The sequence below is a fragment of the Notolabrus celidotus genome, chromosome 3 (assembly GCF_009762535.1).
Source record: "Notolabrus celidotus isolate fNotCel1 chromosome 3, fNotCel1.pri, whole genome shotgun sequence".
In the NCBI taxonomy this organism is placed as follows: Eukaryota; Metazoa; Chordata; class Actinopteri; order Labriformes; family Labridae; genus Notolabrus; species Notolabrus celidotus.
The window spans coordinates 32,955,352-33,098,210 of record NC_048274.1 but is presented as its reverse complement, the minus strand read 5'-3'; the positions used below and the strand labels follow the sequence as shown (position 1 = coordinate 33,098,210).

Below are 142,859 nucleotides of genomic sequence, written 5' to 3'. Positions count from 1 at the left end.
TTGCTGTTATTGTGAACCCGGATGTAGTTATTATTTCCTCGTCCAAGTTATTCATTAATTATTCAGCACGTCACACCTCCATGGCAACCAGGATGGTAACACAGTTAAAAAAGTCATCAACACAACACCTGTGTCTAAAACTCACCTCAGACATTATGCCACACTGGGGCGCCATTCACTCACCGCTGTGAGCACTTCACAGAAAGCACTGTCGACTCTAAGTCAAGCATCACAACAACAGCAGTGAGGAAAGCCTAATTTGGCAGACCTGCTTGGATTACCAATGCAATCTTAATGCCAAGTAGATTATTAATGAACAGGTAAGCTTCCAGGTATCACACTGTGTGCGCATTGATTCATTTAACCTACAAACCTACTTAGTTCAGCACACGCAAACTTTACTTTAACAAATAACCACTGCTAAACAAATTCAATGAAGTGACCTACCATTTGTTCTGCAGGTGCCTGTCTTCTTTGCATACACTGTCCGTTGGTTTAATGATTCCTGACCTCGTGGTTTTCTTGATGTGAAAACATGCCGCGGGTTTGGATGTATGGGCAGCACGGGGCATGTCCAAGCAAGCCCAAGGACACCCCGTGGCTCCTCGAACACACACCCCTTTTCTTCTGTCGCACTTACTATATTAGTATATTCTTGTTTGAGTATCCATCTACAAATTGTCCATATATTGCTTATTAGTATGGACTTTGTTAGCTTATGTAAAATGAATAAAGGTATTGACATATTATGACAGATGGAAAATCTTGTTGTCTTTGAAATCTTGTCTTTTCTTTTCCTTTGTAGGCCTGTGGTGCTAATTTTGGACTATGATTGGAAATTCCAAGACACCTTAAGGAAATACTTTTAGATAACCTCCTTCAAATAATATGAAGGAACAAATGTTCATGTTTTTCTGTTTTCTACAGTTCAAAAAACACATTTCAAGTGTTCAACTTTTCAGCTTGCAGAGATTCAGGATGTTACCGCTCTCATAGCCAATGTAGGGAGTATCCTACCAGATATAATATCATATTGCATCATGTGTATCATCAGATAATATATTTTATCATATCGTATCACATCATATTGCATCTTTCCTATCTTATCTTTTCCTATTATATCATGAGTTACCATGCAATTCCACACCAAAGTTTCTAATCTCAGCTTCCTTAAATAAATCAAGGTGACTTAAATTGAAAAAGTTCCTATAAATCTGATTATACTCTGATACTTTTGTCAGCAACAGGGAAAGAGGATGATGTTTGCAGCAACACTTGTGAACTGCTAATTCAAGCGATAAAATACTAATGTAGTGAAGATAAGGCATTGCCCCAGATGAGAGTTAAGGAGGACTGAAGAAAAGGACTGTCAGACCTATTACATTCTGAGTGCTTCAGGGCAGCATTAGCTTCAGTTGACAGATGGCTGCTAGCTATCAGGAGTTGCGTGTTGCTGTTCACATAGTAGAGTTATTAATGTACTAACTTATGCTATTTATGAGATTTTAATTATTCATTTATACTTCTTGCCTTTGATATTTTCATTCATACATTTGAAAGAAAGTTGTGCTTGCTTTCAATTCGTTTAAATTCTATATTATATTTACTAATTTACTATATCTATAATAATTTGTTATTGTTTTTTGGGTTGAGAAATATTAGTGCCTGCTATAAACAATCCACCCTCCCCACCCCGCTTCCCTGCATACACACACTTCCCCCAGTCATAATACCCTGACGCCACTGTTGTTAAATGTTCATAAATGTTTTCAAGCAAGTACGTTTGCTTTATAATTCTGTTACCAGAAGAGAATCAACCAATTTTCCACATGAAAAGATGAGAAAGAACTGTGTTAAGGTGGTTTTATACTTAGTTACACCCCTGATGTGCCTCAGGCTGAAGTCTGTTCAAGTTGACTGGAATGCCTAACAACTCGTGATCCCCCACACTTGGTAGCGCCAGCCCTTAAAAGATGCTTTCTCCCCCCTGTAATCCCTTTATTTGCGTCTTGTAGTCGTAGAGTAGTGTTAGATGCAGCGGTTACAAGCAGCTTTAGCTCAAATTAAATCTTTGCAAACTGGTTAGACTTAAAGAAACATATGACTCCTTGGAGTATTTGATATTTAACTTTTTATTAACTTAATTGACCATGAGTAATACTGCATTTCTGCATAAAAAGAGGAGAAAAGATTTTATACCTTACTTTTTAGGATTTGTAATATTTTTGTATTGCACAGTTCATCTTGTATCATTTACAGCAAAGACAGCTCAGGAAACCAACCCAGCCAGGGTGCGAAGGGATGTTGGTAAGAAAATCAGATGTTGCTTCGTGTGTGATGTTGATCTCTTAATGGCACTTTAAATCCCCCTCGGTATCCACAGATATTTTTGGTTTCGCTTTTTAATTCTGTTTATCGTGTGATTGTAACTTCCCAGGTTTTATTGTGTGTTTTACCAAGTGTGAGTAATCAATTATGGTTTGTCAGCTGTGACAGAGTTTGCTTAGCTAATCCTCATGTCTTATTGGCATGAAATACCATGAAAGTGCCTTTAAGAGATTATGAGGCAAAGTGAGTTTGGCTGGTTGTTTCAGGTATTATCAATTCTACATCTGTTTGTGTGTCCTTCTGTTTCAGAGAATGAGACAGAGTGCACCGCACCACAGACCACTGAGTTTCCTGAAGGCTTCTTCACTCTACAGGAGAGGAAGGATGGAGGCCTCGTCATCTATTTCATGCTTATTTTCTACATGCTTATGGCTGTGGCGATAGTCTGTGATGACTACTTTCTGCCATCTTTAGAAGTGATCAGTGATCGTAAGTGACATGAATTATGTTGTGTTTGTAGTGTCTGTGTGTTTTTGTGTGAAGGGGGAGGGGGATCATTGCATCATCACATGAAGCAAGTGTATGGGAACAATGAGGATATATAACCCGAGGCTCTCTGGACCTATCTTTTACCAACATAATGCTTAATCTATTGATAAAATTAGATTTTTAATATGAAAGTTCATTTAAGTGACAACGATTTGGAAAACTTGTTTTCATGAGAGATTTTGAAGCTAATATTAAAGCAGCCACAAACATTAAAGTTTGGGAAAAAGTCAAATGATTGGGTTGTACTGACGTTGTATGACTCCTGAGGCTGACCTAAATATGCAGAGAGATTGTGTGACTGAACAGGTCCGCTCATTAAATCTGTTCCTTAATATGTTGAAAGTTTATTAAAGTGTCATTTCAATGCAAAAAGAAAAAAGAAAAAACTTTACCAGGAAGTTGATGTTTCCACTCTGTGGTTCTATGTATTAAAACTCAGCTAGGGCTCCAACTTGGGATTTTCTTTTCCACACCAAATAATCTGGAGATTAATTTTCAAAGAATTAATTATTCTGCAGCTGGTGGAAAATCCACAAAAATATGAAAATTCGCTAAAAGAAGTTTGTTACAAATGCTTACATGTTGAGCACTAATGTCTTGTTTTGTTTTTGCAGAGACATTCTCATAAAAGATATAAAACAGCAAGTGCAGGGAATGAGTACATTGTCCAATCTGAACCAGCAAATTCAGTATTTTTAAATATGGTTATGATAGTTTGTGATCTGTTTTATAACAACTGATCAATGAATTACTGGACAATTTTAAAGATCAAATTAACTACTGCACTTTCTGGAGGTAAATTAATAACATACATTTATAATATAAGGTATAAAGTTAACCAATAATAAGAGCCTTTAAACAACTCCAAAATGAATTCTACATTTATGAGACTTTATGTTTGGGTGTTGCTGCCTGTGCTACTGATGACTTCATTTAGTAACCACCAGTGGGGTTTTTTTACACTCCATATGAACTGTCATGTGCTTCCGGTTTGTCTTGTATCACTCTCAGGTCTGGGGCTGTCTCAGGATGTAGCAGGAGCCACATTTATGGCTGCAGGGAGTTCTGCACCTGAACTGGTCACAGCTTTTCTGGGTAATGATCCATAATCATAAGTTTTATTATTTCACCCTGTAATGTTGAGTATTAGAGTAGCATAACCAGCCCTGTCTAAGTCTACTCACATCCTGATAGACTGTGAGGAGAATGGGACTGTGATGTTTGATTAGGCTAATTTTTCCACACTGTCCTCAAAGATAGGATGTGCTCTCTTTGTTTGTGTCAGGTGTGTTTGTGACAAAGGGAGACATTGGGATCAGCACCATCGTTGGATCAGCCGTCTACAACCTGCTGGGAATCTGTGCTGCATGTGGACTCTTGGCCTCTATGGTACATCCTGACACCTCACACTGTCACTAGACTGCCAAAGATTACTTATTACTACCTGTACAAAAGAGGAGCAGCTTATCTAGGTCAACATGGAAGAATTGTTGTGTACACTGAGTTTTATGAGCTGTGAAACATTAATTTTGTGTTTCCTTCATCAGGCAGGCCGACTCAGCTGCTGGCCACTGTTCAGGGACTGCCTGGCATACGGAATCAGTGTTGCTGCTGTTATTGCCATCATCTGTGATAACAAGGTTTACTGGTGAGTGTATATCAAGTCAAATTGTGCTGTTTATTGTGTCTTGTGACAATGAGAGAAACATATCAAAATGAACCGTAAAACAACCTGATAGTACAGTACAATGACCAACAGATATCTTTATAGCGATGCAATGCAGATCAATAAATGTCCACCATCATAAACAAAGTGAGTGCAGTGGTATTCAGCCCTCAGACTTTGCATTACTGATAAAACAAAACCACCATAAAAGTTGTGCCAAAGAACACTATTACAGTTGTATGTAAATAAAAACAGGGAAAATAAAGTCTTATTGCTTTAAAGAGGAACACACAAATGGTGTTAGCAGTGTTAGTGTGCCAAAAATACTACTTAACAAAGCAAGCTGCTGTATCAGCATTAAAGCAGAGCAGCAGGAATGTTTCAGAGTTTAGTATAAAAGTCAGGAATCAACCTCAGTGTAGTCTTGACATTTTTTTATGTTTAAAATAGGTTTTGAAAATCCCTTAATTCAACACATATCATTTTCTGATGAACCACAGGTTTTTAAAAATGCTCCATAAAGAGAGAGAGCCTATTATGATGCTCAAAGATACTTAACATAAGTTCATACTATCCATACTTAGAGTAAAGCCTCTCAAGGTTAGGTCAATCTGACTGGTTGGCTTTCGACCATGTCCCATAGCCGCCAGTTGTTACCACATGACCAAGGTTCTGTTCTTAGGTCACCTTTTGACAACAGAGCAAGTTCCACTCTCTGAAGTAGGCCATGGGATTATGGTTGAAAGCTCCATTGTTCTTTTGTCTTTAACAGGTATGACGCTGCCTGCCTGCTTATGGTCTATGTCCTCTACATCGTGGTCCTGTGTTTTGACCTTAACATCAGTGAGTTTGTCCTGAGGAAAATCAGCCCGTGCTGCACCTGTGTGATCAGAGAACCTGCTAAGACGGCAGAGGTACAGCCACTGATGGGCTGGAACGATGACACCCATCTTCGAGTGCACAGTCGCTCCAGGACAGACAGCGGGATCTTCCAGGACGACTCAGGATACTCTCACCTGTCCCTCAGCCTGCATGGCCTCAATGAGATTCCTGAAGGTATAACACAACTTCATTGTTTTTCTAGCATTCAGACATGACACTCCCACCTGGGTGGACTCATTCACTTAATGATTAGACTTCATGAACTTTGATTGAAAGATTTACTCATAACATTTTTCTTCGGTCTTCCCAGCAGAGCATAGAAGTGTGTTTTCCATGCCAGAGAGCGACTTGAAGCGCATCCTCTGGGTTCTGTCTCTGCCCATCATCACTCTGCTCTTCCTCACCATCCCTGACTGCAGGAGAAGGTTTTGGAATAGATGGTTCATGGTAACCTTCTTCATGTCTGCTGTCTGGATCTCAGGTTTCACGTACATCCTGGTGTGGATGGTCACTGTCGTTGGTGAGATCATTGATCTGACTTAAAGTTTTTTTCCAAGTCTTTTAGTGGCAGGTGCAAATCAGCCTATCACTCGTCGGTTGCAGGGTTTCTATGGATCACAAGAGTTTCAAGCTTGTGAGAAAAAGGTCTCATTTGCAGAGTAGAATCACATGTTGGTCTGCTGGCTAATTCCTGAGATGCCATTGTCCTGAAAAGTTAAGAGGGGGGTTATTGGAGCTCCAGCGGGCCATGTGCCCAACTAGCCACAGCAGGATTACAGTGTGTTTCACCCCTAAGGAAACACAATCATGTGAGCCTTACGTGTGTATACAGAGCTGTCCACAGGCACGGGTTCAAAAGAAGCTCTATCCCCCGCCTCCCCATTCACAGACAAAGAACTAACCTAGGATCAGGCTAAAAGGGCAGCTCCATCATGTGATGGTTGTAGGTCTACTGAAGCATAATGGGATTATTATTCTGTAGTCTTCAGATGGGCTCACATGGGAGAAGAATTTAGAGTTATGAAAGAGCAGGCATGGGACCGAGCAGGTACGAGTCATCCGTACAGAATGTGATGGAGTATGTTTTCCTGCTGCAGGGGTGTGATGATCCACTGGAACTTCAAACTATGTGGTTAATACTTGGGTACCCCTTGAGATTAAGATTACTGAATACATTTTCCCACAAAGGCCTCTGATCAGTCATTGCTGCTATGGAGGACAAAAGCTCATGTCCTCAATAATTTTCCACTAATATTGGGGGAGTACAGTGACGGAGTGAAGGAGTTTACTCTGAGGGATTACACATGAACAACTGCTGGGGTTTTGTAAGGTTTTTCTGATATTTAGAGACTAAATGTTCATATCTTTCACTGGCACATAATGAGGAAGAACAAGTTCATATTATTGAATGTTTAAATGCTGAATTTAAAATTGAATGTATTTTTTAACTGCTCAAAACATCTTACAAAGTTAGAAGCTTATGGAAATGTCCTGGGGTTGGTCGGGTAGCTGGGGGAGAATTTTGTCTTATGACCTCATTATTTCTCCAATCCATGCTACTGCGCTGCCTCCAGTGATTATTTATTAACCCTTTAACTGCAGTTTAAATCAGCTGCTGTTCACTCCTTAGCTTGATGTTGTTGGTGGAGGGGGATTCTGACCTTTATAGTTTATACTCTGTTTACACACACAGGTGAGACCCTTGGCATTCCTGATACAGTGATGGGACTCACCTTGCTTGCTGCTGGAACCAGTATACCTGACACTGTGGCCAGTGTGATGGTTGCCAGAGAAGGTAAATAGTCCTGGATTTATTTTTATACCCACGATAACACACTTAGATAGTTAATTGCTGTGTGATCACTACCCTATCATAATCACATTTCTTCTTTAAGACCAATTTTTCCATCAGCCATTTTAATAACCACAAGAGGCCACTTCTGAATTGATCATCTGTAAGAATAGAAACTTCAATTTATGGAATAAATGTTTTTCTTTCCATCAGGAAAAGCTGACATGGCCATGTCCAACATTGTGGGATCCAATGTGTTTGACATGCTGTGCCTGGGCCTCCCCTGGTTCATCAAGACTGCCTTTGTGGACCCCAACAACCCTGTAGATGTCAGCAGCAACGGACTGGTCTTCATTTCCTGCACACTCCTCCTTTCCATCGTCTTCCTGTTTGTAGCCGTTCATATTAATGGATGGAAGTTGGATTGGAAGTTGGGATTAGTTTGTCTTTTCTGCTACATCCTCTTTGCCACTCTGTCCATCCTCTATGAGCTGGGGATTATTGGGAATAATCCTATAAGACTGTGCGGTGACTGAGATTTGACCTTCCCAGAACTGGAGCCATTTTGTTGGGAACTGTTAACATTCCAAAAACACAACAAAAATTGTTTAAAGTATATAGATCCTCAAATGTCAAGACAAGGAAGCATGATCCCACTTACATGCTTTTAGAGATAGTGTGCTGTAAAGACTTGTGCTGGTCACATCTCATGAAGAGGATGATCTTTATATATGAGGAAATGTGCCAAAGATCATTCACTTGTGTGTTTCAGTGAAATCCAGACTGGACTTATTATAAAGTGAAGACCAGCTATCAAGCGCTGAAATGTCTTCCATCTTACTCAAGACCCATAAACAGAAACTATGCCGCCTCAGGAGTGACTGCAGTGGTCAAATAAATCTAGAACTGACACGTCAGAGTTAAGTAATAAAGGTGTTAACTATTCTCCCTTGTCCTTCTTTCTGAGTCAGTAGGTGAGTTGAGTCAAAAAGAGGCACCACCTACATCCTCTAAGCTTTTATGAGCTGCTCCTTATTGCCTGTGAGGAAGACAGTGGAAAGAGCCACATGACAAAAAACAAAAACTTTCCACATGGTTCTTCATGAAAAGATAAAGTGACTCAGTTTTTAGCGGTTGTGTTAACAGTCAACTGCAAAGCTAACACTGGACTTTATACACAGATCTGATTTGATCTGCAACACTGCCAGTAAGATCAAAAATGGAAAATAACACAAACTATCTCCAATCTCAGAGATCTTGAAATTCAAGCAGCTTCCTCTGACTTGTGCAAGAGACAGGGCAATAAATCCATGTTCATTCTGTTCTCACTCTGATCTTATTAGTGCCTTTTTGATTAAAGTGGAATCCCCCACCTCAAGAGGCCACTGTATGGCAGTGTTGAGCAGTAATTCTTAATAGTTCAATGCCTCAGGTCGAGTTTACACAACTGCAAGACTTTGATCCCAGGAAACTTTACAACCACCAAGTTTAAAAATTAAAAAGTTTATTCGTTCAAATAAACTGCCTAACAAATTAAAAAGGGTTTACAAAATGAAGATAAAAGAGCTATGTAGTTATATAAACAAAAAAAAATGAAACAGTGGACACGGAGATATGAAGTAATTGTGTTTTTAAAACAAAACAAAAGATCATTGGCAAAGAGGGCTGAATGTGGAAGTGTGTTAGCGTGATTTCTATGAAAGCTTTAGGCGTTGCGATCGATGCGGACGTCCACTTCTCGGCCATTGATCTTGGTTCCGTTCATCATCCTGCAGGCCTTCTCAGCACTCTCGGGAGAGTCAAATCTCACGGTTCCACAGCCCTTTGACTTCCCGTTCTCCATCTTGATCTCCGCAAACATTACCTGGCCTAAGGGACACAAAATAAGCGGTTGATGCATTCTGAAACTGCAATTTTCAATTAACTGTTGGTATTATATCTGTAATTTTCTAAACATGTTTCATGCTCATGGTGAAATGTCAGAGATGTCTTTAAGAGGTTTGTAATCAAAGCAATAAATATATAATTCAAACCAATGAGTTTTAAGTTTCAAGTGACATACCGCAGTGACTGAACTTCTCTTTCAGCTTCTGCCATGTCAAATCATAGGACAGCTGCAACACAAATTAATGATAAATTAGACAACATCACCATATTTGTAATTCAATGAAACGGCTTTAAGATGTGAATCAAAAAAAGTGGTGCATCAATAAAGCATTAAATACAAATAAATCTGATGGATTAGGGCCAGTTAACACATCCAAACAAGCCAATGTACTAGTTATTTACAGAACCATTGACATCATATTAATGCATGGCAAGCTCTGATTGCTTCACATTTAATCTCAATCAATAAAGAGGCATCAATGCAGAGAGGAAATGTTTTCATCAATGCAACTCAGGGAGGTCTTAAAGATGGCTGCAACTCCCCTCCTGCTTTAAGGACTTCTGCTCTACAGAAGCACAGTGCTCGCTAATGTAAGCTTCACTTACATTTCGCACAAAGATCTGACAGCCAGCTTTGGATCCAGAGCCTCTGTCTGACATGCCTCCACCCATGTGGCCCTGTCCACCAACGCCATAGCCACCGAAGCCACGGTTCATGTCCATCCCTGACATGCCCATACGGTCAAAGCTGGAGCCCATCCGGTCCATCGACATGTTACCCATTCCACCGCCTGCAATGAAACACCACAAACACACGATTTATGATGAAGAAGCAACATAATCTACTGTCAACAAGGTGGTATATCGAGCACCATTCTAACCCTGAGAACTCTGATCACAGATTTATATGCATTTTAACAGCATCTGCATTTCCAAACTGCCATACACTAAACATCACACCAGCTATCATCATCATACATAGCTTGACATTAGTTTAGGCACATGACTGGAGTGTGTAAACACAATAAAACTGTAAAAGTAATTCATCACAACAAATCATTAGCTGTCACATAGAGTATAATGTCACTGTGACACTAATTCTTCAGATCAAGCAGACTTTGAGCCAGCTTGTATAATTATAAACTCTTATTCTCGTGTTAATGAAATAAAAACATCTAAATAATTGTGTGAATGTGAAACACGTTAGAGCAATCATACTTTCAATCCTATTTAAAGTTTGAATTAGGTGTTCAATCTTTCGGTCATTTCATTCATGCAAGTTCAACATAAATTGCAAAGAGGTGGGTCTTTGGTGCAGGAACTGGGCGGCACATGCTATTTTGGTTCATGCAAAGCAGTAGGGCAAAGGGCAAAGGAGCTCCCTGAAGTCGAAAAGTAATCAGATGCAGTGATTAATAAATAAACTCTGAGCCTATCGAACCACTACTCCTGCTGCTGTGCTCCCAACACTGATCAGAACAATGCTAAGACCCTTTTATGTGAAATCATGTTATCTTCATAGTGCAGAGTAGCATGATGTGAATTCAAACTAGTCCCATTAGTGTGCAGCAAAAGAAAGGTGGCATCACTGTCTATCTTTTATTGGTGTTCTTCTTCTATGTTTTTGCTGAAGACAGTTGCACAGTAGGCACATATAAGTGATAAACTGCTGTTATCTGAAAAGCCATGTCACTGTCCACAATCCACCTGAAGTGTTAATCTATAGCAGCCAAGTATTGCATTTATGTGATTTAGACCTTGATAAAATCTTAAATAAGAACTAAATGAATACAGTCTCCCAGCTGCAGCTAGGGCCACAACACCATCCTTCAAGTTGTCAATGTAAATCACTATTGAGCCTTCTCCAGCATGTATCATAAACCAGTGCTAAAAGACTTCCCACTTGATTAACGGGCAACACGACATCATCTGATAGAAAGACAGCCTCTTTGAGTACTTGCTTTCCTTATTACCCATCATCTATTCAGAAAAGCATGACACCTAATGACTTTGACATCATGGTATGCTAATATTAAGGCCTCTGTCTATGTTATTGGAAGTTTAAACCATCAAAAGACTATAAAATTCTGAGGGCTATTAACTTTAAATGTCAACAATAATAAAGTAGCCAGTGGCTCCTCTGGAAGTCCAAGTGCCGCTTACAACTACTTGCTTTTATAGATAATGTGTATCTATAAAATGACAGAACTGATGAATACTAGATTAAAAAAAAAAAAAAGGTGTGAATGGAACAATTGATGTACCTAATCCAGTCCCCATGTGCCCAATGCCACCACTGCCCATGCCTCCGCCAAAACCTCCACCTACAGGAGAGATTGCAAGTTAATGCAGATTAGCGTGGAACATAACAACAATCATGCAGCAAACAAACAAACAGCTCGACGCCAGAAAACACACAGAATAAAAAATGTTTCCTTGAATCCTAACATAACCAAACAACACAGAAGAACTTGCATACACTTCACGTTGTTGGATGTTTGGTATGAAAGAGTTCGGGGTTGGCTGAGGTTAGATTATCACTTACTCATTCCTCCAAAAGATTCCCCAAATCCTCGGTTCATTTGCATGTCACTGTGGCCAAAGTCCCGATCCATTCCACCCATTCCTGACCTGTACATGTCTTGTCACAGGAAAAAGGTAACCTTAATCTTAAAGTTGCCAATAACACGTTTCAGCATGTACTGTAAAACCCCACCACTGTACAGTGAGAACGAATACACTCACGTACCTCCCATTCTTCCAACCGGTGCCATGTCTCTCCCTCCATAACTGCCCATGCTGCCCATGTTATCCATGCCCCCATAGCTCCCACCACTGCTCATTCCTGAAATCAGAGGAGGTACATTTTCAAGTGTTCCCCAAGTCTTGCAAGAGAAAAAACTCAAAAGCAGCACAACACTTTACCTCCTCCAAGCCTGTTCATTCCTCCACATCCTTGGACATCCATACCTGTGGAAGAAGATGAGGTCAGTTAATCTATTTCTTATTCCACACATACTGTGTGAAGCCTGATTTTCCAAACTCTGTACAAAGGTGCTAAAAGGGACAAGGCCAAGTGAGGTCTGAAACACGGTAGTATAAAGTTCTGTTTTATTTAGTTGGTGAGATCTCTGCTTCTCTTATCTCTTTAACCCACATTGAGCGGGTCAAAAGATGAGCCATGAAGATGTCAGCCAAGTCTTAATGACTGAATGGTTTACACATCAACTCTGTATGTTGGTTAGTGGGTATGTTATATAGAACAGACTGATGTTCAAATGTGTTTATCAATTGCACAATGTGTGACCAAAGATGAACCTGGTTCTCTTTTATGAGCATCTTCCCAAAAACAGGGACTGGATTGCGACACAGAATGCAATGAATTTAAAAAAGCACATGTGCGCATTTTCTTGCAAAATATAACAGTGTTTGAGGTGTGACCGACCTCCAGGCCCCATGGAGCCCATTCCTCCTCCTCCTCCCCCTCCTCCACTGCTCAGGCGGTTGGCATTTATAGGCTGCCCTCCTGGCCCGAGTCCCAAGCCAATGCCACCAAGACCCCCTATACAAAAATAAACATCAATAGAGAAAGTATTTAATTACTGGCACAAATGGCATGGCTGATAAACTGAACGGTTTATTAAAAGTATAATGAATTATCAGTTCTTTTAGTGACGCACACTGAAAACATTGTCCACTTACTACAAGGTCTTTTAAAACCAAGGACATACCTTTATATGACCTTTGTATAAATCTGCAGTAAACCCACTCTCCACAATAAAAATTGTTCTGCTCTGAGTATACTTCACATCGGGGACAAGCCCACCACAGACACATCCTATGACTCAAGTTGACAGAAAGGTCTCTTAAAACAAAAGACTACTTGTTTACTGTTTTGAATTTTGAAATATAAAGTCACTAAAGATTATTTTATTTTGCCAAATTTTCAAACAGTAAAACAAACATGCTGGGAACAAATGCATTCAATAAAAAAGGTAGTAATACTTTTAATCTAAAAACTGTCTAATTACTATACATATAAATATTCAATGTTCAATGTGTGTTTATAATGGGAAAACATTTCATTTTAGATGAAGGCTGAAAAATAGTTTAAATTTGAAATACGGGTCACAGCTACTTTTTTCATTTTAACATGTCTTTGCATTTCAACCTGCAAAACCTGCCGGGCATTTGCTTTCATTAGAATACTGCTTTAGCATTACACTGCACCTGGGCCTGGGCCTTTTCTCATCATTGGAGATTTCTCCACAGAGGATATCATACCTCCTATACTGACAATATCAATGCTATACCCAATTCGCTGAGCTTATTACCAAGGATATGCATTTGGCATCAACCACTGACAGGAGGATTACAGCGTACTTACGTGGTAACTGAGGAGATTTCTCTACTTGATGGAAATCATCAGGGGGAAGAGATTTCTCATCCTAGAAAAGCCAAACACAAATGTTAGAGATCTGTTTCAAATTCTCTGTGCTGAAAATAGTTTCACAACTTTTAAAATCGTACCATTTTGACATGCATCTGTCGGTCAAAGAGCATCTGTCCATTGAACATGGCTGATCCTTGAATCAAGGAGAAGTTTACAATAGAACATAATGTATTGTTTCATGTGCATTTCAACTTTAGTGTTTCACTCTGAAGGATACAGATGGCCTGCACAGCCTCCAGTGACTGTTCAAAAGTCACTGTTCCCATCCCGCGGCTCTTGCCATCTTTATCTTCCTTTACATCTGCTCGTTTCACCACACCTGCCATCCCGAACACCTCTTTTAACTTCTTCCAGCCCACCTTGAAATCCAGCTGAAAAATAACGTAAAACATCATCTGTTTAATCACCAGGAAGTCTCATCACCTGCCTCATTTGGATAATATCTATTACTATGTCCTCACATTAGCCACAAACACTGTGCTGCCCAGTCGTCCAGCTTGCAGTGCATGGATGATGTCATGTGGGATGTTGGGGTTGTTGGCTATAAAGTTTGGGATGTTGATCCCACCAGGCCCCATGTCCTGCCCACGACCTCCCTGCTGACTTCCTCCTATGCGCTGCAACACACGCCGAGCGTGTTCCCCATCTGGGTCCTTAAATAAGGAGTACAAAGCAATACTTCTGATATTCCACAGCAACATTATGTCAATTATCAGTTGTGAAATACACTTGTGTTATTATGTGATCATTTAATGTGGTGCAAAAAAATTCTGTAATTATTTATCACAAGACCTCATCCCACTTATAAAATTAACAGCCTTTTTCTTATCTTCACTTATCACACTTATTTTGCTCTTACCTCCTTGATGTTGAGTGGCCTTCCACTCAGGTCATGTTTATTCATAGTTTCTATCGCCTTCTTTACAAACTCCTCATCTCTGAACTCAACAACACTGTTAAAGTGAGAAAACAGGCATCAGAAGAGCACATGCAAGTGCAAGATTTAAAACAAAGAAAAGAAGGTTGAACGTGTGATCAATTTTCAGAAGTTTCTTACCCACAACCCTGCACGAGGAGGCAACATATAAATCCAGGCAGCACACATGTCCGTAGCCGAGGGAGTAAACAAAACAAAGTTAATTTTGGGACAAACAAACAAATATAATAAATCTTATCTATCAACATGCTTCTAGGAGTTTCTAATGTCTTATAGACATATTTTGCACTCTGGCTTGTGCCAGCAAGTTTTTGGTTGTGTGTAAGTCAAACATACAATAACTTAAAAGGCACATAAGATAATATCTTTATCACTATATTAACAGATTTTTGACATTTAATACTTTAAAAGTAAGTTAATAAAAAATTACATTTTAGTAAAGTTTTCTCAAAATCATTTAGCATGTATTAAAATCTTTACATTAGCCATCTAACTTAAACATTGTAATGTTTTGAACTGGGTATAAATACCAAGGTAGAAAATTAAGAAAAACAGCATACATATTTAGTACAATGTTGATGGTTAAGTTTTACCAATTCACCTAGGAAAAATGGTGTGGTCAACATTTGTTTCTATAATATGTATAACATAACAATAAAATCGTTACAGGATCTTTCAAGGCCGTTTGTTCCTTTGAAGAGAGAGCTGTGCCATATAACAAAATTGTAAAATAAGATTTTGAGACATGAGGGTCAATCCATAAACAAATCACACAACCCACATTTCCCTTTGGAAAATGGCCAAACAAACGAACTTTTACACCAATTGAAATAACAACAACAAAAGCAAAAGTGTACTCTTAGATGAGTTCGTTAGGCTGGTTTTCCAAAATCAACAGGACATCTCCCTTTCAAATGAGTATCAATCATTAGCCATCTATCAGGCTCTAAACACAACCTTCAGTATCTCCAGTTCAGTAACTTGGTAAGACCCAAAGGATCAGAACCTAAATGAGCACTTTATTAATGAAAGCCTGCTGAGGGCATTTAAAACCTCGTGCAGCAAGTTGGCCACATCACTTACCCTTGACTTTCCTTCTGCATCCTTAAAGAGCTCCACGTATGTAACCTCACCAACTACATGAGACATACAAAAGGAAAAATACCAAAAGAACAAAGGAATTTAAGTCACCAAGTCTTCAAGTCGCTGTAGGCCTTGGCAATGCCGCTACAGGTGGAAATGTTCCATTAATGATCAACAGTCAGCCCAGACCAACATCCCATCAGACAACACCATGCCTTTCTGGGCAGTGACTGAGACACCCAAAGGCCAAGGCCAGAGAGAAACACAGCTATATTAAACCTGGGAAATTCAAAAGACTTCAACATGATCAGTTTATCAACAGATTCCATTCATAGCAGTTGAGAGTTTCAATCTGTCCTTTGACCTTTCAAAATTCAGAAAGTAAAACATTGCAATATTTTCATTCATATCATCAAAATTCACCTACTAATAGATCAACAAAATCATTCAACAATCAATTCTACAACAAGTTTGAGGTTACATTTTGGAGCTGACAATACCTTAAAACAAGTGACAAGGTAACTGAGTTTATCTTCCTTTTCTCACAGACATATCAGCCCAAACTAAATTGGTGCCCATCCAAAAGAAATTTGATTGAAAACTCCAATAACCTACTATCACTGTAAGTTGATTCCCTACGATCTTCACAGGAAGCTACAGACTAATTTAGTACTGCTAGAAGCAAGATGCTCCATCAAAGTAAAAAGAGTCAATAACTTCTATATCAGGTGTAGAGATAGAGAGATGGGAAGACATCACCCCCAATACTGGGGACATTACCTTTCTCACGCATTAGATCTTTAATTGCCTGCCACTTCATATCATATGGGATATTGCTGATGAACACCCGGTTCCTATGGGAACCCTTCTTTTCTCCACCATGTTTGTCTTTGTAGGGATGGAAGCGGCTTCCTCTTCTACTCCCAGAAGACTTCTCTTTACCGTCATGCTTGTCTTTGGGGAGCTTACTTTCGTCAGCATCACTGAAACATGCATCAAAGAAGAGTCAACCTCAGAAACACACAGATGTGCATATATCGATATGTGTGTATGTAAATGTCTATATATATTTTCTTGGTTGAGTCCCTCTGATTGTTTTTGCTTTTATTTGTGGCTCCTATGTTGTGAAGGGAAGTATTGGTTGCTGATGCAGACCAAAATAAACCTAAGTGAACATTTCTTATAATGTTACATTACTGAAAGCAGTTCCCTTTAGGGAAACCAGTATATTAGAAACATATTAAAAACAGTGCAAAATTTCCATGCAGAACTTTGTATGGATAGATGCTAGGACACCACAGGTTACCCATTGATGTAACAGATGGAGTTTTTCCCACCAAAACTCCACATGAAGTACAATTTAAAACTATTTCCGTGTTATTAAACTTAATGCTGATCAGAAACCCTGATTTTACTGGTTTAAAAAAACAACAAAATATTTTGAACATATATGAGACAGATAATCGTAGAAAGTCAAATTAATTATCAACATTGCCACTTCGGTTTAACCAGAAAACATGAAATGTATTTAAGTCCCTTTTATAACATATTACAAAATGAATATTTCGGAAAGAACTCTGCAAAGAAGTTCGTCCAGCGAGAAAACGCTTTCAATTAATTGCATGGACAATTAATTAATTAATTAATTATCATTTACATATTACACGGTGCAGCACTGCGCTCCTATTATTAGCAGCTAACTTCATCATTCTGTTAACGTTGGCTTGGCACAGTGAACCTGAATCTCGGGTCAGGGAGTTTTAATCCCATCTTCCCGATAATATCGTCTAAAACAGCTTATGTTCATCTGATTTGTCTCCGTACCGTACGGTATATGTTGTATCTTTAGAAAGAAGAACTCTAGAATAGCGATAGCATTAGCTAAAACTAGCATACACAATGACGGAGATTAGCACTCAGGCGGCCCAATAAGAGCATATTACACGATTTGTCAAAACTACACTATTTGAGAGTATAGTTTGACATCCTGATATAACTTTAGTTAAATGCTTACCCTGAACCCTTTGTTTTATCACAGGTGTGTTGCAGTTTTAACGTGTTAAAGCAGATGTTTCAGCCGTCTTGGCTAACAATGGCTAATATCACAGGACTCCATTTTAGCTTAGCTAGATCACGTCTGCACAGATTTACTCACGGTTTCACGCCATTCGGGGTTTCTTCAATTGTTTCTTCGGCATCGGACTTCACGGGTTCTGAAGCGTTAGATTCTTCTTGATTTGGCTCTTCTTCGAGAATTATAACATCGTCCATGTTGACGTTTATCTTGCACAACACAGCTCACGATGCCCGGGTCGCTACGCAGTTCAAAATGTGCAGCGAGATTTGAGCCTTCAACGCGATACTTTGGGAGATGTTGCTAGGCAGCCGGAGTGAAGAGGCTGGGATGATGAAGAGAGTGCGTTAGAAGGTGGTGCACATGGTTTTTGCGACAAAACCTGGGTGGATGAGTCAGTAAGTAAAGAGAGAGTAATTAGAGAACTAAGAACGTGAGAGCAGGAGCCGAAAGTTAAAACTGTTCATACATGTATTTCTAAACTATACCTAGGACTCCTTTATGTCCAAGAGCCTACGAAACCCCTCTGCAGAGTCCCAGAACACTCTTCAAACTAGTTTTGCTAAAGATGAAGATCAAGCGTAGATGAGTCCATCCATTTCATCACTGAGACAATTGAATGGTGTACTTTTTACTATATTGAAGGACGTTTTTGCATATTGTGAATCTTATCAAACCCTTAGACGGTAGCGTTTCTAGCCCATTTTTACCCCTAAATTGAATCCCAGCACCCCTAAATTTTGAGAGATTTTTTATTCTTTTTTACCATATGTCCTTTTTAACAAGCTAGAAAAGTTTCAGTACCATACAGTACTAGCTGCTGTATCAAACTGAGTTTTTTCCGCCAGAAATTAGGGTTACCATATGTTTCTTTTATGATTCCAATACATTTCTCTTTTGCTGTGGCTCAGCATTTAAATAACCTTTATCAGATTTGATGGTCACAGATTTTCCCCAAAAGTGTTATACTTTTCTTTCACAAATGTGGGAATGAAATTGCGTTACAAAACAGTGAAATATGTCTGCTCTCTGGGTGCTCAGCACCCCTCAACATCCGATCCTAGAATCGCCAGTAGCTATGATAAAATAGTCAAACCATGGGCCTATGTTGTGCAACTGGTATTTTTTCGACGCTCACACACTTAGAGCAATCATTTAAATCAGGTCTTGGGCAAATGTTTAAGCATACATTTAAGGGTATTTTCAGGATATTATGGAGCAAACTTCTTTGACTTTACCTTGAGAATTAAATGTTTTACCTACTATGCAACAGAACCTTAGCATAAACATAGAAGCGTATTCTGAACGTTTAAATATCTTAGGTTTTAAATTATTCTCATGGCTACTAAAAGCTTAATATTGTTAACTTAAGCATGCTATAGCCACAAAGTTAAAAAAAACTGGTGCAATGTCACTCCTGAGAGCACATTTTAATACATAAAAAAAAGGGAAATACAGTCAGAGGCTGTAAAGCTGTAAATCTGGTTGACCTGTGACAAAGGAAAGTTAACCTTTAACATACAGTCCAGAACATGTGGTAATCTTTAGATAAAAAATCAGGCCAATAAAAATGAAAATACATTTCCTTGATGGCTAGCTGTTTCATCGCTTACATCATATGAAAGCAGCACATTTCTTCCCTTTTTGTTTTACCTTGATCACATGTTTTCATCGACATGTACTGAATGTGGTTCAATAGTCAGTCAAACTAAGTCAAAGTCAGTCAGTGCAAATGCAAATCATTCAGTTAAGCTATGTTTAAATGGTAATCATGTGATATTTAGTTGTAATTGAAGCCAGAGTAAATCTTTGGATGATATTCTGCAGTACAGTATCTTATAGCTTCCTCAAAATCACTCTAGAAAAGAAATGTATACACTTTGAAAACATCAAGTTGTCCTTACAGTAAACCAAACAAAGAAACATCAGGAAACTCTATTCGTTCTTTTTAAGGGACAATATCGTCAGAACTTGGTATTTGTAATGTGATTATCTAAAAGCAGCCAAACATAACCCAAACAACAACATCAAGCTTGTGTTTTACCTCAGATTGTGATGCAATATTGTTCACGGTAACGATTAACTAGTTTTATTTGCAACTACTGCCATGTTTGTCTTGTCATGTATACTATAAAGTTCATGATCCAACTGGCCATATGTCTTTAATAACAATATTAAGAAGATTATACTGTGGATATTCTTTATGGCTGGACGATCATTTCAAGATGTAAATCTTACAATGAACAATGTAAGTTTAATTAAGTTTGGGCCTCAGGAGAATTAAAAACTGCTGCAGTCAGGGTAATGGGTTGGCTTAATGAGGTATTTCAAATCTTTGTAATTTCATTGCATTTGTCTTTGTACTTTCTTGTACAGACTGTATTATTACAAGAAGGCTTGGTGTAGAGTTAATTAACTTTAAAGGAGGATACCATGAGAGCAGTTCATAGTCATTGTTTTATAGTTCGCAATATCAGCTTTGCTCCTGTTGTGTGGAAGAGACAAAGGTCTAACAATCTTTATCCCTTTGTCCTGTGGACGCTGGAGAGTCTCCTAATGTACTTTATGCAACAGGTGGAAGTTGTCCCAGCAGTCCAAAGCACATTAGGACACCTTGACCCATGAGTGAAACCTCATCAGCCTGTTCTGATTGTTGATAGATATGATAAAGGCTCTTAAGAGGCAAATGTCCCAATATTATTGATTGGACTTATGGTCATTTTTTAAATTAATAGTCTAATGACACCCCATTTTGGATTGCCACACTATTCTGCTGTGACCTGATAGTTTTTCACTTTGACCGTGTCTTTTTAATCGACACAAGGCTAGTGAGGTAATGTCTGATCATTTTATTGGCTGCACACTGTTACATCTTCTCATCCAATTTGCAAGAACTGTCCTTGAAATAAATGCGAAATAAAAATGTGCTTGTGAGTAGCTGACTCAGTCAATAAATCACTGCAGTGCCATGGTATCTTTTTCTACCCGAATATGTCCAAGTATTAATAGCACAGCAGGAGCAGAAATTGCTACTGACCCAAGAAAAAGGGAGAGATCAAAAGACACTGCAGTGGTTTAAAAAAAACAAAAGAACTATGAAGTAGATTTAAATGTGAGGGAGGAAGTTCACCTCTCTGTCTGGATTCTCTCAGGGAATTCCTCTGCTGCACACCACTGATAACGAACAATCCAGCTCTCTTTTAAGCCATAAATTATAGTACATCAAACGTGCGATGACCATCTCCCTCGTGGCTCGGGTTATCATTAGATCCGAGTCACTGCACCACTATGACAGATACTCTACATTGCTGATATGAATTTGTGCTGCATACCAACAAAACAGATAGCTAGACACTTCACTGCTGCATTCTGTTACACTGGGGCAATCAGATGACCTATACAATACTTCTTTTAATTCACTACAAGTCCCTGCTGCTTGCAAAGGGAGCCTGCTTTTGTAAGCCTTTAAGCAGAGGGTCTAATTCAATTTGACCACAGCAAACTGCACCAATTAAAAACACATCATCAAACCAGGCTTGCAGGATAATGCTGTGCTGTACCAAAAATACCTTTGCAGCAGCATTTACTGGCCAGGAGCGGTGAGAGGCAGCATTTCTCCCCCTGACTAAGTCGTGGTATTCCTGTCACATTTTGGTGGAGTCATTTTTAGAAAAGCCAAATAAGCCGGGGAGGGGAGAGTGAAGAGGGAGGAAGAAAAAGAAGAAGAGGCAGATTGCTTGTTTTGCTGCTGCATCTTTTACTGCTGTTGCCGAGAGGGAGGGAATGTTGTGAATGAGTGAAGCAGCAGAGCAGCTGAGTGAGACTAACAAGTGGTTGCCATGCAGCAGGAGCAAGCGTGCGTGCTTCTGGAGGGAGAGATAGAGAAACAGAATGATAATGAGTAGGAGGCAGCAAGTATGGGAGCATGAGGAGAGGAGCTGTTTCTTTGGGAGGAGGACACATATCATAGCTTGATCCAGCCTCATTTCTGCGTTTTCGCTTTTTGTTTAGATCAGAGGCTAGCCTAGTGTGTCCAGTATGTCAGCAATTGATGGATTAATGGATACGTGTGTGACAGCTCCAAGGAAGAGGAGTTGCTTGGAGGAAACAGCAGCAACAGGTCTGTAAGGATGGAACGATAATGACGGTGAGATACTTGCTTTTTCTTCCTTTAGACATCCTCACTGAAAAAAAAATCTGTCAATGCGGTCTCTCCCTCCTTCACCCTACCTACCCCTCTCTTCTTCCCTGTCCCTCACTCCGGGCGTACTTATGCAGTCTCATCATTCCACTTCCATCTCCTTCGTCTATCTTCTCTATTCATTCCTGTGTCCCTGTCTGCATGCACCCTCCCTCTCCAATCTAACCCCTCTTCCTGCATCTTTTCCTCTCAGCCACCTGCTGCTTGTGTTCGTATGAGAGATTTGGCTTGAAAAAGAATGAGAGAGGCAGACTCCCACTTGTGTGACCACACCAGTTATTGTGATGATGTTTGGTCCAGCACGGTCGCTGTCTTGTTTAATTGAATTACACTGTCTGGCAGGCATCTGCTTGCATGCAACAGGTTAGAGAGAGCCCTTTCCTAGTAACTGAACATATGTCTCGTCATAATATCATCTCACCGCTTTGCCTGTGTTTAACTGCTGGCTATGCACTGCGACACACTGTTATTGTAACCAGACTTAAAGGAATAAAGCTGTGGCACTGGCTTGTATCCCTGAGCCTCTTTTTTTCTGCAGTGTCCCCCGACTTTTCTGTTCATGTTTGCCTTAGTAATTTTTTCCCAAATTCCCAGAAGAGGAAACTGAGAGAGGGATCAGGGGAAGCCTTGGGACCTCTGTTTGATAACACATTCAAAAGAGGCTTTTTATAGATACCAGCAGTAACCCCTTTATGTTTCATGGTCAGATCATTCACAAAAGATTAAACCCTGGTTCCCATATATGCATCCTTATTTTTCTCAAAGCCGACGCAGTGTGTTCATTGACTGTAATATTTTGATGGGTTTATTGAGTGGATCCTTTCTGCACAAGGCAGCACTAATGGGAAGCCCTCATGCTATCTTTGTGCAGGTAACATGCGGGCTTCCAAACGCCTGACCCTATCAGAGGAGAGATGAGGCACCCAGACGTCGGTTTACCATGTGTAGCGTCCACTACAACCACTCCCTTGCTGCCATGAGCGGAAACGACATGATGGTGCACTCTCTGACTCTGGAGCAGAAGACGGCGTTCGCCTTCGTAGGGATGCTGCTGGTGTTCCTGGGGCTGCTGATAGTGAGGTGTTTCAGGATCCTGCTGGACCCCTACAGCAGCATGCCCTCCTCCAACTGGGCCGACGGCATCGAGGGACTGGAGAAAGGGACGTTTGAGTACGCCCTGACTTAACACAGGGACAACACATCCATAGATGTCCAATAAAACAAAAATGCCTAGAGATACATGAACACAAATACACTGACACACATGAGCCACAGCCCTGCACCTGCCACTGACACACCACCAAGACATCTCTCTGTGACTTTCTAACCCAAGATACAAAAGCTGTGTATGTTGTTAAATGTGTGTGTGCTGTTAGATCAGAGCCTCTCTTCTATGTGTGACTACATGTCTGTCGTTGTGTGTCTGAGCGAGTGTGCGGCAGATACTGTGTCATATTTTGTCTCTGAATCTGCCAGGGAGTGTGCAATTTAGCTGAAGCTCCCTTTAACCCAAACCTCCAAGTTGAATGTCGTAGAGGCCGCTAAATGAGGATGTTTATGGGATATGTTAGGAGATTATTCAGATGTAGTTTGAAGACTCAGGGACAAGATTCCTTCTGTGAACGGGAAACAGAGCAGTTGCATCTCTGCAAAGCCGATCTGTTCTGCACAAGAATGTACATGGTTGGATACAGGGTATTATGTCAAACTAGTGCTTTGTGGACTTTAAATCCAGTCTGTTGGTGATCTAAGGATGCTGCTGCTGCTGTGCTTCTGTACAGATTGGTCCTCTCCGTGCATGGGAAAGGCAACTGGGCAAACTGTGATTTACATTGTGGTGTTACTGTTTCTAATGATGCAAAAACATCACTCAGAGTTTGTATTGCTGCTGATGGTGTTCTGTTTGTTGCCACGATTATATGTCTGAGCTAAAGAAAAGACACGACTGTTTACTTCTGACAGTATGTCTGTAGAGTAACACGATAATAGCCGATTTATGGACTGTCCGTGAAGCGTTCTGACTAAAGGTTGGCTTTTGCGATCAAGCCAAAGAACTTTAAAGGGAAACGAGGATTTGAAACTAGGGAGGACTCTCTCTCTCTCTCTTAGCGCTGCTAGTTTTTCTAATGACAAGGATAAACTCTTACTACCTGTCTGCAGAGGAAAAGGTCACATGGAAATCAGGGGAGGGATGTCTGTCAACGCTTCACATGGACGTCTTTTTCCTCCTTCTCTCAGCCATCCCCACTCTTCCCCGCCTGCTCTCTTCCTTCCAAACAGAGGAGGACAGGACAAACAGAGATTCTGAAAACAAACAAACTGCAGACTGGTCAAACTGTTTCTTTGCTAATTCTTACGGTCTACGGTTTCTCCTTAGTGCTGTGAATCTGCCTTACTGTGACCTTCAATGGGTTTATGTGCCTTCATCTAGATACATTAGAGCACCTGGTTGTTTGAATGAGTGTGTGTGAGTGAATGAGCGAGTGTGTGGCATATCATGATGACAGATAGTGCATCTCCTGACCCGTTGCTTGCTCAGCTGGTGGTAGAGATTTCTCATTGATATAGATTTGATTCAATTATGTGAAATAAATAGAATTTCTTCACTTTAAGACTCTGTTGGTCAAAATTTTGTCTTTTCTGGGCTCTGATTGAGACCTCGGCTTTGTACGTGGGTGGAATTTATTTGTTACAGGACATAGCAGATGAAAATGACAAGCTCTTTTGTTGTCTCTTTATCCAAACTCGGGCAGTAGCTATCGAACATCGCTGCACCGGGGAGAGAAAGAAGCAAAGGAATTGATTCTCATACAGGAGCTTATGGTGTTTATGTGTGTATGTGCATTGTGTATTAAGAGAAAGGGGATAATTTAGCAGCAAAAGTGATGCACACAGGCTTTCAGTGACCGTCTCATAGAGATAAAGCTGTAGAGCACAACAGCCTTTTCTCTTGTGACCAGTTCAATTTCAAAGACCAGGCCACCGTGCACACCTCCCTTGACACACATCACTCACCAGGAATGCATTATTGCACCATTATCTCTCTCACCTATGTGACATCCTTATCTGGAATCTATTTTTAGTGGAAAAAAACACAGGCCTTCTCTTCCTTCAACCTACAAGCCCACTAACCTTACAGAGAGCACTAACCAGTCAGGAACAACGGTTATGAAACCATGAAACTCTAACCAAAGCATCTGCTGCAGTCAGGTCATGTGTTGTCTGAACTTTATGTAAAAAACCATAAAGCGCTTTCCCTTCTTTGACTGGAAGAAGTGTTGAGACAACTAATCGCCTCTTTGTAAACACTGTCATTTGGAACTGTCCAATCAGGGCCTGCAGTTACAGTTACACTCTGCATATATCAAGCGATTTTCTTATTTTGTTTTTACAAAGCAAATAGAATTCACAGACAATCCAAATGTTTTGAAGACAGAAGCAGTTAGAGAACTAATGTGATTACACTTTGGCAGGTGGATGTAAAGATAATAGGACCTGAGTGCTTTCAGAATCCTTGTTACATAGTGAAGGACCAGTGAGTCAGCTGAATAGTGGACCTTAGCTTCTGCTGATTATCAATCATCAGTTTTATTACTTGTGGTCTTCGGACTTCAAAAGCTACGTCCTTGATTTGTTGTGATAAGACACAGGCACAAGGCTTCTCTAATAAAGCGATGCAAATGCTTTTAAAAGAGTAACAGCATAACATTAATTCAAAACAGTGATTTCCAAAACTATTGCTCAACACTCGGTGGAGTGTTGCCAAAAGGTTTTTCATTATCATCATTACTGAAAGCTTGTATTTGATTTATTTGCCCTTATGTAATTTTATTGTGGCTTAAATCATTTGTAATGTGAGGTTACAGAAACACAACTTATCACCTGAAAACCTGAGGAATGCTGCTCAGTGGGTTGGATTTAAGAAGCAGCTGAACACCTGAAAAAGCCAGAACAGACAGGTCAATGATTACCCAGCATTATATATTAATGTTTTATAACTCACCTTAATCATTTAAGTGCTATAGATTTAATGATTAACTTTTAATCGATTTAAATCTGCACGGGAATGAATGAAGGTGCTTGTGTTTCGATATCTATTGTTGATAAGTGGATAAATGTTTTTCTAAAACACAATTAATGAATATAATTTTCAATTAAAAATGTATCTTAACATTAAATTAATGAATTCATAATTAATAAAGTGGAGCCATTCTCATTCGATTATATTTTATATATAAGCTTACAGTAGAGCTAAAAAAAAGGCAAGTTTTTGAATTTCAACACTCATAGTAACTACATGGAAAAATAGGACAACACAAACGTGTTATTAGAGCAGTTTTTTAATTTTCAAATTTTTTCAAATTGTCACTAACAGAGCACACTACAGCCCAACTCTGACATTTAAAAAAGTGTGGCTTCAGCCTGAAAAGTTTGAGGATCTCTACATCTGTAAGTTTTACTCACTGGGTTCATAAAGTAGTCTGTAACTTTTGATTTAATTAACTCTTTTTGATTTGGGATTACTCGACCTGCAGGATTACAGCAGAGGTCATTATCATAAAGACACCTACCTCTGGTAAATCCAATGAGGTTCTATATAGAAAAGCATAATCTATCATATTTTATAGATATTCCATTTGATGTAATGAGCAGGCTTGTGCTGACTGCAGTATCACTGGCTATAATGAGCCATGGTGTTATATATACACCACCCTGTTATATTTTGCAGCCTTTTAAGATGTCAGGAGTCCTGTCTTCTTGTATCCACACTTTTTGTTCTTAGTCACTGTTTTCTTCCTGATGGGCCTTTTGGACATTTACTACAGAGCAGATCCCCTGTTCTGTGTGATTAGGAGTATGTGCACCTGCTGCCATGGACTCGCCATGCTGTCTCCAAACTCCTTTGGGGAGCAGTGCAAACTCTGAATTTAACCAAGCAGAGCAAACATAAATCTCGCAACTCTGATAATAAAACTGTTGTAGATTTTCCAGAGCCTGAGGATCTCTAACTGCACAAAGACAACTGCAGTTTTCATCACAGTCCATGTGGAAAATTTTCTTTCTCCATTATGACTCAGTCTGTATCGTTCTCGTAGAAAAATCCTGACAACTTTGAACTGTTGTCTGATAACCATTGTGCAATTGATTGCTTCCTTTCAATCTGCACATAAAACACGTGTTGGAGTATTTTCCTCAGCCTGCAGAACAGCCAAGGTCATATTTCCAGTCATTAGCCTGCCTCTAACTGTGTGCATAAATCACCGAGGTGTATCAGTAATAAGGAAGTTTACCTGTTAAGAGGTATTTTAAAGGCACTTCAGAGTCATGTGGCAGTAGAGAAGTGCCTCCAGCGTGTTCCTGTAATTCATGGTCTCATATTAACTCTCATTTTGCTCATGAATACGGCCGTTTTCTCTGTGACAAAGAGAAGTATTAGAGATAACGTTTAATCAGTTATAAAACTCTTATGGGCTCAATGTATGAGAGTGTTTCCCCTCCCTTTTCATAGCTCCACAATTTGTATCCTTCTGCTAATGCATCTGTTATAAAATTATTCATTCTTTATCTTCAAATATTAGTCTTATCTTTTCTGCCAGTCATACACATCTTTAAAGGTCTGTAACCTTCAAACTTTTCCTGATTAGTCATATCAGCTTTGTTTTAATTTGAACTTCTGTGTGGATTTTTCCCTGTGGTTAATGCAGAGAGCCCATAGGTGTGAGGAAATACCATCCACAGCTCAATAAACTACACTGACAGAACAACATGTGCTGTTTCCCTGCACTTCAGACAATAATATTAGTAATCAATTCCCAGGAACTCAGGCAACGGGTGCCTTTATCTCCTGTTCGGCTTTTATGACTTTGTTAATCGTTAAGCAATGCCTTTGTGTCCCCTAGGATGGAGCAAGGACATATCTGACACCCCTCGTTCACTTTTCTGAGGGTTGATCCAGAGCGTTAGCCAATAGCTGGCAGCCAAACTCTGACCCTGGCATGCAGAGTATAAAGGTAGGCCATCTGAGACAAACCCAGCTTACTCACAGGACGCTCACAGCAGCAGAGGAGATCTCTATATATCTAATCCTAGCCTAGTTTAGACGTCAATATACAAGGATAAACACACCAGTTAATGCATTGTTCTGTTGTTTTGAATCCCTGTTGGATGACTGAAGACTTAAAACCTGCTCTGCTGTTAGATCCTTGACTGTTTAAATCTGAGACTCTCCCTCAGTGTTCCTGATGGAGAGGAAAACGTCTAACGGTGGGGAGCATGTGAACCCTGCATATGATTCCAACCTGGATGAGCCCCCAATGTATCAGGACACCAACTTTTCATATGGCGACCACCGCACAGTCAGGCCCTCGGTGGTTAGTGCCTTTGGTCATGACACTCTGGATCGGGTGCCCAACATTGACTTCTATAGAAATCAAGGCAGTGTGAGCGGTCACCGGGCTGTGCGGCCATCCCTTCAGGACCTGCATGATGTCTTTCAGAAGGTGAGTGCATACAACCTCTGAACTTCTCTTTTCCTTTTAATGTTTTTTTTTGTTACAATAGTCTTCACTCTCTTTTCCTCATATATTAACCATGTTTGTCCTTGTCACTTAGCCTTCTACCGGAACTTTTTTTTAACTTGTTTTTTCTCCTTGAGTTACAAATTCAAGTGTCTTACCCTGTAGCCTCACGTCTTCAGCTCCCATGCTGCACTCTCCTTTCACCAAGGTTAAAGACTTGAGTGAGTGAAACAATAAAATTTGACAGTTGTTTAATCGTTCAAACGTTATTACTTCCAGTGTCCACAGTTCAGGTATTAAATCTTCACCTCAAGTCTTGTGAAACTTAAGAGGACACTGAAAGTTATTTCTAGGACACAACAGCAATCCACACACTTGACACACTTTAGAGTTTTTAGTGCTTTTTATTGGGCCCTTATAACACCTAAGGTTGCAAAAGAGCCCGGGTTAAAGGTCATCAGCAGTCTCCCCTAGTACAAAACAACAGAAGTTATGGCTCATTTAAGTTTGAACAGATCAGTAACAGTGTGAATGTGTAAGGCCATCTAGCATTTAATAATCAGTCTCACCAGGAACTAGTGATTCAAAGATCTCACAGATTATCCAGGAAAACTGGAAACAGATGACACGTAATTTGAATATATGGTCCATTTAATGCATAATTACACCTTCCACTAGTACATAAACACAAATTACACGTCCCAAGTAGTCTAAGTACTGAACGCCTTCATAGCATCATTTTCTGTAAACACTAACTCCATGCCAATGCATTAGAAAGGCTGCAACTTAATGCAAACCACATTTGTTTCAGTGAATGAGAATAAAACACATCTAAGAGGCCTCACTAAATCAGATTTCAGGGCAGAGGTGTTGTGTAGGAGAGTCATTTAAAAGTCAGTTTTCATCTTAATAGAAAGTTGAAATTAGGTTTGCTGAGTTCTCTCCATTTTCTCCCCAGTGTGCAGTAACAGACAGAGTAGTGCAATATCTCTTTAAATGCTTTATCTGCTTTCTTCAGAATCAAATCACAATGCAGGAATGAGACAAACACACCTTCGGTACATGCAGACAGGGAAAGGAAAGAAAAAAACACTTCGACAGTATACGTCATAAGAAATGTTTTTACTTGAACTGTTAGAAAAGAGACCTCAGACTCAGTTAGATCTCCCTCTTACTATAAATGATGAATAAGAATAGAACAATGACAATACCACTCAAACACTATCATCACGACAACTACTCAGTTATGTGTTTTAGGACAAGTTTACATGTTTTCTCCCTCTAATCTGTTTGTCTTTATTTTTGCCATCAGAATGGAGAGATCTCAGTCCCAGAAACCGTGCAGGACGATGGCGAGGGAAGCTGCGGGACACCCACTGATGACCTGGAGTCTGCCGTTCCCATCAACACCAGTGGAGCCGTAAAGTTTGGCTGGATAAAAGGAGTCCTGGTGAGTTATGTGGGGTCATAATGGGCTCCCTCTGCATTATTGGTGCAGGGTTCTTCCTCATAACTGTGACCCAGCAAGACGAAGCCCTCTGTGTCTCTGTAAAACGGCGGTGGCCAAGTGGGACTTTCCACGTCTTTTCAGAGACGGGGAGTGATTTGCATTTTCTCAGGAGCTGCTGGTTGATCATTTGTGCTGCTGAGTTCAAAAGGGAGAAAAGGCTTTAAATGTGCAGTAGCAAAAAACATGTCTTTCAAACATGAACCAAAGTGCTTCATATAGAAACAATCAGACATTTACAATAAACATAGATCAAATTGTGCAAGACTTCAGGATTATGAAATACAAACATTGTTTGAAATCAACACAATTTAATTAGAAGAATCAATCACATAATAATAACAATATTAATAAAGAAATATTTTTAAAAAAGAACAGTAATTCATTTCCTTTTGAAAATACCTAAAGCGCTCCCCTCTTTGGTAATGCTGTCAAAGAGTTTTCCTATTGAGCTTCTAATTAAAATGGATAGATCAGATTTTACATCCATCTCCTTTATGTGCATTGTTGTGTTTGTATTCTTTGTTCAACACAGGAATAAATCATTACCCAAGCTGAAGACTTAAAACTGAAATCGTTGTTCTTTTCCACAGGTGAGATGCATGCTGAACATCTGGGGTGTCATGTTGTTCATCCGTCTGTCCTGGGTTTTTGGACAGTCAGGATGGGGTGAGTAGTTTCTCTGTTTTCTTTTTACTAAAATTAAAGCTTTTGGAATTTTTCCTTTTCTTATTTTTCAGCTCAGGGTCGGTTGGTATGGTGGCTTCAACTTAAAAGAAAGATAAACTTTATTTAAGGCATCTCTACACTAGGGAATTTGATGATGTTCCACCAGTTGAACTAGAGTAATTTCCTGGTTGATCCTTCATGTCTGTGTTTTGAAAGATAAGGAAGGTGTTTCCAGGGATTCCAGGGACTGTAGGGACATTTAAAGGTATATATAGACCTCTACTCATTAGCCAGGAGTGATTGAATTAGGCACATTCGACCGAACAAGCCTTTCTGAGCTCCCATATAACGATCTAAACCTGCCGAAGATCTATTCTCAAAGCCAGGCCTCTATAAGCATTGCAGTTTGTGTATGTGTGTGGGTTCGAGGCAAAGGGGAAACTGTGTGAATGGCTTCATGAGTGTGTTCATTGCTTAAGAATGTATCGATCGACGGGGTATTTTGCTCAGGCTGCGTAACTAAATGGTTTTGAGAAGCAGAGAGAGCTGCAGGCGGCAGGCAGAGCAGGTCCAACAGACGGCTGTAGCTTTCAGCCTTCAGGCTCCACAGGGACTTTGACTCTGCCTGTGTTTAAAGGTGACCGCTGGGAGTAGGGTTTCATTTCACAATCACAATGTTTTATGATGGACTGCTGAAATATAACGCCTCAGTGTACTCTGCAGTTCAAAAATGTATTATTTAGAGCTGTTGTCTGTTTGCGTTGCAGGTCTGGGTATTGTGGTCATTGCTCTCAGCTGTGTGGTCACGGTCATCACCGGTCTTTCCATGTCTGCCATTTGCACTAATGGTGTGGTGAGAGGAGGTAAGAGAAATGCATCATCTATCCCCATCACATACTTTTACGCAGGCATTTCCCATATAACAGCTACTCGTACGGCAGAGCAACAGCAGCTGGCGGCAGCAGTTTAAACATTATTTATGCCAGCATGCAGCCTGAGATAACCCACATTCATCCTGACATAAAATCTTTTACTGAGACAATGAAATGACCAGAGGACAGAGTGTGCAGATAAAGACACAAGGCCCAATGTCACCCCTCAAAGACTCTTTCTTTGTTTAGCCTAACTTTCTGACATCAAATCAATAAATCAGTGATATGGATATTAATCATCCACTGCTGTATGTATCTCATTGTCTCACTTCAGGAGGAGCATACTACCTAATATCTCGAAGTTTGGGCCCAGAGTTTGGCGGCTCCATTGGCCTAATTTTCGCCTTCGCAAATGCATTGGCTGTTGCTATGTATGTGGTGGGCTTTGCTGAGACTGTGGTGGATCTGCTAAAGGTGTGTGTTCAGCAACGACTTTTGGAGAAGTAATATTTCTTGATGTTTTATTATGTGTTTCTCTTTTGCCTTGTCTGCCACTCTCAGGAGTATAACTCCCTCATGACGGATCCAATCAATGACATTCGGATCGTTGGCTGTATCACAGTGGTGTTGTTGTTGGGAATATCACTGGCTGGAATGGAATGGGAGGCCAAGGTGAGAGCAGCACAGTATGTTGATTGTTTGCTTGTTCATCTTGTTCATTCCTAGCTTTGAACAGTTTTTCCTCCCCAAATAGGCACAAATTGTCCTTCTAATCATCTTGCTGGTGGCCATTGTGAACGTATTTGTTGGAACAGTCATTCCTGCCACAGATACTAAAAAATCCCAAGGCTTCTTTGGCTATAACTGTAAGACAACCTCACCAAATTAATGAGTTAGAACACTCAACAATGTCACTGACAATGCTCTTTTCACCTTATCCATGCTACTTTTCCATTTCTCTCTCCTCCTCTTTCCACAGCAAAAATCTTCATGGAGAATTTTCCTCCGTCATTCAGACATGGAGAATCATTCTTTTCAGTGTTTGCCATCTTTTTCCCTGCTGCAACCGGGATCCTGGCTGGAGCCAACATTTCAGGGGACTTGAGGGTAACTTTTTGTAACACAGACCGTTTCGTAAGAATTGAATATATGAATCATTAGCTGCTCTGGAACATGAGGGGGAAAGAAAACTCTTCACTTTTGTGGGTTAATTTAATTCTGGGGTAGCTTTTGTCCTTTGATTTACCTACTCTTGCTTTTGAGTACATCTTTTATGCAGAAACATATTCGTTCATATTGAATGTTGTGTCTGATTTATGACTAAAACAATGATGTTTCTTCATACAGGATCCTCAGGCAGCCATACCTAAAGGTACCTTGCTGGCCATTGTAATCACTGGCATTACCTACCTGGGCGTGGCCCTGTGTGTCTGTAAGTACAGCAATCTTTGAACTACAATTCCAATGACAAATATTTTTGTTACAAAATGACTTCTGTCTTCTGATGAAAGTTTCTGAGGTCTATAATGCCTCAAAGTTTGCAATACCAAATATTCCTGTGAGCCTGGTTTGATGCTAGGATAAACATCCGTTCCTTTCTCTGACTGGTCAGCTGCCACCGTCGTCCGTGATGCCACAGGAAACATTACTGAAGCCATCAACTCTACACTAATTTGCGACGGCTCAGCTGCATGTGAGCTCGGCTATGACTTCTCCTCCTGCGCAGATATGCCATGCAAGTATGGCTTAATGAACAACTTCCAGGTACACTTGTCTTTCAGATTCTCATGCTAACACAAGAAGATTTTTTCTGTTTGCATCTCTCATGCTCTCCTCTTCCTCTCTCTGTGGTTCAGGTGATGACCATGGTGTCTGGATTTGGTCCCCTCATCATCGCTGGAACATTCTCAGCCACACTTTCATCCGCCCTGGCTTCACTCGTCAGCGCTCCGAAAGTCTTCCAGGTCAGTTACTCACCCATCATTTCTTTGAAGGCAAAGATTTCATTGAACTGAACCTGAAAACAAAAAGTTTAACTCGAGCTCTGTCTCTTTTCAGGCTCTGTGTAAAGACAACATCTACACGGCTCTGCATTTCTTTGCAAAGGGAGTTGGCAAGAACAACGAGCCAATCCGTGGCTATGTCCTCACATTCATTATCTCTGTAGCCTTCATTCTCATTGGTCAGTCCACATGTCTACCATGGCCTCTTAACATTTAAACAACATTTTAATCTTTGTCATAAATTCTATTCAAAGCTTCAAGTGGTCAAATTGGCTCATAGACCCTTCACTGTTATCACTATTCCCCTAATATTCTACTCGCTTAATGAACTTTAAAACAATGTGAAGTGATCTAAGATGAATTCCAGCTTGACTGAAGGTTTTATTCATGTGTTTGTGTTTTTGTTTGTGTGTGTGTCTGTGTGTCCATAGGTGATCTGAACGCCATTGCCCCTATTATCTCAAACTTCTTCCTGGCATCTTATGCTCTCATCAATTTCTCCTGCTTCCACGCATCCTACGCCAAGTCTCCAGGTGAGTCTCTGCGGAGTAAAAAGTAGCTTATAAATGAAAAATGATGCCAGTAGCTGGAGGGGGTTCTACTTCTTTTTAGTAGACACTGCCTCAAATATATTAAAGCAAAACCACCTACTTTAAGGCATTTTCTTGAGTAAACTGAGGTGCTCATAATACCTAGTTTTAACTAACTTTATCTACATTCTCAGATACTGAATTTCTATGTCATGCATTCCCCAGGTTGGCGACCAGCTTATAAGTACTACAACATGTGGCTGTCCCTGTTGGGTGCCTTGCTCTGCTGCATTGTTATGTTTGTTATCAACTGGTGGGCAGCTCTCCTCACATACGCCATTGAAATCCTCCTCTACATCTACGTTGTAGTCAAGAAGCCAGGTGAGCTTCCTGTGTGTGTTTGAATATGCATTTATGAAGCGTGCATGGCAGATCTAACCTGTCGGGACTCTTTTCTTATTTTGCCCTTTAGATGTGAACTGGGGTTCTTCCACACAGGCGGTGACATTTGTGAGTGCAGTCAGCAACGCTCTGTCTCTGACTGGTGTTGACGATCACGTCAAGAACTTCAGGTAAAGTCGGCAATGCAGCTATGTTTGTCAAAATAATACAGCTTGTGTTTGACAGAGTGAAATGAAAAATAATGGACTTTAAAGGCTCATAGGACATTTTCATAATCATTGAATTTTTAAGGAAATTGTAACCTGTTCTTGTGCCTTTTTGAATAATATGACAAGATTGTGACACTAAATACAAAAAATATGACAGAAATCAGAAGCTGTCAACAGAGATAGTTGACAGAATACAAACACTAACAGCTGCAGTAATGTTTGGGTGATGCAAGGCAAGTCTCAGAGTTAACATACCTGAAACCAAAAGGACTAATCCTTCAAATATCGAATTCTAATTGTATGTGTTATGTGGTAGTAACAGCTTTGTGTGAAGTGTACAGACGTTGCATGTGTGTTCGAGAGTTTTGGAAGAAATAATTAAAATATATTCAAAAAACACAGAGAGAAAAATATTCTTCTTTCTGTTTCAGGCCTCAGATCTTAGCTCTGACAGGCTCAGCACGGACCAGACCAGCTCTCATAGACCTTGCTAACTCCTTCACCAAGACCTATGGACTCTGTCTTGCCTGTGAAGTCTTTGTGGTAAGGTTATATTCTAATTACACTACTTGCATATTCAAAACAGTGGAAATTGTATTGCTTTTCCCAAACCTTTATTTAAATTTCAACCTTCTATTTAAATCAAGATCTGCACATCAAGCCAATTTAAATTGTGCAGAGTGCAGACTGCAAGCGAATATTAAGCAAGGAGGAAGGAAATGCCAGCTGTCTGAAAACCTGAGACATGAGTGAGGTTCAGTTGTGTCCTCTGAATATATAAAAAGCTGTTTTTTATCCACCTCACACAACTGTAAATTATGTTGTCTGCAGGGTCCGAGATCAGAGGCCCTCGAAGAGATGAATTCTGGCATGGAGAGAAACCAGCTGTGGCTGAGGAAGAAGAACCGCAAGGCGTTTTACGCTGCCGTGACCTGTGAGGACTTCAGGGAAGGGACTGAGAGCCTTCTTCAGGTCAGTGTGGTTATGGTCTGCACATAAACTTCCTCAGAAAAAAGTCAACCAGTTAACCCAGAAAATCTGTTTGTTCAATGTATAACCTATGTGTTTTGATCGGAGTGAGAAGTGAGATTTAAACACTGCAGAAACAGGTTTTATTGTCCCATTCTTTCCTCACAGCTCTGAGTATCTATTGCTGTGTTATGACTCAGGCCTGGACCTGTGTTAAGACAGGCCATTAGCTCAGGAGGAAGAACAGGGGAGACTTAATGAGGAGCAGGAACACAGTCTTATGGCTTTGACTATCGCACTTTCAAGATAAGGCCTCGGTTCATTGTCAGGATTGCTTACTTCAAACAGCACGGCAGATTAAAAGCTATAATTGATTAACACTGCCTGGACGAGTCCCTGCAGTCAAAGTGGGATCTGCTGAGTGATTTGGTCATAATTTCTGGCTGTAAAACTCTTTTACAGCCTTCTTGTCTTTGACACTGAAACTTTAGAGTTTTTTTCGCCAGTTAATAGAGACTGGAGGTTTTACCACTTGCAGGGTAACATGTCTGTGTTGCTTTAGTGAACTGATAGTGAGTTTTATCTTGATTCTATAAGTGAGTGTCCTGCTTGTCTTTACAGGCTTCTGGTCTTGGCCGTATGAAGCCAAACACATTGATGATAGGATTCAAGAGGAACTGGAGGACTGCAGGCACAGAGGGAGTTCAGAATTACGTGGGGATTCTGCAGTAAGTCCCAAACAAACACACTCTGGCACACAAACCATTAATGTACCTGAAAATTAAATGTGAGGGCCGGTGTCCTTATTTTGTTGTCCTCTCTGACAGTGACGCATTTGATTTCGAGTACGGGGCAGTGATGCTGAGAATGAACGAGGGACTTGATGTGTCGCACATTGTCGAGGCAGAAGGTCAGTTTAAAAAATGGCTATGTGCTTTTATCGACGGGAGCAACAGCACCAGCAACAGCAACAGTGTTTGAAATGTCCTTCTAAAGTAGACTGCATTATTAGGTTAGATTGAAGAATGAAAGCACTGACAGGAAATGGGTAAATAAAGCAGAAACATAGACACTAATAGCAAAACAAGATGAAAAAAGGTGTACACTCCAAATGGACAAATCAAACATACACATAAGAGAGTTGAAAAGTGTCAAAAGACAACACTAACAATGAATGAATTGTTGGTGTGTTTTAAACATAGAGTAATAGTGGTCAAACAGGAAAAGTTGATGTCTGTCGTTAACTACAAAAACAAACACTAAAGTAGACTTAGAAATCTACACTGCTGCAGTGGTGAGTTAATTTTTATTCTCACAACAACCAACAGTTACTGATAGTAACATAACAGTGATAAGCCAGGGGCACTTTGTTCTGTAGATTATTAAGTATTTATAAAGGTCGGATAGTGAACAGAGAAGATACTTAACAGCTTCTGCTGTACAGCCCCCCCCCCCCCCCCATGTGAAAATCTTGACTGACAACAAGGGTAATGTCACACATGTTTGAAATGACTGCATACTTATTACTACAGGGAATTGTTATTCTGTATTTCAGATGAGATGCTAAAGGCAGAGAAGGAGCAGCGGGCGCTGGACAAAGAGATGATGATGAACGGAGGAAAATCAAAAGGACTCTTCAGAAAGTCCAGGAACTCATCTCAACAAGTGCTCACAACCAGAGGTATCTATCCCCAAATCTCAGAAAACATTTAAATCTCAGCTTCTTCAAGGAATAGTTGTACCAATAGATTTTAAAGATGTGAAAAATGTAGGTCTCTGGCTCAGTCCCCTTCACACACTCATACTTCCAATGAGAGAGCATACATTTAGCAAATGAAACCAATGACACACATCTCTTTTTTGGAGACTTCTCCACACTGCCATTGAGAAATAATTGAATCAAGCTCTCCAACTAAAGATGTCTCTGAGGATGTAATCCAATAATACGGTCCCTTTCGTTCCAGTTTGAGTAGCATCTCTTAAGATCAACCCTTTCACCGAGACAGCAGAGGGTGCAGGCAGCCGCTCACTAGATCAGCCTCTGTCTCTACATCACACACACTCACACCAACGCACAACTCAGCTGCATCTTGGCAAGGCTGCGCTGATCGTTAGTATGCAATCTGGGTGGCACTCATTGGAACATTAAACCTGAGAGATGGCTGTTCCTGCTGATGTAGGCTCAGCTTTTAATGTTGATTAGTGCTAGTTTTCCCATCCAACTTAACTCTCCATGCTGGCTCAGTGATTTACATTCCCTCCTACTGTCCCCCCCCCCCCTCCAGGTCTCATTTCTTGTATCTTTTTCTCTCTCCCTCAGTGTCAGTGTGTGCCCCTCCGCCCCCCCAGGTGGCCAAGATGAATGAGAAGCTAGTGGAGACCAGTATGCAGTTCAAGAAGAAACAGCCCGAAGGCACCATTGATGTGTGGTGGCTGTTTGATGATGGTGGTACGTGTTGGTTTTTAAAGCAGCCTTATCTTGCAACCCCTGCTGTAGGTTATAACAGATACAATCACAGAAATACAGCCCCACTGAACAGTTCATCTACTTGATGCTCAACATAAGAGTTACATTCAAATACACTGTAGTTTGCTGTTTATGAATTTTAAGATCTTATCATAACTATTAAAATCAAGACAATCAAGTTAAATTCTATTTATACAGCCTAAAGTCACAAATCTGACTTTGCGTTAGTGAGCTTTATAATTAAGATTTGACTTGAAAGACAGCCTAGACAGCCTTCAATCCCTAATTTGGAAAGGAAAACTACCTCCACAACCTTTAGATGGGAAAAGAAGGAGGAGAAATGTCACTGAAATGCTTTAATAAGTTATCTCAATGTCAGACAAACTACCAGGCGCCATTTCATTTCATTTCCCAATGTATAATACATTTTCCTCTATCAGGCCTCACCCTGCTGCTCCCCTACATCCTCACCACCAGGAAGAAGTGGAAGGACAGTAAATTAAGGATCTTTATCGCTGGGCAGCCTGGACAATCTGAGAAGGATAAACAGGAGTGAGTAAAAATGAAAACTCATCAGCCAAAAATATCAGTTCACAGGATTTTTATTTGGCTTAACTGAGTTTTCTTCTACCAGCATTGGTATGGATGCTAATCAGTGTAATTATCTGTCTTGCAGGATGAAAACTCTGTTACACAAATTCAGGATTAACTGCACAGACATCAATGTTATTGATGACATCCATATCCAGCCCCACCCTGACAGGTAACTGACTTTTATTATTAACAGAAGACTAGCTGCAGTGACAGGGAGAGTGAAATTTAATCACCTTCTGACAGGATACTTTGATTAAAAAAAATGTGTCACTTAATGTTTTTATCTGCTTTCCTCCAGCTTGAGGAAGTTAGATGAAATGATCAAGCCTTTCCGCCTGCATGAGGGCTCCAAAAACTACGCCGAGGCTGAAGCTATGAAAAAAGAGCATCCCTGGAAAATCAGTGATGAGGAGCTGAGCAGCTTTGAGGAGAAGGTGAAATCACAGACACTTAGTTCATACACTAAGTGTATTCAATTCGAGGTACAGTTATCATTCATTGCTCTTTAAAAACAATGCTGCTGTGTTACAGACAAACTTCCAGGTACGACTGAATGAAGTGCTTCAAGAAAACTCCAAATCAGCCAATCTAATCATTGTGTAAGTATAAAAATCTCTTGCCTGAAAAACATTAGCTGTGGAGGAAACACTGTCTCACATCCTCTCTGTAATCCTCCTGCAGGAGCATGCCCATCGCTCGAAAGGGAGCTGTCTCTGATTATCTCTACATGGCCTGGCTGGACGTACTGACTAGGGACCTTCCACCCACCCTGCTCATCAGAGGAAACCACAAGAGTGTGCTTACTTTCTACTCTTGAGCACCCTGTAGGCTAAGCAGTAGAATACAGGTAGCTATAGAGGACAGAAATGGTAGTAACATAATGTTGGACTATGTTCACAAAGCAAATAAGAACCTTGGATGATGTTAAGTCTTCCAGAGCAACTCCACAGTGAACATGAACATTTATAATAGTTCACCTATTTTTATTAGTATTTAGACAAGAAAATACAAGAAATACCTAAAAAGAAAATATCAGAAAAATGGTCAGCTGGTAAATTTTACAGCTGCAATAAAAACATATTTGCAGTAACAGCCTGTTAGTATTTTACACCATCATGTTTTATCCCTTTTTTTTTGGTGAGGCAAATTTAAACTGCTTAGCTGCACTCCAAGCTCTCATAAGTGCTGTGAATGAGGAACAAGACAAGTGTATTTCTGATATTGAAGTGCAAATGTCAAACAGTCTGAATGTGAATAATAGGCTAAGCATTGTTTAAGCTCTTTGCTACAATGGACTACTGTGTATAAAATGGTGTAATAACTAAATATTATAAGAACAAAAACAAAAAGCTTATATTTAGTCATATCAGTCAAATGAACATAAGCAGACAAACAAGGAAGCTCTCAGTAGACGCACTGAGTGACTGTGTTGCCTGCTACTGTGATTGTAAAATAAATGTACATAGTAGATACCTGAATTCACCAGTGAATATTTTTTAAGTAAATAACCATTTCATAAATGATCACCAGCATTTTTCTATGCAATGTGGTACAAATGGATTGATTATGTTTTGAAGCATTCTTTGATATTCACTAAGTGTAAAATACGCACAATGTTATTAATAAGCTGCTTACCTGTTTCACACTATACTTTATGATATTTTCAAAGTTATTATCACAGTACACTTATTGTTTAAGAAAAAAATGAGTGAAATTAAGAATTGCAAATCCAATTCTGTATATTTTTGCCTATTGTCTGGCTTCTATTTAAATATGTAATTGTGATTACCTGGAATAAAGACTTTAAGCATGTTGCTGTTGTTTATTACGTGATTTATTTCTCTATCTATTCAGTTAGTTAGTTAGTTAGTCAGTCAGTCAGTCAGTCAGTCAGTCAGTCAGTCAGTCAGTCAGTTAGTTAGTTAGTTAGTTAGTTAGTTAGTTAGTTAATTAAACAATGATTTTATTTTTCTCTTCTATCAATTCTTGGTGTTACTATTAGATAAAAGTACACTTTTGTACACAGGCTTGAGGTCAAGATAAGTTATAACAATGAAACAGAACTTCATAATTCCCTGTTTTAAAACAGTGCATGGTTTGGTAAAATATGGTATTGTCATAATTCGTTTTTTGAACACTTTATCAGAAAATCCCATAATGCTGTGATGATTTAATGCTTATTGCTGTTTAGATGGTGTGTTGCTGCTATAATATCAAATGCTGAGGTGTAGCTGCTAAAGAATAGCGCATTCAGCTTTTTATATCGTAACGCTATTGTCTTTGTGGGAGATATGTGCTGTATAGTGATCATCAATTCAAACAACTTTATTAATTCCTCTAGGGGTATTTCTATGGACTATGCCTTATTATGTTATTTTAATAGTGTAGTGGGTTTGGCTTTTAAAGATTTAATATTGTACTGTTATTTCAACTGTCAAGGCACCCATGTTGTTGTATAGTGTTATTATTGTTGAGTAGCTGTTTATTTTTAACAGAGATATTGACCGTCTCCTGCCCAGGGATTACAGATGGAAAATAGCTAGTAGCTAATTCTGGAACAGCTAAATGGCTGCACACTGTCCCTGTGGAAAAAAATAAATACATAAATAAATTTGAAATTATAAATACAGTATATGGAAATGATTATCATGAGCAGATGGCAAACATCCTGAATGCTGGTGCCAAATTATTGCCATTGGAGGGCAGCAGTGGACTCTAGTTTAAAGACTTGGGATCTGACTTTATAAACATGAGGACAGTATAAGGAGAAAGTCTTATTTGTAAAGCTTTAAATTGAGCTATGAATTATTATTGAATTTTGGTTCATTGTGATCCATTCTTCAAGCGTGTTGAGGAAATAATACATCAGCTTAAGCTGCCTACTTTTGTGCTTATACTAAGAAAAAAGGACAACGAATATTTATTAGTGCTGCTGCCTTACTTCTGACCAATAAGTGTTTTTGTTTAGCACTAGAGTAGGGCATGAGTCTCTTTAAAAGTGATGAGCTGCCTGTCAGGAGGAGGAGGAGGAGGGGGAGAAGGAGGTGCGTTGCCCATCCCACTCCTGTCAGTAATATATCCCCTTGGATTTACCCTGAGGTTAAAGTGGACATGAGTGTCCTAGAAATGAAGAGTGAATGGAGAATGAATGAGGTTGAAGTAAAAACAAGTGTGTATCTGAGGGGCAATTATTATACCTTAGAATATATACAGATGTATCTATGAGTGCAAGTGGTTGTGTGTGAATTGGTGTGTGTATACCAGAACTTGAAATTAATTTGCCTAAAAGGCTATCTGATCAGTTATCAGTGTATACAGCGGAAATGGTGGCAGTAATCATCAGTCTTCAGTGTGTGGAGGAGGTCAGGCCAGACAGGGTGGTGGTGTGCACAGATTCAGTAGCAGTTTTGGAAAGCATTCACACATCAAACACTTCTTGAGAAGATTTAATTAATCATTGATTTACAACACAGTTTGCTTAGACTTCACATGGGTGGTGTGCATATACAGTTCTGTAGGGTGCCAGCACATGAGAGGTGAAAGGAAATGAGGATGCAGATAAATTAGCAAAAAGGGCACTGGGGAAGAACACAACAGTCCAAATACCTCTTTGGACAGGAGAATGGAAAGCAACGATTAAGAAGAAAGGAATGGTAATATGGCAGAAAAGGTGGGAAGAAGACCAGAAAGGACGGAGCTTTTACAAAATACAAAAATCAGTAAGGATTTATGTAATGATATGTAATGAGACTCAGAGGGGGGCATACAGGAGTAAATTACACTTTGTATTCATTAGGAGAAAGGAGTAATGATTGGTGTGAGAGGTGTGGAGTGTGTGATTTTGAACTGTAACAGGTATGCAGCAGAGCCAGAGTAGCTCCAGGAGAGGGTTAGAGCAGCAGGACCCGAGTGGAGTCTCACAGCACTGCTGGGAACAGAGTGAGAGGCAGAAGGTGGGCGCTCTATATTTTCATATCGGACACAAGACTGATAGGAAAAAATTAATGAGGAATTGATATGATGATGATACACACTCTTGTACAGCAGGTGGCGGTATGCACATAAAAGCTGTTTGCGATCCGCCGTTAACCACGAAGAAGAAAAAGGAGAAGAAGAAGGAGAAGAAGCAGAAGAAGAAGAAGAAGAAGAAGAAGGAGGAGGAGGAGGAGGAGGAGGTGCGGGTGACAGTCAGCTGGGAGTCCGTAACACTCACAGACGAGGATAGCAAACAACATGACACGACTGTTGCCACGGCTCAGAAACTTTCATCTACAATGCCCGTTGTTTTATGACACTACTACGTGTTTCTTAGGGAGGCAGTTTCATATTCAGACGCTCACTCAAAACAAAGGCAAGCTAGAAATGAGTATGTATACTGTCGACACCGGCGATATGATAAAGGCTTTTTGACTTGAGCTCTGCTAGCGTCCCTAGCATCTTGTCACATTCAGTTTGGTTGTGTTTGCTTTATCGCCTAGCTATGAACACGTTTACACTATCGCCACCACGTCCTCTTTATTCGGATGCAATGCGTAAGTAAAATGAGGCTCTGAATTGTCAAAATAGTTCCTTGTGCTTCAGCTTGGTGTTTGTTATGGTGGTCGTTAGGTATCGCGAGAATCTGTTGACATGAGTGATGGGTTGACATAGTTACAGGTCATATTTACAAGGCTGTTTAATTTTTTTTCCCCTAATGCGTTTAATGAAAGACCTAAAGATATATAAACTACTGGTGTGATTTTTAAGATTGATGTCCTGTTTAGTAAATAGTGTTACTGTCTCTTTAAATGGTGTGTTATTGAGGAGGGGCTTATTTGGCGCTAGTTGCAACGCGGGAAATTCACCTTCAAATAGTTGAACCGCCAAGAACATTCCTTGCAGTAGTCTTTTGTAGCTGTGTCTCCATTTTAACTTTTTTAGCTTTTCTTAAATCGATTTTAATTCTTTTCTGTGCTGTCAGTCTTTAACTGTGAATACTCTGTCGACATGCCTGCTCTAGAAGTTACAGATGCCTCCGCTATCTCCCCATCAAAGAAAGCAAGGCTAGAAACAAAGCCTGCAGAAGAAAGACCTGTCCTCAGATTTGCAAAACTGACTGAGCATGCAACGAAACCAACCAGGGGCTCAACTAAAGCTGCAGGATATGACCTCTACAGGTTTGTTATACTTTGAATTAAAACTATGTTTGGGTTTAGTAATGACTTCACGTCTTTAGGGTACATGAGTGCTAAATAATGTGAACACACTGCAAACAGAAGTTGTGGCGACCTGTAAGCATCTGCTCCACTAGATATTCAACCTACTTACTATGCATTAACGAGTATATAATTGTCTGTTAAGGAATATAATTCAATGTAAGTCAGCTGACTTTGATTTTCTGATTATTAACAGTGCCTACGACTACTCAATTGGTCCCCTGGATAAGGCCATTGTGAAGACAGACATTCAGATAGCAGTTCCTCATGGCTGCTATGGAAGAGTGGGTGAGTGTTACATTGTGATGCAAACCCTGCAGCTCCAGTGTTACCTCCTTTCTGTTCCGGTGCCTGCTCAGTCATTTTCATGGTGCATTTGAATATTAAGCTAGGATCCTCTGTTGGTGGAATAAGTAACACCCACTGCAAAAGAACAGGTCTGACCGCCTTGTTCTATTTTTACCTCCTCAGCACCGAGATCCGGACTGGCAGCCAAAAACTTCATTGATGTTGGCGGTGAGTTTTTACCTACCTGACCTACTTACCATGAGAAACTATGCAAGCTGGTCTGATTAAAATCACTGGCAGGACAAGGGTAAAATCATGTCTGACCTTTCTCTGTGTTTTCCTCAGCTGGAGTTGTAGACGAAGACTACAGAGGAAATGTGGGAGTTGTGCTCTTTAACTTCAGCAAGGAAACATTTGAGGGTGAGTTGTGGCATCAGTGAAATATTCAATACCTTTTTTTTTTTATCAAGGCAGCAGCAATACTTAAACCATATGCTTTATTATAACACGGAGGCCATATTGTAGAGAGATGATGTTCAGGCGACCTTCTGAGCTTTCCTTTCAGAGCATAGTTCAGCTTAGTCTAGTTGTGATGTCCTCATCAGTGGTCAGAATGACTACAACAAGTTGAGTTTGCCAAATGCTCTTGTGGATCACTATCAGGTAAACCTGTCTGCTTATTAAATGGCAAATATCATTTGTACATATCAAGTCACACATACATAAAGCAGAATCATTAAGCTCGTTCAAAGTGAAACTCAATCTGTTAACTCAGTAAAGCACAGAACTGGCTTTAAGTAAACTGTAAATAAAATGAATGCTGAGACATCTCAACACCTTAGAGGTTTTGCTGTGTAACTTTTTTAGCCCTTATTTCATCACATACAGAGGTCTTTTATAGCTGATTGGACAGATCATAACTTGCATAAGCAGACCAAATATTATTATTATGATTAAGACTTTCAGTTCACAGATCATGTCATCCTCTTGTTTCTCTTTCCAGTGAAAAAAGGTGACCGAGTTGCTCAGCTGGTTTGTGAGAGAATCTGTTACCCGGATCTGGAGGAGCTGGAGGTAAACTGCTCGTTAAACTAAACTACACATTGATGAAGTGACAGTTTATTTGCCACACCTATCGGAAACTACTGCTGGCTTATACAACAGGCCTGTAATGAAACTGTATTGAAAGGATTTTCATGCATCTTAATGATCATTATGAAGAAACCTGGCACCTGAATTTCATTGATTTTCGCAATTGTTTGAATCGTTTTGTCCACCTGTTGTATCAAATAACCGGGCAACTGGATACTTCTACATGTTTTTTAAAAAAAAGCTTATGCAATTGTTTTTTTTTTCATTAGATGAATCATTGTTAATGTTTTATTCCTTCAGTCATTTAAAAAATGTTGTCCGTGTTCTTTCAGACACTTGATGAGACGGAGCGTGGTGCTGGAGGCTTTGGATCAACCGGACGCAACTGAAGGCTCCAATGGTTCATGGAGTTATGCTGTACATGTTTTTAAAATATCTATAAAAGTTTCTAATAAAGTTTTTTTTCCTTTTTGTATTTTTGAGAGTCATGGGTCTTTACTGGGACTATCACCTGTATGTTCTTTGTAACAACGAGTTTAGCCTGTTGGATGACATCTTGTCTGAGCCTCCACTTAGTAAAAAAGTTCTCCACATTGTCACAAGGGGGCAGTGCAGGTCAACAAACATCCAAGTGAACTGGATAAACCGGATGTTGAACTCTGCTCAATAAATGATTCCATCAGGCTTATATGTGTTTCTGTAGCTGAAGTATTCAAAGATAATGTTTTACTGTTTTTTTTTTAACATGACTGAAGAGAATAATATAACAGAAAGCAAGTAGCTTACAGTTAAATCTGGGCAAAAGGGAAAGAGCAGTGACTACATCAACACCAAAAATATGTATTTATTGTGAATGTACAACTAAACCCTCACTGATGTGAACAGGACACAGACTGCTGTCAGGCTGGTCTGTGGCAATGCAGCACTGATTGTACTTGTGAGAGAATGTGTGGCCACAAAGACCTCAGTGCATAATCATGAAGGCCCAGGTTTGGCATCATCAATGTGTGTTTTGTGTGTGTGCAGGTGTGTGTATGTATACACAGTTTACAATGGAAGTAGTTGGTCATTATAAGCACCATTACAAACCCCTCTAATCCAGGGGCTTCCTCTAGTTTACAAATGCTTCATAGATTAAAAGTGGCATCGATTATTACAGTATAAACACAATTTACATGTAGTATAGAGGAGAGCAGACAGGCTATGAAGCTAGCTGTTACTGTTGCAAAGACGTGAAATCTTCAGAATGGCCGATGGGATTGTTTTTGTTGACTACAGAGTTTTGTATAGTAGTACAGTGCATTCAGAAGTCTATGTGATTGTGTTGCTAGCACCAGTAAATACGAAATATTCTAGTCAGTAGAAAAGATGGAAAAGCAAAGTTTAAATATGCAGTAGGAGTCATTCAAGCTCAAACATGGCTACATCTCAATAGTCCATAGTGGGTTCCTTTCCTCTCCTAACCATTATTATAGCCCTCTTTTCAAAAATTCACTTCATAAATTAACATCAGGGGTAGGAAAATGTGTTTACTTTCACGTATCCAGGTTTGTTCAGTCATTCACCAGAGGGGAGGAAATGAATTCATTCCGACTATTGGGACTCACTGTTTCTTCCACCTAAACTGAGTCCTAAAAAGCTCATTTTTTGGAGCTTCCTGCAGTCCTCATGCCCTTCAAAGTGGCACCTGATTCCACATATCATCATACAACATTAAACCTACATTTGAAAGGCATTCACACTGTAAATAGTGCTTCTTCATTTGACTGAAATCTTTCATACCGGCCCATTCAGCTGGCATTTTCCTCAGCAATTGTATCTATGATATGTAGAATCATCTTTGGCAATCAAATGATGCAGTCCCTCCCCCCCACCCCCTTCTTGTCTCTTTGGTGGCGAGCGCTTCTCCCTGTTGGAGCAAGTCGAAGTCGCCCCAAACCGCTGATCCAGAGTCAGAGATGTTTGGCCTTTGGGAAGTGCGAGCCTGACACTGGATCAGCAGCTGCCGGCAACATCTGCCCTTCTCAGTCTTGTGATGGTTAATGGAGGGTGATCTGCACCCTCATCTTCAGTATGTCTCCCAGCTGTCCTGTGAGGTAGTCTTTATCGTTCTGGTCCTCCAGCTCAGCCAGCTCCTTCTTCCTGAAGAGCGGCATGCTGCTGATCTGCAAGGAGTACGCCCCAGGTGGGAGGGCCTTCTTCTTGTTGAGATGCAGATAGCTGACACCCTCTCTCTGGTTGATCTTGAAGTAGCCGTCTTCGTTCCCGTAGTCGATGCTGTAGCGCACATGGTCACTGAGGGTGGATAATGCTGGGGTGAACTCCAGGATGTGGTCACGGGTGCTCAGGTCGCTGATATTCAGGTGTAACTGCAGGATGTCCTCGATATCCACACTGGCCAGGCTGACCGCCTCATTCTCAGTCAGCTGCAGAATGAAAACGTGATCCAAATGAATTAAGTGAATTTAAGAGACATGACCTAAAGCACATGATCCTTCTGTTATTAAGTAAAGGTAACAGAACAAGTCATAAAATACTGAACATACAAATAAGTCCTGATTGACTTGATACCTTTTACACCCTTCCCCACCTTAAAAAAAACTTTGACCAAATAACTGTCCAGCATTTTGTCCTCTTCTGGTAATAGGACTGTTCAAATATGTTAATATTAGGCCTTTCCACCACAGCAAAGGATAAAATACCAGGGGTTGAATGCTGTGGTGTTTCTTATTTTTACTTTTTTTAATCCCAAAAGTGCTAAATAATTACATATCAGGTCAATAGTGAATTAAATAAGCCAGTACAAACCCTAACTCAATCTAACTGCATATACATAAGTTGCTCCAGCCCTGCATACTGTACCTCCTTGTCTTCCTGAGGATCCTCCTGCATTGAGCCTGTGCTGCGACGTTTGCGTCCCTTCTTGGGATACCCGTTTATCTTACATTCATAGCAGGCCTCAGGAGACAGAGAATTCTCATCATCTTCACCTTCCTGTTCACCGCCGGGGCTTCCACTTGTAAAGCCCAGACCTGTGACACAGTGCCTGAAACACAGAAGGAACCATCAGTTGACCCGAAACATTTACCAAAGTTTTCACCCACACAGACGTTCACTGACTTACCCTTGTCCAGCACGGAAGTATCCGGTTGGACACCCACAGAGGTAACCCCCGTCTGTGTTGGAGCAGCCAAACTTGCAGGGGTTCTGACTGGTGGAGCACTCGTTGACGTCCGAGCAGCCTCCGCTTGTCTGCTCATAGTTGAAGCCGGTGGGGCAGAGGCACCGGAAGCTCCCCAGGGTGTTGTGACATGACGCTCCACCGCATATCTGGCTGTTCATGCACTCGTTCTCATCTGGGTGACAGGAGGTTGACGGAAAGTAAACAAACAAAGAGGTCATTCCAGTTAAAGGACACAAACAATACTGGGAAAGTCTGCCACAAATGTAAAATGCTTGGTAACTTTTCAAAATACAAACAGAGGTTTAACAAACAAAAGGTTATTACTGTGGGGTATCCACTGAAGGGCATGATGCCATACAATTTGTTTGAGTCTGCCTGAGCTGTTTTTATTTCATATTACTTACAGAAGTTAGTATGACACCATCCTTTTATTCTTTAATTGTCCCTTCTTCAGTATTCCCCTGTTCTGTTAGAGTGAGATAATTCCATAGGCCACTTCAGGCCCCCTTTGTCGCCCTCACAGTTCCTGTTTTATGTGTTTTTATTCATTAAGTGTGCATACATAGTATTTTAAACAAAGTAGATGTTTTTCAGGTTTTAAAGGAGGACATCAGGCTTTTATTTTTAACGAATCATTTCCCTTTCCCATGACCTTACCACAATAAGGGAAGGGTTGAACTTTCAGAGGAAAAGGAAAACACTTTGGAGGTATTTATATTTAAAGAGTGGCAGGAAGGAGATGAAGGATGGATGAAGTTGTTTAAAAAAGGCTCCAGGCCAAACTCTAACCCAGAACATCGAGGCCACACGGTACATACTTTGTTGTACCAAGTCATCACGATGCCCCTAAAGGAAAGAATTTTTATATTTGCTGATAAAAAGAACAGTGGTATTACTCACCCACGCACTGGTTCCACTGGTAGTGCTGCAGGTAACCTTGTGGACAGCTGCACCTGTATCCACCCACCAGATTCTGACAGCCATGCTGACACCTGTGGGTACCATCACACTCATCCGTATCTGTCAAGAACAAACACACATAAAAATAAACTACAGTTAGAGCCTGTTTTCTGTAGTGAATGAGCTGACACTGCATTTGTGATGAGTTGTTTACAGACCTTCACAGGTTTGTGCATTTGGATCTAATGAGAATCCCCGCTGGCAGTCGCAGTTGAAGCTTCCTGGAGTGTTCTGGCAGACCCCGTTGGAGCCGCACAGATTGGGGTCTGATGCACATTCATTGTTGTCTACACACAGAGGAGGGGAGGTTCAGATGAGGGTTACACAGGAAACATTATACAAAGGCCGATTATAACCCTGATTTGGATTTGCTGAGTCATTTATAAATTTGTGGACAGTTGAGATTAGTGTCTCGGGGCAAGATGGACTGTAGGCTCAAGTTATCTCAGCCAGCAAAGACTCAGGAGTAACCTACTGATTTAATTTCATACTAAAACAGATGCTTAAAAACATTTGAGTAACAAGCGTTGTCATAAAGGAATCTAAACTTGATTTCCACTGTTGAGCTTTTCCTACATCACACCTGTTGTACATATTTATTATTGTATTCATTCTTTACTGTTTATCTCTATCTTATTGTATTTAATTTCCCTGACAGTAGGAGCAACACTGTTAACCATGGTTCTTCTTTTCTATTCTACTTCTGTGTTCATTGTTGATGCAAAAGACTCCAAAGCATTGTTGTGACAGGGATCTATAAAAACCAGAATACAAACATGTGCTTCATGGTGTTGAGCAGATGAAAGCAGAGAAGGTTGTTGTCTCTAAATGTCAGTTGTTTTAAGAGTGATCATGAGCTTCTTTGTGCAGTCTTGGACAGTCAGCAGATACTTTAAAAGTTTTCCTTCCTGTGTTCCCAGCTTCTTCATTTTCTTTTTTTTCAATGTTGGATTTTGCATTGAGGGAAGGCCTACTCTCTCGGATAAGGACACTGTTCTCAACAGAAACAGCACGGGAAACACATTTTAGGTTTTCGGAGAAGGTCTTACAAACTGTGTTTAAAATGTGTCTGGAAAAGTGCTTAGTTCAACAGCAATGTTTCAGCCAATAGTCACATGACTAAAGCACGTGCTCTACTTCACCCCCATGGTACTTACTCTTACATTAAAAACACATCCACACCTATGACTCTATGTCATCTGAAGGTTCCCTGTCCCTAAAATGAAGTGAGATCATGAGAACTGCTTTATGGTCTGGAAAAAAAAGCTTGTGGTAGTCATGGCACTCAACTGCAAAGTTCCATAACAAAGCAATGCTAAGCTGCCATGACTCCTGACCAGACCAGCTTAATAAGATCAGTGTGATACCAGCCGGAGTCCATTAAGTCTGAACAAGAGTGAGTAAAGGTTAGACAAGAGGGTGCTTCAGCGGGCCTCTATGAGATGGACTGGGAAATACTGTAGGAAAATACACCCTAAAGGACAAACTGTGTGAGCATTTGATGACGCATGATAGTGGACTGAAGTCTGTATTTGAGTTTTATGACACCATGTTGATAGCATGTTGCTTTTTGCAAAGACGGCTGTATGAGGAGGATTTCAGATATAAAAGATATTTGTATATTAAGCAAATGAATGATCTGCATGTGTTTATTTACCTATGCAGGCAGAATGATGCTGGGTGAAGCCAGGAGGACATTTGCAGGTGAACCCACCGATGGTGTTAACACATAAGAACTGACAGTTGTGCTGTTTGGTTGAACATTCGTCCAGATCTGAAAAAGAAGAGAAGTTCAATAATGTGAAACCAGCTAGCTAGTTGCTCTTAGTAGGTTGTATAGGGCATTTAAGATACTAGGTCAGATCTGTGTCAGATCACTGTGTGAACTACTGTATGGGGGCTGATCTCTTCTGTGAGTCAAATTCCAGTCCTTCTACAGTCACTGACCTACAAATGAACTGCAAATGAACCAGACGCCGGAAACATGGGTGGGGGGGACTTCATAGGGGGAAACTTAAACTATGGTAAATAAAGATGAAAGAGGCCCTAAAAACTGAACACTGTGTGCACACTTATTTGGATTCACAAACAAGCCTGATAAACAGCAACTGGACCAGATGCAGTTCTTCACAGGCCCTGAATGTAGGGTACACGTTCAAGAGCTAACACGTGCATATGGACACGGAACTCCAAATGGAGCGTCCTGGGACATTGAGCAGAGCTCTGGCAGAGGGCCCGGCCCACTCAGCACTACAGCTGTTCTAACCTGGAAACAAAGTCAAGCAAAAACTTCTACTTAAACTTTATCGTCTACAGGGGGAAATTTGTCCCACAGCCAAGTACCTGCTGCAAGTCCCTGCAAGAGAGGGCCCTATCTCCAAGAGCATGCAAAAAACTCAAATGATCTGAGCATAACTGTTTCCAATGTGGACAAATATTTCAGATTAAGAGGTTTAGTTGTGTTGTGCGTCACCTCTGCAGCTCTTCCCGTCTTCCTGTAGGATGTATCCGCGGGGGCAGGAACAGAGATAGGCTCCCTCTGTGTTCTTACAGATGAAGTTACAAGGCTTTGGTGCCTGTATGCACTCATCCACATCTATAAAGAGAGGGTAAGGGAGAGGGCGAAACAGAAAGAGAGAGTGAGAGTGAGAGTTTGATCCCGTAGCAAAAATTCCAAAGGGGAGATGATGAGACAGGCAGACTTGAGCCGGAGGTGGGTAAGGCAGGAACAGAGTCCATTAAGTCTAAGTGTTGTAGGTGAAAATGAGCCTTACCCACACACTGTGTGCTTCTGATGTCATTGGTGTAGCCAGGTTTGCAGGTGCAGCTGTAGGAGCCCAAAGCGTTGATACACTGACCATTCTTGCACAAATTTCCCATCACGCGACACTCATCAATATCTGGACAGAAACAAAGTCAAGTTAGCTCTGGAATAACTCATCACGACTGATTTGCCAGTTAAAGGACTGAATGGGAATAGGAGTGTGTGCCTCAAGTCTAGATTCCTTTGGGAGAATTATCTGCCAAAGCCTGGAATTTAATAGTAAAAACCAGCTGTGTGCCCCAATTCCAGAAACCCTTAGAGAACAATTGTTCTGTTCACGTTTAGTTCTACATCAGTCATGTGTCAAGTATCAAGAAGCGACAAGGCGTCGACTTTTTCCTTGTCAGTACACGTCAATGCTGTGCAATTGATTATAACAGATGACAACCATCTGTTAATCTAACGCCCAACACCGGCCATTTAAAGAACTATATTAGTGTTTTTGTATGTACAATGTAAAAAACCAGTACCTTTGATATCCTACTTTTACTGCTTACTTCTTCTGAAGGGTTTCCAAACAGAATATAAATGTGCAGGAATCAAGACTGGCCAAGTTAATCAATTAATCCAAACAATTCATTACTTTGTTGTTTGTTAAGGTAACTTTTAATGGAATGGTGCCGTGAGCCAGGACCATTTGATTGTAAAAACACAGCCTCCTGGCACAACCTGTTACCAATAAGGGTATTCTAATTCAAAAGATGAAACTGAATTTTTACGTTTGTATTCTCGGTTTGATCTGATATCAAAGCTAATGATTGCGATGCTTTTCTTCAGGCAAGATTTCAAATTTGAATGCTGTAGCTTGGTGAAAACCAAGGAAGGTTTTCAAAATGAATCCATCTTTCTGCTGCAAGCTACTGAAATAAAGAGAAACCAGTTGTTACCTGGACTATTGAAAGTAATCTGTTAAACTTGAAATGTTAAGTCCTGGGGGTTGAGGGTTGTGCAAAACTATCTGTTTAGTGAATCACGCTTAAAGAAATATATAAAGTTTTTAAAGCCCAACGTATGATAAAAAAAATATCATTCTGGACCAGAACTTGAGGAGACACACTTATTAACACTAATAACGTACAGATTAATTTCAATGGTTTCTCAAATTCCCACAAATATTTCATTTAATTTCATGACTCCACATGAGTGAGATACCTCTGCCATCAGTCGAGTACCCAGGCCCCAGAGGACACATCTTCTTGTACGCCGTGGTCCCTGGCAGGGGGCAGAGCTCGCAGGTTGTGCCCCAGCCTCTGCCTCCATCACAGCAACACTCTGACTTTGTCACCAAATTCCTGTTACTAGAGGTCATCTGACACAGAGTGGTCAGGACCTCAGTGAAACAGAAGCCTTCACGGTTATCTGGAGGGAAAGGAAGAGGGAGAAAAAGGAACGTGAGAGCGAGACAAACTGACAACATCAGAGGTGGTCCAACGGGGATCACACCAAACCACCCAGACAGGACCCGGCCTCAGGGAACCAGACATACAGAGATAACCCACTCTGCTCTATCACCACTGTCTGTAAGGAGTTAGATAACCCTACAGCCTCAGAGCTTACAGAATCTCCCCGGAGGTTTTCTCACCATTTTCAGCTGGAGTTTTTCAGACAGCATCAAGCACATCACGTCTATCCAGAAGCATATATTTAGATTAGGGAGGAAGGCTCTGAAATAATTTCCTTGCCTCTATCTTTACAGTAACAGACACGTTTTTTAAAATGAGACAGTGAAGACTGACAGTGTAGACTGTTTTCTTCCAGTCAGTCCAGATATAATGGTGTATATCATATCTATTTAATATAAAGTTCATAAAGTCTGTGCTTCTTTAACCTAGAATTATATTTTCATGTTGAGCTCTAAACTGCCGATGCTGTCAGAAATTTGAACCTGCCTGGTAATGTGAGAGAATAAGTGAGGAAGAAATTGATATTTATTTGCTGCATATCAGACCCTCATCTTAAAAACTGAAAATTTGTGACACTTCAAAAATGTTCTTATCCTTTGCATCCTAAATTGTCTATCCCAGCATTATATCCCATTTTAAAATTGTATTTTAAGGAGGGATAGTTGAAATATGCAAACAAGAAGAGATAAATAATAATATTATGTTTTGAGTTAAACTCTACGACATCATTTCCTAAAGGCTTGCATGAAACAAGAGGATGCCTCTGGAAAAACTGAAATTAAATTAAACAAATAAATCAAGATAAAAGAGGTTAAGAGGACAAAACAGATCCTCCTTTAAAAACTGGCATTCATTAAAATAAGCCAAGATAGAGCACAGTGGGAAAGAAAACACAGAAAGACCATAAATACAGAGTAATGTACATACCAATACATTCAGTCTGTGTGGGGTTAGCGATGAATCCGTTGTCACACTTGCAGCGGTAGCTTCCCACCGTGTTCTCACAACGGCCGTTCTTACAGATACCTGGTTTGGCTGCACACTCATTCAGATCTGAGACAGATACACACATTGTAAATGAGGTTAACGACTCCAAAGTGAGTCAAGAATGAAGAACTGTCTTTTTATATAATCAGACAAAATGATGATGAAAGTTGATTTTATGCAAAGGAAAGCTAAGATGAGACCATTAACTCCAATGATAGTTTATTATTTCATAGAGTGGAGATCTGTGATGATCTTACCCATACAACCCTCTCCACCGGGCGCGCGTGTGTATCCAGGGGAGCAGATGCACATGTAAGTACCGATCAGGTTCTTGCAGGTCATGCCTCTGCTGGCACAGTCATCTATACCATCCTCACACTCATTCTGATCTGGAAAACAAACAGAGTACTTTGAGCAAGAGGACAAAACAATGTGAAGAAATTCACGTGAATGCAACTTCACCAGTGATGTAACACAGACACTTAAACAGCACTCCACAGTTTGAAGTAACTGCCCAATCCTAACTTTGAGCTCTGTAGTGCTAACAGACATGTAGTAAGAGGGTCGGTGATGTGTTTAAAGCTCTAATATAAACAGTCAGGCTACAGACTCTGACAAGTTCCTCCTGTTTCTGCACTTCCCTCTAAATACAACCGTTGCCATGGTGTGCAGACTATCTCAGAGAGCGGAGGTGTAAACAGTGACTCTGCCAGATACTGTTTCCAGAGAGTGTTTTAGGTTCATCAGAGACAGAGGATCAGAGATAGTGGGTTACGTAACTTTATAGATGAGGCCATTTCTCCATGAGGTAATTAGTTTATTTTCTAACACTTGCCAGTAAATGGACCATATCTTAGAAAGCTGAGTGCATGGATGAGTCATCTAGCTGTAGTACCTTTACACATCCTCCTGTCATCACGCAGCACGTAGCCGGTGGGACATTTGCACTCATACGAGCCCAACACGTTAACACAGCGGAAGGCGCACAGCAGAGGATTCTGAGCACACTCGTTGATGTCTGAAGATGGAAGAAAAGGCAACAAGTTAAAGCATCAGTACAGGGCTATGCAGGCTTTTTGATGGAAGTGAGTGTGCAGATATAACTTCACGTACCTTCACAGGTCATCATAGGCCCAGGCTCGAAGCCGTCTTCACATGCACACTCAAACCCGCCAATGACATTTGTGCAAGTGCCATTGCCGCAGGGATTTCCAACCGCACACTCATTAGTGTCTGTAGGAAGGTTGCAGAAACCTCATTAATCATGTTGGAGTTCCACTAATATCTACCTTTTGACTCAATCAGCAAGGAAGTCTGACAAATACACGAGAACAAAGAGATACTGGCAGAAAGATAAAAATACGTTGGTTAAACTTGCCTTCACATGTGACTCCTCTAACATCCAGATGGTATCCCATTGGACATTCACAGCGGAAAGAGCCGTCTGTGTTTATGCACTGGCCATTTGTGCAAGGGTTATTGAGACACTCATCAACATCTGCAAAGAAACACCAACACAAATTTAATGGCATCAAATAGCTAATACAGACAAGCAGGACAATAAAGATTCAGTGTAAGTGACACACACACACCTTTTTTATGGTCATCTTTCCCCTGCTGATATCCCTCATTGACACAGAGAACAGAAAACGCATCTGGTACCATAAGATAGTAAAAGTCAGGAACACCATAACAACATCATTTACACTGTGTTTAGGTAGAGTGTGTGACTCTAGGTGATAGGAAGTGTACACACCCTCTCCGTTGGTGGGGCAGATTTCACAGGGGTCTCCCCAGCCTTGACCTGGCATTCCAGTGCAGCAGCACACTTCCTTGGATGTGTTCTGAGGCTTCGGAGCCTGGCAGCGGCCGTTTTCAAACTTGGTATAGCAGTAGTTCACCCGGATATCTAAGGGTTAAAAAAAAAAAACAGAGGAAAAATTTTAAAAATGAGAGAGGCTGAAGGAAAGAATGAGCAGGAATTATGGGGAGAGTAAGGGAGGAGGAGGATTACACGATACACATCTGTTTTGTTTTGTTGTTTGTTCCACCTCTTTACTTTGTTCTGAATGAGTATACTCAGTTAGTGAGTTTCTTGAGAAAATTGATATCACTATTATATCAGTCAAAGAGGAAGCAACAGCTGCTTAGGTTAGCATGAAGACAATAGATAACAATGAGCCTGGCTCAGTCAAAAGGTTTAACATAGTAACTCTAGGGTTAAGTCTTAGGTAAGTTTATTTCACAATACAATTAACACTGAGTTTATGGTTAAGTAGGGAGTAGACTCAGGTCCTTAAATGAAGGTCCCACTAGAGGACAGTTATTTATAAGTACAACCAGGAGAAATGCAAAACAAAATGTGGACCAGAAAATAAGTATTAACATAATAACAGGAAGTGAGAAAAACTAAACTCATGACAGCATAAATCCTGATATCTACTGCCAACTGTTCTCTTCAGTGTCCTAGAGACAACTGAATATATATTCATCACCAATCATCAGCACTTGGCCCAAACCATCCCTCCTATAAAGTTAGGCAACCAAATCATTATACAATAAGAAAAAAAACCCACACAGAATCGTTTCAGTAGCAAATTTCCTGTGGTACTTGAACGCATCACAACATGCACTCTTTTTGCTTTATGGGTCGTATATAAAGGAAATACACTTTAATACTGTCAGCAGCTTCTCCCCAAGACATGGAAGTGACTTTGACCACATAGATGACGTCTGACAAAGCTTAAAAGGTGGGGAAATATGGGGCAGCCTCTCTTTAATTCAGATTTTCTGCAACTGGTAGGTTTGTTTCGAGACAAAGGAATTCACTCATGAAGTTAAAATATTTAATATGCAATATATAAATCAGATTTTGAAGATGACATATCATAAATGAACCATTAATAGAACATAATCAAAACAAACAACTTTTTTACTTTAAGACAATTTTTCTACTTTTTGTGATAACAGAGATCGTCTAATCAGCTCTGGTCAGTGGTCAGTGTTTGCCAGTCTCTCTCCTCTCTCTCTTTCTCCCTTTTTCTGAGGGCGCTTGTTCCTCCTAGATGAGGCAGGCACTTACTTGTAATGAGAAGCATATGGTCATGCTCTCCTGCTAGCCCTGGCCTTCACTGAACTTAACACAAATAATCTTTCTGACCACCATAGATCACACACACACACCTGGCTCAGAGGCAACAATCACATACATGAACACCTGGTGCTTTGAGGAGAATGTCAAAGAGTGTCATGTTACCTTCCTCCATGAAACTGATTTGTCGGCCTTTCCGCAAAGAGATTTATGGCGCTTTGTGCACAGCTGCAGAACAAGTGTGTGTGAGTGCATGCACATGTGGATCCGCACGTGTACATGTCACTTTTCTTTTGTAGTTTATGACCCTGAATATACGATACAAATGTTTAAGTGTTCTATATAGCCCCCTGAAATATCTTTGCTTTGCTTCTTGTTCAAGCCATACATGGAATATTATACTATAGGAAATAAAATAACTGACTACAAAACCTTAACTAGAAGAAGAAGAAACTCAAATTAATCAACACTCAGATATTAATGGGTCTGAGAGTGGTGACACAAATCTGATGTGATGACAGATATTTATCGTTTAATGGTTATATTTATGGAAATTTCTGAAACCTCTACGGCACTGTAATTTGAACCATCGCATTAATTGGGAAGTCCTAGTGGTCTAGTGGTTAAGACACGTACCTCATACTGTTATTGCAACAACCTAATTATAATTCAAGCCAAGGAACGATATTTCATGTCATCCCCCATGTCTCTCCCTCACCCGTGCTTTCTACTATCATCAATAATACGAATAGAAAACGAAAGACTTAACTCAAGTTACTTAAACTGTCACCTAGTTGTCCACTTATAACCAACCTAGCAATGATTTGGAACAGCTGATGAGCCAAAGTGAACCCGGTTGCTCTTTGAAAACAAGCTCAGATTCAGCTGAACTGTAGCTAGCCTGCAGCCAAGCCACAACCCAAGGCAGCTGTGTCACGAACCCCAGCATCATGTGGGAGTGGGTGTGACTTCCCAGAGTACAACCCGAATTAATATCATCATTTGACCCACATTGCTGCTTTGTCATTTCTGTTATTGTCTGAGACTTTTATTCAGCATTCGGCCATTTATCTGTATCGGCATTTAATTATCAATCGCAGATACAATTTACTTATTAGTGCGCTACGTTGGCTCTGCTGCAGATTTAGCATTCCCTATAGGTCTGTTTTTACTCACTACCCTGTCTCAACTAAAGTCCCACCAACAACTACTGCTACTTTACCAAAGGGAAAAATCTGAGCACTTCTACGACTGATTAGTACATATATGAACTGTAAAAGGTGTACACTTTTCAGAGATAAAAACTCTGCTTATTGCTATTATACTTAGTCATCTATGGTGACGACACATCACAGGTGATTTTCCCAGGACAACATGGCTGGCTTTTGACTCAATTACAGGCAAAGATTAACCTTGTTAAGTGTCACCCTAGTTAGAGTTATTTTATTTCTTAACTTGGGATGCATTCTGTGAATTGATCGATAAAATAAAAGTAACACTGACTGACTAAACACATTTAGTAGTGCTGGTGTGTAACAAAAGTTATTTTACAGGAGAGTAGGACTAAGTAGCATTTACAAAGCAATCAATACATTCTTATCTTAAACTTCAATTTATTACCAATAACTAACCAAGCTCATCTCAGGACAGGCAGGGATTACACCACTAAGCAATACTTTATTGGGGCAAAAATGATGATGGCTAATGCTATCTTTAGCAAACTATAGATAGATATTGCTGTTTAACTGACTGTATGATTGTAAGGCTGTTTTCCACTAGTGCTTTGTTTCTGTATTTTGTATTTACCATCATAACCCAACAACCAAATGTTGCCCCAATTGCAATTGCTACTCAATGTTGCATCAGTGTTTCAAGGTAGATCAACTTAATGCAATATGTTGCAAATATTTTCTAGTGTGAGAAAAAATGAAAAATATTTTGTATGAACTGTTTCAATCTATATTAAGAGTCTGGTACATGTCTATTTTCACGGAGTACTAAAAAGAGCAGCTTATACTGTCTTGCTCTTGATGGCAAAGCATTATTATTAGGTTTTAGGGGCCAGAGATGATACATAAACAGCATAAACATAAGAAATGAAAAATTTGACAATATTAATGCACAGTGACCCACAAAGAAAATTTTAAGTGGGACAGGGTTTGTCCTTGTCAAATTCTTTGTCTCTTTTACCGCCCATGTTGCTTCGCCCTCCACCCAGCTTCACATGTTTATCCCCTAACCCTCAGACACTGGAGAGAGAAGTGAAATGTAAACTGTAAACCTCCCCTCTGAACTGATGATGTCATCACTTCACTGTTTGGAGGGGGAACTCCCTAACAGAGGACTCAGCGCTCCCCCACCCAGCCCCAAAACACACGTGTACAGAAACGCACACACCAGTGAGGAAATGGAAAAGTGATCTGTTCAGAGCCACCCCTGGCCTTGTTGAGGCAGCAGCAGCAGCAGAACCAGCTGGAACACTGTGTGCTATCATGAAAAAGCAGGAAAAGTCTAACACTACTGCCTGCTGCTTAGTCTCTACCAGCACTCAGAGACAGACTATACAGGAACACTAGTATTTACACTTAGCACTTTAAACTCCATGCAAAAGATAGTTTCAAAGACATTCTCCCCTTCTCTCTCACACACACACGCACACACACATAAACACACACACACATAAACACACACACACACACACACACACACACACACACACACACACACACACACACACACACACACACACACACACACACACACACACACACACACACACACACACATAGAATTACCTAAACATCTGCGTCCAGAGGCAGAGATCTGGAAGCCTTCCGGACACAAGCAGGTGAAGCTTCCTTCGGTGTTGGAGCAGGTTCCATATTTGCAGATCTCAGGGGACTGAGAGCACTCATCAATATCTGACACACAAAGAGAAATGATATCAACCACCCAATCAAATGTTAAAATCTGCTTCTCATTTGTACCATCAGAGTTCCACCCTGCACGGTTCATTGACTTTAAATTTCCCCTTTAACTACTGTCAGAGCTGCACAGATGAAATCATACCGGTACGTCATGGTCTATCAAACTGGGATAAAATAGGATCAAGTCCAACTAATACATAGGTCAATAAAGGGCGTTTTATCTGGAAGAGCCTCCATGTCACGTTTTCACTCATCACAGTGACCAGCTGCTGCTGTAATTGATGCTGAGAATCTAATACTGTTCCTCCCTGCTTCCAGGAACAGAGCGCAAAGCAGGAATGTGATGAAGTCTGCCGAATATCTCTTCATCAGCCCCTTTGTATAAACAATCCAAGTGCTCTGGCTTGCGCCCACTCCCACGAGTGAAAGGGAGAAGAGGGGGTTTTGCAGCAGCTAGACAGCAGAGGCGTAGAAGTAAATCATTCTCTTTTACACCTAAGCAGTGATTTAAACATAAATATGTGTCACTCAGGTGTCATCTGCCTACCCTGATCTGAAATTCAAACCTACATGCAGATTTTTTGATTATTTCTTACATTCTTGTTTATTTTCCTTATATTTCTTAAGCATGACACAGAAAGGACTAGCTTTTGACTACTGTACCTTCACAGGTTTCTTCATGGAGAAAATAGCCGGGCGGGCAGATACACCTGTAAGAGCCGTCCAGATTCAGACAAGTTCCTGCGCCACATGTGCCTGGATTCACTGCACACTCGTTTATGTCTAAGAGATGAAGATATACAAAGGAGAAATAGTGTAAAACAGGATGAAATTAAGAAAACAACTAAAATAAAGCTTGGGCAGTTCCTAACCTGTACAAATTCTGCCATCTAAGCTGAGCTCATAGCCATCGTTGCAAACACAGATGAAGGTGCCCACAGTGTTGGCACACTGCCCGTTTCGACACAAGCCTCTCTGGGTCGCACACTCGTCGACATCTAATAAATGTAAAAACAAAACAGTGTTTTATTAAGAGGGTTGTATCTGTGTCGCCTTCTTTCCTATCTTATCATATCTCCACATGCACTCACCTATGCAGTCACTGTTGTGTGAATTGACAAAGCCGGGGTAGCAGAGACAGTTGTAAGAGCCCACTGTGTTCTTGCAGGTCCCGTTTCCACAGGGTTGTCTCTCACACTCATCCACGTCTGAAAGCAGAGAGGATCATCAGTTTCATTCCGAGAGTAACCACAATACTAACTTAGGAGAGAAAGACTTCTGAAATCATTTGACCAAAAAAAGTGAATCAAACACAACTTACCAACACACATTGACTGGTCTCTTGTTGTTTTGAAACCATTCGGGCAGATGCAGCGGTAGCCTCCCAGTGTGTCGATACACTGACCAGGATTGCATACACTAGGGCTCTCAATACATTCATTACGATCTAAAAAAGGAGTCCAATGTTGTCACACAGTATGAAATTAAAGATCAAACCACAAAGCAGGAAAACACAGGTAACACAGTCGGATGACCACCAGTATAAGAAAGGAAATTTTACCTACTGAGATCCCTTAATTCTGTGATGACCTAGTTTGGTACAAATCTTTATTTCCTCCTCTGGTTTGTCACAGGATAATTGCTACATAAGTATAATCTTAACTTGTGTTTTTCACATTATTGTCTCACACAGCTCTCACATGATTTACATGTCATTCTAAGCCAGTCAGAACTGAACGTTCTCTCCTTTCTTCAGTCGTTGATTAGAAACTAAAACAGTCAAGAATAAACAAACATCTAATATCCAGGCAGTCATCAGTCTTTGTGCAAGTTTAAAGACACAAAAACATTGTAACAAATTGCTGTGAAATCTCTGTTAATTCTTAATGTCCAAATACATTTTTAAGAATGTATTTTAACTCAAACTGACACCACTTGTGTTACTTGTGCAAACAGTTTCTTAGATGTGCATTTTTATACTTTTGCAGAGAAAAAAAACTAGGTATTCATGCTGTTACATAATGACAAATGAATGTTGCATGGTACCGGAGTTAACATCATTATTATTGAACTTTTAATAAAAGAGTCTGGCCATGTTTTGTTCTCGGAGTTTTATGAAAACAACAGCTCTTCCTTAAAAACAAGCCCACCATGAAAAATTTATCTGCAGCCTGACTCTGATTATGCTGCCTTTGGTGTTCTATTTCTGGCAAGCACACACAGTTTAAAGACTTTCGTATTGAGTTTGATACAATAGCTTGAGGAGACAGGACAGCATAAGGCCAGAGGAAGCACTGAGAGGTCTGCATCATCCTCATGGAAGACAGCCGCTTTCTGACCGCCTCTTCTAATCTTCTATATAATCCTGCTAAATGTGTCCACTTATTCTGTGTAATCTCCAATGAGGTCATTAGGAGTTGACTTAACCGCTGCACGTTGAGTGAACAGTTGATCTTGTACTCTCTAATCTGAGTGCTGCTGACACTTTTATTACTTTAAATGCCACAGCTGATCCCTGGAACCTTACCTAGACACTGTCCAGTTGAGGTGAAGCGATATCCAGTTTTGCACTCGCAGCGGAAGCTTCCAGGCATGTTCAGACAAGCTGCATTCTGCTGGCACACTGGTCCATTCTGACACTCATCGATATCTGAAATCGACAGAGACAGAGGAGTTAAAGACATAAAAGACAAAAGATTGGAAATACAACAATGGAAGTCATGGTACTTTGTGTTATGGAATCACAGCAGTAGAAGTGTGAGGAAGTGCAGGCCTTACCTTCGCAAATCAGCAGCTTGTCGTTGTAGATGAAGCCAATGGGGCATTCGCACCTGAAGCTGCCGATCATGTTGATGCACACTCCATTTTCACACACACCTGGGATTTCCCTGCACTCATCAATGTCTAGCATAAGAGGAAGAGACAAGGAAACAGGGTAAGAACAAATTAACTTTCCTCTTCACCTAAACCTCTGAAAAGGAAAATCCTACCAATGACTCGTCCAGTGGTGATGTCGATGTAATATCCTGGTCTCTCACTGCCACACAGGATTGCAAACTCATCTGAGAGGACATGAAGGTAAAAGCTCACTTTCAGTGTCTCAATTTTTCAAACAGGTGTGTTCGAGTTTGTGTGTGTGTGTGTGCATGTGTGTGTGTGACCTTACCAGTGCTGGGCACAGGACACTGTTCACAAGGTCTATTCCAAGCACGACCAATGTTGTAGGAGCAGCAGCACATCTTTTTGGTCATGTTAAAGGTCAGCTCTCCATCACATGTTCTGTTGTCTGAGTAGAAGTTCCTGTAGCAGTAGCTCTTCCTCATGTCTGTATGTTTCATAAAAACACACAGATTGTTAAAATTATCAATGCATGACAGCTACTGCTGATTTCAAGGGTGTGGCATGCAGACTTACCCATGCAGTTGTTCCCGCCATTGACCTGCATGTAATCCACAGGGCAGATACAGGTGTAGTTCCCAATGGTGTTGTAGCACTGGCCTGGGCCGCAGATGCCTGGTCGTTCACACTCATTGATATCTTCACACAGAGGATAGACAAAAAATTACTTTAAAAATATTACAATCCATGCTTTGATGGCCAAGATACCTAAACCCCTCAACAAACACGTTCCTCATCTTTGATTTTTTTTGTCATTTTGACCCAAGTGCATTTAATCATAACATTCAGTTGGACCCTGTATTTGACATCTAGTGTAACATCTAACTGCTTCACTGTTCTTGTTCCAAGCATATTCTTTTATAGTTTGTTTTTATGTGCATGCACTTTTCATCTTGTGTAAACATGCAGCATATCCAGGACCCAAAATGACAACTCCCACAACAACAGCGGAACAGAGGTTTTTAATACCCCTTCTATTCATATCCACTACATTTTGATCCTTCTTATTTTATACATCCTGCCAAACAGCAAATACAAAGCCTGCTGCTTCTAGTCCTGCAAACAGCTGAACTGTTGATTTACTCAGTGTATCTGCAGTCCTGGACTTTGAAGAGCAGACGCCAGCTTTTTGTTCTTTGAGCCAACAAACACTTGTTAATTGAAATGCTACTCACCACGTCATTGTTTAACCCTTATCCCCTTCCCCTCCTCTGGGTTCCTGTTTCTCTTTTGTTAAACACCCTTCTCTTGTATCTCTTTTCTTTAACCATCTTTTATTCCTACATCTCTCTCCCTCCGTCATCTCTGGCCTGTCTACAGGGGACACAGTGTGCTTCCCGGAGGAGAGGGCTGACCACATCAGAGGCTCGCTACTCTGGACACAGTTAGGCGCTCAGCTGTCTCATCCTCCTGACTGAGCTTTGTTGGGTTAGCAACAGATAAAAAATAGAGCAGAGACATATTGAGCTGGAATGAGCTGCAGTGTTGTCTAGGGGACAAAAAGGTTCCATATTTCTTTGTCTTTTTTGCTCCCCCGTGCTTTTTCCTCCCTCTCCATGTGTCCTTGCCGAACAAAGGCATCGACGGCTGGACTCAATTTCCTCCCCACTAAAACGTCCCAGGGCTAAAGCTACAGAGGAATAGGTCACCTGTGTGCTCATGTGTTTGTGAGGCAGCATAGAAATACATGTGTGTGTGTGTGTGTGTGTGTGTGTGTGTGTGTGTGTGTGTGTGTGTGTGTATAAAATACCTTCACAGACTCTGGTATCTGTGTTGAGGGTGTAGCCTCTTGGACATTCACACTGGAAGCTGCCAAAGGTGTTGATACATTGGCCGCCCTGGCACAAGCCTGGCAGCTCTTGGCACTCATTGATGTCTGCCAGAGAGAGAAAGGAAAGACTCAGAGGCATCTTGGGTGGGTGTTTTCTGTTTGTGTGAGAGTTTTAAAGGCTAAGCAGGAGTGTCCACACACAAAAACATGAAGGCATGTTGCTGTCTCACCTTCTAAGATGACTGTGATGGGATTTGGTCTGAAGCCTTCTCCTCCAGGACACAGGGTCTTGTACTCAGCTGTAACACAGAGCACATAATATTAGCCAGCCACATTACACAACACACTAACCACAATCAGAGAGGAGTTTTTGCATGTTTTGACTCGAGACAAGTCACATTCCCATTTGAAACTGTAAGTTTTCTGGTCGTCAGCTCGTTTCCTGTCGCTCTCTTTTGGTTTTTCTGAGCAGCCGTCTCAGATCTCAGACTGATCCACAGAGCCCATGAACCGGACATGACTGCAGCTACTCAGAATTACAAAGCGAAAAGAAAAAGTTTCTGTTTTGGTCATAAGAGCAAGCATTTTCCTGAGCTGAAGCGAGTGAGTCATTCCTTGTAATGTTTTGAACCATCTGTTGGCAATTTCAAGTAAGCACAAATCTGTCTCATCTTTACCAGCAACAACAACAACAACAGCGAAAACACACTCATTGCATGACAAGAGTAGAAAGCTTGAACATCGTCGAGGAACAGCAAACTGACACCTTACCAGTCTGAACTAGCATTGTTGTGTTTTATTTCTTCTGGTCATATGTTTGTCAAACAAATGTTAGTTGAAATAGATAAAACACTGAACCTCTTTGAGGGGCATCAAATAGTAAATTAAGTGACTGGTTGGTTTACATTGCCTCATGGTACAAACAACTAATAGAGGGATGTATCAGTACTGTTGATCAAAGCTGTCAACGATTGGATTACTTAGATAGACCAGATTATTTGATTCAAACTCAGCTTTCAGCAACTGCAGGGTTGGGTTTGTTTGAAAATTGAAACTTAAAGGCAACTCAGAAACAATAACTGAAACACTTTTCTTAATTATTTGACTTTAATACAAATACTATATTGATTTTCTACTATTCTTAAATGCAAACATCTACTGTAAATATTTCAAAAAGTTAATTTCAATAATATTCATTCTAAGTATATTTGGAGTTCTACAATTGGACTGGGAGGAATAGCTGTTGCACATCAAAATAATATTTATTTCTAAATAGTTGTGAAATGTGGATTTTTTTATTCATTTAATCAAAGTAACAATTTAAAAAGCAGCCAATACACACTGTTTCTTCATCATGTCATACCACCTGATACTCATATTGATATCTGCACGTGAATGGAGGATCTGGTTGAGTTTTGGTGTCTGAGGCTTTCTGGTTTTCTTTGTAGTCACGGTAGTGTTGACTATTTGTGTTTGAGCAGGTTTTGGTTTGATATAGGAAAACTGGAAAGCAAAAGTGGCAGAACCAACTAGCTATCATCAGATGAATGTTTATCATATTAGTAATCTCAACAAGGAAATATCTGCATGACTGGTCACAGATGTCGTCTCTAAACTCCAACTCTCCTGTCTAAAGTTTCCAGTCAGTGTGTGAATGATTGATGACCAGCAGACGAAAGAAGAAGTCTTGGCCGAGATTTCCTATATCAGTTATCCAAATATCCACAGGCTCCAGCTCTAAACTATTCTCTGTTATTAGATTGCCTCAAAAGTAGACCAGATACGATGGCGTGCTAATCATACCTATACCAGCACATTTGTTGTAGTAATTAAAATATCAATATCAAGTAAACACAGCATCAAAAGTACAATATTTGTTGACTTTGAGACACATAAATCTTCCCTATGGCTGCCAGGAAGTGTTTTATGTAATCTCAAGGACCTGTATTCAGCAGTGTGTGTCAAGAGTTCATAAACCATGCTATTGAAGTAAAACATACAAACATGTTATAAAATACTCACACACATATGGACACAAAGTCTCAATTTCAATGTGATGACTTACTTGAATTAACAGACGGACATGCTTCACATGGATTTCCCCAGCCCTGACTGAGGGAACAGCAGCAAGACGCTTTAGAAACACCGACTCCGATCTCATTGGAGCAATCCAAGCTCTCTGATGCATCACCACGGTTGCGGACATCCAGGTAGCAGCTTCCAGAACGAGTGTCTGTATACACACATGTACACACGGGTAATACATTTGACATGCGTGTCTTTGCTTCAGATACTGAATCAAACGATTGAAACATCAACGATGTGTGTGTGGAGAACCTGTTAAGTCTCACCTACACAGCCCACCCGTGTGGGGTTGAGTTCAAAGTCTGGTGGACAGTTACAGTGATAGCTTCCGGGGAAGTTTACACACATTCCATTAATACAGATGGTTGGGTCTGCACATTCATTGATATCTGAGAAAGACAGACAAAAAACACTCTTTTTGATGTATTCATTGACATGAGAGATTTCCATGATTGTTTTCATCACTTGCATTGGGAAAAGGAAAAGAAAAGACTTTCACCCCTGGGAGAAGAATACCTTCTGTTACCACATTACTTTAACATTACCTCATATTTTTTTAGTACATCAGGCAGATATTCATTTGAGCCGGCTGGTGCTTTGACTGGTCTTACCTGTACAGTTGCCTCCACTCCGGTCAAGTTCATAACCGATGCCACATTCACATCTAAAAAGCCCTGGGATGTTCTGGCAACGTCCATTGACACAAATGTCAGCAAAAGTACATTCATCTATGTCTGTAAAAGAGAGAGAGAGAGAAAGAGAATGATGAAGATGGTGGATGAGAGCGAGGGGGAGAGAGAGAGGCCCAGCTGTGAGGGATTAGTAGATCATGGGATCATGTTGGAAAATTGGCAGTCAGCAGTAGGAAGTGAAGACCGCTCACCTTTGCTAAAGAATGACAGTTCTGGGGCAAAAAAATGCCCAGACATATCCAGACAGACGCACACATACACCATCAGAGCTGCAGCCAAGGTTATGAAATTGTGCTCTTCCACATCATTACACTCTGCACAAGTCATTACTGTCCAGTCCTGCCTGAGTTGATGCAGGGAGGACTGGACAGGTTATTTCAGGTGTTTGACACATCAGCAAAATGAGGTCAGTCTGCTCATTCCAGTGAATCAAGCAGTGCCTTATCACTGGGAGCATGAATCATGCTCGTCTGCTAGCAGTAATAAATGTGTTCATATTTCAACTCTACAGTAGCTAATATGGGATTTATTCAAGATTCCTTCTCAGTTATTTAGGTCTACACGCAATCTTACCTCATCCTCATGATTTATTCTATCTATATGAAAATAACAGGAAAGTCTGGAACAGGGATTACTGTGGAATTCAAACCCTATTGACCCTTAGTGGCCTTTCAATCTGCACTTAAAAAGCAGAATTGTCTCAATGTGAATTTTAGTGGAGCAGAATTAGAGTTATTTTCACTCAGACAATAACAACGAAAAAATAAAGAACACAATGAAAAAGTACATTCCTGATCAACCATGTGTCTGAGAGTTTAAATTGTTAAGAAAGTTAACTTGTTGCTCATTGCAAGCTAGTGTTTGCTTACTTGCTGTCTACATTAGTCCTGCATACGCAGTGTATACGTATGTGCATAATACATTGGGAAACTAGCAATTGTTAAGCTAGCAGTCTTGGTCTGCAACAAAAACATAAAGAGAGTTTTTACACTGATTTACAGAAATGTCATGCAGGTGTTTACAACAATATTTGTTTGTTTATTCTAATTCTATTCTGTTTTTTACAAAATGTGATGATTTAATCCACCCCCCAACCCCCACTCCAGACACACACAAACCAACCCTCAGCCAAATCTGAAAAGGAAACTAAGCTAAATCCATCATGGTTGACATTCCCTTTGAAATTTCTCACAACTAAAACCACTTAGATTCTTAGAATCCTGTGTTCTTTCCCCATCCAAAACATTGTCTCACAAGTTCCACTTGAAGACAGCATATGTTTGATTTTTTTTCCAAACATGAAAACAAACACTCACCAGACTAACACCAGACCTGTTTGAATCTTTCAACAAAATTAAGAAAGTGGGCTCTACTTCAGAGATGTGGAGCCTGGATGATCAGGAGTCATGCTGTCTTACCTTCGCAGGCTTTGCCATCAGCAGTGGGGATGAAGCCCATGTCACATTCACAGCGGTAGCCTCCAGGTAGGTTAAGACAATGGCCACTCTCACACAGGTTGCTGTTGTCTGCACACTCATCACTGTCTGTAGTTATGATCACATACACAAGTACAGTATGTAAATACAAACTAGTGATCACAGACTGTGTAGTAATACGGGGGTTAAGATAATGATTTGTTTATGTGACCTGAACAGTAGAATCCATCTCCAGAGAAACCTTCCTTGCACGAACAGCGATATGAGCCCATGGTGTTGAGACACTCAGCATTGTTGCTGCACATGTGCGTCCCATTGGAACACTCATCCAGGTCTGAAACACAACAAAGTTTAAAAGCAAGTAGTGCTTCATCCAAATTCTGAGAACAAAAAAAAATACCCTTTTCAACCTCTTAAAACACTTTGACTTCTGTAGCATGTCTGTGGCACTTGCAAATCTACATATTCATTTTCAAAATAGGTCAGTATTTTATAAAAGTGTTTTAATATCTACAGAGGTAAATGGGACATTTCTTGAAACATTTTTTTCCCATGGCATAACAGACTGTTTACAGTACCATGACTTTGTAAGTGGGAATTACTTTTATTGTGCTACTGAGGTTATTGTGGAAGGGTGAAGCATGAGTATGGAAGAATACATTAAAATTATTCTGTGTGCCAGATCCAGATCTGACTCTTTCACAGGCCAATCAGTCTAAAGTATCCAAACATATACAATGGTAGCATTTAAATTTCATACGGTATTATAGAAGACTGAACTATGAGATTCCAGTTCTTCAAGTACCTTCCAAATTATCAATTTGTTTGGTTGTGAATGATGAAGGCTCCTTTACCTACAAGAACTTTTAATTTCTTCCATAATGACGTGCAAATGATAAACAAATACTAAAACAACATACACTGCTACTGTGGACCAATAAGTGATTGCATATACCTGTGCATTTAAGGCCTAAGTCTTACCTGTGCATTTGAGGCCATTGCCAATCCACCCTGGAGCACAGTTACATTTGAAGCTGCCAGCCGTGTTGGTGCACGTGGCATGTCTGTCACAGTTATGAGCTCCGATCTCACACTCATTGATATCTGCCAAAGAGAAAACAAACAAGTAGTCAGGTAAGGAAAAAAGGACATTGCTCTGATGGTCTGCTGATTTGGACCTGCATTCCCTTTCCAGTGGGGTTCTTGGCTTAGTGGAGTGACTTGATGCTTGGTTTGAACTGTATAAAGACAGCAGCAGGAGCAACAGGACTAAGTCTTTCTGGGTCACTGTTCTTATCCACTGGGAGCTGTATTTCAGAGCAGAAGGGATGGAGACATTCTCATGATTTCTGATACTAATAGCCTTCCTGCAGAGGTTTAATGAGCAGACTCAGTCTCTGGATTTTCACTGTGCAAGCGTGTCTGGAGAGCTTTAAAAAACAGCTAAGAGGGAGAACTATATCCCCATGCTAAGGCCTTGTTCTGTCTGCTTCGCCTGAACAAGTATTTCTGAGGTTATTTTAGGCGAAGATTTCCCTCTTCACCTACAGACCCACAGACACTGAATCTCACATATGAGGCTTTTGTAAAAGCCCTCTCTTAATGCTTCTGTTTGGTTTTCTCACCCTCCCAGATGTTAGGTTTGGAAATTCAATCTTTTCCAAATATAATTTCCATAAAAGTGAAGTGGTAATGTGCCAACTCTACAAATAAACATTCCTTCACAAGAAAGACATTATAATTATATCTGGACTCTGCCAATGGGTGAAAGACGTAGGTACTTAGTACATCATGTGGTTGTAAAAATACTTCTCTATATTTGTTTACCTATTGTATGAGGCCCTGTATTCTTGTAAATGAACAATACATATTAGAAACAATTAAAAAGGCTACAATTAAAATGTCCTCTTTACATCCTGCAGGTTGTAACTGGTAAAGAATTAAGCAGCTGGTCGTGATAAGATTCTGTAAATGTGGTTTAGCAGCTCTTGTTCCTGAGGAAGTTCTGGCATGTTCAAGAATGTGGCACAATGGAAAAAGTGTGTATGGGGCTACAACAATGATAGCTGCTAATATGAACCAAAACAATCCCTGCGAAACTCTGATCAACACAACAGCTGTCCCTGAGCCTGGCAACGAATTGTTTCAGCTTTTCTAGAGAGGTTGTACATGTGTGTATGTGGGTGTCCCTGTACATCAAGGGAGGCCATGTTATGAACTCAATCAAGATGTTGGGATTTATCCGCCAATGGGACACACTTCTGTACGTGTGTGTCTGCCTCTGTGAGGGTTGTAATTCAAAGCACTGTCAATTAGAGATTAGTGCTGCTGGTTTACAGTCTTCCTGAGGAGAGGCTATGGTATGTTTACACTACATTTGATGATGGGTTTAATATGAGGGAGAATCCTCGTGGATTACAGACAGAATTAAAGATCATTTCCCCGAAGCCTTTGATGACAGAGAGCACAACACACACACATATACACACATTCTCATGTGGAAATGTAAAATGCAAGCGTGTCAGCGGTCACAGCTGGTGTCAAACAAGAGGCTTGTTTTAACCAGGGCTAATGCTTGACAGATGAAAGACAGACAAAAAGGGATAAAAGAGAATTACACATCTGCCTACCTGGCTGTGTAGCTGTCTCACAGTTTGTTAGACTGCCTGAATGCCTGTCTTTCTGTTTGCCACCTGTCTCACTTCATGTCTAAGACTTTTTCAGACTTCCAGATTTTCCCTTAGATCACATCATTAAACAGACGGCCTGCGTTGTTTGAAAGTGATCTGATTAGATTATTGTGTCCAGACACCACAAACATAAAAGTGGAATCATATTTCAAGACATTTTCAAATGTGGTTAGGATCTGAATTGTAATAACCGTATTTAGTACTTTCTTATTTTGCTGTTGAGACTCTAAAATCAATCTGGATACAATCTGTGGCGGGTAGTCTTAACAAGGCCTTGATGTCGTTACAGTCCTGACAACCTGGACATGTAGCCAAAGCCATGTGCTACAAATAAATGCAGAAAACTGAGAATATTCTAATATCGTCTGCCAATCCGAGCCGTGTCAGGCATATCAGATCTTATTCCATTGCAATTTTAGGCACCCCTTTGGTGAAACAGTAGCAAGAATAGAGAGGAGTTAGTTAGTAAACTAACTATGTAAAGTAAGTTAGCTACACAACTATATCTGAAGTTTGCTAACATTACGTTACTCTAGCAATCACAAGATTCTGCTTAAATATTTTGTTACAGTTGAAGAAGAGAGAAGTCTTTTTAAGTTAGCAAACTTTTTAGAGTAAAATTTTCAAACAACTTAAGTTAAGAGATTGGCTCCTTGGCAAACTTTCTCTGTCATGTTTCCTACAAAATAATATCCACTTTAAGTTTGCTAACATTTTCTAACATTTACTTTAGCCACAAGTAAATGGGGTGCAAGACAGCACTCTAGATACAGGCAGATATGCATCTATACATTTAATTTACTCCGTTTTGCCGTTACTATGAATAACTTGTGGTTGTTTTCTCCAAACCTTGAATCATTTATCTTGAGAAATGTATTATTTGTCATTCAGCTAAGAGAAAATATAAGTCAACAACAATTAACCCTGGTTTCCTCTTAAAAGCTGAGACACTCCCATCCTAGTAAAACTAGAACATCTCCACCCAGTCCTAACTTTCCAAAACACAACTTTAAAAAAGATGCTGAAGTGGTCAAATGAATACTCACACCCTGCCCCTGAATTCTCAAGTGTTGTGTAAAAAAAAGGGAAATAATTCTTGGGGTGGGGGTGTGGGGTTCATCAACAGCTGGATCAGATCTGAGCTGGAGAGCACCACTCACTCATTAACACACACTCACGCAAGGAGATTTAGTCCATGCATACCAATGTGTTGGCATAAGCCATTTTGACCATGACAACCAATTTCTCATGTACTTTCCATACATTGGAGGGGGAGCCGTTCCAAAAAGAGTAGCAGGTTTTGTTCGCTCTATAACAAGACATCCTGCCTGCCAGATAGGAATTAATGTCTTGATTCCCTGGTATTCTCAGGCTGAAATACCAAACCTGTGAATCAGGACCGGCTGCTTTGCTGCAACTCCAGACTTCTCAAAACAAGGAATATACTATGCTGACATTTTAATTGGATTAGCATGAGCAAGAGTGTGTGTGAATGAGTTTGAAGGTCAGACAGACCTGTTTATTTGTGTCTGAAGGAGGATGTGCTGCTCTTGCCCATGTCTCTGAGTCATTCTGATCACAGAGACAAGGCCAGATAAGATCACTGGCCGAAATCTACACTACCCCTCGATTCCCAAACTTTAAAGTGGCCATATAAATCAGACATAACTCTGGCTACATGAGGAGTGAGTCAAAACCAGCATAAGACTCTACAGGCCGGATGAACTTGGTATTTATGTGATTTGGAGCCGTTTCAGGTGATTACGTGCTGCAGAAGTCTTCCAACCATCACGTAATGTTTAAATGACCTTAATGAAAGAGCAACAAAGGCATAAACAAAGGTGCAATGTGATGCTTGCATCTGTCAGAAAATAGTGATCTCACTGCCCCTGCTGTTGTTGCTGCAAGTACATGTGAGTGTGTGTTCTGTGTGTTTTTAAGCGTGTTTCTCATCAAATCAGACAGGAGCCCTTGAATAAGGATGAGTAATGTCAAGAGCTGCTTCTGGTTTTCTCCTATCATCCTCATATTTCTCGCCTTTCTCTTCCCTTAGCTTGTACGCTGTCTTCAACAAAAACTCCTTACACACACATACAACACACACACCCTCATTCACTCACCACTTAATCAATAGCAGTCCTCCGCTGACTCACCGTCCTCTCACTCCCATGCCAGTTTTTCCACTGACAGGATGTTTTGTGTTGTGTTGTGTAGAAATGCTCAAGTGTGTGTTTATTTCTCTCACCTGTGCAGCCTGTAGTGCCCTTGCGGACAGAGTATCCCAGGTCACAGTGACAGATGAAGGATCCCTTAGTGTTCTCACAGTTTCCGCTCAGACAGATGTTTGAGTTCAGCTCACACTCATCCACATCTAGACAGGGAGGGAAGAGAAGAATTTAACAGAAAAAGAGTAAGAATGTTAATCTGCAAAACACAAGTATAAAAAAGAAAAGTTTAAGACTATAAATTACTCTGTATTAGCTGCTGTGGTGGCGGCCTGTCCAACATAATTTGAGATACTGTGATAAACGTAAGCGAGTCACAAAATATCTACATCTTGAATTATAATAAGGCTTTATAATGTTTACCTCAGTAATTACAGCAGTTATTTGAGTATTGTTTGTGCAGATGTGTGTAAGTGCCTTCACATCATGCTGTCAGGTTTATGTTTTCTTCCTTAGTGGAACCAGAGATCTAAATGTCATGCATTCCTCTCTGCACACTCAGACTCACAAAATGTTCACTGTCTTTTAAATCAACAACATTACTTGCTGCTTTCTCACACATAAACTTGTAGATCTGACTCATTAAGTGTAATTCTCATGACTCATAACTTGGAAAACCTTCTTGTTGATTATTTTGTCTTTTCAGTAAATCTCTGAGAGCTGGATCTGCTTAACCGCAGAGCTGCGGAGGCTGAAGCTGCAGAGTTTTATTATTTGAATTGTATAGTTCATCCATTACCCAGGCAGGTCTTCATATCCTCAGATGACATGAAGCCATCAAAGCACAGACACTGGTACGTCCCAGGGGTGTTGGTACACTGGCCTCCGTCACAGATGTCTGGACTCTCCTCACACTCATCGATATCTGGAGAATGAATGCAGAGAGGCAGCAAGGCAAATCAAAAACATGAAATGGGAGACAACAAAGTGTAGAGGACAGATAAATATGTTTAAAACCTTCTAATCCAGATGTTAATGTTGAGGTATAATTTACCGTAAATATTTTTAGGTAGCAACTTGATAGTAGCAGCATAACTTTCGATCCTTTACAGGTCAAAAAATATAAGACTATGTGAGAAATCTGGTGTATATTAACCATAAAACTTAGAATAAAATCCCATCCCAATTAAATGCAGACCCTAAAATAATTTCAAAGCCTGACGCTTGTCCTAAATTAAAGTAGGGTGAGATTATAGATTGAAAATAATAAAAGCCTAGGCTATTAATTTAAGTTTTACGTGACTCGTCTCTACACTCTGAAATCAACAAGGTCAATTCAGGATTCAGAAGTTAACTGCAGCCCTTCATTTGAACAAACTACTCTGAAATTCACCCTGCACTGCTTTAATCTCCGTCTGTATATCTGCATCTGCTAATTAAAGGAGTTGCAGGAGTCAGTGTAGTTACAACACATGAAGTCTATAGTTATGGTTACAAAATTGATACTCTCTAAGCATTAAAAAAACAAGTACATGTTTCTTGATTCACATATGTGCATTATCTAACATGACTTGATAATATTTTGAAGCTAAAGTGGAACGAGGAGGTTAAGAGTTTATCTATCACTTTTCCTCTGCAGACATATCACCGCTCTTGGTGAGCATGTACGGTCAAATCAAAGCAATGACCTAAACCAGATCTCTTTATCTTTCCAACTCTTCAATGTGATGTCTCAGTGTTTTACTTCTGTTGTTTAATATGTAACTTCAACACAAAAACATCCACACACTGTAACACAGGATAACAGGTTAGAGGAAGGGGTGCATATTGAGAGAACTGCAACCAGAGATACAAGAAACAAAGCTACATACCTGTGCAGCTTCTCAGATCTGGCATTAGGGCGTATCCACTGTGGCAGCTGCACTCATAGCTTCCCTCTGAGTTTGTGCAGAAAGTCTCACAGCCACCGTTCTCTATAGTGCACTCGTCGATGTCTGAGAGGCAGAAAGGGTTCATTTATATAATGTACTTTGAGGATTTAACCATCAGGTTGTATCAAGAGAAACAAAAGAAACAGCCATGAAAGAAATTAGTCATGAATATGTTCAGTACACACCGACACAGTCCAGTCTGTCCTCAGTAGATTTGTATCCTGTGTCACAGGTACACTGGTAGCGACCGATCATATTGACACATTGGCCGTTCCTACAGAGCCTGTCACTCAAATCACATTCATTGATATCTGTAAAAAAAAAAAAAAAAAAAAAAAGCAAATGTTACATTTCAAAATACAACATATCAAAATAAAGGTTCAATAAGGATAGCCCAAAGACTGAATGTTCAAAAATGAAATACAAGACAGGATTGAGTGAATGGATGATAGAAGTTGATCTATCTTGATGTTTAAAGTGCCGATAATCATCCAAAGCACCCACTTAAGGCTGGTACTTTAATTATTTTCCCTATCAATAAATCTATTGAGAATGAAAAGTAGAATTCTAAAAAATCCATCCCAATTATACACAACCCCAAAAAACTAGAGTGAGTTCTCTTTAGTTGAATCAACAACCCAACTACCCAGTGACATTCAGTTTAATACTACTGGAAATAAAAACTAAAAAGCAACAACACATGAGCAACTGAAAAACAAGTTTTTGTTTAAGTATCCACACAACTGGTTTTCTTCTTATTCTATAGGTCCTACACCCATACTTCATGGGACCATCAGAGCTCTTAAGGGAGCATAAGGATTGAAATGTCCCCTCTCTTGAGACCAGTGGAGTTCAATGGAGACTAATAATCAGAGTTCATTTAAAAATTGAGACAGATGTTTCGAATCTAATGGTTATAAATGGGCTACTTCAAACTAGCAATCTGACGTCATTGAGCACACTGTGTTACACCCATCTGTATGACATCTGCTCTATAACTAAAGTTAATCATCATTTAAACAGTGTAACTCATTGCCTCACCACAGATAATAAGGACTATTGTCTTAAAGAGGACGAGATGGGCAGAGTTCAGTTAAGTTCTCATTGTTTTTATTTCTCTGGGTGGTAATAAAGAAAATAAATGAGCTTAGGGGCAGTGACTGAGAATTAGGTCATGGACTGAAACCTTGACACACAGCATTAGGTCATTGGAGTGACACCCAGCGATTAATGAATGATCAGCCAAATGCTAGAAACTGCATATGAAGAGGTTTGAAACCATAAGAAGTAGAAGAAAGTAAAGCTTTTTATTTTTCTTGTAGAACGAGCGTCCTGTCTCTAATTCTTCAGTCGAGTAGCTCAAGGAATAAAAATAGGAAAAAACTACTGATAACTGCCTTACTGGAGTATCTGATTATTTTTTAGCACAAGAGCCTTCATTTGGACATTTTACAGAAATGGTGAAAAGAATTGCTTATTTAAAATAGGACGGCCGTATTTTTGTCATTGATCCAATGATGATAGGACATACAAAATACTTTTGTACTAAAGGAACAAATGTGGTTTATAAGCACAAGAAGCTATACAACCACACATTAAAAATGTATTTAGGTCTTTATTTTAACATTTTAAAAGTGTATTTAAAAGCTCTTTTGCTACAATGTTATAAAAATCTAAACTTGACATCTCCTCTTTTGAAATAATTTTCTTTTGCCTTCATCATGATAAGACCCAAATGGACCCTTCGCCTTGCATACATGTCAACATACATGAAGACACACACATGGTCCTGAGGTCTTACCGACCAATGTATAACAGAACATATATCACTTACATTAACAGCCCTGACTCTGACACTTTCACCCCTAAACAGCCCCACAAAGCCCACACACAGGCAGATGGAGTGGGGGGATCCAAAACACCGTTGTCTTTCAACCTGTCTGTGCTGTGACAACGTCTCCACTTTCTGCTAGTCTTTTCACCCTGAGTGTCTTTCTCCCATCTCCAAAGAAAATAAAGCTGAGACTTTACTGTGGTTCACACGTTTCCCAGAGTAAGATGAAAAGTAGGGAGGAGAAAAAAAATTCAGAGAGGAAGAGTCTGTCTGATTCTCCTCTGATGACCAACTCACTCACCTAGACAGGCCGTCCGATCAGGTGCAATCTCGTGTCCTTCAGGGCAAATGCACTGGAAGCTGCCCTCTGTGTTTTCACATTCGCCTCCATGGCACAGCAAAGGGTTCCTCTCACACTCATCAATGTCTGAAGGTAGGAGAAAGCACATATGTTAAGTGCAGACACAGGTACAGATATTTAGTGTTAGAGTCCTTGCTCTGGAGATATGTAATTGGCCTCTTGTGTATTTTCATTTCCAGTTGATAAACTAAATTTGTGTTTCTACTTTTAATGCAAGCTTCAGTCAGCTATGGCACAGCTGAGGGTCAAGATTCCACTCTGTTAAACTGTAATTGAACTAATGAGTCTCCAAAATTAAGTTAGCTTGTGGGGAAGGTATTCACGGATTGTTTCCTTGTAAAAACACAACTAATTGCATGGTATAAAAGCAACAAACAGCTCTCTAAAAACAATTTTAGTGAGACAAGTACTTTTATAATTGTTTAATATTTTGTTGACCTACTAGTGAGGTCAGTCCAAGCAGCTTATGATTGCTGTCCAGTTCACGTTATTTCCACCACCAGTTGCTTTTAAACCTCAGCATGCGAGTAAATTTGTCTCGCCAATTTTGGCCTCATGGCAGCTTCAGGCCAACAAAAGTATTGAGACTCCCCATTTTGTAGGTATGATTTCTCCCAAGAATTTAATCAAGCAGCGTCGAAAAGCAGCCCAGAACAGAAATAGAGCATCAAGTATTTTCCCAGATGGCGGAACATTAAGAGTTTTAGCTACATATAAAAAATGTCATCGATGATTGTGTCTCCCTCGCATGCAGTTTGAAAATGTAATAAAGAGCAATTATCTTTAAGACTCTATGGTGCAGTTATGCAGAGCGATTGTGACAGCACCTGGGCTTCATAGAGTGGACCCTTTCAACAGCTCAAAGGGGTTACATAAAGTCTGTTTGATTCTTCTTCTCTCTAAAAAAAACACCCACACATATACAAACCCACACAGCCTGAAAATTTCAGATGACATCAGCCGTCTAAACAGAGAGTTCCAAGTCTGGCATGTTCGCCTAAGCACCTCATCCAGATCTTACGGCCCAAGAGGGAGCGTAGAGTAGATGGCTGGGTTGTGATGGGGACTTGAGTAGAGTGGCAGGCTTTCCCTAAGTTTTATAGGTTGGCATTGCTCTCTGCTTTCAGATGATGCCACTTTAACAGGGTGTGCTTGAGAATCTTTAAGGAGATCAAGTTTCTAATTTACGTCCTTAAAGACGTATGGTTTCATACAAGAGAGCGCTACATTTGCATGTAACTGTACCAAATCATCTCAAGCTGAAGAAGACAATTTATGCATGTGTTTTTGCAGAATATGCAAGAGTTGGTTTGTGAGAGTTGGTCATTTACCCATGCAGTTTTTCATCATCATGAAGCCACTTTCATAGCCTTCGAAGCACTCGCATTCAAAATCTCCAGGTGTGTTGACACATCTGCCCTGTCCACACAGGTCAGGAGAGATGCGGCACTCATCGATGTCTGTAAGAGAGAAATACAACAAAACTTAGGAGTAAAAAAAATTGCAGAGAAAATCATCTGAGAGCTCCCTTTGTTAATTTAAGCTTACATATATAAAAGCTATGACAGTGACAGTGACTAGTAGTCATAGAAATGAAGTTATCCTATATGAATGTTAGACAAACAGAGAATAAAAGCACAACATATTCCTCCAAAAGTAACAACATAAAAGAAAGGCTATAAAACCAGATAAAGAGCTGAATTAAAGCATGGTTTATGCAGACTTAGCTCTTCAAACAGAATCTTCTAAAATCTAAAGCTCAAGGCCTGATCCCCTTTGAATTTAATCCCCATTTTGGAACACTTAGCAAGAAAGACTTTGGGCTGGGCTCTCACTCATGTGGGGTTAAAAGGTCCTAGATATCATTTACTTACTAAGAGCCTATAAATTATTTTAGGATAAAGCCATGGCACTGGCATTTAGAACCAAAATGACGTGTGCACATTTAAGCAGAAGAGTAATGCAGCTAACCAGACTGCAGGGACCAGGTCCAACAGGTCCAAAGCAGCCAGACTGCCATTAGACTGAATGAGCTAGACTGAATGAGCTGAACATAGGCAACAGCTTTACACCACTTTACTGTAATCAGTGTTGGCAGGGGGATGCAGAAAGGGGACTGAGGAAGAATAGTAGACTTGTAAGGACACAATGGAGCTTGGAGATATTTTTATAGCCGATGTTGAGCAAACATTGTAGCCTACAATAGCAGCTATGAGGATACAGGCTCTCACAACTGATGCCTTAAGAATGAACCTTTGTAGTCATTTAACAAACTATTTTCATTCTATTGAACTTGAAAGTTCTCATTAGGTAGACTGCCTGCAACAGTTTTTACGATCAATAATGCATTTGCTGTTAACCCGTGAAGCATCAAATTGTTTCTGATTCATTTCTTCATAAGCTTATTGATTGAGATATTAAAAGGGGAAATTGCTACAGCAGTACTCACCGGTGCAATTCCTCTCATCAGAGTCCAGGGCATAGCCGTTATCACAGCGACAACGGAAGCTCCCGATGGTGTTTCTACATCTTCCGTTTGAGCACAGACTGTTTATCATCCTGCATTCATTAATATCTGAAATACAGAGCAGAAACACAGGTGAAAATCCACTCAGGAAACAACAGAGGGAGTTTATTCAGTCAGTGGAGGTTACTGTACCTTTAAGGAAAGGTCTGCCATTGATGAAGTCGCCTCTGTGTGAGAAACCTGGGCCTCGCGGGCAGAGCTGGGTATAGTCTGGAGTTCCCTTCTCTGGACATTCGTCACACTCTGGACCCCAGGCTACACCCACTGAGCAGCAGCAGGCATCCACGCGGTGCTTCCCTGAGATGGGAGTCCCACAGCGCTCATCCTCATGGGTGAGGTAACACTGCTCTGTACGCAGGTCTGGAAACCACAGGAACATAATTCAAATGTTTAATATTGGTTCATAAAATGGTTTGTTTTGACCAGGCAGAGAAATCTCCAGCATACAAGAAATTTGAACATCGAGGTGACTTGCTGTACTCACCGATGCACGTCCTGCCACTGACATCAACAGTCATTCCAGGAGGGCACTGGCAGAAGAAGGAGCCTGGTGTGTTGATGCACTTTCCATTGATACATACTCCAGGAAACACTTGACACTCATCCACATCTGACAGTCACCAGAGAAAAACCAGAGCAGCATTAACAACAGCTTCAGTGTTTCATATTTAACACAAGTCTGAATTTCTGTGTTTACATGGAATCAAGGCAGACGTTACCTTCACAGTTATTTCCTTTTACTCGAGCAAAACCTTTGCCACAGATTGGATCTGACAATGGACAGAGCACACAATACAATGTTAGTCATTGCAGTTGTGTGATAAAATTAGAGACTGTAATTTGCAAAATGGTGCACTATGATAATCTCACCTTTTTCACATCTAGCACACGGACTGTTCCAGGCCTCTCCCAGTGTGGCACAGCAGTGTGACTTCAGTGTGGCTCCATTGATGTTGACCTCACAGCGATTATTGACTATCTTGAGCCAGCAGGTGCTCTTTTTTGTCTCTGTTTAATGACACAAGCCTCACTTTATCCAGTAATGTAGCATGAGATAGCGTGTGTTGCCACGTGTTATATCAAGCAATTTAGTTAATCTCCAAAAATAAAGAGAGCTCTGTTTGAGTCCATTTCGTCCTGGACTTCATAATTTATTCAAGATGTATTTATTTAAAAGTCACTAGCTTAGTTTCTTCATTTCATTCAAGTGATTCACATCTTAGTGATATTTTGCCTGGAAACAAAAAACCTCTTGCACTTGTATTTATGGGAAACTCCTCAAGAACAACCATCATCAGGTTATGTCACAGATTTATGGGGGTGACCACCTTTGCTTCATTAATTAAAAACTAATTCAAATTGAAGGAAATATAAACATGGCATCATAGGCTTGTAATTCAAATAGACAGAAATCATTTGTCCAAACAGTCAAAAAGAGGCTAAATTGCCACTCACTCATTCCCAACAGCCAACATCAATATTTTCTAATCATCAAATATCAAACAGAAGCTGGAAGAAAACTTGAAATATGACTTTTCGTGTCTGTTTCAAGGCGCTAGGCTATGTTTTGTAATGGGTAGAGTGATGGTATTACATTTATGCCAATTCTTGGACATTGTTTAACGTATTTCAAGCAGCATGTTTAGATTGACTAAAAATGTAAAAATGTTTTTTCTCATCAAAATGTATTTCTATATATTTAGTTTTAAATAATTGCTTAACTAAATCAGGACTTTTGAATTTGGAACATTTCTTTTTATGATTTTTCTCTTTGATAACAAAATATTTAGACAATTTAATAACTGTTTTGGTTACAGTTTAATACAACAATGACATATTCTCACTTACCTATACAGTCCAGCCCAGTGCTGTCCAGTGTACTGCCAATTGAACACAAGCACACAAAGGACCCTTTGCTGTTCTTACAGTCTCCATTAATACACGGGTTAGACTCACATTCATCCACATCTGTAGGAGACAAAAAGATACATTTTTTAAATCAAACTGCCCATCCTTCATCATTCAAATAAAGCAGACATGCAGTGGTGAAATGTGAAACAGAATGAGGGAGTTTCTGACCCTCGCAGACGTCTGTCTCAGGATCAAAGCGGTATCCTGTGGGACACTGACAGGTGAAACTGCCAGGTGTGTTCCTGCACAGACCATTGTCACACAGCAGCCTGTTCATCAGACACTCATCAATATCTGAGGAAAAAACAGAGATATGATGAATTTCCCCAAGCTAGCTATTAAAATGATGACAGTACAAGAAGATATTATATTTCAGTTGACCTACCAACACAGTTTTTGCCTGTCAGGTCCACCTCAAAGCCTTCATTGCAGGTGCATTTAAATGTCCTCAACATATTTTCACACACCCCGTTCTGGCAGATGTCAGGGTCGAGGGCACACTCGTTTATATCTGAGAAGACACAGAAGGAAGGAAATGGTCTTTCAGAAATAAACACTTTACATTTATTTGTCTATGTTAGTTTTTGCAAGACGTTCATTGTGATATAAAAAATAAAATAAAATAATGAGTTTGCTTCTTTTACCTCTTCCATCGCCAGTTGTGCCACCACCATTGGGGCACAGAGCCAGGAACTCAGCTGCAACGAGACACATAAAAACACAGTTTGGTTGATAAGAAGAAAAGCAGTGTTTAAGAAATCCCATTCACCAAAATCCAAGAAATTTTAAGGGGAATCATTTAATAGCATGTCATTATCTATTTCCATGCTTTCTCATTTAGGCTTTTTGTAAACCACCTCGTTAATGTGGCTCTGACGTCTTTTGATACAGAAACTTTAATTGGCAGGGCTAATGAGAAAGACTGGATGCTGTGTGTGTGAGTGCAACGTGTGACTGTGGAGGCTCTCAATGTCTCCTGGTGTCTGTCAAATAATTAAGCTTGAATGCTTCACTGCTGTTTTGTCACATTTAAATCAGAACTGTTATTTTAGAGCTTTCAAATCACTTGGTGTTGTCATCTTAATTTGGCAGGTGTGTTGTGAATAAAAAAAAATTGTGTGTGTGTGTGTGTGTGTGTGTGTGTGTGTGTGTGTGTGTGTGTGTGTGTGTGTGTGTGTGTGTGTGTGTGTGTGTGTGTGTGTGTGTGTGTGTGTGTCTGTGTTACAGATTGGTTGCGCCATATGTATAAGCAGGGTGGAGTGATTTGAATATCCGTACCAGAGCTTTGTGGTGGGCAGGGTTGGCAGGGCTCCCCATAGGCATACTCTGTGCTGGCGCAGCAGCACTCTGATTTGGTCACAGCTCCAAATAAAGGCCTAACACACTGCCCTCGCTTGTAGCCACCATAACAAGAGCTGCGCATATGTGTGTCTGTTTTGGGAAAAATAAGACAGACAGAGTTTGTGAAGAAACCCAGATGAAGCAAAGAGATCTTGAGAGAGGGTAGATATGGAGCTAAGAGAGAGGAAAGAGAGGCAAGAGTCCATAGCTCCAATAAACAACAATACTGGCAAAACAAACTGCTGTTCTCTCTCCATAATATCCTGGGATTTGAGGCATTCTCCTGCGCTGATATCATCCTCAGGAAAACTCACCCAGACTGCACAACAGCATTTCAACACTTCCCACACAATGCACAAAGAAATGTCATTTACGGGTATACAGGAATGTTGCAAATAAAGACATAAACAGATCTGCTGTCTAAGTGCCAGTCCAGGAGATTGAAAGCAGGAAAACATTTATCAATACTGATCAAAACATGCTGACTAATGAACGTGAGCATGTGTTTGAAACAGGTAAACAGGATGAGATGTTTGTGATAAAGTGTCATTTTGTCACTTTCAGTTTAGCTCATTTTCTCACTGGACTGGAAAATATTTGTGCTGAGGTTCTAGTTAAACAAACAGACAGCTGTAAGATTAAATCTTGCAAATTGGGACAAACAATTTGAAGAAAGCTTTGTCTGATCAGAGAAGTCATTCTAAACCAAAGCATGTGTGCTTGTAGGAGTCAGCTGAAAGTACCAGTTCATTCCCAAAGCAGTAAATTACATTTTTAACACACACATTTTATAGGATAGAGCTGGAAACATTGACTTTCAGTAAGGTTTAGTTTTAGAAACCAAAACCATTAAGAAAAATTGCAGCTCCAGGGACACACAAGCACAGAAAGAGAGGATGTGAAAATTACTACAAGTAACTTATGTAGCAAAGCAATGAATGACTTTCTAGAGAGGTAGCTAAATGAAGATGTCAGCACATTCCTGGACATAAACATATACTCACCAACACAGACCCGTCCATCCAAGCCAACAGCCATCCCGGACATACACTCACAGCGGAAGGATCCCTCTGTGTTGACGCAGTGCCCGTTCATACACATGCCTTGAGTCTCACACTCATCAATATCTACAAAGAGATGGAGCAAAATTACTAAATCATTAATTTCTCTTCTTCAAATGATTAGTCAGACACTAAGGTCAATTATAGGAAAAGTTTTTCCTGTTGGAATTTTTGTGACTAAGTGTCAGGGACTCAATTCACTGAAAATGCAACAAACACTGCTGGTGCCTTCCACTTTTATTACCTCTACTAAGAAAACGTTTTTTACTCACCCTAACCCTCTACGTTAATTACAATGAGTGTAAACAGTAATAGGACATGAACGCATTCAGTGTTTATGTTCTGTGTGGGTGTGTTGGCTAGCAGACAGAGTGCAGATAGGGATGAAGAGGCCCCAGGGCCCCTTTTAGACAACACATTCATCAGCAACTGCATACATCGCCACACTTCACCCACACCCTGCTCTCCAACTTATCTATTCTGCTCTGACTAAACCAGGTCCATATCTGTGAGATCAAATGCGTGTGTTCTTTCAGGACATTTAGTGGGTTCATGGCTTAAACATTACATTCATTTTAACAAAGCTGATAATGCTACAGGTGGTTTAAGCTCTTTACACTTAAAAGAAGGATACCTTTTGAAACATGTTTTAGGTAAAGACAAAATCTTTTCTCTCTTTGTAGACAACTAGTTCGGAAGGCTGTCTGCTTGAATTTAAAAAGGCGGGCCCCCATCTATCTACATGTTTAGCTAGCCTGCCAGGATGCTGAGGAATTTTTCCAAGGTTTTCAAGGGGATTTTGGGCTCTTTTGTTAATACTTATATAACAGAAAACAATTGACTCAAAGTATATTCTGGTGCTGTAGATTCATAATTTGTAGTCTTACACTCCCCGGGCTTTCTGAGAAACTCACCTACACACATGCGTCCACTGGTGTCCAGCAGGTATCCTGGTTTACAGATGCACTTGAAGCTTCCATCTTCATTGATACACAGGCCATTGAGGCACATGTTCCTGATCAGACACTCGTCCTGGTCTGTAATTGAACACAGAAAGTGCACAATGTGAAGAGATTCAGTGGTCAAGACAAGATCAGATAAAACAACCCTTTACTGATCCCACAACGGGGAAGTTTTCTGTGTTATTAGCACCAAAGAAACAAAAAAGCAGCACACTGTGCACAATATAATAGCTAGGTAAGGCACATGCTAGTGGTTTTTAATGGTTTAGTCCAAAAACATCAAATTTAACACATTTTTCTTCTATGATGGCGTTAACAATAAGATTGTCATAGAGCTTGATTAACTATTTTAAGTCATACTTCTGAGTTGAACAATTGTTTGAGTAAAGACAACTTTTAAAGCCTTCCTCTGTACATTTAAGGACAGCACCATTTTAGAAGTGCTTGTTAAACACCAACTTCAATGGTGAACAATAAATGCTGTCAGAAAATCAATTCCAGAAGACTAACAATGACAGAAAATCACATAAATCAGGGACTTTGTGGGAAAATGTTGTTCTTAAGTTTCCCTCTCATTAATTTTGGAATCTGAAACATTCCTGAGTATAAAAACTGTATTCCCATGTGTTATTATTATACTGTGACAAGAGAAAACACAAGAATAAGCTCCAACAAAACTAGTGTTTGTAGAGATTTGAAGCAGCCAACTTTGGTAGGCTTGGTCCAAAGCTATATCAATGCATCAACACCAACCAAAACAATAGGGAAACAGCAAATCTTCAGATGGACTTTCCTTGAGGGCATATTTAATAATGCACTAACGAGTTTTCAATGATCAGTGACAGGAAGAAAATGAGAGCTAGAGATGTTTAATCTCATGCTCTTTTCTTTCCTCAACTGCTGGACAATCATTGCTTGTGAATGTCAGATTGTCACTTTCTGAAAGTACAGAAATGGATTGATAAAAGTGTGTTGTGATAAACCACCTATCCAAAGCAAATAAAACAAACGTGCATGTTTTCAATTCTTTAATAAAAGAATGGAAATACTGTATATGCACACCTACAAGGAGAGGAGTAGGGCGTAAATATTACCAACATTGGGGCCTTTGGAAAAAAGTAATAAAAACATACTTATTTTGCGCTAAATGGGGTGAAACACACAAAACCACCAGCATGACTACTTAAAATTATGTCTATGACGGCATACTCCTTCAACAAGCATTTGTATGAAATCACCACCTCCAAGAGATCCACAGTCCATTAAACATAAACATTACACATGCTGACATTATGATGGAAAACTCCTCTTGAAAAATGTCTCTTCTCTATAAAAGTAGAACTTGACAAACCTTGACAGTTTTTGCCATCGGATGAAATCTCAAAACCAGCATTGCAGACGCAGTGGAAGCTGCCTTCAGTGTTCACACAGCGGCCGTTGTTGCAGATACGGCCATTGGCCACACACTCATCCAGATCTAGTCGAAATAAACAGAAAGCTCAGTAAACACATACATCTTCTCTAAGTGTGTGTGTGTGTGTGTGTGTGTGTGTGTGAGAGAGAGTGTATGAGTGTGTATGTGTAACCTCGGCACTCTGTCCTGGTTGAAGTTGTCTGGAATCCAGGAGGGCACTGACAGATGTAAGAGCCAGGCGTGTTCACACACTCTCCATGTGCACAAGGGGTTCTCTCACATTCATCATCGTCTGGGATAAGACACATAAAGCTTTCAACTTTCTTCGCCCACAATTTCCTCTATTAAAGTGCTGTAGAAACTTTTCCCTCACTCTGTTAGAAACTTACCGATGCATTCTCCACGCCCATCCAACCTGAAGCCCATGTGGCACTCACAGCGGTATCCAACACCCGGCATGGGGATACACCTGCCATTCAGGCAGAGGTTGCGGTAGGCCTGGCACATGTTGGTGATGTTCTGGGTTTGGATGATGATGGGACCTAACAGAAACATTTCCACACATATATAATTAATAGGTCACAAGTTGCTTTTATGAAAAATATTTTGTTTAAGTCTTTGCTCAACTGAAAAAAGATATTCTGAAACAAAATATAAAGTAGTTAAGAGAACATATCATTGCAACTGCCCAAAAAAAGCAGAATGGCATTTCAAAAGCATTGCCAATCACACTTCACATAGTGAACCTACCGTTATAGACAGTGGGATAAAAACAGCACATAGTTATTTGAATTTCCAGAGAAGAATCATCCAGATTTCTTTAGTTTCGTAGTAATGTTGTTGCAAGACATTTTGAAAATGGCCAATTTACCACTAGACATGGTCTAGTCTGCAAATATGCAAGACTGTTTTCTTTCAGATAGGAGGTTTCCTGCACATGAGCTTTGGATATATCAGTGGCCTCACACAGATGAACTAAGGAGCCCTTCATCAGTGAACAACAAAGACTAAGTCAAAGTTTTCTATCATTAACAACTAGCTTGTTAGCTGGAGGGTGTGGGCTGTTGGGATTGCGCAAAACTGCAATTTTAAGCATGGAAACCTAAAACCAGTGGAAAGTCAAGAACTGCTGATCCACTGAGTCACACCAGGAAGTATGACTTATTGACAACTTTAGAGAAATAATTTATGAGTGTAAACATGCAACAACACAGAAAATAGAAGCAAACCTGATGGAGGCTGTATAGGTAGTTGTGGAAATTGTGGATACTGTGGGTATTGGCCTGGAACCTGACCAGGTCCAGGTCCATGTCCAGGACCCTGGCCTGGAACCTGCATGGGAATCTGACCGGGAACCACAGGATACTGGCCGGGGCCATGCCCAGGAGTCTGACCTGGATATGGAACTGGGTAAATGCCAGGAAGGTCGGGACTTCCTGGGACACGACCAGGTACCAACCCTCCACCATTCCCATCAGGTATCTGGCTGCACAGTTTCTGGTACTCTTCTGAAATGAGCACATGGGAAAACCAACAGGAGGTAAGCCCTATGTCGAAACCCAGATATACATACTATATGAGAATGAGACATTAAAAACCACATGATGGCGTGGGCCCCACCTGTTCCACGGATGGGGCACATTTCAGGAGTTGACCCATCAGACCAGCAGCGTCCACTATCACAGCAGCATTGCATTTTGGTCAACAGCTGTGAGTTTTGGTTGGCGCAGCGCCCATTCAGCAGGCTAGCATAGCAATACCCACCACGAGCATCTGTGGGAAACAACACGGCATGACGTCAGTTAAGTTGACCCTTTTGTTTAGAATATGGCATGTGTTGTCTGCATGTTGAGCCAATTGGCAGGAGTACAATCAGAAAGTAGTCCTCATAGCTTCATATTTTCCATCATTTGAAAGATGGAAGCCACTTCAAACAGTCATTACTTCCTATTTATGAGAACCTTTCCTGCATCCTGCAGTTTCTGGCACTGAGCTCTAGCATGACTAACACTCAGGTTCCCTGTTAACATAAATATATCATGTCTTGTTTCACACCAAGCCCATCCAGAATGGAGGAACTGACAGGCCTCAGTGCTGATTTCTTGGTTAAGCTCCACAAGATGTCAGGGAAGCATAGAGTTGGTTGGAGGACTATCAGTCAAGCCCTTGAGGTTTTAATGCTCTCATGTTGTTGAATGAAAAACTGGCTGGATCGTTATGTGCAACAGTTATTTGGAGCAAAAGACACAGACATTCTTTCCTCACAAACATCCTCTCCTGGGGGGTCACGTGGCTGTGTGCTTGCATATGTTGGTGTATGAATATACTGTATGTGTGTACACATGCATGAGTGAGGATGTGCCTGTTTATTTAGTGTTCTTTACTATTCTGACCCAAATTCCTCCATGGTCTGTTTTGGGTCAAGCTGAGCTGAACTTGCAAGCTGCACAGGCATTTCTGGTGACCGTTTGTGGGTCTGAGTTTGAGTCTGCAAATATATACACTGTTATCAACTCCCCAGGATGTGGAGTGCTCAACAACACACACACACTTCACTCTTCACCCTGATTGCAAAAACAATGAACACTTCATTTTTCCAACTGCGTTGTAAAAATTGTCACTTGCGCTTGAAAAGTTAACTCTACTCCTCACATCAAGTTCTCTAAGTTTAAAGAGAGTGTAGCTCATTATTGTGGAAACAGGCAAGTGACTACTGACCTAAATTCTACCAGCTGGAACGCTGGAAACAGTTCTTCCTGCTGTCAGTGCCAGGCACAAAGAAAGACGAACCAAAATGGGGTGGAAAAAGGAAAGAGAATGTGCTCGACTGATTTGTGTCATATTTTATCTCTGCTAGAAACAATTACCCAAAACAAGTACGAGGGCGTCCAAGGGGGTGTTTGATAGCAAATGTGTATGAGTACTCACCTATGCATCTGGATCCATCCACAGAGGGGTAATACCCCTGGGGACACTTGCAGAAGTAGCTGCCAACAGTATTAGAGCATTCACCTACGCCACAGAGACCAGGAATGTTCGAACACTCATCCAGATCTACACAAGAAGAAAGGAGAAAGACTTAGAGAAACATACAAAAAGTACTTTGTGTTTGTTTTTTCTTTGTTTTTTCTTTGTTGCCTCAAAGTGCTAATTAATCATAAGTGTTGATGAAAGGACCGTTAGTCTGAAAACACAACTTCAACTGTGAGTTTCTAAAAGAACCAGAGCACATGTTGGCAATGATGATGGAAAAAAAAGCATTGTCACAGGATATTGAATCAGGGGCCTCTGTTGTTGCTCTTCTGTTAGCACGGTTAAGTGAAAATCATCATGCACAAGCCTGTTCAGAAACTCACTGTAACCCATACCCATTTAAAAAGTAGTTTATAAAGTCCAGAACTTTTCCTGCAATTATTTCTGGGCATAAAATAGCACATTTTTTACTCTGCAAATGGGTGCCACAAAACCCTGCTCGGTCTGAGTTTTAACTTGGTCTGGAAACTGTCATATTCGTGTCTTAATGAGCAGATATTTTTCATAGAATAGCTCTTGGTCTTTATATGTGGTAGAACAGACGTGTTGCAGTGAGAAGGAATTTATTTAAGATATGTCAGCCAGAAACACTAAAAAAATATTGTCAAGTCTTTAATGGCCACATACATTAAGTAAAAAAGATTATGATCTAACCATTCTGTGAGCCAGTCAGAAGCTGATAATCAAGATCCCTGACTGAGGGAGAAATGTCTTTTGAAAATGTCATGTGAAAATGTTCTTTTTCTGTCTGTCTCGTGATTCATATTGTGCGTTCATAGAAACAGCTGAGAAGCTGTTCCAAACCAAGCTAATTTAATCTTAACAAAACAGCAGCTTCTGTGGCTAAAGCTTAGAGCAATACTTCTACTACAGTCCTTAGTCAGTGAAACAACGTAGTCATGTGTATTATTGTCATATTCCCCTGTGACTTGTTGTAAACTCCTGAAACAATAAGATTCCCCTTAATGGGGGATCAATAAAATAATATCTCCTTTCTTATCTTATTAGAATAGAATAGAATATCTTTAATGTCACTGTAACAGGTACAACGAAATTAGATGCAATCATATTTCAGTGCAAAATGTTCCCTTATACATCAGTATTGACATTAGCTAATGTTAGCTGATGGACATACAAAAACCAAATCAACTCGTAGCAATGAAATGCATGAGTTTATTGTATCATGAAATAGTGTGTTTCATTGCTCATACATTTTCAACTGAAAGGAGAAAATGTGTTATTTCCCCTTTCAGAAGCTACACTCTTACTCTCATACACCCTATGGGATGAAACATTCCTTTCAAGCATCACATCTAATTATTATACAGGATTACTGAGAAAAAGCAGAGCTCTGCTTAGGTTTAATTAATGCATTTCAAGGGAAGGGCAAATTGGCTTATGTGTGGTCTCTCTGCACAAAGTAATAATCAAAAAACCACGACTGAGGTGAAGTTAACCACAACTAGACGGATGTGACTGTAAATGTACTTTCACATTGTTAATTAAGAACTTTGAAAATAATCTTTTTAGCCTACTCTATCATTTTAGCTTACACTGAACTTCAGACATTTCACAGTTTTATCCTGATGGCTCTGAGCTTGATTCTTACCTTCACATTTTTGTGTGATCTCGTGGAACTTGTGCCCAGCGGGGCATTTACATTCAAAGGATCCCACTGTGTTGATACAGTTTCCTCCTTGACAGATACCAGGGATGGCCTGGCACTCATCCACATCTGTTCACATAGAGCAAACAATGTTTAAGCACACACTTCAGCACATTCACATGTGCACATTCCTTTAACGATCAAAAGAAGAGAAATTACATGTCATGGACGGTGAGAAAAACTCAGCACACTGCAAAGACAGCGGTCACACACACAAACAGACTCACATTGACACACACACATCTATACAAGCCGTTATGTTCGTGAATTAAAATCAGGTCTGTTTTAACAGTCTGGCTCTGACTTTCCTGCAATAAACAGAGTGACAGGGGAGAAGCAAATGGAAGAGGAATGTCTCCTGCAGGAGGAAGAGAAATACAAGCCAAGCTGACCAAGGAGGAGGCAGAAAAAGGAAAACACAGAAATAAAAGGTCTAGAGCCATTTTATCCGATATATTTGAAATCTGTGACTTGGCGAGTCAACTTAAATTTCTCAAATGAATTTCTACATATTAAAACATAGGTCTGGGGTTGAAAACTTCTGGGAGGCTGTGACCTAAAGCAGTCTCAGAGTACTGCATGTTCCTCTTGGTCCTGGCTCAGGTCCTCCTCCCCTGCAGAGGTTCTGATGTTGTCGGGTCTGGAGCAAGCAGGCCGAAAGTCGTCTTACCAGAAATGAGCTCTCCCACGTGGCACTGCCACTGACCCGTGTTACTGACTCTGACAGTCCTGCCACAGCAGGTATCTGTGGGCATTCCATACACATGTAGGAGGCACTGCCACCCACCCCAATTTAAACCAATTAGAACTAATCCTCTGGAGAGGGGATGATGGGTAGAGATGAGGGGATGACAGAAGGAGAGGATTCAAGGCAGACATGATGGGAGAAGGAGTTAAACAGAAAGAGGAACAGCTTGAAGTACTATACTTGAAAAAGAAGGGAGGGAGAGTGACAAAGACAAAAAGAGACAAAAACAGAAAGAGAGACAGAGACGCTGAGGAACAGACTTTACCTTGGCACGCCCCGGTGCGGTGGTTTGGTATGAACCCTCTCCGACAGGGGTGAGGCTGAGCAGGGCACATCTCACAGGGGTGACCCCACGCCCTTCCCACTGTGGCGCAGCACAAAGTCTTTGTGCACACAATGCCTGTGAGCTGGCCTTGACACATCTGGTTATTCACGGAGGCAAAGCACGGCCCAGTACGGTAATCTGAAGAGGCAAAGAAACCGCTCACTTTCTGAAAAAAAGTATTTTGTCTCTTTGTGTAAGTGCAAATGCAAAGGAAAAGATCAAGGTTTGGTAGCAAATTGAAAACAAAGGAACAAAGGAGAGAAAGATTTGACAAAAATGTTAATACTTGAGATGTCTCGACCTCAACTGTGGAAAAATGAAGCCACAGCTGAAACGGGTGAACTTGATTCTGTTAGTGAATAGCTGTTTTTGGATTTAACTAACAGAAAAGCTCAAATTGAGTGTAATTTTGCATGACAGATACAACTCATTCACAGTTTAAGTGATGAAAGTGCTGCAAAGCTGACAATAACACGCTCCATACAGAATGCATCGTCTGCTCCTGATATTTCTATCAGGAACAGACATTGTACGTGCATGTGCTTGAATGTGTGTGTGTGTGTCTGTGTGTGTGTGTGTGTGTGTGTGTGTGTGTGTGTGTGTGTGTGTGTGTGTGTGTGTGTGTGTGTGTGTGTGTGTGTGTGTGTGTGTGTGTGTGTGTGTGTGTGTGTGTGTAGACAGAAGAAGGGTCTGGGAAACCTTTTAACATTGTGTGGGCGGCTATAGAGATTAAAAAGACACAAGCTAGAATAAGCTAAGACACATACAATGAGAAATCAGTCTGGTCTAGGTATTTTATGGTCATCATTTTTTAAATGACCTATATTGTGTTCTTAAAACACATACATTGACAGATTTACCATGTGGTGTGCTCCTTATTTTTGCAGTAATACAATGAGAAGAGTAGAGAATAAGTAATCATCCTCAAGGCTGTCAAGGCTGAGTTTGACTGACAGGGCGTGTCTATGGAGTGCAGTTGGTGATTTCCAACATGATGTCAACACTGACTGTAGCAGTATAGAATCTGGGCCAAATAGCTTACACTGAAAATGAACTAAATAATTCGAAGGAAGTCCTTCCATATGGATTCTTCTCCTCAAAGAATCCACACCTCCACACCTTCTCTTCAAACTGTTAAAATCCTCATTCCCTTGATCCCACTGCTGCTTGCTTGCTTGCATGCATCTTCGTACTCTTTCCTTTCTCCAAACACCATCCCTCAGTTGATAACTCCCCACAGATTTCACATAATCACAGAATCTTATCAGCTGAAAGGACAGTAGATGGTGAAACAGATATAGGAATAGAGAGAAAGAAAAAGAGGGAGAAACTCATCCCTCCCAAAAGAATCTGGACAAGATCCAAAGACAAAAATCATTTCCACATTTCACGGCAGACAACAGACAGGGAGAGGAAAGAGAGAGACCAGTTCCAACAGCGCAGTTGTTTAAAACAAACGAGACATTGTGCGTTTCCCGTGTGGACCGGGGCCCAGCCCAGACCTGTCACGTGCACCACAGCCTCCACGGTCTCCCTGCTTCTGGCACCAGCGCTCTGTGAACAGAACTGGGTCATCTCTACTTCTCTTTCACACTCCCTCCTGCTCATACTCCACAAGAGACCCAATACTTCATGGTATTAGTCTATTTCTCCTTCAACCAGCAATGGAGAGTAACTAACTAAGGTCCATTTGAAAGGGATTTACTTTAATTTATTAGTCACTAAATTAATTTGAGAGCTAAAAGAAAATAAGGTCTATCTTCTATAGACACTTACTATCAAACTAAATTCAATGAAAACTTGAACACTTCTAGTGACGTGCTAACTTGCCTTTTTACTGCAAGCTAGCTGAGAAGTTAAGTTAGCTAACAGCAGCCTGAGGAGTGGAAACAGGTAGACTGGCTCTGTCAGTCTGTCCTTAAAAGTCCTCATGCTAATTCACAGTGGAGTGGATTTGTAACCTTTCAGGTGGAGCGTGGCAAGCTGTTTCCTCTCGTTTAGTGGTTTAAACCAAGCCAAACTAACCTAACTAGCTAAGCTAAACTTCTTCTGGCTCCAACTTCAAGTTTGATGTTCAGATATGACTTATGTAAATCGTGTGTCGAACTATTCTTGAACCTGTCGAGCATCAGTTGGCTCAGTGGTTTGAGCGCGCGCCCTACGTACTGAAGCAATTAGTCTTTCTTGAAGCAACGGTCGCTCACTCGACTCCCGGCCAAAGCCCTCAGTCTCCCCACATTCCCTATCTTTCTTCAGCTGCCCTATCTTTCATAGGCACAAATACCTCAAATACTGTAGATAAAATAATGAACAAATAACACCAGTTGGAAAAAGATCATCGAGCAGGCAATTTTAGGTGAAAATCTTCAAGATTATAACTAGGTATCTCAAGTCATCACTGCAGCTTGCTTTAAATACATGATTGCAGGACTTCTACTTGTTAATAAATATTATATCATTGTTATAGTTTGACTTTTATTAAAGACACTGAAAAATGTCTTTTCCACTGCTTACAGTGTTGTTCAGCTTCTAGACATAAAAACTAATGAGTGACCAGGTATCTTTACTTAAAGATCAGTTGCCCTACTTACAGTAACTTTTGATTATTGGAAAAGTAATTACAGAGGACAGTTTTTGATGTGGCACTGAGTTAAGATAACTGAACAAATAACTCTTTTTTATTCTCTTTTTTTGGCGTATTAAGGATTTTGTGTTATTACTGTGCTGATGTCACAAATAACTCCTCTGTCATATGAATTGCTTATTACAGCTGTTACTTGAGGAAAGAAAGCACCCTTAAAACAAAGATCTAAACATGATGTGAAGTAAATTCAAGCACAGCACTCAAACAGTCAGCTGAGGTAAACAGGGAGAGGCAGACAGCTGTTGAGTGAAAGTGGTGTCATTTCATCTGTCATCTCACTGTCTCTCTGTGAACAGCATACAGCTGGGGGATCCACCCATGTCCTGTACATCTGGAAGCAATTGCACATGTTCACACACAAATTCACTCAAACACACACACGCAGAACCTCATCCAATGTCCCAACCCCGTAAACGCAGTCTAGCCAAAGATGATCTCAAAACAGAACAAAACATAGAAAAATGTTGCCCTTGTTTTTTTCTTATCCACTGCTCTACTTTTGTAAACATGTTTTCTTATTGTTGTTGCCCTTTCAGTAAAGAAGTGTCTTGATTTGAGGAGTGTAGTTAGTGTAGACCCTTATAAGCAAGTTATTTTATGTTTGTGCAAAAGTGTAGTAAGCTTAAGAACACAATATAAATCATTTTATGCACATCAACTGCCGTAATGTGTGCTGGAGGGAAGCCTGCTGGGAAGTGGGTCAAAAGAGTTTCCTGGATTAACTCCAAATGTTTGTACACATGCAAAAAAAATCTATCCACCTTTCCCATATCCACCCTTCCTCAAACTAACCCTTGCAGATGTTGCTCACAGAATCCCTGCATACCTCAACATATGCGTAATATGTGTTCGCATGCATGTATGCATGTGTTAGTGTGCGTGTATGTCCGTGCATGTGTAATGGGGTCTTATATCTGGGTGCGGCCTTCTCTATTGGCCTGTCTGCAGATTTCTCCTTTCTCCCAGGACTAATGAGTTGAACATGCTCTGAAACACACTGACACACATATTCAGCAATCTATCTACTGAGGTTTGCATTGGGCTAGAACAGAGCCAGATAGGGGAAAGTCAGTGAGGCATTAAGAGACAAGAGAGCCCCTCAGCTGACTGACCGACTTCCCTATTGTGCTCTGGCTGCTGACTTATCGACTGAGGAACTCACGTGTAGCCTAATTTCAGACCAGACTTTCACCATTATCCCAAGTGCAATGGCGTCACACCGAAAGCTTGACTTTATTGCTCCACAGCTAAACGACTCTGCAGCAGGAGCAAAAATTTGAGGCCTAAGTGCAATCAGCAACAGTGTGCCTGGATCTCACCAATACCACATTCCAACCCAAATCACATTTGTTACCAACAAAGGACACGTTGATGTACCAGGCTGCGTTTTCACTGCAGTCAGCTGGGACTAGTTGTGGGACCACTGGTCAGCAGATCCCCAGTCATTTTGGCAGCACACAGCTCTGCAGTGGTGATAGCACAAGGGTATTTCTACATCCAAGAGAACCCCCTGAGTGCAGCTACGTCTCCCCTGGCGAGATCACATGTTTGAGGAATACCTTGTGTTTCTGCTAATGTGATAAGATCAAGCCATAATGGGGCACGGTTCTGGAAATTGCATGAAAAACAGTGTGGGGTTGTGCATGCGCACATGAATGTGTGTACACATGTACTTAATGTATTTGCATGTGTTTGTGTGAAAGCACAATGGCTTTCCCATGGGATGTGATGGATCACGGCCAAGGAAATTCCAGTGAAAGTAACTTAACCCAAAACCCCACTGTATCCCTTGGCCTACTTTCTCTACCTCTCTGGGAGTAATCAAATGCAGGATGTAGAATGGATACATTTGCAGAGCTAAAACTGTTAATACCTCTTTAGTGTTGATCAATGTGTTCATATATTTTCTGTTAAAATTAACAAAAAGTCATAAAATGTGTTAAACAATGTAATACAATTTTAAATAATGCTCATAACAAACAGCAGAGGGGAGTGGCATTAAGAGGGGAAGGACTGTCTGTAAGAGTGGATTTTAAAAAGTGGCAAAAGAAATTTGAATGACCCCAGAAAAAATAAATTGAATTGTCCATGGTATGTATTCGCAACATCCATTACTACAGGTAGCTCATGTTGGCCAGAGACACACATGACAGAAGTAGCTAACTATCAACTCATTTGAAATGTTTTGGGGTACATTCTCATCATCCTCCTAATTATATTTAAAACTTAAAGATGTCCTCCACCAAGTAAGCAATTTGCATTCTCTTTGCTGTAACTAGCAGTCTGGCATCATTGCCACCCCTATCATTTGCTCTCCTTTGTAAAACAGTCCATTATCAGCTAGATTTAACAAAATACAATGCACAAACTCACTTGCAATACCATTGCCACCCTTGAACTGCTAGAGTAAGATATGTCAGAGATGCAGAAATACAGTATAAAGCAATCAAATTGCACTACAACCGTAAGGTCAACAGTCACCCCCCAACTATAGTTTGTTATTTATAAATATAACTATAGGCCAGACCTCTGTCTCTACTTATATATAATTTTAGTTAATACAATTATTTTATCACAAAATTACTGGGAGCAAAGGGGAATAACTTTTCTTTCTGTATAGCGCCATGTGAATAAAGAAGAAGAAAAGGACACACTTTATTAAACCCTGAGGAGAAATTTCAGTTTTTCACACTTAAGCTGGTAATACACACACACGCACATACATGATCCTACAGCATGGAGATTGAGAGATGTCAGAGTGTCGGGGCTGCACACAATCCAACACCACCAGCAGTTGGGCATTTGGTGCCCTGCCCAAGAGCACCATGGCAGTGCCCAGGAAGTAAACTGGAACCTCTCCAGCAGGACCTTAACCCTCAATTTCCTCATATACTAAAAAATATCTGATTATCATACACCTGACACCGGCAGTATCAAAATATTCTTCAATAAAACACAATGAAACAAATAGATACCTTAGGTCTGTTCACCACAATGCATCATGTTAAGACAACCTAATGAAGAAGGTCTCCAGGGAGCTGTTCCCAGACACAAGCAAAAACAGACAAAAACAACATAAAGGATTCTTGTTCTACCAACGGAAAGACAACTCTACTACAGCAGGGGGAAAAAGTAGCGTTCATAAAGCAGCAGACAGTGAGTGGCCAGTTTGCATGCTTGTCACCTTACATTGTAAATCAAAATTTCCAAACAAGATGTGGTCTTTTTCTTTGCCCATACATCATTTCTTAACTAAAAATAATTACTCCAAAGATTCTGTTGCTTTCTCTAGAGACTGAACGACTAGAAGATACTTTATTCTGAAAAAGAAAGGGCTTCTGTATCACAAACGCTTTGGCCAAGTGTCCAATGGAAACCAAAGTAACAACATGTGGACTTTAGCAGATAAGGCCTGGCACTAAACCACTACACAGCCAGATAGTGTCTTATTAGCTCCGGGGTTGAAGAAAACCCTAAAGTAAACCAAGCAAACCCAAATCCAGACCCCAATAACAGGCCTCTAAAGCATGGCCTTGTTAAAAGGGACATTACTAATTAGGAGCTCTGCTTCCAATCCAAATATTAGCTTTACGGGGTTACTTCTTTGGCCTCTACAGGTCATCACTACCACTGACCCAAGCACTTATACAGAAAAACACTCACACACCTCCATACGTGCACGATTGACTCACAAACGCAGTGCAGGCGGCCCTCGGTTTGCGTGTGTTTGTATACTTTGGAGCCTTCTACTCATATGTGCCAGAGAGCAACCACAGGAGGTTGGGAGGTCTTCGGTTAACAAACAGCGATCAGTCACAGACACAGACATTACTTTCCCAGAGCGTTGTTAGAGAGCAGATGTGGAAAACAATGGTCATTTTGGAGCTTGAGCTTGACATGCAAATGTTCCACAACAAACCACATTCCTAGAGCTGTCGGCATGACTAAGCACGAGTCGTCTTCAGTCACAAAAAGCAAACCGCTATACAACATCAAGTCACGTTCACAAGAGTACACATGTGGCTTTGAAAACCACTTCACTGGTAGAGAATGTAGAGCAAAGAGACAGTGTGATGTAAGATGAGTGAGAGAAATGCTATGTAATGCAGTGTGGTGCTCATTACCTCTCTCACACTGAGCCCCAGTGAAGCCGTAGGTACACACACATCGATTTGGAGCCACACACCGTCCTCCATTCTGGCAGCCATTTTCGCAAACCGCTGCGGAGGAAAAGAGACAAAAACAAACAATGACAAACTGCAACATGAGGGCACTGCTGTGAGGAAAAATGACATGCAGAGAGTATTTCTGGTTTCATGTTTGTCATTTTGGTCATCATTTATATTGGTTATAAAAACATTCTAGTCACTAAATCCATTGCAGAGATCTGGGAACATGGGGAGATAGTTATAAAAATAAGTTGCAAAAAACAAGCAACCATCATTCAGACCAGCCGCAGACAAGCCAACAGTTTGGGCACATTATGTGAACCACTTTCTTGGAGGTAAAAGCAAATGTGAACACATCCAAAATGTTGGAAAGAAGCCTTCATTAAAAAGGCACACAGTGCACACACAACTAGAGTAGGTCTGCATGGACAAAATGAAACAGAAAGTTGGTCCTTGAAAGATGTTGAGTAAGGTATAATGTATAGTGAGGGGGTGGTTATGGGAAATACAATACTTACAGGGTAAGGCAAGACCCTACCGTGAAGTGGGTCACGTCAATCCCTCTTATTACCCAGCTACCAACTCAAGATACAACCCAGTTGACACAAAGTATCGAATAAAATGATTCATTGATTAAAGTGATCTATTCATGAGGCTAAAAAATATTCCCTCAGATTCGTAGATAAGTAGCGCTTCCATAGCAGTGGTATTGTTATTGGTCTACTTTTACTTTTCTACTTTTGGGTTGAATTAAATGTAACATTTTCATTCACGTTAGAGTCAAAGCAGAGCTGTTTATTTGGCTTTTTTGTCAGAGACAGAAAATCCCAGCAGCACCTATATACGGTTCTCTTCCCCTGAATTCTTCTTTTGGCATTTACTTCTCACCCAACCAGTCCTGTAGCACTGCCAAAGCCCATACTGTGTTGTGGTTTGTGGTTGCTTTGTGTCTGTTTTCTTCAATTAGGTTGACGTCCCTTCACTCAGCTCTCTGTGTGCTTAACGCCCCTCGCTAGTTTCTGCTCAGATTTCATCCCCTCGTCTTCTTTTCTCTGCTGGTGACTGGTCAGGCATTAACTACCAATCTTAAAGTTTCGTGCCCTTCAAATAAATTGAGAGTTATATTCAAAATATACTCCATGTTGTCTAAAAATGCTACCAGACACTAACATCTTTTCCACAGTGTCAACAGGAAGAGGTGAAATCATAAACTTTGTAAGTGTGCTGGACCTCTCTCTCCGGATTGATAATAGGACACTAGGTCCCTGGCATAGCTCTTGCTAATCTGAATTAATTACCGTTGTTATGGAGTTCCCACCAATCAGAATTCAAGTTAATAACACAGTCAGGGACTTAGTAAATGAGCAGGGTAATAGAACATTTTGACCTGTTTTTTTTTCCACCTCACATTTGATTGGCTTACAAAGTAACCTGGATATTCTGAACATCCAGCCATCTTATTGCTCATGTTTCTTGCCCTGTTGGATTTATTGTGAGTCAAGGTAAAATTACCAAAAAAAAACCCTTATAAGAGAAACAGCGAAAGACTTAATGACATCTTTGTCTTGGTCAATTTTTTGTGTCTTTGCAGTTGTTCTATGTCTCCTTGGTGTTTTTTTTGTCTCTGTAGCTCAGTTTGGTTGGTTTATAATTCATTTGGATTGTTTAGTCTGTGTAGTGATTTGTTTTCTGTCACTTTTATTGTTTGATTGACCTCCCAATAAGAAATGGTTACTGACCCTTTAAACACAGGCTATGGCCCAAAGACTTGTCTTCAGTGGGCCTGTTTAGTAACTTTTAGGTGCTTTCCCTGTCACACGTCGTATTCAGATCTTGCCATAATCAACTGTTAGTAAGTAACTTGGAAAGTCCAGAGTTATTCTAAATTAAAGGAAGAAAGGACACCAGTTTGGCCTTGTGGTTAAGGCACACACCCCACATACAGAGGCTCCTAAAGGCTACACTTAGGCACAGCAGAGTTATGAGCCAAGTGCTAACACTGGCTTAGCAACAGGACCCCTGTGATTAAAACATGATGATGATTGTCACAACTAATGTTTACTGTGCTCACCATTACAACTAGCATTGCTAATATTTGGCTATTCACACCAAACACATGGTTATAAGTAAACAAGTACTTCATTTCAGTTTTTTCAGCTTATTTTAGCTTCAAAAAATCTAAACTGATGTTAAAACATACTAATCATGTTTAAGTGGGTCACACTAGTCTTGTGGTGTTTTCGGGAAGATGCTTACGTTGACCGCAGTGGTTTCCAATGTAGCCTTTCTGACACTGGCAGTGGTCCTCAGCACACGATCCCCCGTTCATACAGCGAATATTACAGTGTTGAACTGTGGGAAGAAGATACAAACACACAATCACACAGACACCCACACAGAGCAACCCTGGAGTTACATTCAGGGTACACAAACATGCACAGCATATCAGATTTACAACATAAACAAAATGCACTCCGACCATGTTTTTTTGAAAGTCATGCTCTGATATATTTCACTAGAAATTTATGGTGTGCAAACAGATGAGCGCATTGGGTTGAAGCGCTGTGAGCTGAAAGAGAGCAACATGGAGAAGATGTTTACTGTGGATGTCTTCCAACACACACACACACACACACACACACACACACACACACACACACAAACACAACCAACTGACTCGCACTCACAAACACACTGCAACCCACAAGATTGACTGCTATTTGAAGAAACGTGATTGCAACATATATCATCTGCTTGGGGCAGTTTCAAGAGATGTTTGAGGAGATTTTTTTGGCTATGTATTTCATATTTTGTACCACTAGTTAGTTCTCATTACTTATGATGAGGAGAAGAAAACTGAAGAAAAATTGCAAACAGCACATTGTGGTCTGAACTCAAGAAATCAGAGCCAATTAGGGTCTCAGACTTTCGTCCTACAAAGGAAAAGAAATTACAAATCTGCATATTTTTGACCATCTATCATCCGTCACTGCTTGTCATTATTGTTTCTGCGTGCTGAAATGTTTTCTTAAGATTACAGCTGTATTATTAAATAGATGCAGAGACAAGGGTGTAGTTGAGGTGGTGCTTTCCAGAAAACCCTTACTTTCGACATACACTCCTCACATAAATCACACCATTAACGTGTTTATATGTTGGCCACATACCAGCTAACTCCCACCCAGTCTAAGCACACCATGTAATAAAACCCATCATGCCGGTGATAGAGAGCTTCAAAGAAGCGGACTGCTTGGTAAAAGAGGAGGAGCTGTTTAATGACCTGACTTGGATCCACAGGATGAGGCGATCTGGCCGTTTGGGCAGGTGCACATGTTGGGTCTGGAGCAAAAACCGTCTCCACATGTGCTCCGGCAGATTGCTGTAAAAAGGGAACATGACACTGGGTCAGACAACAGAAAAATGTCTGCAGTCAGGTGCAAGATGAAATAACAGCACTGCTGATGTTATGGCGCCTGGATTCGTCTTGATTGTGTGTGGGAGAAAACTTGTGTAATGTATCTGTTTCTCCTCACCCTGCCAGCTGCAGATTTTGGATTTCGGGTTCAAATTTCATTTGGTACAACTTGTCCATAATCTAAACCTCATACTAAACTTGCATCTGTAATATCTCAAAACTCAAACAGACCACGGTCCAAACATGGCAAAATCTTGCTTTTTATCCACTCATCATGGTTTGGTTATATTCTGCTTGGCAACAGCATCAAGCTATTTTCTTCTTCAAGTTTTGTTGCCATTGATGTGTACCAGTGTGTTTTTAGTTGGTTAGGGCTGTTTTTGCTCAGTTCTTCTCTTTCCCACAGACCATTTTCCCCTTCCCCAACCTCCCATCAGGTAGAGTCCAGCCCCTGACCCCTACTCCCTGAACCCCACTGCTAAACAATGTCATTAGAGCCGCGACAGGCATCCAGCCAGCCGACCGGCCAGACTGCAATCACACACAACTCTACAGCCTCTCAGGCCTTCCTGTCTACTGAGAGAGAGAGAGAGAGAGAGAGAGAGAGAGAGAGAGAGAGAGAGTTAAGTAGGAAATACAAAGAAAAGAAAAAACTGAAAAAAGAAACTACTGCCAGAATACCAGAGTAAATGGACCAAAGTTAATCGCCAATCCCAAGTGTTTGAGGCACACTATTGCCACTATTATCCCTACTCTAGTGTAAGATTATTGGGTGATCAGACTTGTGGAAATTTCTGGTTAGTGTCCGAGCAGAATGCTGTTAATAATTCATATTTATAAAAGATATTACAAAATGCTTTGCACACCTGTTTTAAAATAGTAGTGTCAGAATAAAGAACAGAATCATTGCTTTCTTTTAATATGTTGGATGCTCTGAGGTTTGCTTTTTTTACCCATATACTAATTATCTTACAGTGCTCAAAAAATTAACTCTGCCAAGGAAATTATTCTCCAGCATTGTTTGTTTGTCAGAAAGATAACTGAAAAACTTTGTCCTAATCATAATAAAACTTGGTAAAAAAGTTAAAGCTTTGACTGGAAAATCCACTGAATTTATGCAGCTGATCTGAATCCAACAAAAACAGCTATCCAAACTGACCTACTTAACCTACTAACTAAACTGTAGATTATGAATGATAGTAGGTCATAGTAGTTTTGACTTGGTCTTGGAGGCTGTTTGAGTTTCCCTCTGTTTCCGTCTAGAAAATTATGATAATACTGCATTTTATTGATTTTATATTGCTTGAGAAAGGGGATTAAAGTCCCATATACAGCAAAACCTTAGATAGAGGGACCTGGTCTAAAGGGGTCACACTGAATTTGAATCATATTACATGACATCACTTTGCATGCCAGGTTTAACTCTACTTGACTGGATGTCTCCATTAAAAAAACAGCATAGTGCTGGACTGGACAAGTAAAGTCGTGACAGTGATGAGGAGTCCAAAATCTACCGGACTTTACAAAAGTAGTGAAGTTGAGGTGGTACTTACGAACAATACATTGGTTCCCTCCAGTCAGAGTCTTCCAGCCTGGGCAGCAGTAGGCGTTGTTTCTTGAGCCGCAAACATTTGGTCTGAGAAAGACAGAAACACAAGGTCAATAATCCAAGTTACACGCTATTCCTTAAGATGACCTTACAGGCTTGATCAGCAGGCTTAATGATGTTTACGACACAACACCCTTTGTCGTCAAACCTGCCATTGCTCTCTACTGACATTGATCACTTATCCACAAAGTGTGCCATGTGCTACTCACAGTGGTGGAATGTAACCGTTGTTTGTAACCCCTGTGCCTCTTGCACTTTGGTTGAATCTTTTGAGTCATGCCACCTCTTTTACTCTACATCTCAAGGGCAATAATATTCTGCTTTAAAACTGATCAATTAATAATTGAAATCAAACTGAGTAATATTACATTTAGAAAAAGTCACAAGGGAAATCTATCTGCACTGAGTACTTCTTCTTTTGATATAGTAGGTTAGGGCTGGGCGATCTATCCAATTTCAATTGCAAATATTATTTTGGTTTCCAACGATCATGAGAACAAGATAATCGAGATTAAATGGTAACTGTGCCACCTTCTGTGTTGAATTTGTTTTGTCTTACGAGGTGAATGAAGCAAACCCTCCCCGCCCTGCTTCATAGCAGAGTGTGTGCCAGAGGGAGCCACTGCCAGGGCTGGACTGGCAATCTGGCATACTGGGCACCTTCCCAATGGGCCATCACACCCAGGGGCCGGTGGACTGTAATACGTCATCACCAGGAGCTCAGATCAATGTGCAACTAAGTTTTGGAGCGCAAAGTGAAGTTGCAGATGCTAAAAAATGTGCTAAGTGGGGACCTCTGTATCGTCAATCTGTTGTGTTACGGCAGTACAAATTATCATGTAGCCAAAAGTTGAGAGAGAAGAGCCTTGTAGCACTGCCAGAGAGAGGATCGGGAGGAGGCGTGTGTGTGTGTGTTAGTGAAGCAGAGGGAAAGAGTGAGCACAATGAGAGAGAGGCTAACCACCTAACAAAGTCTTGATGTTATTGACATTTCATCATTTACTCACTTTTTTATTTTCATTTAGGTTTCAAGCATTCAGAATGTTTAAGTGTTCAAGAGTTTTTAAGTTAAAAAAAATGCATGAAAAAAAGAAAAAAATCATTACTGGACTTAAACTTTTAATGAAGTACTTTTACAGCACAGCTATATTTTTTTATTTATTTCATTTATTTTTTTACTTCAACAGGGACAGTGTACAGCCATTTAGTTGTCCCAGAGTTAGCTAGCAGCTAATTTACATCTGTAGTCCTTGGGCAGGAGACAGAGGCGATGCCTCTCTTAAAAACAAATAGTACATAATTATTGAATTCTTACTTAAGTAAAGCACCCTTATATGTCAACTATCATGGATTAATTATTGGGATCTTGATACTGCACACGCAGGAGCCTTTGGAGCTTCCCAGTACAAGGTATTGTTTGTACGGAAAATATTTCCCTGCTTCAGGCGGTTTAAGGAATCTGATGCACCTGTAAAAAATATTTCATGTGACATGAAAGTGAACCCTGGGCCATCCTGCCCCCTACAGGTCTATGACAGGCCTACATGAATGCTGGATCCCCTGCTGGGCTAGTGTTGGCCCTGGGGTCAGAATATATACTGTACAGAGTAACTCCACATCCAGATCCATGAGGTGAAAAATGAAGCCTGTCAGGTTTCTGAAACATTCTTATTGTGGTAAGCCAGCGTGACACAGTGTGCAGCCTGTGTGCACTTCCTGCCTGTGAAGCCAGATGTTCTGATAAATTAACTTTAAGCATGTCAAATAAAAATGTCTGCAGAGGACGCTCATTGAGCTGTCTACTGTGTGACCCTCATCAGCTGTTTGCTGTCATCACTAGAAACAGACACTCTGTCTTTCCTTTTCTTCCACACTTTCCCCGTCTTCTTTTTCTCTCTCCCTCTTTTTTTCACATACACACATGCACACACAAACACACACACTCAACCTCTCCAGCAGTGACCCACTGTGTACAGCTGCAGATGTGATTTATCCACAACTGGGGTGTGGTGTTTTTGGCCAGAGAGGGGATTAGTCCCTCTCTCTCTCTCTCTCTCTCTCTCTTTCTCTCTCTCTCTCTCTCTCTCTCTCTCTCTCTCTCTCTCACACACACACACACACACACACACACACACTCTCTCTCCTTCTCCTCTCTGCCACAGCCACACACGACCAATGGCCTCCTTTGTTTGCATGTAATTTATTATTGCTGTCAGCAGGAATGTGATAGTCTTGCCAGTATTCAATTACCAAACTTTGCTGCAAACTTACCATCACAGACAATGTCACTCATGGCTCTCAGTCTGCATTATTAATAAAACCCACAACCGTCTCAGACCTTCAATTAATATAAGTAAAAATGACAAACACCTGCTCTGAGCCACAAAACAAAATGACAAATGAAACACAAAAAGATGATTGGAAGAATTAAATCTTTGGGCATACGAAAAGAAAGGAAAAGAAAATGCTCCCAAACTGAACTAATGAGGATTATCATGGTCACATTACCCTCTCAGGACGTCCGATCCTCCCCTCCTCTTGGCCCTGCTGGCTCTCGAGTCGGTCTGTTTGGTCACCAGCTCGTTGTCCCCGGTCTCCACCACCTCTACAGAGTCCCCAAACTCTGCGCAGAGTGACATGAAGGCCATCAGTGCGACGGCCAACTGCAGCAGCCGTCCTCCACGTTTACTGTCCGGCATATTATCCGTTCTCTAGTGCACAAAGTCCTTGGAAATGATTGGGAGAGTAAAAGTCTCTTCAGCTGGTTTCCCAGTCCTGTCGACCACCTCTGCAGTCTGGAGTCAAAGCTGCAAAACAATAACACAAATACAACAAATGAAAAAGGCGCAGAGGAGAGTGCAGGAGATGCTGCTGCGCACAAAAGAAAAGTAACTCTCCTGCGCGCTCAAAAGAAGATGGTATTTAACTTCTACTATAATAAAGTTACGTCGGCTTATAGCTGGATAAACATGCACTAAAAATTGTGAAAAATTGCGCTCGAGTGAACAGTTTCCTTACCTTGTCTCCCGAACAGGAGATTCGCCTCAGACCCGACAGAGTGCTGCTTCACTGTTCCTTGCAGGTATTGCTGAATAAACGTTTAGGAGCAAACAACAAACTGCGAAGAAGAAGCAGAAAAGTTACTCAAATCTTTTACTGAGTTGCTATAAATAGATGCGCATGGTAACTTTTGGAGTCTGCTCGTGCGCATCCAGTCGTGTTGACTTTGCACAGATAAGTTAGAGGAGCTGATGCATTCCAGAGGATGAGAAGAGCAATGCTCAGCGTGTGTGTGTCTCTCTCTCTCTGCACAGCCCTTTCCTCATCCCTGCTCTGCTCAACTTTCACCAAAACTGTTTTTTTCCTTTCTTCTCCTGCTCTCGCGATACAAAAGCCTGAGTGCAAGAATGCATATGTTAGGTACTGGATTGCAGCTCTGACTTTTGACTGTTACAGTCATTTAACTGCTAACCCAGAGAAGAAAAGAATGCTGAACTTTTTATCCAATCATTAATTATCTGTGAGATCTATTATTCTACATTTAAACAAAACACCTGCTAACTCTTTGTTGGAAAATGTGAATTGTACCACCCTTTTGGAGTTTGGACGCTGTGTAAAATGTTGATAAAAACACAATTTTTATGGTTTTGCAAATAATGTAAAGCCTATATTAGATTGAAAGTAGTGTAGACAACACATCAAATGTTTTTTTATGGAAAGTATATTATCATGCTAACAGAAAAAAACACCTGGAGAAACCTCTTCAAACTAATTAAGTTAATTGCAGCAGGTTAGTCATGACTATAAGTATAATTATAAGCCTAGTCTCTCAGTAGAAAAGCCGGAGAGAGGTTCAATACTCTGAGAGACTGGGTGAGGACATAGATTAGCAATTTCAGAATAATGTTCCTCAGCATAAAGTTGAAAAGAATATGAGGATATCATCACTAACAATACATGATACATCGTTAAAAGATTCAAAGAATGTGGAGAAAGCTCTGTTTAGAAGAGACAAAGTGCAAAACTGACATTGGATGGCTGTGATATTTGGGCCCTCAGGTGGCCCTGCATTGAAAACAGACATGTCTTTAAACACAGTTTGTCACTACATCAACATATACAGGTTAATGCAAAGAGGAAACCACATATAAGCATGATCCAAAAACATGGGAGACCTCTCTGGGCCGGAGTCTATTTGAGATGGACAGAGGCAAAGTGGAAAACTGTACTGTGTTCTGACCAATCAAAATTTGACATTCTTTTTGGAAATCATGGACGCTGCATCCTCTGCTGCTAAACTAGCCTGCCCGCAGTCCCAACTTTTCACTTATCAGAAATATTTGACACATTATGACAATCCAAAATGCTGAGCAACTAAAATCTTATTTCAGGCAAGGATGGGACAACAGTTCACTTTCAAAACTCTAGAAATGGTCTCTTCTTTTCTCAAACATTTACACAGTGTTGTTAAATGAAGAGGTGATGCAACACAATGTAAACATGCCTGTCCCATCTTTTCTGAAATGTGCTGCTGGCATCAAATTTAAAATGATCATATATGTAACATTTTTCAGTTTCAACATGAGACATGTAAATCTGGAGTATATTCAATTAAATATAGGCTTTGACTGATTTACAAACCTCAAATTCTGTTAAACTCTTATGGGATTGAACTTGTAAATGATGATAGTTTTCTTAGCCATCAGGCATCAAATATCCCGATGGTCAGGACCTCAAGTGTCCTAGTTTCCAAAAGTCTTCTTTTTGTCAGGGCAGATGCTTACTTCAAAACAAACACAATAAAATTAAAACATTTTTTTTAAAGCATTTCTGTTCAAGGTGAATGAAATATGAAATTTCACTATTTACTCTGTGCATACTGTATGTTTTGAGGAATTTTGTCCAGTGTAGTGATAGTTTTCACACACACTGATTCATGCCTGCAGCCACACCCAGCAAACATTGAGTCCTCCTGCACCCTCTCAGGTCTGCAATCACTCCAAATCCAAGAGAAACCTCCTGACACTGCTTAATCCTCCACATCGGGTTACACTGATAGAGTCTTTCCTTTTTTTCTTCCCTCCATTACTTAAAACACTCACCTTCACACATGTCAGAACACAACCTCAGCCTGTACCTACTCATGGACTGAGTGTTGATTTTGTATGTTATGATTGTTTTGTTCAAGAGAAAAAATAACAAGAATACAGTATCATTAGGAAGACCCCCTTTTGTGACAATTCTACAAAGAAAATAGTGATGACCTGCACACGCTGCTTCAACATTCATCTCACCCTGTGTAGCATTTCATCTGGTGTGCAGGACAGTATTTATGTATCACTGATTTAACTTCCACAACTTTTCTTTTCCATCCTCTGACACTCAGGTTGAGGCACGCATCTCCACTAGCCTTGCTGACATCCCCACTTGGATGTCTGCCCACCACCTCAAACTTAGTCTCAACAATACGCAGCTGATTTTTTTCCCCCTGGAAAGTCCTGCCCTCTGCAAGGCCTCTCCATCACTGCTGACAAGACCACGTTTACTCCTGAACAGCCTGCCAAGAGTCTCAGTCTGCCTCAAGACAACCAACTGTCAGGCAGCACCCAGAGTGCAAAAGTGGTGCAATCCTGTAGGTTTGCTCTCAGTAACCTCTGTCTAGTTCAACTTTTCATAATCAGTGTCCTCATGGCTACTTTTCAATTGTTATGTCCTGTTTTGGCTACTGCAGCTCTCCTCAAAAAAACATGCCCTGTTCGCCCCAAACTTCTCCACCAAAATATTGGAGGCCACCCCATCTTTAGTTTCATAAGTTTCTCCCTTTCACTCCCTTTGAAAACTCCCTTTTCTTCCTGCCCATGACCTTTCAGATGTAACTTAGAATGCTGGTGCTTTCTTAGAAGACTTTACCTCCATGTCAGGGTCCAGACCTTTCTTGTTGGTTATCATTGTCTATAAACATGTTTACATGAAATACTACAAATATTTGGTTGGAAATATAACTTAAGTTGAAGGGAAACTACAGAGTAGGAATATCGTGTTGCATAGAAAAATCAAGCATTCGAAGTTTAAATATTGAGGTATTAGCAGTAAAAAATATTCCTATACATCAAGGTTTTCCTCTTTTGGCATTATGTTTATTGTTGCATAATAATTTCTGATGCATGAATATGAATAACACATTGAAGTTGACTTAAATACAGGGCTCATTTTTAGCATGTAAAATGTTGATTGTTATCATTATTCTGAATGTGCAAAGTAACAACTGACTTCAGTCGTCAATCAAATGTATGTGTTTAATATGAATATGAAGTGTCCTTTAAAGTAGAAGAACAGTAAAACACACTACAGTTAAGTACAAGTATGTCAAAGTTGTTCTATGGACCTTAACACTTGTGTTTACTATCATTTGCTATTTATAACCCATATTTTAAGGTCATTTACAAACTACAGATTTGTATTAATTACAGCCCATGATAATGTGATTCTGGTTTGTTAATGATCGCAGTTTATACTTAAAAAATTCCCCTCACCAATACTCTCAGAAAATAATTAATTCATTGAACTCTATCACTATCCTGCCCCTGTAATACTCTTTGGCACTCTTAGACTTAAATCCCTGTGCTTCATAATAATAGTTATACAATAACAGAATTACTGATAAGTATCTGTGGGGATATAAGAATGTAAATGCATGTGAAACTGATCTTAATGTTGGACTCTTTAAGATAAAAACATCAATCACAGTAATTGTTATGTGTGAGTGGTGCAGGATGTTGGCAGATGAGACAAAGGTCCAGAGGAGAGGATGAGAGTTCCTCAGTGGAGGAGTGAGGGATGTCTCTGAGAGGCAGAGGGCAGAAGTGGCCACTGTTGATTGGACAGGATTGTTTTGACAGTCAGGAGCCTCTCCCTGGATGTGTTGGAGCCTCGTCTCCCTCTCTCTCTCTCTCTCTCTCTCTCTCTCTCTCTCTCTCTCTCTCTCTCTCTCTCTCTCTCTCTCTCTCTCTCTCTCTCTCTCTCTCTCTCTCTCTCTCTCTCTCTCTCTCTCTCTCTCTCTCTCTCTCTCTCTCTCTCTCTCTCTCTCTGAGCATAGCTGAGTTCAGCCTCAAACACACGCGTGACCTGGGTGTGAGGAGCTGAGAAGAGGTTGAATAACTGAGTGCCAGAGTGCAAAGTGGTTTGGGCTGTGTTGGTGGGAGTCAGAGACAGCTCACTGGCTTTAATACCAAGAAATTCTTGACTTAGGGCATCCACAGGCTTTTATTACTGCCTTTTCTCCTATCAGCTGTGGAAAGACTAATAGTTTTCACCACATTGTAAATACACTTATTCTATTTTTCTTGCCGGGAGTTAGATTATAATTCACCGCATTCATGTCACCAAAGTTTCATTGAATTTAAATCAACACTAACTTTCAGGCTTAAAATTTGCCTAGTACATGCAGGCCTGTCCAGACTTTTTGGATCAAACTGAGCACTGACTTTTGCAAGGCATGAAGTACTATATACGTGAGCACACATACAGTCATTACTTAAGAGTAAATTCTGTTTAGTCAACAATGAAGCAGAAACCAAAGCAGCTTTTGGCCACAGTAGGTCTTTAGTTATGTTTGTTTGTTTGTTTGTTTGTTTGTTTTTTTAGTTTGTTTTACCTGTAGTGGTTTTATATTAGCAAAATTTGCACAACAAGTCAGCAGGCTGCCAGCAGCATTTCTTTTACTCATAGCCATCTAGCTCCATGTTACAACTGGTACTGAGGCTGAGACTGAGACTCACATTCATGCTTGACACGTTTATCATCAACTTTGTTTTGTACCACTTGTTTGCAGCTGGAGATGGCCCTGCTCCACAAAGCAGCAAGTTGGTATGACCAGCAAGACTAGCATAGTCCAGCAACAGAACGGCTTTCAGGAGCTTTTCTCCTTATTGCTTTTCACACAGACTGTCTTCCTTCATCATCTAATGACTTCTTTAGTACTAATTGACTGTGATAATATGACTACAAAGGAAAATCAGAGCACTTCCAAATAGGATCTATTATAAACCTCCAAGGGAAACAATAATACAGAGAGGACAGGGTACTGGTAAGACAGCCTGTTACAAGAAAATAATAATTTTCTTCTTCACTTGGAGGTGAAATTTTATTTAACCAACACCTGCAATTAAAGATGTGGCCACTCTGGATGATGGTTAGTTACAGGTAGCTGTCTTCTAGACCTCGGCTAATGTCACTGACTTCGTTTGAGTGTCTATCCAAGAAATCTTTACCTCTGGCTTCACCTTGTGGGTACCCTTCCATTGGAGAAAATAACATGTAGTGCCCATCAGCTGTAAATAAAGATGGAGGACATGTCATCAACTTCGTCCACCGAATTTGAAGTAAACACTAGGTACTTGTGCCTTAATGAAAAAGTATAAGTACTCAGTGACAAAAACCAACACACCTTTATCCCAGTATTCTCTGCTGACAAGTTACGTAGCCTGCAAGAGCTAGTACACCAACAGGGTTACTAGGTGCCCTCTATAACCACTCTAGAATAAGGAAAATAAAAGAGAAAGAAGAGAAAGGCAGAGAAGTTCAGAGTTCAGAGAAGGCAGGGTGAGGGTGAGAAGCCCTTAAGGCCAGAGCTCCACCCCACCATAAGCTTTACCATAAGCCTGTCTCGGCAAGAGGGCAGGTTAGGCTGTACGTTCTACCTTCCCTTACTCCCCCATTTTCAGAAAGGAAGAGTCGAGGAATTGAGAAAAAGAAAAGAGAAAGTGTCTGTAAAGAAATTATGTTAAAAGAAGAGAAAATACCCCCCATGGGAGCTGACATCTTGTGCATCTGGAGTCAGAATCTTTGCAGTAGGGCTTGGCTCATGAAGCTGTGGGATTGACGTCCTGACTCTTCTGCCAATCAAAGCACAATCTTATCAAACTTTGGACATTCACCAGCCCGATGAGAATAAACCTAAAATGACAGAAAACTAAATTTAATTGAAGTGTATTTTAATTCTGAAGTTTGACAATATCCCACCAGTTAACATTGAGGAGGTGTGGTTTATTGGCTATACTGCAGCTAGACAGTAGGGGGCGCTCTAAATCTTTTGGCTTCACATTGAGGAGCTATCATGTTGTGCATCTTTTTATACAGTATATTTCATACGCCCCACATGCCAGAATATTAGTTATGCTCTACATTTATCTTAGTTGTTCAATAGCAACTGGTTCTCATTTGCTGTGTACCAGTTGTGTATTAATACTAACCTGAACTCTAACTGACACAGTAATACAATTTGATCTTTGTGTTTTGTTTGGCCTTTATTGTCAGCATGAAGGCATAGAGGCAGGAAACTGGGGAAGGAGAAGGGGGTCATGGTAGCAGTGGTTAAGTCACCAGTGTCATGTTCTTACCTCTTTGCTGTTCAAGCACTTCATTAATTTAGATCTCAACTGGTGTTTTTCATTGTTTAAGCACAAACCCATCACAGCTTTCTGCGTACTGGTGTCCCAATGCATGATGCTGTTCCCTTCAAACAGCCCAAGTCCGCTGCTGCTGAACATCTGTAAAACTGGAGGAGTGCCTTCAATGCATTAGCAGTCATAAGGAAATCATTTGACGCATTACAAACTTACATGAAGTCAACTTTATGGATGGCAATGAAGAGATACCGCAATTAAATACAAGCATATGGGTACATTTGTACTTCAAGCACAACACTCACACACACAGAGACTCACAGATAAACATACACCACATTGTTAGAGCAGTGATGTCAGAGCAGAGGATTGTCTCTTGGGAACTTTAAGCCGTGGTTCTCGTCAACAGCACTGCAGGGTTACCACTCTGCTTCCCCGTCACAAAGGAGGTGTCACTTACAGTAAGTCGCCACCTACACTCCCACTGACTTTCTTCTTCTTCTTCCAAAGACTCACCTCTGTGCTTTACCCCATCCTTTCCTGTTAACAGTTCCTGCTAAGCGTGGGTTTCATTTCAGGCAGTGTTTACTCCTGTGGCCTGAAATGGCTGAACAAAAAAAACCTGACATAGTGAGACTGAGACAGAGTAAGATAAACAATTGTTAGAGCAAATATCCTTCAGACAACAATTTACTGCCTTTTAACTATTTCAAAGCTCAGCTCCTGCAATGTAATTGATGCAGTTTAACATAAAAGAAGCTCATTTTTCTCTGACTACATCCTAAATATTCTTTCACATACTCATGTTCTTGCCCTTATGCTTCATACTGTATATCCCAGGGCAGTTTTTAATAGCTTAGATTGAGGTTGTCTCTCACTGTGCTGCGAGCAGAAACTGTAGCGAGACTTTCTCACACTGTGTGTTGTCTTTGGCTCCAGCAGCCACGGTTCATTTCCTTTTGTCTTCTGCAGCACAACTGCTGCCAATATTCATGTGAAATATTTCAAGAAAATGAGCTGCAGCAGAAAATGAGTCTCCCCAGCCCACTCCCTCCTCGCTGTTACTCTCTTGCTCACTCTTTCTTTTTTGTGTGTGAAGGAGTTAGCCTACTATTGATTCTAGAGTTAAGCCTCTTTTATGAGGAAAATGTAATTATAATAATGATAAATTCTTTCAACTGTTATGGCTTGGCCTTTTAGTATCACATATGGTCTTCTTCACTATAACCCACTAAACATATGTGGTACACTGCTGCAACACAAAATCAAACATAACCACAATCTAACTTGTAGGAATCCCTTTCCACCTCCAGTGGGATCATTTTCCTTGACTGACCTCAGCACTGCTTCAACTCATTTCCCTTAAAAGTTCCCCCAGAACAACTGAAAAGCATTTTGGGTCATAAAAATAAGTAATTGTTCCTTTTCATAGTTGGGATGCCTCTTTAAAAGAACAGCTATGAAGGGGGGAAGAGGAGGAACACCAGGTCGACAGTATGAGTCATCTCTAAATGTCCTGTGATCAGAGTTTGAAGCTGGGGTGCTCACCCTGGATGTTTTTGGGTCTTACTCTTCAGTTTCTGGCATCATTCCTAATTGAGAAAGCAGGACACGACATTAACCCCCCCCCCCCCCCCCCCCCACGGCTGGTAGGAAAGTAGTGTGGAAAAGGCCCAGCACATCCTACATTCCCAATGTCATCCTTATTAAGCGATTGTAATCATGGGAGCAATAAACAATCTTGGAATCTGCTAGCATACTCTCTGTGGAGAGTAAACATGTGAAGTCCAAAGTGTATTAAGTTTCACACACATTAGCATCCAATGTACAAACACTTGCTCTAAAGGAACAGGTTAAATGTATGATACGCTTATTTCTGTTCTTGCTTGAGAATTAGATGGAAAGATTAATGATACAGATCCAAATACTTTCATGTCTGTCTTTTAATATCAAGCTAAAGCCAAGAAACAGTTAGCTTACAACACCCATAAGCTACTACTGGCCCACAGAGGATTGTTCAAGATCTGTCCAGCAGTCAGTTTTTAAATGAAGAAGCCTTTGAATTAGCATGACCTGGATGACTAGGAAACTTCACAGGCAGCCAGTTAGCTTATTTTAGCTAAGCTAAGCTAGACGTCTGAAAGCAAGAAAATATAGCCTAGCACTTTCCTCAAAGTCATAAAGTCTATTTTATGCTCACCAGGTAAAACGTAACATCTTTGTGGTATTCATCCATAAAACATAATTAAATACTTGACGTTTCCATGGGTACAAAGAATTCCTGAAGTCTATGTTGACCTGATAGCAAATTCAGAGAGATGACAAAACGATTGACTTGTTAACTGTAATTTTAAAGAAGGTTTAAAGTTTAAAGAGAGTTATTTGTTCAGGCTTCATGTTGTCCCAGATGCCTCTGTTTAAGCTTTACATGATCTCAGGCTGGTGTAAACCTTCATTCAAGCTTTGGTCTGAAAGGCTTCATTTTCCATTCGTGCGTGAGCCCACTCTCTTCTGATTGGCTAGCTCTCTGGAAGTCTCCTTCGCTGTTGCCAAACTACAAAGTGGTCTCCATTAAGGTAACCTGTATGAGTTATGAAATCTGACCCAGTAAATTTGGACTATGAACAAACATGAAAAACCCAAGCAATGAAGAACAGAGGGGGAAGTTTCTGTTTGGTAAGTTTAATGTTTGTTATGCACTTTTAGGGAGATTCACTGATCGGTGATGTCATGATTTGAGCAAACCTCATGTCCTTCTTGCTTAATTCTTATTCTGGCGCTGTTTAAAGCAGCTGGCAGTGTCATCCTGCAATTGCTTAAACACAATTTTACCTCACACTTTGCATAATATAATTTCTTTAAGATGGATTTAGTTGGGCACAAGGGGAATTCTTTGAAATAGGGTTTGGTTCATGGTTTAACATCTTATTTTGCCCCATTTACATCACCTCTTCTTTGATAAATGGGGCAATAATTCCCCATTTAATAGTGTTCATACATCCTTCAGCTTAATTTGTAACATAGAGCAACGGTGCACTACCACTTGAGGAAATTACATGGATAGTGAAAACACAGTCTTGCAATGGCATTTTAATTTTCTCCATGCACTGTAGAATGCTGTAATCATGAAGAGTAGGAGGTTCACAATAGTGGTGGCTTTGTAACACCTGTTCACACTAGCATATCAGACTTATCTTTCTCCACGCCCTGATTTCATGACCACCTGTCTGCTGTCCACTATGTAATACAGGTAAAAATGTACCCTTAAAAAAACAAAAAGAATCTTAACTGTAATCACAGTTTTTGCACCCATTGTTACTGTAATATTTCTATAATGTATTGTGCATAGATGACTTACACAAGCAGGTATAGGTATAGATTGGCAAACTGGTAACAAGAAACAGGCAGGTATAACCAGTCCCAGATAAAAGTACAAAAACTCCAAATGGAAAATCCAAACCATGACAGCGTCAAAACATATCAAGGTAGAGTAACAAGGATGAGTTGGCGACTAAACAAAGAGAAGGAGTCTGGTGTACATATTGATGAAACTGATTGTGAGGTGGAGACAGGTGATTAGGTGAAGCAGTGAATGTCAGGACAGCCATTGTCTGATTATAACAGGGAACAGGTGTGTGGATGGAGACAGATGGGAAAGTTTGAGAGCATCCGGTGGATAGTAGGAGAATGACAGGTAAATCTTTGCAGTGGTAGTTTGTCAATTGAGGAGGATCAGGGATATTTTTATGAGCACACATTGGCTACGACATTGGAACCCAAGCATGAAGCAATTTTCACTTTATCTGTTACTGGTCTTAATAATTAACTAAACCAAGCTAAGCTAATTATCAACTATTGAGGTTTTAACCTTTTAAGGAAAAACTGTGCAGTATGTATCTGCTCAGGCCCATTGTTTGTTTTGTTTTTTTTAACTCAATGCTATAAGCGTGTTTAATTTGGAAATTGAAGAAGGAGTTTAATAAGGGTATTAAATGAGCTTTCTGGGCTTTTGCAGCCATCCTCTAATGGACACCCAAGGAACTTTGTTTTTTTGCATTCCCAATGGCTTCATTTTTCTGCTTTAGTTTTAACCTTTTAATTTTGTGTGACTAGCTTTTTCCCCTTGCTCTTTAAGCCTATGCTGAGCTATGCTAACCATCACTTTGCTGCAATAGAAAGAAAAGCGGGATCATCTACTCATCTGACTCTGATCTTTGCTGAGATGAAGCCTACTAAGGAAGTCATGCCTTGTTGAAAAATAATTGTCCTTCCTTACACTGGCTATCTTCTATAATATATTTTCACATTCATTTGTGTTGGCTCAACTTAAAAGTGACTTGAAGTTTGTGATAATGTAATGCATTATTAGGTGTTCATGTTATTTTGTCCACACCCTCTGTCTGAACACACAGATTTATTCAGGGTCCGTTCACTGTAGGGCACAGTAGATAGTATTTTTGGTTTGAGACATCTCATCTAGGCTGGTTTTGCCGCCCACTTATCCACGTGTGATTTACAGAGTCAGTGCCCCCCCCACACACACAAATCTGGCCATCTTAGGGATGGAAAACATTCCCTGTTGAGTTTTCCCAGCAGGGGTTTGCCACCACTATCTGTAAGAGACACTCAGCCAGACATACAGACCCATAAACATACTTTATGAACACAAACACACAGTTACAGAATTTAATTCATACACACACTACTTCAATATTTGATTTCTTTGTGCTATAGCAATAAATTTAGAAAGTACCAGTAACATTCGTACCAGTAACATTTGTTGGAAAGGACAGCTCAGGAGAGATGGGTTACCCGGGTAGGGAGTGGGGGGTGTCAGTGACAGGTTATGGCTGGAAGTCAAACCAATGACTACTGCTACAAGGACTATGGCCTCTGTACATGGGGCACACGCCATCACCACTAACTAAACTGGCACCCCTCACTGTCATGTTGTTAGCTAGGAATGAATTCCTTGAATCTAGCACCATTACCAAACAATAGTGTTAGCATTCTCTAACTTACTCATTGTCAGTTATCTGAGCTAGGAATCAAGTTACTTCATAGCTTGGAAATGGCTTACTCTTTCCTTAGGTATCTTAACAGTCATCAAATATGCTGTTTTGGCTTTAAGTATGGACTTTTGCCACTTAAAATTTTACTATTTTGTTGTTGTTGTTGTTGTTGATTGGTCCCTGATTGATCTAGAAGCAGTAAAACCATAATGACATGATTCCTTATGTTGGTACTGTTAGCAACATATCTGTATAACATTATTAAAAGCATGTGAGCTTCCATGCCAAAGAGCTTTCCTATGACTGCGTGGGGAAATTGAGAATGTAACTAGTTTTTACTAATGGTGACATTTTTGTATGGATTAATTTTGTGCCAATATATTCAGTTGTTTGCCAAAAGGGACTTTATGTGAAGTTATATTGATGTTACACTAAATTTTGGTCAAAACTCCTATTGATGGATGGATAGATGGATTGATAGATGGATTGATGGATGGATTGATGGATGGAAAGATGGATGAAAAGATGAATGAATAGATGGATGGATGGATCGATGGATGGATGATGGATGAAAAGATGGATGGATGGATAGAGTATGGATGGATGAATAGATGGATTGATGGATGAATAGATGGATGAATAGATGGATGAAAAGATGAATGAATAGATGGATGGATGGACAGATGGATGAAAAGATGGATGAAAAGATGGATGGATGAATGAATAGATGGATGGATGAATATATGGATGAATAGATGGATAAATAGATGGATGGATGGATGAATAGATGGATGGATGGATGGATGATGGATGGATGGATGGATGGATGGATGGATGGATGGATGGATGGATGGATGGATGGATGGATAGATGGATGGATGGATGGATGGATGGATGGATGGATGGATGGATGGATGGATCGATGGATCGATGGATCGATGGATGGATCGATAAATGAATGAATAGATGGATGAATAGATGGATAAATAGATGGACGAATAGATGAACGAATAGATGGATGGATGGATGGATGGATGGATGAATGGATGGATGGATGGATGGACGGATGGATGGATGGATGGATGGATGGATGGATGGATGGATGGATGGATGGATGGATGGATGGATGGATGAATGAATAGATGGATGAATAGATGGATGAATAGATGGATGAATAGATGAATAGATGGATGAAAAGATTGATGAAAAGATGGATGGATGGATGGATGAATGAATAGATGGATGGATGAATATATGGATGAATAGATGGATGAATAGATGGATGGATGGATGGATGGATGGATGGATGGATGGATGGATGGATGGATGGATGGATGGATGGATGGATGGATGGATGGATGGATGGATGGATCGATGAATGAATGAATAGATGGATGAATAGATGGATAAATAGATGGATGAATAGATGGATAAATAGATGGACAAATAGATGAACAAATAGATGGATGGATGGATGGATGGATGGATGGATGGATGGATGGATGGATGGATGGATGGATGGATGGATGGATGGATGGATGGATGGATGGATGGATGAATGGATGAATAGATGGATGAATAGATGAATAGATGGATGAAAAGATTGATGAAAAGATGGATGGCAGGATCGATGGATGGTGTAGTGAGTAACATCCATAATGAATACAAAGATATGGAAGTCCATCAGATTTTACAGCTAGAATATTTTCCCCATTTAACAGAAGTGATGTGTTATTTCTGCAGCTTGATAATTGTGTCATCTGTTAAAAATTTTGTTTATGAGCAAATCTGATTGGAAGAGGTCAAGGCGATTAAAACAATATCAAGTGTTTTCTTAAGCTGCTTCAGGACCACAAACACAAAGTCCAGCATGACAAAGCTTCAGTGGATCATCCCTCCTGGTGTGTGTAACAATCCAAGTTTGATCTCAACCTCTGCTGAAAATCCAAGAGAGAAGTGTGAGCTGCTGGCCAAAATGTGAGGAAACAGCAGAGGAATGGAGAGTCAGAGGAGACCAACAGTGGAGGGAAAGTCTCATTTTTGGAGTGGGCCAACAGAAAAGTTTTGATTCAAGTCTCCCACATCTGTCTGCTGCCTCGTGCAAGAATCCTGGAATCCCCCACCCCCTCATCACCGTTGTGTCACACACACACATGCACGTAAGCATACAAACACACACAAATGCAGACTCGATTTCAATCCACCGGCACAGGCCATAAAAACAAACACATTTTCAAGTAAGTGTTTAAGCCAAGTGGCAGATAAGCATAGCTGCGAACCGGACGTGAACACACACACACACACACACACACACACACACACACACACACACACACACACACACACACACACTTGGACCAGAACCTAATGGCACGAACTGACACTGGCCTATTTTCCAAAGGGGTAACAATAATGAGGGAGTGGAAAGATGAAGATTTGAAGGAGGTAAAGAAACTCTAGGGCATGTTATCCTTGGTGACACATTGTGGCGTGCACTTGAGTGTGTGCGTGTGTGTGTGTGTGTGTGTGTGTGTGTGTGTGTGTGTGTGTGTGTGTGTGTGTGTGTGTGTGTGCCTGGGGTGTGTGTTAGTTTCTGCTATGAGAGGCCTGATAGAAACCAACCGTCCCCACACCCAGTAGAGCCTCAGAGACAATCTGTCATGCTAACCCGGGGGCTTAGGCCAAAGAGCACAGAGAAGGAAAGAGTGCTAAAAGTGAGGTGACCACTGTGGGAGTTCAACTCTCTCTCTCTCTCTCTCTCTCTCTCTCTCTCTCTCTCTCTCTCTCTCTCTCTCTCACATACATACACACATACACACACACATACACACACACAAACACACACAAACACACACAAACACACACACACACACACACACACACACACACACACACACACACACACACACACACACACACACACACACAAATAGTGATCTAGTCTGCACCAACTCACTCTAGCTTACAGCCACTGACTGTACACTTGTTTAACAGAGACTCTTTGCTCTCCACAGCGTGCCCTCACTGGTTCCTGACTTGTGGAAACAGGAAACAGATCCAGGGCCCATCTCTTTGTTTGTGTGCATTTGTTTGCGAACCCTCACATGACTCACGTGCACGCCTTCTCCCCTGCGCTGTCTCAAGAGAAACATGCGTGTAGATGTTGGCATGCTAGAAAGTGCTGCAACACGGCCCAGTCAGTGGCCAAGTCTTGTTTTGTTTCCTCCCCGATCTGAACTCTGTGTGACTCTGATAACATTGAAACGAGGAACGATTTCATGGTCTCCAACTCTGGGTGCTTTTTATGACTTTAATTGTTCCATTAAGGCACTTCAGGGTCTGGGAATGCTTTGTCATATATGTGTGTGTGTGTGTGTGTTTGTGATTGTGTGCTTGTGTGTTTAAAAGTTAATGCCCTCAGGCTCATCAGTGCAAGTTTATTCTATAAAGGAATTCAAAAGAGTTCAGGCTTTTTAATACTCTGGATCTGAACCAAATCCGCAGGACTTGGAGATTATACTGAATGTTTATCATTTCCTGTTTCAGAGTCATGACATGTCACTGGCTGGGTTCAAGGAATGCACACACATGCGCTAACAAATCCACACGCAGCACGTGGTTTGAGTGAATTAATATAATGTGTCTACTGTAGTTTCAGCTGCAGAGTTTTTATTTCTCAGAGCCTCAAAATCCACCCACTGACCAAATTTGTCCTGCAAGCTTTGAACCTCTCTGCCTCAACCTGGGCTCATGCATCATGATGTCTGCATACATTGTTTCTGTTTCTTATTACCTTATCAGAGATGTTTTCAAATCAGATTATGATAAATGAGTTACAGATTAATACACATGAAGTGTTAGGTACTAGGTATTATCCTCAGAGATGAATTCTTTTTTTTACATGATTAGAGAGGTTAGAGTGGTTATAGATGTTGTAAGTGTGGCTGCAGCCATCATTTGCTTTCATCAAAGACTAATGGACTTTCTGGACCTTAAATGGACCCTCCATATCCAGCGTTTTGTCTCGTCTTCTAACTACTCAGTGAGCTTTTTACACTACATGTCACATTCACTAATTTACACCACATTCATACAGACGGCAGACGAAAGCCCCATCAGTTCACACACATTCACACAAGCTGTGCCACTGGGAGCAATTTGGGGTTCAGTGTCTTGCCCAAGGACTCTTCAACATGTGGACTGTGGTAGCCAAGATCAATCAATCAATCAATCTTTATATATATAGCGCCAATATTGTCAACAAATGTTATCTCAAGCTGCTTTACAGAAAGAGCAGGCCTAGACTGTACTCTTTATGTTCACAGTCAAACCACCAACCTTCTGGTTGAGAGATGACCGACTCTACCACTGAGCCACAGTTGCCCCCAAAATCACTCAATTATTTTTCAATCCAAGTTTGTGCCTACAAGTTGTAAAAATGTTCCTACATGTGTAATATCATTTGTTATAGAGTGGTTATTCTGGTTGCATGTGAAACAGAAGGTTACATTGCTTGAGTTATGAGTTAATCATCCATTAAAGTGTTTGTACTGACTGGTTTTATAATCAGAATGGCCACCCCTTGTGCCACCTCAAAGTCCTAGTTGTTTTACCTTGTTTCAAAAGGATAATAGAATCTTTATTCTTTTGCATTTCGGTGCAGCAAATTCCCTTTTGTTAGTAAGGAAAATGTTTGCTTTTGGAGTTCATAAAGATTAGAATTTTGAAGATGTATATGTTGCTAATCTTTGTGTCACTTCAAAAAATGATTTATGGGAAAAGTATGTCTGCTTAGGGATTAGGATAAATAAATGCTATTTAATGTGTCCATGCACATGCATCATGCCATCCCTGGAGGTCAGTGCCGCTGTTGGGCCAACCGGGTTAAAAAGTTTGGACACACCCCTGCATACAGTAAAGGTAAAATAAATTCAAACAGACAATTACCCCTAAATAAAGGGGTGTGATTTAACCTGGTAGTTTAAACAGACTTGCTGATTGCGGTGAATTAAGGCCCTTTGGCACTGAACAAATCTCGTAATGATAGCTTGAATATGTAAGCACTGTGCACAGGGAGTATTCACAGTAGTGTTTGTCACTCATCTTACTTTATTGCATTTTAAAAAGATGCCAAAATCAACATCAAACCAGATCAAGAATGCATCACTTCACATGGATACTGTCTATAGACAAATATGAACATCATGCTGGTGACCCAATAACCTAGATTGTTGTGTTGTAAACGTAACAACGAAACCATCTGCTTCGTGAAGTAGTCTCACGAGGAAATGATGACTTTTCAAGGAGAATCGCTCAAAAGTTGACCGAGTTTATGTTCCTCCCAAATCTGCTCATACAGCGACACCACCCAGGTCTCAAGCGGCTTCTTTGACATTGTTTCAGGTTTAAGAGGTCAAACAGTGACCTCATGGGTTTGACAACATGTGACCATCTGCAGACCTCAACGAATGGCATCACACACAAAGTCATTGCTGTTCCTGATGAGCTGTTTTTGGGCGAGGTCTGTGTGACTCAGAGGAAATCCAGAGGGATGTAATTGAAGCAGGGAAATAAATTCACATGTTGGAAATATTACTTTTCTTCACACTTTTGATAGTTTTGTTGTTGTAAGATGATAGTTTTATCTGATTATAAGTGTAGAGAGAGTTTTTGTTTGAAAACCGAATGAATCAGATAAGAGTTGCTATCATCATCATGTTTAACGCTTGTTTAAAGAGTGCAGCAAACAGCAGAGATAGACCTGTGTCCTGTCCTTTGCAACAATCCAGATAAGCCCTCTTTTTGACACCTCAACTAGCTAGGGATTGTGGGAAAGCCTATGAGAGCTGTGATTACATTTGACAGAATTATCAGAAGAGTTAGACTTTCAGTGTTGTTTTTCTTTAGATACTCTATCAATGTTTATCTTTTTCCTGTATCAGTCCCTTGCAGAGCTGCTTTCCCCCCATGAGTTGTCAGTAGATCCCTGATCTCAGCCTAACAAGCGGAGCTGAGGGTGATTAATGTGGGCGAGAACCGCAAAGCCTCTCAGGGGACGTCGAGGGCCACAGCCCCAAAGCAGTTGGCTGCATACTTTGAGCCGGAGTCATCTTTTATTTCACTAAAATCCAATTGACAGGCTGCTGAAAAGTGATGGAGAAGTGTTGAATAAATTATTACGGGCTGTTTATTATAGGTAATTTTCACAGCTCCGAGAGACAAGCCTGTTTTAAGGGCGCTGAAAGAATTGAAGACCTTGTTTACGGCTGGTCAGTGTGCTTTAAATCAGTGGTTTAAGCACATGTGTAGTTACAACATTTCATCATAACTGTGTTATAAATAAGATGATCAATAAAAGTAATGATCTGATAAATGAATTCACATTTCATAAATCTAGAGAGTGAGTATTGACCATGTCGGAGAACATAGTTTGGTACAAACTAAGAAGAAATGAGCTCTGGTAAAGACTTGTAGCGCCATCTTGTGGCTGAGAAAGTAATAGAGCAGCAAAAAAAAGAACATAATTCTTGTCACTTAATTGTTTTGTGCACTCAATAATAAAACTCATGAAGATTAATTCAGAAATATAAAATTACGTTTTGATAATGGATAGAATAAGAATACAAGTCTGCCAATCACATTTTACTTGACAATAAACAAGGCTATTGGAAAGTTAAACATGGAGTGTGGAAGTGTAATATAAATCTAGGCACAGCTTGATTAATGTATGATGGCAGTCACAAACCAAATGACAGTTAAGCAAAAGCAATTGGACGTTAATGTCAGTACTCTTAATTAAACTAGCACTCTGTGTTGTGTTGTAACATCATGTCAAACTGTTTAAAATGTGTCCAAAGGAAGAAAGAAGAAAGAAAGTTTTTTGTTTTAGGTTCAGAAAGAAAGAAGTATCAGGCAGAGAGCAGAGATTCATTGGGTAAAAGAGCTAAAGATGTAACTGATTTAATTTCAAAGGGAACAAAAACATCATAATCCAGTTTATCTGAGGTAAACTGAAAATCTGTTTCCTTAGCTCCTGCTTATAAATGGTGTTTGGATTCCATATAGAGAATCTAACAATAAAAGGGATGAAAAGTTATTTCCACATTTTTAAAGCATTGGGAATGGGGTCAGAAAACAATAACAGATCAAAACAAAGGAACACAAGAGAAATTAAGCATGTGAAAAAGATTATTCTGCTATGATTCTGCCAACGTTCTGGTAATTTCCTCTCAACACCAGCGATTGTGCTTAATCTCTGAGTAAACACCAACAAGTTCAGCCTGAGGGAGAGAGAGTGGGGGACAGGGTGTTCTGCAGGCCAGCAGCTGTTCACAGCACAGAGCGAGGAGCAGTCTGCACATGTCTTTGATGAGATTCTCCACTGAACATACAGAATATATGTGTTTTGATAACTAATTCATAGCATAGTCTGGAAAGTGACGTCTGACATGTTTGAAGGGCCTGGTTGTCTTTTAAAGGAGCTATAAAAATGGAATATTTGATTTTCTTGGCCACATTGTTTTCCCAGCTGTAATAAAAAAAAAACAACCTCAGACAACTTCTCCTGAATGCTGATGTATGCATGTGACAGTCTGTGAGTGTGTGTGTTAGTGTCTTTGTAGCACCGGCTGCCTCAGACACAACTCGCTGCTTCCAGAGATGATGGGCGTCTGGTTCTCCATGTGGAAACGCACCAGGTGACCAACACTCAGAAACACCTGATCACGCGTCCGCACCTGGTTGCACACACACAAAAAAAGAACAGGATCAAATATTTATTCCAGTCATTCTCTTCCCTCTGATGCGTGACAAAAATTCTACCTGTCCGTGTGGATCGACCAGCAGCAGGTGCCGCACGGTTACTCCTTCCATCCCACTGAGGACGTACTGACCAGAGGCTGAGCTGCTCTCTCTGACCAGGAAGTCACCACTACAGGTAAGGAGAGACTCCGCCTCCTCTCTGCCCAACCTGGGAAGTGAGATACAGAGATACAGAGACAGGATTGAGGCTACACACATAAGCAGACAGACATATAAGAGGTAATGATCTTCTGATAGTAAAGGTACAGTAATGATGACTGCTTACCTGCCATGGAACCAGCCTTCGCCCCGGATCAGGTCTGAGATCGGTGTCTCAGGTAGAGAGGAAGACGGGTCAGCGCCGGTGCCAGGTTCATCTGAATCTGAAAGAGATCCAATAGAGGGAAAATATAAAACTTTACAAGGATGGTTTTCTCAAACAGGGTTAGTATAAGGGCTAATTCCATTCGGTTGAAACCTTTAAATTATCTGTTGAATATAATTGAATAGATTTTATTTTCTCAAATGACCTCTTAATCAAAACAAACTTTATTCTAAAACTCGGTATAAATGTGTCTCAGATTTATATTTTGACTTAAAACTGACAGTTTACCATTCCTGAACAAGTGCAGGTGTGTACCAAAGCTAATTTTTATAGCATTACTGACTGAACAGAGAGTCGAATACAGAGGGAAGACAAGGCTAGATGGTGTAACAGTTGTTTTACTGCAGCTCTGTCTGAGGATCAAATTATATCTGAAAATGATGTTTGATTGTTTTTCTGAAGAGTTAACTGCTGCATAATTGGTAGAGACTTCTGTATCTATCGGCTTCTAGTACTTCTAGTAAGTCCAAACTGAGTTTTCATAAAAATAATAAAACCTTAGCTTCAACTGCTTCTTTTGTTCATGTATCCACAAGAAAACACACAATAGATAAGTTGGTAGTAACTATTACCGTTATTACTGTTATTACTGTTATTACTGTTATCAGGTTTATTTCAAACATTTAAATAAAATAAAAAATCAATAGAAGAACACAAAAGCAAAAAATGTGAATAAATAAATAAATAAATTCCATCAGCAAGCACTAAAACATATGAATTTACATGTGCGAAAAGGAGTAGAACGACAGTGTAATTTGTGCCTGGAGTGTAGTGATTATTTCTACCTGCAGATGGAGCCGGAGTGTCTTCTGTGACGGAGCAGTTCTCATACAGTGAAACAGGCCGGGACAAACAAACCTGCAACAGCGCAAGATGAGTCATACACACAAGGCAGAGATCTATGTGTGTGTGTGTGTGTGTGCGTGTGTGTGTGTGTGTGTGTGTGTGTGGTGTGTGTGTGTGTGTGTGTGTGTGTGTGTGTGTGTGTGTGTGTGTGTGTAGGTTTGTAGGTGTGTGTGTGTATTCTCATGACAGGAAAGTTGCCGACTCATTTCCCAGACCAGAACAATACGACCAGGAGGTGAATGAGAAGTGTTAAAGCCTTCTTCATTATAAACAGTGAGGTGCCCTTCGGACAGTTACTGAAACTGATTCAGATAAAATCATGTTGCACAGAGCAGCTTAAAGTAAAATCATGTTATCATTTGTGGTCAAGGGTAAGGCCGATATGATGTAGGAGCCTGTCTGTGTTATAATTAATTATAATCAAATATTTATGCATTTATTTTAACATGTATTATTCTGTGTGATGTAGGCCGGACAATCCCCATTATTCACTGCTAACACAATATGTCATTGCTGTAGTCCATCCTTTGATCACGTGATAACTTGCTATCTCCTTGGACTAAAGCCATGGTTAAAATCTTGGGGTAAAACAAGTTGTATTGTCATTTTTTATTTCATATCATATATTCAGTCATATATTAATTAACTCTCACCCCATGTAGGTCAGCGTCCTTGTGTTTCTCTTCCCCTGTGATCCGAGGGTTATTTACTCCAACAGGTGCTGGCGTCTTCCCTGGGATCATGTTGTAGTAGTCACGATGCTGGAAGACTTCACCGTCCTGCTGCTTTGCCTTTTGCTCTGTTAACGTGTCCTCTGGACTCCATATATGAGAGAGTCTCACTGATGACCTGCATACACAAAATAACATGATGTGATACTGGTCAAACAATAAGTGAACCAACTCATTTTTCAGTATTACACAAAAACACTGGCACAGAGAAAGAAAGTGTTCAGACCCTAGAGATTAAAACCTCCTAAGTCCCCCTTCTATATTTTTAATAGCTTATTTATTACAAAAGCCGTTAAAAGTAACTCTTAATTCAGAGAAACTGCTGAATCTCACACCTGATTATGAGGGTGAAATATATACAATATTAAAAGCACATGTGGAAATGTATCATGTCACAACAATAAGCACAGCCACAGCCTCCAAAAAGGACACCTGAGGTTGTTGGAGAGAAGCTGCTGCGGTTGGCTGAGAAGCTGGCGAAAGCGAGTCTCAAAGGCCTGACCGATGCTGTCGATAACCTCAGTGGCCCGACCTCTGGGACACTCCAGGATGTGACATGCTGACAGAGAGAGAGGAGGGGGAAGAGAGGGGCTATTAATAGATTTAAAAAATTGCTTATAGAGGCCGGGACCTTCAAGTGGAAGCCCAACTCATTATAATGCTCCAGTAAACTGCTCCTTACCTCTCTGATTGCAGAGGTCCTTTGCGACATAAGCGATGTAATCTGCCATGTCCTGCAGAGAAATTGAGAGAGGAAGAGTGACTCAAGACTATAACTTCTGGGGCAGAGTAGCCACTGAAATGAAAATTATAAGACGCTGAATACTACTATATACATGAGTTCTAATACCCATACTTGCATAGAAAAGAGCATAAATATTGAGAATGCCTGTGTGTGTGCTGGATGAAGTCTGCTGAAAACGCCCTGCTGCATTAAGATGCACTTCACAGTATGCAAATAAACATGCTGTTTCTGCTAACCCTAACATCCACATTTTAAACACAGAATGCTTTGGATGTAAAAGCAGGAGGGAAAATGTTCAAGGCAGTCAATGGGCTCAATGCAGAGACACGTAGGATTTTGTTTTTAGGACTGCATGACTTAAGGCATTTTAATATTTTAAAATGATAGGGCCTTTTTTTACAAGTTTTTCTTGTACTCTATGACTGCATGTATCTTACTCTAAACAACAACCGTTTTTGAGATCAGGAAGCGCTCCTTTCTTTTTGAATCAGGAGGCAAAATTATGAAGAAGTAATGTGTTCCATCTGTATACATGCTGTATGTTAGGTCCTTATAGGAAAGCAGCAGTATGAGAAATAGAAGTGTGTGTTATTTAGAAAGCAGGGAGTGGGTGTGTGTATGCATGGTCGTGACACTAGCATGAGTAGATCAAATTAAAATGCCAGAAAATTCAATGACACTGGTTAGACAGAAGTATTCATTTAAAGTAACAAAAGTTATTGGCTGACCAAACCAAGTAAGAAAGCAGCAGCCAATCCTCAGAATAAGCTGAGTTCAGCAAAATTGTATTCAATTGTCTGTAAATACAAGTTCCTCCAGACAGCACTGATGTGTGCTTCACTTAGTTAACTGTAAACCCTTCAGTCTGTAATCGGACATCTGTTTTATCCTTTCACATCAGAGACAAGCAGACATTATAACTCTGTCATCCCTGTGTGTTCTGTGTTTAATTATTTCTCTTCATATCCGTGGTTCTCTGATATTAATACGAGAGCAGAGTCAGCTCAATAAGTTTCACCATAAAGCCTCTGTGACAGATTGATTTTAAATCCCCCTCGTTATCTTTCATGAGTCCGAACAAACTGAGGCTTTGCGGCTTAGAGCTCACTACAAGATTATTTTAGCTAATTAATTAAACAGGGAGCTATAATCCCATCCACAGCTTCGCCCCTCAGAGCAAACTAGCTTCCTGTTCTCTCTCAGTTTTAACTGCTGCATCCTCACAGTCACACATTGTGGTATTGGTACCAGGTAATTGTATCCTGTTTGTTCAAGATGAAAAGTGGAGTTCAGTGAAACTAAACAAAACATTATTCAACTTTTTTTGTGTCCAGAAGTTTATTAATCATGATTCAACCTAGACAGCAGCTAATAACCAACACGTCCTGCTGGCTGTTTAGACAAAGCAGCATTGATTTTTCTCCCTAATGATCAGAGCTTTTAATCATCACAGACATTCAGGAAACAGGAAGTTTCCCTGAGGATAAAAAACACAGATTCTGTGGTATGGAAATAATGTGAGCATGAAGGGACAGAGGGGGAGAACACATCAAATTAACTGGTTTAAAAAAGACGTGGTGAGGTGTAAAGATGACGAAAGCACGTTGTGGCTTTTACGGCCATTAATGCAACAGGGAAGGATTTCATGACTAGCTGCTGATAGCTCTGCATTATTATAAGATCCAGGAGGTAAATCAGGTATTAGAATATTGCCTGCATCTGCCTTATTAATCAAGCAAGGTGAATTTAAAAGTTTTTCTACTTTGGCATGTAATTTGATTATTTTTTCATTTAAAAGTATGATTTATTTGTGTGAAAATAAAATTGTTCTAAAGCTGCAGCACATATACATTTCTTTGTTATTTCTGCCTCTATTAAAAAGGAAATGCATGGGACAGAGAGAGTAGGGAATAAAAACAGCAAAGGGCCCAGGGATGGACTAGTTCAGGGGAACTGCATGGGGGACCTATTTATTTAATATAATAATGGGAAAATGACCAAAATGAAAGTTAAAAATGTGATGAATTTGTCACCTCGTTAAGATTAGGCAGAAAATCTCAACAGAGTGGTTTATAGCACCTCTTTTCAGACAATGAGATGCTTGGAAAGTTGTTGCAAAGAAAATCTATGAGAATTGAATTTCTTTGGGAAAAGAAAAAGTGATAGAAATATCATTTCAAATAGGTTGCTAGAGCCATTCTGAACAGCTTTACATCAAAATGTTTTTTATACATGGACAATAATTATAAATGGAGCGTTACCTGTAAGCTACTTCAGGCACGCAATTTGAGCTGCACTAGTTTCACACTCGATACGTGTCACTCTTATAGACACCTGACAAACGTATCCTCCCAGTTTGGTCATATCTTTAAGGTGCAAGATTTCCAGTCCCTGTCTCTGCTCTGCCATTGTCACCAAGCTCTGCAACTTTCAGCCCCACCAACTCCCCAGCCTTCCCCTGCAGATGTTATCTCATCTCTCCTTAATTTCTGCATTTAAAAACTCAGGAGTGATGAGATCGAAGCCTAGAAGCCAAACACATAGTGTTCTGCTGCTGTAATGAAGATTTTAACCCATTACACTGTCAGTTATCTGAGTGAACTACAATGATTTCAAGACATGCATCAGATGATGTGTTCACACCTCTGCTTTTTGTTGTACCTCCAAATAGAGTCTATTCTCACTACACCTTTGGCTAGTGTTTTGAAGCCAAAAGGTAATTTGGTGAATAACATCTAGTCTCCAGTTTCTGAGTAAGTGTGAAAGCACAGGGTCTGTGTTTCTATGTTTCAAATAATTGAAATATTTCCCTGTCCCTGACCTGCATCACACGTTTTAAGTATCAGGATTCAGAGTTAGGGTAGGAAATGATTAAATCCTCCACAAATGCCAGCAAACCAAGCGGTAACCAAGCTAAATCAAATTACTGTGTATGACAGTGTTGTGTCTGTGTGTGTGTGTTTGTACAAATGCTATCCTGTTTTTGTCCCGTCCCATGAACATTTGAAACTTTGGATCACATGACCTTACCGGGTCTCCTCCTGAGGCGAATGAGATAGCCTGCATGGGGTGATGGGCGATCTTCTATGAGGAGAAGAGAGCAAAAATAAATAAAAGCAAGTAACGTTTCTTCACTCAGTGCTTCAACACTTCAGATTTGTGCAGTTAAGATTTTATTCAACGAGCTGTTACCTGCAAGGAGGAGGTGGAAATCAGAGTCACACTGTCTGTGGAGACAGCGAGGATGATCCTGCTGCCAGAAAACTGAAGGTTGATTTGACCCAGAACAGCAGACAGTGCCTTACAGATGGGCTGATCAGGACAAGAATCACAGTTATTCTTGATTACATTTGTGTGTATGTGTGTGTGTGTGTGTGTGCGTGTGTGTGTGTGTGTGCGTGTGTGTGTGTGTGTGTGTGTGTGTGTGTGTGTGTGTGTGTGTGTGCGTGCGTGCGTGCGTGCGTGCGTGCGTGCGTGCGTGCGTGCGTGCGTGCGTGCGTGCGTGCGTGTGTGTGTGTATACATTACCTTTTTAGCTTTCAAAGCTGTCTTGGCTGACGTCCTCTCACACAGCCTGCTGATTGCCTCTCTGCAAACACAAACATTCATGAACAGATTAAAGACATGTTCATGCACACACACCTAATGGCTGTGTAAATATGTGATCCAGTGTCCTCTGTCAACATGTGACCAACATGTGAGAATATAAAACCAAAGTACAAGAAGCACAGATAACCAAAAACAGCAATTAAATACAAGATTGTGGTATTTATGCTTAAAGTATGTGTTTTAAATTGATGCTGCTTTATGAATATATTACAATACATTTTTGAGGCAATTATTCGATGTTTTTCCCCACTCCAGCTGTTTAAAGCTATGGTCACTAGATTATGTTGATTCACATTTAACTTACAAAAATGACAACAACAAAAACAATATATAACTGATTTTAGATGGACTCATGTCTAGTTCTTCATCTACAAAAACTCTTACCTGTAGCTCATATAGTGGCACAAATGACCTCCTTCAAATGCTAACATTGTTGCATCTGGACATTAAGGCAGACACTGCAGCTTGAGTTTCCTGCCTGAACAAGCAGTCGTCACTACATTTACCACTACGTTTCATTTGAGTACAAAGCTACATGTTAATGATGATGTTTTCTAGGAAGGTCTATGAATTCCTGCATTTTCTACAGCATGTGTGCCTGGGTGAAATAAATTTAAGATTTAAGATAATACAGCTCTTTGTCTTCCTTTCAGAAGTAAGAATCTGTTTATTTGTAGTCCATATTCTTGTTTTTATTAATGCTATTTAATTAGTCCTATATTATACATGATATCACATGTTTCAGGAATTTTCTTAATAATTTATTAATTTCTTTAAATTCTCTATCCTCCATTTTTTACACTGTTTGATCTTTGAAATATGAAAAATGTAAACTGAGTAATTCCTTCCCTGTTTAGAAAAACAGAAGCAAAGGAAGTGATAATTTGGATTAAAAAACTGAAAAACTGCCTGAATAATGTTTGTTTGTTAAACTTAATCACATCCTGAAACTTCCTCCTGAGTCCCTGTGCTCTGCAGTGGCTAACATGCTTCTCTTCAGAGAGCTGGCGCATGGGTCAGAGAGTTCAAAGCGCACAAACACTCTCACACACGTAACAGTAACATCCTTCTGTCTAGGAAACCATACTTTTTTCCAGGAGTTGCTTTTCTTCTCTCTCTCTCTCTCTCTCTCTCTCTCTCTCTCTCTCTCTCTCTCTCTCTCTCTCTGGGACATGTTTTGTTGTGATTCTCCATGTTGACATGTCGAGTGATTTGGGTATATAGAGAGAAATAAATTATATTTTCATCAGTCTGCAGCATTAGTCTTGTGCAGTTTGGTGAGTTTATTGTATATTTGCTCTTTCTGTGTGTACTTCACTTACAGTGCTCTTATCACTGAGAAGTAGAATTGCTAAAAGTGTTTTAGGTTAGCAGCAGCATTGTGTAACTGGTTCAAACAGAGTTAAGTCATGTGAAACATGTGTGTTTCATATGGTAACAAAATATGGTTTTGATAAATCAATGAATCATTTTTACAAGATTGTTTCATTGTAAAGGATCTGAGGTGTTCTAATACTTGTGAGTGTGGTTGTGTGAACTGTGTGTAGTGTTTTGACAAAATGGGCCCTTTTTTTCAAAATCGTGTTTAAGCAATCGAAAGAAACTGTAATAAGACTATGAGATATCATTAGGAGGAAATTCATCTAATTGGATTTTCTGCCCATCCTTCAGCAGCGTTCTTGTGAACAGAGGTTGCTGTGTCCGTCTGCGTTATGGCATCCTGCAGTAGGATGTCAATATCAAATGTTGAGGAGAAAGCGCTGGTTTATGAAACATTATACATTTAATTTAATTTCCCCGTTTGAAATGTTTCTTTTTACTAAACTGCACGTGTCTCAAATGAAAGAATATACTCGAAATGAGCTCAGCACACCATGGTAAAGCAGATTCCTCTCTTTTTTTTCTTTACAACACATGCAGAACATCAGCTCATTCACGTGTTGTTTTATTTAGACCATGCTAGCTGTTGGATATTCACACAGAAGTATCTTTGCATGTTTAGGTGTGTGTGTGTGTGTGTGCGTGCGTGCGTGCGTGCGTGCGTGCGTGCGTGCGTGCGTGCGTGCGTGCGTGCGTGCGTGTGTGTGTGTGTGTGTGTGTGTGTGGATACAAATCTGAAATAGGTTTATACAGTTACATTGTGGGAACTTGTCTTCTTGTTACAGACCAAAAGAAAGTTCCCAACACAAATTAAGTTAGTGTAAAAGTCAAGTTTATGCAAGAAGAGCTTACAGTTAAGGTGTGTGTTTGTGAGAGAAAGGGTGTCTGTGTGTTTGTGCGTGTGACAAAGTGGGCAAATTTCCTACCGTGTGACTTGCATTCTGGTATCAAAGTCGAGGGTTCTCATTGACTGGGTCACCTCCACACTGCCCATGTACTGTGAAACACACACACACAAAGTTGCACAATGACTCAGAGGTAAAAGATAATACATAGAAATAGATGAGGATCAAATAACTGTATTTATCTGACATCGAAATAATCAATCTCATGCAAATCCAAGAGATAAAAAAAATCACCATCCATACTTACACTCTCTCCAACTTTAATTTTTTTCCCCAAATATGTTAAAAGTAATTTCTCACCATACAAACAAGTCTGTCTCTCCTTTTCCACTCATAGCTACATCCTGCTCTAAGTTTATTTTCTAGCTTTCTATGCCTCTACTGAGGAATGGGATGATGGTTAGAGCAAGGAACTGTGAAGTGAGAGTCGTGAATGACTTGTGGCAAACAGCCGAGGGGTTGAATCAACTCAGGCCACCCGCTTAGAGGACTACAGCCTCTGTACATGGAGCATGTGATTTAACCGCTAAGCCAAACTGGCGCCCCCTGAATGGGGTTTCTGAGACCGATACAAATTCCAATTTGAAAGGGGTGAAATGAGTTATACAGTATGACCATGCAAAACTAGTCAAAGGGCTGCTGAATATATAAAATGACTATATATGTATATGTATATATGAATCAGCTGAACATTGGTATTGGTCAATATTTACCCTGTTGACAGATGTCAGCCCATTGGTATATAAACTACCGTGCACCATTTTTACCATCAAGCTTTATCTTTATATCAAAGTAATGCTGGCAAGCTTGTAAAGCAAACTGCTAATTTAGAGAAGTTTCTTATTGGGCAGAAGAAGTCACCTGTTGGACAAACTGATTTATTTTCCTAATCAAATGAGAAAGAAGATGTTGGCAGCGTGGGAGCATTAAACTGTCTCTGAGTAAGATCAGCGACATTCAGTTTTTAAGACATGTTCCACGGACATTTCAAGTGAAGCAACAATTTAAATACATCAGATCTCAGAGGTTATTTAACAGACAATAAGACTTGAGATGAAGTAATGCAAAATACATCTGTATCAGATCAACTATTGTCAATTAAAAAAACAAACATTGGTATTGGCCCTGAGTTTCACAATCGGTGCATCTCCTTTGTCAAGCGATTTAAGTTTGGGTCAGTGTCTGCTCAGCTGTGTTGCTCTGCTACATGTGCTGCAGACAGTGCTGAGAGTTTGGTTAACTGCTGAGTTCTCTGCTCTGCTGGACAAAATGTGTGTCAAACTCATTTCTAAATTACCCCAAATGTTGTTGTCTCTCTGTAAAAAGAATATTTCATATTAACACATATTAGCCAACATTGATATGGTTGTAAAGAGTCCATAACAACCTGAAATATCAACCTTGTATACCATTTAGGCTCTACTCATAACTGCAGACTTGGTTCACAGAGCACATCAAGTTCAATGAGAAGTATGTACAGATTTTGATGCACCAAAACTAGAGAACAGCATGTCAGTAGCATGTACCTACTTCTGAAAATACTGACATATATTTGATGATTAAAGACCTGAAAAAGTAACATGCAATGAAAGCAACCAGACAACATTTTGGTCATGTGATCGGATACACTTTGGACAGTCTCACTTTTGTTGGCTGTGAGCTTCAGCTGCTCACATTCTATAGGCTGGAGGCAGGATGAGTAAGTCCATTGACCTGACTTAAATCAATATATGCTTGTATGTGTGGGTGGAGTGAGTGGGCGGGAGTGTAATGTATGAGTGTGTGGGTGTATGTGCTTGTTTATAGGGGGACAATCAGACAGTTCGTTCTCATTTCCAGCAGTGGTCAGCTCACAGGCCTCGCTCCTAATCACCCATGCGGACAAACCTCCGGTTCTAGAACAGCATGGGCACTGCTGATACCGGATACGGACACACACACACACACACACACACACACACACACACACACACACACACACACACACACACACACACACACACACACACACACACACACACACACACAGAAGCAAAGCAGATCTAGAGAGGAGCAGAGAGCCAGGATGAGTCACTACTGCCTACACAGGAAGCTCTAACTGAGAGGGAGGGGGTGAATGTGCAAAAGTGAGTGTGATGTTGTGGATGGAGCACAGAGAAAAAGAGTGTGTGAGTGTGTCCGGTTTGTGTTCTATGTCAAATGTAGTTATGTTGGCATTTGCATCATTAAAATTACGTATCTTAACTCTCTGCAGGGACCCTCAATATGAGGTCAGCCCTACTTTCTCACACAGATGTTGCTGTCGTTTTGTGAATTATACAAGAAATGTTTTAGGCGAATTGTCAAAGTTAAAAACATAAAGATAAATTGAAAGATCAACCTCATATACTCCACTTTTAGATGGATTTTTGCTGCACAATGTTTCAGACTTCTCTTTGTGCACAGAGGAGGGTGTGGGTGATGCATATTGTGTGTTAAAAAATACCTTGATGTGATGGTGAATTGCTCTGTTTGCTGCCCGCACCACTGTACAGTCATCTGCTGCAGAGAGAGTCTTCAAACAGCACAGACCGTCTCTGTGTGGACAGCCAGGGGTCCAGGGGAGGCTGGCCATGCGATGCAGGGTGACAGGTCTTTTTGTGCAGCACAGAGCAGACTGAGCTTGGGGGCACATGAGGGAGGGTTGGCTACGAAATCTCTGATCAGGCCCAGAACAAAACTCTGTACTGGACAAGGGTCTGTCCGTGTGTCCATCAATGTTCGTCTGCCCCCTCGGGCCTCGCAGGGAAATAGGACTGTGCAACCGGATGCTGGCCACACGAGGGATGAAGTCCCTCAGGGTGGACGGCTCATGGTGTGTGGGCGTCCCAGGGTCCAGCTGAGCAAAATCAGAGTCCAGGCAGAGGTCCCCCTTCAGAGGCAGCAGTCTTTTGGGTGGATCTTCCAGAGATGTGAGGGAATCATTGCGCAGACGGCTGTATTTGGTGCGTTTAAGCATGCCTGAAAGAGGTGATGGAGTCAGATATGCAGCATGCTGTTTTTTATTAAACTGATGATGTCTGTAATGATTAAAAAAACCTGATAAGCTACCTGGTAAGAGTCCTGTCTGTGATTTTAGCCTGGGTAAGGTTTGCTCTCTCATAATCAGGGAGCTGGACAGAAGTGAGCACTGGGAGGACGTATTAAAAAAGGGAAACCCCTCAAAGAATTAGACCTGAATTAACAGTTTCTATACACAAATGTTCAACTTGATGTTGTAGTTAAGAATAAAGCAGAAAAATGAGCCCCTATAAATGTAAATAAGGTTATCTTAGTGAGATTATCTCAGCACTCTGCTCATGTGCACATAAGATTCCTGCTCTACGTTACAATACAGTAATTCAAACTCACCGGTGTGGGACTGGCGATGTCCTGTGAAGCCTGAAGTCCAGTCTGCTCTGCTCCAGTCACTCTGAGTGCAGTCCCATCTCACTCATCCAGACACTTTCTCAGTCAGTTTCCCGGCTTCTGTCTCTGCTACACCTCCACATCAACTTTCCTCTTGTTTTCTTTCTCAGGTATAACAGACTATTGCAGCTTTTATGAATGAACTTTCTCTCTTTTTTATGAATGGGAGGCTCTCGCTCACTTCCTTTGTCCCCCTATGACGCTGCATGCAGATGAATATGTGAATGAAGCAGAAGAGAGATTGACAGACGGCCCCTGAGGCTCTCTCCCCCTCCCTCACCCATAAACTACCATCCAATCATAGGAGGGTAGGGTGACTCATGCTGTACACACACACACACACACACACACACACTTACACACTGAGCCAACAGTACATGAGTGCTCTGTTCTTCTCTTCTAACATCAGTTACACCTAAGAGATGCTGGTAAAGTGTGTTATTCATACATAATTAGCTTTGCTTTCTCACTTCCCCAGTGTTCTGTTAATATCAGAAAATGAGGGTAAACATCTGCAACATTCACAGAAATCTAAACAACAAAATAAATCCATGGTGTTCTGTATATGTGCATTCAAATGACCTGAATGAACACACAAGGAAGGAGACTAACCAGAACATTTCTGTATGATCCTAATCAGAACAATATGCCAGAAGACTGTTTTGCATGTTGCACTTATTCCATTTTAAAAGATTGATATCTAACAACAGCAAAAGACAAACATGTGTGGAAGTGCTGCTTTATGAAGACCTAAAACCACACTGTTCATCCAAAAATTTCAAAAGCTGAGATATATGTGCACTGAAATAAAATATCTTATTTACAAATATCTTACTTAATTTTTTGTGCACATAAGCTGGATGAGAACATTATAATAGACAATATTTCCAAGAGTGATAGCATGAAATTAAGCACAACAGAGCCATTGGCCCCCTAGTGGTTATTCAGTGAAGCTATAACCAAACTATTATTTTAAATATCAGCAAACATGAGGACGTCTTTGTCTTTCAATGCTGCATGTCCACGTCAATGTGTTTCCATGAAAGTCCATAACTGTTTTAAAAGTGTCTGCTACATTTTTACAGAACCCAACAGAACTCACTCAAACTGCTTGTTGTTAGACAAAGTCAAAAACACAAAAATACTATACTTAACCTTAATATATGAGAAATAAAGCCTTGAAATTTTCCCACTCAGGACCTTGAGACAGGATATGTTTAGCTTTTTTTGCTTGGAAATTAATTAAAAATTGTGTCTGATTCTTTTTTGCCTCCTGCTGATAAAACAGAGAATACAAGATGAGTCAAACAGTTTACATAAACAACATTTTAATGATGTTAATCATCAGTTCATATAGGTTAAGAGCAAAACAGGATTATGAGAAACAGCCTCTAACAATGTTGCTAGCGATGTACAGTCTGAAAGAGATGGTCTTAAATATCCATAGAAAGACGAGGAACACGCTGAAAAAAGTACTTCATTGAACCGTTTTTTTTGTTTTTGTTTTTGTTTTGTTCACATTAGTCACAAGACCTTAACCAGTACGTATTTACATAGTGCAAAAAACACACTTGCTGTCAAATAACATACCTCAAACACTGATGGAAGTCATAGCAACAAAAAGCCTAAACAGAGTACCTTTATCAAACTAGAAACACGTTCAGATTCCCAAGAATGATACAGAGTACACCATCTCCTCCAACGAGAGGGCTTCACATTGCATACAGCCCGACATACTGCATTTACACACTGCATCACCATCCACTGGCTGAGATCTCACTATGATTCACTATCAAATACCATTATTAAAAAATGGATTCCAACTGTTCAAATGTTAAAACTATCAAATGGCTTTAAGAACAGGATGATTGTTTTTATTTTAAATACAATGGAAAAATCTCTTTTGTACACTTGTATTTACAAAGTTTATCATTAGTGTGTGCACGACTCTGTGACGACTTGTTTGACTTCAGTGGTGACTCTGCTCCAGTGAGGGAGCCTCTCAGCTGTAGTGAAGGGACTTCAGACTGGAGCAGCTGGAGCTCAGTGCCCACAGAACCCGGTATATCTGACCTCTTGTAAACTCGGGTGCAGTATAACTTCATGATTACTGGCTGGTAAACACCTGCTTGTCTTTTCCATGTATTCGATTCAAGCATCATTGTTTAGTTTTTTTCAGGAAAATTAGTCAACACTGGTAAAAACGACGACAAAGAACCCTGTTACAGTTTCAGATGTTTTCATGGATGAAATTAACAAAAAGGCTTTAAAAAAAAAAGGTGTTAAATCACTGCCGGGTCAGACAGCTTGACAGCCCCTCATCATGAAACAAACAAAGCAGGGGCACTTTTTTATGAAATACAGAGAACATCCAGGAACTCGAGACAATTCCAGTCAGAGGAAAACAACCCCAAATAGCTTCACGCTCGGTAAGATCATTATCACAAACTATTATATACTGTTGTAGAACAAGGTTATGTACACATAGCTTGTTTTTGCTTCTTAGAAGTTAAGTCATTTGAATCAGCTGACTACAAAGAATGGGTCACTTATTATTTCAACATAAAAAACACTCTGAAGACTCACAGGTGGGAGTGGTTTTGGTAGAAACACAGAAGAACCCCTGACACTGAAATATTCTGAGAGGAAAGCTGAATACAAACTGAGCAGGAATTAAGAAAGGCGTGTCTCTCTTTTCCTCATGGAGCAGTCAAGCAGGACAAAAAGGAAAACAAACACAAACAAACATTATGTACAAAGATAAAGCTAATGAACACGGCAAATTAAATGCAAAGGATGTGCCTGTAAAACACACACAAGCACACAAATACTTGTTGAGCTGTAAACCTTCTGGGCTCTGTATAAAGAAAGAAGGGAGCTGAAAGGTTCCAACCTTCCTCCTCATGTATTTTCTAAGGGCTCACCACTTGCTCCCAAAACTGTTCCTGACTCTAATAGAGTTCAGCTGTGGAGGAGGAAAATCTACATATTCCCTCTGAATTCAAGTGTAACAGGTTATTAGCCAAAGAAGTGAGGGAAACCTTTAAGTTCAAAGATGAGCGCAGTTCTCCAGAGGTGTTACTTTTCCTCCAAACCAAGCCAGTTGCATGTCGTCCTGGTAGGTTGGTCAGTTTCTGTAAAATGCGTTAAAGGTCTGTGTTTTCGTTGGTCAGTTGGTTGGATACCTGAGATTATGTGGTGTCAAAGGTGAGATGAAGGAGAGAAGCTGCTGGCTGCTGTGAAGATGGATGTGTGAGTGTGATGGGGAATGAGAGTCAGAACAGAGGAAGAGAGGGAACATCAACCTGTGATCTTCTTAGCTTCCACCTGCTCTTTACCTTCCACCATCGCCTCTGTGATGTCCA

At 40.4% G+C, this 142,859-nt stretch overlaps 8 protein-coding genes and 1 long non-coding RNA gene across 25 annotated transcripts in view; 4 read left to right on the top strand and 5 right to left on the bottom strand.

Annotated features, from left to right (window-relative positions):
• Positions 1-678, bottom strand: part of LOC117810822 — a 7,254-nt gene extending 6,576 nt beyond the window's left edge. The window contains exon 1 of the long non-coding RNA XR_004630856.1: positions 448-678. This is a non-coding gene — a long non-coding RNA (uncharacterized LOC117810822). The remainder of the gene's footprint in view (positions 1-447) is intronic.
• The window catches only part of slc24a5 (solute carrier family 24 member 5), an 8,200-nt gene extending 38 nt beyond the window's left edge, over positions 1-8,162 (top strand). Inside the window, exons 1-11 of one of the 3 annotated variants that reach the window (XM_034680797.1) lie at positions 1-320; positions 462-735; positions 2,260-2,307; positions 2,638-2,817; positions 3,889-3,972; positions 4,163-4,266; positions 4,425-4,525; positions 5,316-5,599; positions 5,739-5,945; positions 7,119-7,220; positions 7,431-8,162. The exon at positions 1-320 is cut by the window's left edge and continues 38 nt beyond it. In XM_034680797.1, coding sequence (XP_034536688.1) covers positions 555-735; positions 2,260-2,307; positions 2,638-2,817; positions 3,889-3,972; positions 4,163-4,266; positions 4,425-4,525; positions 5,316-5,599; positions 5,739-5,945; positions 7,119-7,220; positions 7,431-7,753 — 1,614 coding nt within the window. In that variant the 5' untranslated portion in view covers positions 1-320; positions 462-554 and the 3' untranslated portion in view covers positions 7,754-8,162. Of the gene's footprint in view, positions 321-345; positions 736-2,259; positions 2,308-2,637; positions 2,818-3,888; positions 3,973-4,162; positions 4,267-4,424; positions 4,526-5,315; positions 5,600-5,735; positions 5,946-7,118; positions 7,221-7,430 lie in introns of those variants that run through there. The other 2 variants (XM_034680794.1, XM_034680796.1) reach the window with 2 other exon arrangements.
• A 668-nt stretch (positions 8,163-8,830) lies between these two features.
• myef2 (myelin expression factor 2) lies at positions 8,831-17,956 on the bottom strand. 2 transcript variants are annotated; one of them, XM_034680792.1, is made up of 17 exons: positions 17,733-17,848; positions 16,358-16,560; positions 15,578-15,630; positions 14,615-14,622; positions 14,417-14,510; positions 14,019-14,210; positions 13,775-13,928; positions 13,635-13,684; positions 13,492-13,552; positions 12,550-12,666; positions 12,030-12,074; positions 11,854-11,949; positions 11,650-11,745; positions 11,369-11,428; positions 9,711-9,895; positions 9,280-9,331; positions 8,831-9,086 (listed from the first exon to the last, which is right to left on the bottom strand). In XM_034680792.1, the coding sequence occupies exons 1-17, from the start codon at positions 17,846-17,848 to the stop codon at positions 8,923-8,925; spliced, it is 1,746 nt and encodes a 581-aa protein (XP_034536683.1). In that variant the 3' UTR covers positions 8,831-8,922. The 2 variants fall into 2 exon arrangements, with proteins under 2 accessions (XP_034536683.1, XP_034536684.1); XM_034680793.1 differs by lacking the exon at positions 11,369-11,428 and having other exon boundaries at positions 17,733-17,956.
• On the top strand, positions 17,950-24,466 carry ctxn2 (cortexin 2). Of its 3 annotated transcripts, none has more exons than XM_034680800.1 (3): positions 17,953-18,049; positions 21,663-21,771; positions 22,724-24,466. In XM_034680800.1, exon 3 carries the CDS (start codon positions 22,793-22,795, stop codon positions 23,036-23,038), a length of 246 nt encoding a protein of 81 aa, XP_034536691.1. In that variant the 5' UTR covers positions 17,953-18,049; positions 21,663-21,771; positions 22,724-22,792; the 3' UTR covers positions 23,039-24,466. The 3 variants fall into 3 exon arrangements, with proteins under 3 accessions (XP_034536692.1, XP_034536691.1, XP_034536690.1); XM_034680799.1 differs by having other exon boundaries at positions 21,663-21,798; XM_034680801.1 differs by lacking the exon at positions 21,663-21,771 and having other exon boundaries at positions 17,950-18,049.
• Positions 24,467-27,755: 3,289 nt separating this feature from the next.
• slc12a1 (solute carrier family 12 member 1) lies at positions 27,756-40,404 on the top strand. The gene is made up of 27 exons (XM_034680791.1): positions 27,756-27,863; positions 28,087-28,352; positions 29,683-29,820; positions 30,471-30,546; positions 31,314-31,409; positions 31,753-31,892; positions 31,980-32,090; positions 32,173-32,284; positions 32,398-32,525; positions 32,766-32,850; positions 33,031-33,182; positions 33,275-33,382; positions 33,477-33,600; positions 33,853-33,954; positions 34,177-34,332; positions 34,424-34,523; positions 34,994-35,105; positions 35,394-35,534; positions 36,153-36,259; positions 36,359-36,441; positions 37,087-37,212; positions 37,852-37,980; positions 38,439-38,550; positions 38,675-38,761; positions 38,891-39,026; positions 39,124-39,191; positions 39,274-40,404. Exons 2-27 carry the CDS (start codon positions 28,095-28,097, stop codon positions 39,407-39,409), a joined length of 3,123 nt encoding a protein of 1,040 aa, XP_034536682.1. The 5' UTR covers positions 27,756-27,863; positions 28,087-28,094; the 3' UTR covers positions 39,410-40,404.
• A 2,305-nt stretch (positions 40,405-42,709) lies between these two features.
• Positions 42,710-45,642, top strand: dut (deoxyuridine triphosphatase). 4 transcript variants are annotated; one of them, XM_034679953.1, is made up of 8 exons: positions 42,775-42,958; positions 43,071-43,124; positions 43,592-43,748; positions 43,984-44,075; positions 44,259-44,303; positions 44,421-44,495; positions 45,079-45,149; positions 45,500-45,642. In XM_034679953.1, the coding sequence occupies exons 1-8, from the start codon at positions 42,826-42,828 to the stop codon at positions 45,554-45,556; spliced, it is 684 nt and encodes a 227-aa protein (XP_034535844.1). In that variant the 5' UTR covers positions 42,775-42,825; the 3' UTR covers positions 45,557-45,642. The 4 variants fall into 4 exon arrangements, with proteins under 4 accessions (XP_034535846.1, XP_034535844.1, XP_034535845.1 ...); XM_034679955.1 differs by lacking the exon at positions 43,071-43,124 and having other exon boundaries at positions 42,710-42,943; XM_034679954.1 differs by lacking the exon at positions 43,071-43,124 and having other exon boundaries at positions 42,777-42,958.
• A 1,406-nt stretch (positions 45,643-47,048) lies between these two features.
• Positions 47,049-113,737, bottom strand: fbn1 (fibrillin 1). Its single transcript, XM_034679952.1, has 68 exons — positions 113,678-113,737; positions 113,502-113,561; positions 108,250-108,349; positions 107,740-108,038; positions 105,176-105,258; positions 103,488-103,586; positions 102,464-102,559; positions 100,163-100,258; positions 93,335-93,532; positions 92,265-92,390; positions 90,551-90,676; positions 89,243-89,395; positions 88,852-89,130; positions 88,012-88,164; positions 87,795-87,914; positions 87,560-87,685; positions 86,161-86,283; positions 85,190-85,312; positions 84,123-84,275; positions 83,489-83,542; positions 83,230-83,355; positions 83,013-83,138; positions 82,782-82,901; positions 81,804-81,941; positions 81,653-81,703; positions 81,418-81,543; positions 81,066-81,293; positions 80,856-80,981; positions 79,738-79,866; positions 78,347-78,472; positions 76,397-76,522; positions 76,152-76,274; positions 75,080-75,205; positions 74,361-74,486; positions 70,407-70,529; positions 69,637-69,759; positions 69,408-69,533; positions 67,909-68,031; positions 67,564-67,686; positions 67,278-67,445; positions 65,443-65,511; positions 65,192-65,317; positions 63,958-64,080; positions 63,710-63,868; positions 63,534-63,605; positions 63,322-63,447; positions 63,071-63,193; positions 61,865-61,990; positions 61,635-61,751; positions 61,416-61,541; positions 61,207-61,326; positions 60,412-60,537; positions 56,282-56,434; positions 56,118-56,180; positions 55,904-56,023; positions 55,639-55,758; positions 55,421-55,543; positions 54,783-54,914; positions 54,466-54,591; positions 53,288-53,494; positions 52,086-52,211; positions 51,785-51,907; positions 50,969-51,085; positions 49,470-49,598; positions 49,252-49,371; positions 48,292-48,523; positions 48,030-48,213; positions 47,049-47,593 (listed from the first exon to the last, which is right to left on the bottom strand). Exons 4-68 carry the CDS (start codon positions 107,928-107,930, stop codon positions 47,207-47,209), a joined length of 8,757 nt encoding a protein of 2,918 aa, XP_034535843.1. The 5' UTR covers positions 107,931-108,038; positions 108,250-108,349; positions 113,502-113,561; positions 113,678-113,737; the 3' UTR covers positions 47,049-47,206.
• Positions 113,738-126,293: 12,556 nt separating this feature from the next.
• Positions 126,294-139,211, bottom strand: LOC117810675 (SHC-transforming protein 3-like). Its single transcript, XM_034680598.1, has 13 exons — positions 139,138-139,211; positions 138,533-139,047; positions 136,069-136,139; positions 133,682-133,742; positions 133,347-133,466; positions 133,185-133,238; positions 130,092-130,143; positions 129,842-129,968; positions 129,332-129,527; positions 128,618-128,690; positions 127,734-127,830; positions 127,469-127,616; positions 126,294-127,383 (listed from the first exon to the last, which is right to left on the bottom strand). Exons 1-13 carry the CDS (start codon positions 139,187-139,189, stop codon positions 127,255-127,257), a joined length of 1,695 nt encoding a protein of 564 aa, XP_034536489.1. The 5' UTR covers positions 139,190-139,211; the 3' UTR covers positions 126,294-127,254.
• A 1,594-nt stretch (positions 139,212-140,805) lies between these two features.
• The window catches only part of secisbp2l (SECIS binding protein 2-like), an 18,113-nt gene continuing 16,059 nt past the window's right edge, over positions 140,806-142,859 (bottom strand). For all 9 annotated transcript variants that reach the window (XM_034679751.1, XM_034679754.1, XM_034679752.1 and 6 more), the window contains one exon: positions 140,806-142,859. This exon is cut by the window's right edge and continues 582 nt beyond it. In XM_034679751.1, the coding sequence (XP_034535642.1) occupies positions 142,795-142,859 (65 nt within the window). In that variant the 3' untranslated portion in view covers positions 140,806-142,794.

Coding starts and splice junctions, on each gene's coding strand:
- myef2 (XM_034680792.1), bottom strand. CDS start 17,848: ATGGACGATGTTATAATTCTCGAAGAAGAGCCAAATCAAGAAGAATCT. Junction 15,631..16,357: donor AGATCTAATGCGTGAGAAAG/GTAATGTCCCCA, acceptor TGTCTCATGTAG/TTGGTGAGGTTACATACGTG. Junction 13,929..14,018: donor GCACAGTGTTTGTGGCTAAT/GTGAGGACATAG, acceptor GTTATTTTTCAG/CTGGATTTCAAGGTGGGCTG.
- ctxn2 (XM_034680801.1), top strand. CDS start 22,793: ATGTGTAGCGTCCACTACAACCACTCCCTTGCTGCCATGAGCGGAAAC.
- slc12a1 (XM_034680791.1), top strand. CDS start 28,095: ATGGAGAGGAAAACGTCTAACGGTGGGGAGCATGTGAACCCTGCATAT. Junction 32,091..32,172: donor GAATGGAATGGGAGGCCAAG/GTGAGAGCAGCA, acceptor CTCCCCAAATAG/GCACAAATTGTCCTTCTAAT. Junction 33,183..33,274: donor GCTTAATGAACAACTTCCAG/GTACACTTGTCT, acceptor TCTGTGGTTCAG/GTGATGACCATGGTGTCTGG.
- dut (XM_034679953.1), top strand. CDS start 42,826: ATGACACGACTGTTGCCACGGCTCAGAAACTTTCATCTACAATGCCCG. Junction 44,076..44,258: donor TGGCTGCTATGGAAGAGTGG/GTGAGTGTTACA, acceptor TTACCTCCTCAG/CACCGAGATCCGGACTGGCA. Junction 45,150..45,499: donor CGGATCTGGAGGAGCTGGAG/GTAAACTGCTCG, acceptor GTGTTCTTTCAG/ACACTTGATGAGACGGAGCG.
- fbn1 (XM_034679952.1), bottom strand. CDS start 107,930: ATGCCGGACAGTAAACGTGGAGGACGGCTGCTGCAGTTGGCCGTCGCA. Junction 100,259..102,463: donor TGGAAACCACTGCGGTCAAC/GTAAGCATCTTC, acceptor TTTCCTCCGCAG/CGGTTTGCGAAAATGGCTGC. Junction 88,165..88,851: donor ACCTATACAGCCTCCATCAG/GTTTGCTTCTAT, acceptor TGTTTCTGTTAG/GTCCCATCATCATCCAAACC.
- LOC117810675 (XM_034680598.1), bottom strand. CDS start 139,189: ATGAGAGAGCAAACCTTACCCAGGCTAAAATCACAGACAGGACTCTTA. Junction 133,467..133,681: donor CAGCTTTGAAAGCTAAAAAG/GTAATGTATACA, acceptor TGTCCTGATCAG/CCCATCTGTAAGGCACTGTC. Junction 129,528..129,841: donor CTTCTCTCCAACAACCTCAG/GTGTCCTTTTTG, acceptor TTGTGTATGCAG/GTCATCAGTGAGACTCTCTC.